This window comes from Staurois parvus, unplaced genomic scaffold (genome assembly GCF_062004578.1).
Source record: "Staurois parvus isolate SC_StPar_1 unplaced genomic scaffold, SC_StPar_1.0 ptg000415l, whole genome shotgun sequence".
Classification (NCBI taxonomy): Eukaryota; Metazoa; Chordata; class Amphibia; order Anura; family Ranidae; genus Staurois; species Staurois parvus.
The window spans coordinates 857383-979278 of NW_028318211.1; the positions used below are offsets into that span (position 1 = coordinate 857383).

General features: G+C 42.3%; 1 protein-coding gene across 2 annotated transcripts; it reads left to right on the forward strand.

Moving 5' to 3' along the window:
• The first annotated feature begins 22251 nt into the window (after positions 1–22251).
• Positions 22252–120636, forward strand: TEP1 (telomerase associated protein 1). 2 transcript variants are annotated; one of them, XM_089687019.1, is made up of 54 exons: positions 22252–22364; positions 30160–31105; positions 31225–31341; positions 40379–40513; positions 40659–40820; positions 42154–42318; positions 50042–50113; positions 50200–50330; positions 50414–50571; positions 52294–52403; positions 53681–53771; positions 54941–55115; positions 55198–55405; positions 58355–58507; positions 58597–58683; positions 60677–60804; positions 63018–63080; positions 63153–63296; positions 65793–65969; positions 66091–66211; positions 66650–66777; positions 67186–67299; positions 67380–67497; positions 71668–71865; positions 74372–74535; positions 74734–74887; positions 75924–76103; positions 77194–77286; positions 77737–77869; positions 77971–78124; positions 78250–78386; positions 78478–78566; positions 78649–78763; positions 82618–82903; positions 85015–85132; positions 88925–89049; positions 91183–91282; positions 91375–91530; positions 93056–93265; positions 93349–93505; positions 95678–95890; positions 96056–96210; positions 98685–98795; positions 99013–99120; positions 99211–99349; positions 101466–101533; positions 101668–101800; positions 102712–102848; positions 103739–103857; positions 108895–109027; positions 109110–109212; positions 111383–111468; positions 113605–113709; positions 120317–120636. In XM_089687019.1, the coding sequence occupies exons 2-54, from the start codon at positions 30176–30178 to the stop codon at positions 120458–120460; spliced, it is 8010 nt and encodes a 2669-aa protein (XP_089543145.1). In that variant the 5' UTR covers positions 22252–22364; positions 30160–30175; the 3' UTR covers positions 120461–120636. The 2 variants fall into 2 exon arrangements, with proteins under 2 accessions (XP_089543145.1, XP_089543146.1); XM_089687020.1 differs by lacking the exons at positions 22252–22364; positions 30160–31105; positions 31225–31341 and adding an exon at positions 32496–32580.
• The last annotated feature ends 1260 nt before the right edge of the window (positions 120637–121896 follow it).

The window sequence follows — 121896 nt, forward strand, 5'->3', positions numbered from 1 at the left end:
ATTGCTGTGTGGTCAAGTGAAGGTGGAAGCTCGACTATGAAGTCCATAGAGATCTTCTGCCAAGGCCGTTCAGGGATGGCTAATGGACGTAGCAGACCCCACGCCTTATTCCTTGAAGGCTTGTTCCGCTGGCAGATGACACAGGAGCCCACGTAGCTCTTACAATCCTTGGCCATGTCTGGCCACCAGAAGGAACGTCGGAGAAGTTCCAGGGTCTTGACCGGGCCAAAATGTCCTGCCATCGGGTGGTCGTAGTAATGTCCCAAGACTAGGGTTCGGGCTTCCTCCGGCACCACAATCCGGTCCTCCCTCCATAGGAGTCCCCCCTTGTTCTGGAGGGGCGCCCCATCCGGGGTAGACATGGCTGTGGATGCTCTCATTATCTCGGAGCGAAGGTTCGTCTGGAGGGCCAAGAAGTTTCCTGCAGGCAGAATAGTGTCCGGTACTGGGATCTCCTTGGCGTCCTCGTACATGCGCAACAATGCGTCTGGCTTCGTGTTTTTTGATCCCTGCCTGTATGTGATATGGAAATGGAACCTCGAAAAAAACAATGCCCATCTCGCTTGTCGTGGGCGCAAACGTTTGGTGGTCCTCAGATATTCCAGGTTCTTGTGGTCTGTGAATATCAGGATGGGGTGTGAGGCACCTTCCAGCAGGTACCTCCATTCCTCTAATGCGGTCTTGATAGCCAGTAATTCTCGATCGCCGATGTCATAATTCTTCTCCGCAGGGGTAAGTTTCCGTGAGAAGAATGCTACTGGGTGAAGTAATTCCTTGGCGCCCTTTCGCTGGGAAAGAATGGAGCCAACCGCGTTCTCTGACGCATCAACTTCTAAGATGTAGGGTAGGGAGGTGTCAGGGTGACCCAGAATGGGTGCCGAGGTGAATAACTTCTTTAATGCGTCAAAAGCTTCCTGTGCCTCTGGTGTCCATCTGAATCGTGTCCCAAGCTTGGTTAACTGAGTGATGGGGGAGACCAGGCCTGGGAAGTTCTTGATGAACTTCCGGTAGAAGTTTGCGAACCCAATGAATCGTTGGACACTTTTCCTGTCCGTGGGTTCAGGCCAATCTAGGATCGCAAAGACTTTCTGAGGGTCCATTGCGACCCCCGCGGTGGAGATAATCAGGCCCAGAAATGTAATGCTAGCCTGTTCAAAGCAACATTTCTCTGCTTTAGCGTACAACCCATGCTGCCGCAACCGCCCCAACACCTTTGCTACATGTACCCTGTGCTCCCCCAGGGAGGATGAGAAAATCAAAATGTCGTCTAAGTAAACGATGACAAAGATATCCAGGAAGTCCCTAAAGATGTCGTTTACAAAGTGCTGGAAGGTGGCCGGTGCATTGCACAACCCAAAAGGCATGACCAGGTATTCGAAATGGCCAGAACGGGTGCGGAAGGCCGTTTTCCACTCATCCCCCTCCCTTATGCGAACCAAGTTGTAGGCTCCCCTTAAGTCCAGCTTGGTAAATACTACTGCAGCCTTTAAGCTCTGGAATAATTCCAGTACCAGTGGTAATGGGTAACGATTCTTGATTGTGACCCTATTCAGTTCCCGATAGTCAATACATGGCCTTAAAGTCTTATCCTTTTTTTCTACAAAAAAGATCCCTGCACCTGCTGGGGAAGTGGAGGGACGGATGAATCCCTTCCGGAGGCTGTCCTCAATATAGTCCTTCAGGGCCCCTAATTCCAGCTCAGAAAGGGGAAAAATTCGCCCAAAGGGAATTTCTAAACCAGGTAACAGGTCAATAGGACAGTCATACGGGCGGTGGGGGGGGTAGAGTATCTGCTCCCCGTTCACTGAACACATCGAGAAACTCATGATAGGCTGCAGGAATCACTTGTTTTAGGCTGGCATCCCCTTCAGAGCACAGGAGGACCTGGGGGACCTCTGGGCCCGAAGTTCGGCACAGTTCCCGACAGTATGGGGAAGGGAACGAGACAACCCCAGTCTCCCAGTCAATTTGGGGGTTATGGGCCCGCAACCATGGGAGCCCCAGAATGACTGGGAAAAGGGGTGATGCAATAGCATCCAGGCGGAGGAGCTCCCGATGTTGGCCGGTAATGGAAGTAACAATGGAAGGGGTCTCCTGGTTAACCACCCCTGACTTTATCCGGGAGCCATCAGCCAAAAAGATGTGAAACCCTTTCTCCTTTGGATGGAGAGGGATACCCTGCCGGTGAGCAAAATTGATATCCACAAAACAGCTGCATGCCCCCGAATCAACTATGGCCGTCACCTCCACGGTCCTTTCTGAAAGCTGAAAGGAGAGGGGCACAACTAAGTATTGGGACGGATTCATATTGCCAATAGATAAAGAAGATGAGGTGAACTTACTCAGTTTCTGTGGGCAGGAACGTACCATGTGACCAGCTTCACCGCAGTAGAGACACAGGTTCTGGGAGCGTCTGCGCTGGCGTTCCTCTGGCGGTAGCTTAGGCCGTGCTAGGCCTAGCTGCATGGGTTCGGGAGCATCCTCAGACGGCAGGTTCTAGATGTTTGGCCTAGTAGTTTGACTGGATCCTTGGAATGACCCCCAGGTATTTCCGCGACCCTGACCAGACCTCTCCAATCTGCGCTCCCGTAGTCTACGGTCAATTTAAATGGTTAGTGCAATCAAGTCCTCTAATGTCTCGGGCACCTCCACCCGGGCGAGCTCATCTTTCAGAGCCTCTGAGAGGCCCATACGGAACTGGTGCAAAAGCGCAAACTCGTTCCAACGAGTGTCCCCCATCCAACGCCTAAAGTCAGAGGCGTATTCCTCAGGCGCTCGCCGACCTTGTCGGAGTGCATATAATGTGGCCTCGGCTGAGGCTGCCCGTTGTGGATCATCGTATAAGATGGCCATAGCATTAAAAAAGTTGTCAACTGAAACCAGATGGGAATCATTATTTCCCCTTAGTCGGTGGGCCCAGTCTTGGGGTTCACCCTGCAACAGGGAGATAACAAACCCCACTTTCACCGATTCCGTCAGAAAAGTCCGTGGTTGCAGTTCGAAATAGAGCAGGCAGGAGTCACGGAATGACCAGAAGCGTGTGCGATCCCCGTGGAAGCGCTCGGGTAATGGTACTCGGAGTTCCGCCATAGGGAGTTTTGCGGAAGGTCCGGGAGCCGGCTCATGGGCTGCTGCGACCGGGGGTGCAGGAGCCGGGGCCTGTGAAACAGGAGCAGATATGGTGCAGGCCTGGAACCGATTCTCAATCTGCAAACATCTGTCCTGTAACACGTTTACTGCTTGCGTCAGGGTAGCCAGGTGCCTGCAAACCTCCTCCATCGGGGAGGGTCCTCCTCGAGGATCAGTCATGGCCTTCTGGTACTGTGAGGGACCGCCGAGCGGCACCACTAGCACTCCACCGGTCAGGCGTGCCCAGAGCGCGGAGTCTAAGCCCCAGGGTACTTGTTCACCAGAGCCCCTGATGGAGGGGATGGACTTGGAGTACCCCGGGACCAGGTCGCCACTACTGAGCACACCTGTCAGTGGTAGGGGTGTTCGCCAGGGGCTCCAACCAGGGAGAGCCAGATGTGAGGAGGTCGGGTAACCCCGATGGGATGGATGGATGGCTGAGCAAGTGCGAAGTCAGACGGGCCAAGTTGGTAACAGAGAGGACGGTAAGGTACAAGGGAGCGGGCAGAGAATCGTCGGGTCACACGCCAGGTCAGCAACAGTAGGTCAGAACTAATGAGGGGCATTCAGAAAGAGAGGTCAGGCAAAGCAAGGGTCTGGGCAGGAGAAATCAGCAGGTCAAAAGCAATCCGGGTCAATAACTTACTTAGGCACAGGTTCAGAATCACAGGATACAGGTAAGACCAGAAGGCACTGGAATGACAGCTCAGGGACATTTAAATATCCCGCCCTGCGCTGCCATTGGTGCCCAGCGGGCGGCCGCGGCTTGTACTGCGCCGCGGCCGGCCCGGACCTAGTGCCCGTGTCCCTGCACAGGACGGTGCACTGCGCCTGTGCCGGGACCATCGCGGCGGGGATCGAGGGGATCCCTGACACATAGGATCCATCTCCATGAGGCGTTTCACGGCTTCCTGCATCTGAGGAGTATCTCTGCTGGTTACAGGCACTCTGGTGCTGGCCCGCTCCAGCGGTGGTGTGACGGTACCATTTGGTGATCTTCCAGTGTCAGTCTCTGTATGCCCATCCTGCAAGGCCGTCTCTGAGCCACTGGGAATGTGGGTAATGGGAACCCCTTCATGTTCAGGTTCCCCTGAGTTCTGATCTGCTCGGATATCATACTCCACTACACTAATCAAACCTTCATGAATTTTGCGACCGATGTCCAATCCTCGTGAGGCACATTCAGCCTTCAAATCCCCTTTGCTCATTTTCTCGTATTCTGCTACACCAGGCATAATTGCGAGCAAAGATAGAATAGATAGTAGGGAAAGGAAGGAGCTGCTGCTATATGTCTCATATATATAATTTATTATGCACCGCTTGTTTCTAAGGACTGTTTCCACAAAGGTTACAATCCTTCAGTGCAGAGCCAATTTTTAACACTGCACTGAAGCTCTTAATGCAATTATCCCACATACGCTGCCAACAATATGTCACGATCACAAGATCGCCACCACCAACATGCAACGACCGTGACCACCAATACGTCACGATCGCGGCATCGGACCCCAGACTTTCTCACCAAACTCGTGACCGAAGGACTGGCCGATCCAGACCGAGATGTGATATGCGTAACAATGCCACACTCAGCTGCACCCTGCACAACGATTGTCCAGCTAATGGAACGCAATCGATGCACCGGCAGCCTGAATGCGCTTGTTACTGGGTCAGGTTAATTACGCAACTAACCCTTCACTGCCACCACCCCTTTTTGTACAGAGAAAGGGGAAACTCTCTTTATCCAATATACACTGTAATGGTTGAAAAGTCGCCTGTCCAATCCGGTCACCGCAGGCCGATTGGGCAGAGGATTAAACAAACACAGTAGCGTCTCTTCAAAAGGCAGGAATTCGTAAATTGCAATTAAGCGCTTTAGAAACAGTTTAACACTTTCAGAAAGAAAGATTTATTACTAAAAGAGTCAAACAGGTGCAATAAAATATTTACAGAAAAGGATGTAACGAAGATATATATATATATATATATGCATAGAAAACAGCACAGCACAGCAAAGAGATAACAGGGAGAAGTTAAAGGGTTAAGTTACTTGCCATTTAAGCCTTTGATGTAAGCAGATCCAAGTTGCAGAGCGAAAGGGTCATTGATCTCCCTATGTTACAATGGAAAGATAGGAGATGTCTTCAACTTACTTTGTAGGCTTGCTAGCCTGTGTTTTAAAGTCCCCCAGCAGGGGGGGTGGCTCTGAGTAACTGGCCAATACCCTGTTGAGGGAGGGATCGTCGGGTGGACTCTGCATTAGAACCAACAGCTTCATAATCCATGATATGAAACATAGGGGACAACTGACTTGAGTAATGTTCAGTTAATTCTGTCACCTAGCCGCTAGGTTTTATGAGGTTACAAAATCTCTTCCCCTCTTTTGCAGGGGACAGTGGTAAAAACCTCATAGTACCTATGCTTGGCACTTTAGGGAGAGCCTTCATCCACCACTAGCGTCATAGAGGATCTACTGTTCGTTTTGACAAGTTACACAGGGGTCAGGGTGGCTGTACATGGGCATTTATTGGATTTTTTGAAAAAACAAATCATGTATACATATGCATATACTCTAGAAGAAGAAGGGAAGGGAACCAAGATGAAGATTGTGTATATTTTATTATAGTTTTTGTAGTATTAGACTTTGTGTCAAAGACACAGCAGGAAGTAATAGGAAATCTATATAAAGTAAAGGGAAATGGAAATGCCCTCTAAGAAAGCTGTCACTTGAAGAGCTGTCATCATTGGAAGTCTCCACATCCCCACTTCAGACAAACAAAAACTGCTGTATATGTTAGTGACAGATGATATTTTATGTGTCATTTTTTACTTTACTCACTTTAGCCACTTTACACTTTAAGGCAGCTATAGCAACACTGGCGACAGAAAGGTTAGCCTTGATTACTCTTAGATTGTAAGCTCCAAGGAGCAGGGCCCTCCTAACCCTCTTGTATTGAACTGTATTGTCTTCCGTTATATTGTAAAGCGCTGAGCAAACTGTTGGCGCTAAATAAATCCTGTATAATAATAATAACAACTCATGCATCTACATCTTCATAATACGTAATTTACAGTAACAGGTCAAAATATATGTAGAAATCATGCAATAATGAACAGTGGGCATGCGTAGAGCACATGCATTAGTAACAAAGCTTTTATTGTTCAGATCATGCTTTTGAGTTGATTTCTGTGTGCTGATCTCCTGGTGTTAAAAAGGACCTTTCACCTATCTGCTAAAATAATTTTTAAGGCACTACAATAAAATATTATGACATCAAATTAAAAAAAGACTTACCAGTCCATGTTATGCTCACAGCTGAAGTCACCCCCCCTCACCCCGTCTCACTACTCCTGTGCTGCCAATTTGGCAAATCAGGAGCCAGCTGTTACTTTCTGATATCCCTCCTGGTCAGCAATGTCAGCGCATGGTCGCATTATATTTTCATGATGCCTTGCACTTACATGCCTTCAGCCCTTGAGGATGCTTGATGTGGATCTCCCATGAGACTGTGGGTGGCTGAGGATGTGTCACTCTCACCTAGGCAAGAAAGGGAAAAATGTAAGGGGGAAATGAAAGTATAAGATATTTAGAAAACAAAAACTGTTTGCTTTTCTTTAAAATTAAAGTGTTACTAAACCCAGGACCATGTATTCACTATATCCGGTCTTCCACAGTACACAGAACATGGAAATGCAATTATTTTAGTAAATATAAACTGCCAAATACCTTTTCTCATCAGCAATATATAGCAGTCTTGTGACTTCTATCATTGTCCAGCCGAGCAGTGGGTAATCTTGTAGTAGGAGTTTTCATTCTCCTCTGATTGTCCTATGAGGCTGCATGGACCCTGACCCTCTGTCGGGACAGCAATGATTGGCCCTGTGCTGATCACACTCTCCAGCCAAAAAAACCTCGCTAGCAATACACAGCAAACAGAGTATATGCAGACTTGCCACTGATTCTCTGTACTATGGCAGATGGATTGGGGACAGTAAAAGAAGGAGAGGATCAGAGAAGACAGGATCAAGCAGCCTTTTTACACAATGCCAAGGATTAACCACTTAGGTTCTACAGTGATTATAACAAGCAAGCTTTACTGCATATACAGACTGATTTTGCTGTTGTGGGTTTAGTTACATTTTAAAGGCAGGAAAAAGGTAATGCTATGAAGTTGAAAATAGATTAACCCCTGGTTCACATATCCGCGTTCCTGCGGTCCGTATTTTGCGTGGGCACAAGAGCCCATTCATTTGAATGGACCCCCGTGCCCCGGGACACGCAGGGAAGAAGTCCCTGCACTTCTTCTGAAAACGCAGCCCGCATGGGAACCTCTGTTCCCAGTACGGTTGCAATTTCCATCACAGGAGGCATGCCATTAGAACCAATGGCACCCACCCACGGGTCTGCATTCCTCTGTGCGGGTGGTGTGGCTGCACGGATTTTTGGATCCGCAGCGGCACCACCCGCACATATGTGAACCTAGCCTAAAGGTCTGCTTTAAGCAACTAAACAGACCAATTTTCCTAGAAAATGATTACACAGCTGTTGGAAATTCCTAACGATCATTAAATCTTTTGATATGAGATAACAGATTCAGAATAGAATACCTGCCTTTAGACTGGTAAGTGACTATGATGATTTTATCAAACTACAGTCCATAATTTAAAGTGCAATTGGCTGTACCCTGGTCAATGGTGTTATATGAAAGCTCACCCAGAAAAATGTACTAGTTGTCAAAGTTAATTAATCTTTAAGTCACATATTTTTCAAACACCGTGAACCTTTATGAACTAAAATGTATACAAACTGGATTCTAAATATGGGCTAGCAACATTCACATACCTTACAGAATTAGATCGTTCTCTACCAATATATGCTTGTTGTAGACTTAAATCCTTTTTTTAGGTGTCTCGGGGGCCATTTGTTGCTGATTGCCTTTTACCCAGGGGCAAATGACAGAACAAAAACAATATCTCATAGTACAAATAGATTATTTACTCAAAAAATACTGGGCCCATGTTTAGTTTTATTGGCCCTTAGCACTGAGGTAAATCAACATTTTTTTTGCCAATTAACTGCAAGGGGCTATTCATATAGTAAAAATGTGATTATTTATTCATTACAATTTCAATTCCACTGACTATTTGCAATTTTTTAAAAATACATTATGGGTTATGACTAAGGCTTTTTTCAACCTATTGTATTTTTAATGTACTTTTTTGTGGTCGTTTCAAAAAGGGGGAAGATTTTAGTGCAGTGGCGGTCATGCGGATCTTTTTTCCTATTCGTGTCTCACAGTATGGCAGCTGTGGATCGTGCGCCTGCCTAGTCGCTGAGATGGAGCACCTTTTTGTTTTTTTCTAATTTTTAAAAAGTGCCTAAAGCTGATCTCCAGGTTTTCTGTGACTTTAAATAGTTTGTTTGGACCAAGCTGGTCCAAACAAATTATTTCCTTCATTAAATACTGCCTTCATTAAGTAAGCACTGTATGTACACCAAGTAGCTTCAGCTATATACAGTACACAGTGCTGGAATCCGGCTGTGAGACAAAGACTCCCGTCTCACACCCGGAACAATACAGAGTCGGTCTGAGCAGTGCTTAGCCATTCATAGTCATTTTTGTATCCTGTGAATGAATACAAAGCTTCCTCTGATTGGCTGAGTTGAGAGCATTACATCATCAACCAGCCTCTCTGCCTCAGCCAATCAGAGGAAGCTTTTTATTCATTCACAGAATATTTAATGCAGATGTATAGACAGTAACAGCACAGCAAAGCAAACATGTTTTTTATATATATATATATATATATATATTTATTTATAGTAATAAATGAACAGTAGAAATAAATATATTTAAGGAAACACTCAACTGGTGTAGAGAGCAAATACTATTAAATCCTATAATACTCCACCATGACAGTCCCACAGTCTGTCCCCTCTCTTTTGCTGGCAAGCTCGTTGGGGCCCAATGCTTATGTTTAAGCGCACACGGTAATATCCCTTTAAGGATTGATACAGGCATTGACTCTGTTACTTGTAGATAACACTGTCCCTTTTTGGTGAAACTATAGTGTGGTTTTGGACAGCAACCCTTCACCAATTCCTGTGTCAGTAGGTGATCTGTGTTCGATGTGTGAAGCACAGACGGTCATTATCCACAGCCTCCTTCCCCTTGATCAGGCAACTGGCTCCACCAATATCCATGGCTCTTTCCAATGTCCCAGAATGTCTCCCACAATCCTAGCAGTCCACATCCTGTGCGCCTTCCTATTGGGTAGATAGTGTGCTCAACACTGGGGGGTTGCCTGTAGTCCACAGGGGGGTTGCCGATCTGGTCCACAGGGGGGTTGCCTGTAGTTCTCCCTAGCCTCTAATTAGGTTAGAATGGCCCTTAGGCTGGCCATACACTATACAATTTTCTGTCCAATTTCCTTTAGATTTACCTTCAGCTATGTAGTGCAAGAGCCTGCCTAATTGGATACCATTGAAAGTGTTGTTAGTTTTGACCTCCTATTATATGGTTTTTGGTAAATCTAAACCAAAAATCTCAAGAAAATTGTATAATGTATGGCCAGCCTTAGGGCTTGTGAATATCTACTCAGGCAGCTGGGGTTTGTGGGTGGGGAAAGGGGTGTGGCTGCCTCCTCCACTCCTCCTACAGGTGGCTGCTTCACTCTTGCTGATACTGCAGCTAAGGATGGAGAAGTCAAGATAGCAGTCAGGGGAACCTTCGATCTGCAGCCATGCTGTAGGTAACTGAGCACCCTGGTACTACATGCTACCCTAGCCTGACACTACATACTGCTCACTGACTGCCCTGACAGTATATAGTGCTTTAAATAAACAATAGAACACACCAGGATTCCCAAAGCTCAGGGTCAGAAATTACCAAATAAAGATAGTGACCAGTTATAAATAATGCTGACTCACATAGATATATGTATGTGGTGTCCTCGGGACCCTAATCATAAATGGGAAAATAAAGAAAAAAGACCAGGGGGTAAAGGACTCAGAAGCCAAAAGGGGGTCCAAATGGAGACAAACTGCAGCCTTGAAAATGATAGACAGAAATAATTTAATTTGCAGTTAAAAAAGTACAAATATCACAAAGACATGTATGGCATGGTAAGCCAAAATATACAAAAATTACACAATAAATTACCTCACCACCACCCAGGGGGAAAGAGAGTCAAGAGCAGAATGGCAAGATCAACCTGGACAGCACTAGGCATGCAAAAAGTCCCATAAGGATGTAATGAATAGTAGACCTGTGATAAATAGAATAGTCTCAAAATTTGAACAAGACAATGAAAATGACAAGCAGATGGTGATATAGATAGCTCAAGAAGGTATGGTGAGTACCAAGGACAGGATTCATGTATAAATCACATAACCATGTAAACATACATGAAAAGTGCATAATAATAGATCTAGATAAACATGATCCTTGATGCAACCATCAAAAATAAATTGGTATAATCCCTAGTATCAGGGTAAAAAGCTGAAAGTCATTCCTCAGATATCAAGTGATGTATGAAAGTATTACAGGTCTCTCATCAAGAATATGGGGTTAGGCTTATAATGCAAAATTATGTAGAATACATCTCCTCAATATTGGAAGAGTGGTTTATTGATGGAAGGAAAATGGCAATATATGACATAATATGCCCAATATCCCAAAGGTCATTTTATTCAGTCAATGATTGTCATGTAGACATGTCTCATACAGATGGCATAATAGCTTGGTAGAGCCCATAATATGCATAATATATAGATGCCTTGAATACTTGAAGCACACAGGGTTGTCAGGTGAAGACCCAGTTCAGTAAAAGTCCACAAAAAAATGCAGATATGGTAGAGTGGAAAACTTGTGTTAAACCTGTAACAGCTAATAGTCATCAACCGACCTGTAGCCCATGCAGGGATAGGTGCTGAGGTCAGTGGAGTTAAATCCTGTATGTTAACAGGTGGAGATCCTCCCAATATAAGGAAAGCTATCAGCCACTGCTGGGTTAGATACCTGTTACCAGCCCCAAACGTGCCGTGATGATAGGCTTGTAATGCAAAATTATGTAGAATATATCTCTAAAATATATCAAGAGTGGTTAGATAATGGCAGGAAAGATGGCAATATATGACATGATATGCCCAATATCCCAAAGATCTTTTGGCCAGTTAATGATTGTCATGTAAACATGTATCATGCAGATGGCATAATTGTTTGGTGGAGCCGGTGATATGCATAATATATAAATGCCTTAAATAATGAAGCAAAGGGGATTGTCAGGTAGAGACCCAGTTCAGTAAAGGTCCACAGAAGATACAGGTATAATAAAGTGGAAAGTTTGTGTCAAACCTGTAGCAGCTGATAGTCATCCACAGACCTATAGTCCATGCAGGGATACTTGAATCCTGTGTGTTAGCAAGTGAGGATCCTCCCAATGTAGGGAAAGCTTATCAGCCACTGCTGGGTCAGACTCCTTTTGGTTTTGTGTGCCAAGGTCATTTCTGTGCTTAAATTATCCTCAAGACGAGGAGACTTTGACATTGTTCTCCTTCAAAAAGAAAAGGAATGGATCTTTAAATTAGGATCCATGGTACCTTTTGGCCTCAACAATGAATTTAGCCTTCAGGCATTTTTGAAGCCTTAGCTTTGCTGTCTTCAGTTATTAAAGCGTGTCAAAGCATTACCAACCAATAAATGGGTCCCCCCTTTTTTTTTTTTTTTTTAATTTCACTGACTGCTCTGCCACTACATACTGCTCACTGACTGCTCTGCCACTACATACTGCTCACTGACTGCTCTGCCACTGCATACTGCTCACTGGCTTCCCTGCCACTGCATACTGCTCACTGCTTTGCCACTACATACTGCTCACTGACTGCCCTGCCACTACATACTGATCACTGACTGCCCTTCCACTATATACTGCCCCAGCCTGACACTACATACTGCTCACTGACTGGCCTGCCACTGCATAGTGCCCTAGCCTGACACTACATACTGCTGACTAACCACCCTCCCACTACAACTGCTCAATGACTGCTCTGCCACTACATACTGCTCAGTGACTGCCCTTCCACTACATACTGCCCCAGCCTGACTCTACATACTGCTTACTGACTAGCCTGCCACTGCATAGAGCCCCAGCCTGACACTACACTCCTGCACACAGCTTTGTATGGCTCTGCATAGCACAGCTATACAAAGCAGTCTGCTTACAGTGAAACACACACACAGCATATTGTGAAACAGCACACAGTTTACCCTTTGATCTCCCTGTATGTTAACCCCTTTCTGCCCAGTGCCATTAGTACAGTGTCAGTGCTTTTTATTAGCACTGTTCACTGTATTGGTGTCAGTGACACCAAGTCAGTTCCCCCCAGTGTCAGAATGCCCGCCGCAGTCCCTCTAAAAATCACTGATCGCCGCCATTACTACTAAAAAAATAAATAAAAAATTCCAGTATATATATACCGCCATTTGTAAACGCTATAATTTTACATAAACTAATTAATTTACACTTATTGGCATTTTGTTTAGCAAAGACATTTCGCAGAATACATTATGGCTTAAATTTATGACAAAATTTGATTTTTTAAATTTTTTTACTGGAAATGTTTAATAGCAAAAAGTAAAAAATATTTTTTTTTAATTTAAAATTGTCTTTTTTTGTTTATAGCGCAAAAAATAAAAACTGCACAAGCGATCAAATACCACTGAAATAAAGCTCTATTTGTGGGGAAAAAAGGACGTAATTTCATTTGAGTGCAGAGTTGCATGAGCGAGCAATTGTCAGTTACAGTAATGCAGCGCCGTAACGCAAAAAATGGCCTTGTCAGGAAGGGGGCAAATCCTCTGGAGGGCAAGTGGTGAAAGTAATGATATGTCGCTTGTAAAGCTACACCCATTTTAAATGAATTCCCTGCCCCTGAATTAAAGTACATTCTCTGCCTACGTAAACTTTCTGGGCACACAGCAAAAAAAAAAACGCATCCCTGGAATTTTTTTTTAAATGTTGGCCACTATGCCATAGCTGTGCCTTTGTGAACGTCTCCTTTGCTGCCAAACACAGAATCCTTTTTCTGCCAGTACTGCAGACTGGGCTACAACAGTATTTATAAATAACTGGAGAGTAGTTACAACAGGGAATAAATGAAAGTTTTTCCAGAAACAAAATTGCTCTTTTATGGTCAAAAGGAAATACATTTCCAAGCAACAAGTCTTCAGGATTTTTTTTACTTTTTTTATTAGATTTTTTTTTTTAATTTCTTTTTAAAAATAGCCTTTTAGCCTAAAAAACATGAACTTTACCAGTTCATGTTATTAGGCTAAAAATCTATTTTTAAAAAGAGATTTAAAAAAAAAAAATCTCCTTTGGCAAGTTATCATAAAAATGTTTGGAATTCTGTTTTCTTTTCAATCTTCACTATTCCTAAGTAACACCAATGTGTTACTTGTGTTTTTACTTTACTTTGGCTCACTTAGCTGAAAATCCACTGAAAAAGGCTATCATGTAGGAAGGTATAGTCTTTGCGGGAGATTTGCTAAAGCTGGTTCACTCAGAATCTTGTGTACCTGTGTATGGTAGCCAATCAGCTTCTAACCTCAGCTTGTTCAATTAAGCTTTAGCAATAAAACCTGGAAGCTAATTGGTTTCTATGCAGAAGTGCACGAGATTCTGAGTGAACCAGCTTTAGTAAAAAAAAAACCTTTTTTTCTTCACATCAGGTGGTGTTCAACAGCTGTGGCATTGCAGAGGGAGAGGAAGTCAGTAATAACATATTTCTTTTTGGTTTCCTGGGTCACTGAGAGAGCGATAGAGAAAAAAAATGTACAGTTGTTAGGAGGAAACAGGATAGGCCTCTCTGAAAAGAAGGGTTTCCAGGGATCGTCTAAAAGTGGACAGAGTAAAAGATAGTTGAACAGATTGGGGTAGGGAGTTTCATTGGAGGGAGAGGCTCATGAGAAGTCCTGGAGGGGAGCATGGGAGGAGGTGACAAGGGAGCTAGAAAGCGGGAGGTTTTGACAGGCACGAAGAGAACGATTAGATTGATATTTTGAGACTAGTTTAGTGATGTAGCTGGGGACCGAGTTGTGAATGGCTTTGAAAGTTATTGTTAGTATTCTTATTTTAATTTGTTGGGTGAGCAGAACCCAGTAGAGAGCAGAGAGGTGTAACAGACACTGCACGATTGGTAAGGTGGATGGGTCTGGCAGCAGGGTTCATGATGGATTGAAAAGGGGATAGTCAATGTAGAGCTATCTTTGTGAGTGTCGCTTGTATGATGGCCCAGTTTCCCCTTACTTTGCCAGGCACAATGTATTCCTTCAACTTAATGTACACACACACTTCCGCTCATTGTCTCCAATGACTAGTCTAGGGGATGTTTTTTTTTTTGGAGTTTTATTGTAGAACTGGGGATAGGGATGGGGAATTGTAGTAGGATACTCCAAAATTAGAGCTATTCACACTGAGGACATATAGCTGATCTCTTAATTGAGCACTTTTGAAGTATTATTAAAAAGATTATTATGGCGCCTAGTGAATCTATCTAATATTAAAGATATAAAAACTTGCAGCTGTCTCTAAAAAAATGGATACCCACTTGGGGAAACAGTGATTTTTAAACAGACAGGCACTATGCAAATACAATAAAGTGTATATATATATATATATATATACCAAGATGTTGCACATTTACTGGTGTGTTTGGGGTTGTTGTCTTGTTGGAACACCAATTTCAAGGGCATTTCCTCTTCAGTATAAGGCAGCATGACCTCTTCAAGTATTCTGATGTATTCAAACTGATCCATGGTCCCTGGTATGCGATAAATAGGCCAAACACCATAGTATGAGAAACATCCCCATGCGCAACCATGCTTCACTGTCTTCACAGGGTACTGTGGCTTGAAATCAGTGTTTGGGGGTCATCTGACAAACTGTCTCCGGCCACTAGACCCAAAAAGAACAATCTTACTTTCATCAGTCCACAAAATGTTGCGCCATTTCTCTTTAGGCCAGTCAATGTGCTCTTTGGCAAATTGTAACCTCTTCAGCACGTCTTTTTTTTAACAGTGGGACTTTGCGGGGGCTTCTTGCAGATAGCTTGGCTTCACATAGGCGTCTTCTAATTGTAACAGTACTCACAGGTAACTTTAGACCTTCTTTGATCTTCCTGGAGCTGATTGTTGGCTGAGTCCTTGCCATTTTGGCTATTCTTCTATCCATTCGAATGGTAGTTTTTCGCTTTCTTCCACGTCTTTCTGGTTTTGGTTGCCATTTTAAAGCATTTGCGATCATTTTGGCTGAGCAGCCTATCATTTTCTGCACTTCTTTATATGTTTTCCCCTCTCCATTCAACTTTTTAATCAAGGTACGCTGCTCTTCTGAACAATGTCTGGAACGACCCATTTTCCTCAGAATTTCAGAGAGAAATGCACTGTAACCAGCATGTACAACATTTGCTGCCTTCCTTCCTTAAATAAGGGCAATAATTGCCACCTGTTTTTCAAAGAATGAATGACCTCACTAATAGAACTCCACACTGCTATTATTTTGAACATGCCCCTTTCAATTAGTGATTCAATTACACAGAATCAGCAGCATGGATGTCATGACTGTTGGGTCTGTTGGATTTCTATTACTCTGCTACACCTTCTAGTAAATTATTTGCCATGTAGAAATATAATTTCTACCAAAAACAGTGATTGATCAGGTTAGTGTTGTCTGACTGCTATTATTTTGAACACAACTGTATATATATACAGAAAACTGAAATCACACAATGCCCCAAATTCAAAACATCTGTTGTAAATTGCACCTATTTAGGTGCTAGGGGCATCTTATTATATATTGACCAGTCCATATGTAGCCATATTGATATTAGAATAGGATGCCCCTAGCTCCTAAATAAGTGCATTTTACAACAGATGTTTTGAATTTGGGGCAGTGTGTGTGTGTGTGTGTGTGTGTGTGTGTGTGTGTGTTGTATTTTCACAGCTCCTGTCTATTTAAAAATGACTTTTGAAGTATTAGCTGACAGTAGACAGCAGACTTCCCTTTAGCTTATAGCAACAAGTTGTTTAGAAGTGAGCAAAGTCCCTTTTTGCAGTAGTAGTATTTATAGGGTTGAGCTCCTCAGGAATAAGCCAGTTATGACAGACTGTGACAGCCCAAAGGTAACGTAGCTGAGCAAAGTCCTTTGCAGTAGCAACACCTGGATAAGCTCTTCAGAACACTAGCCAGTATTCCTTTTTTCCAGACCTACGTTGACTATTAAACACCAGGGGAGGTAGCAAGCACACAGAGTCATCAAAAATTCCTCAATGTCAGTACTCACAAGGCTCAAGGACAGAATGGTTGCCTCCTTCCAATCTTCCAAGTGAAACCCTTCAGCGATACCATACAAAGCTTTGGTGGACAGCTCCCCTCAGTCCAGTGGTTTTGTGCTGCCCTAGGCAACACAAAAATCAGATGCCTCCCCGGCAGAGGGAGAGCCTGACACCAACACCACACTGCCTCCCCCCACCACGGAGAGAGCTTGACAGTGATCAACAGCACCCTTGCCCCATCCCCCCACCACCCAAGAGAGCTTTCAACTAATACCCACCGCCCATCCTCGGCGACAGAGAAAGACACTCACCTTCACAGCTCTGTACATCCCTGGGAATGACAGACGGGCTCTGCATACACCATCAAGCATCCCACAGCCTCTCTTTCAGATCCCACCTAGTCTCCATGCCGCATATGTCCCTTCTTCCAGGGGGCTGCCACCCTAGGCAAATGCCTTTTTTGCCTTGTGGTAAATACACCCCTGCCTCAGTTAGTTTACTGAAGAACCAGAGTCACTCTCTCTAACTTCAGGCCCTCAGGTCTCCCACCTGAGGCCACATGGCAGCAAGTAACAGGCGAGGCAGCCTGCCTCCAGCCTGGCTGGTGCAATCCACTCCCAGGAAAGACACTGAACCCATGTGCTCTCTGAATATAAATACCACTCCCAGAATTCAGTGGTGTAGCCCTCCCTGCAATTGGCCAGGACTGTATCCATATTCATGCTGTGCTTTTGCCTAGCTCCTACCCATGTTCTGGAAGGCTCTCATAGCTTCCTGAAGGCGGGCAGAACTCAGAAAAACTCCAACAGCATCAGAGCAGCATGAGCAGACCTAACTCATCAATCACAGCACTCTGTTAAGCAGAATACCACACTGAATTTACCTGACAGCCTCTCTAGTAAGCAGAGAAGCACAGCTATGCCTAACCTAACTATACATATCCTAGGACCTTACTAGGAAGGTGCTACACTCACCACCCGCCAAAATAGGCCATGTCTTCACTGGCCTGGGCAGCCGCCCCTACAAAAACTTTGTACAAAAATCTAACTAGGAGGGTAGCACACCTATGTAAAGGTAATCCAATGAGGAGGGAGATGCAGTAGTCAAGACGAGAGATGACCAGGGAGTGAATTAGAAGCTTTGTGGTGTCGTTTGTTAGGAAGGGAAACATTTTGGAGATGTTGTGTAGGTTGAGGTTGCAAGCTTTGGACAGTGATTGGATGTGGTGCTGAAAGGATAGTTCAGAATCCAGGATAACACCTAGTACCTTGCCATGTGGGGCAGGTTGATAGTTGTGCCATTGATCATGACAGAGAAGTCAGGGAAAGGGGCATGTGGGGGAGGAAAAAATATGAGCTTGGTTTTAGATGGATTGAGCTTGTAGACGTGGTGTGACACCCAGATTAGTATGTCTGTCAGTAAATTAGTGATGTTTGTGGAGACTGATGTTGTGAGCTGAGGGGTAGAGTGAAAGATTTGGGTGTCATCATTGTAGAAATGGTATTGGAAGCCATGGGAGGCTATCAACTGACCCAGGAAGGAGGAGTAGATCAAGAATAGGAGAGGTCCAAAAACAGAACAGATGACCCTGACAAAATAAGGAAGAGGAGAGGAGGTAGAATTGTAAGTGATGCTGAAGGTGTGGTGGGATAGGTGGGATGAGAACCAATGAAGAGTACAGTCACAGAGACCAAATAAGTACAGTTTATTGAGTAGTAGGGGGTGGTCCAGGAGTAGGAGTACAAAATAGTGTCCACTGGTTTTAGCTGTAAGTAGATCCTGACTTTTTGGAGGGCAGTTTCTGTGGGGTGTTGAGGGCGAAACCCAGACTGAAGGGGATCAAGAAGGTTATTCTCAGTGAGATGGTCGCTCAGTTGCTTGTAGGCCAGATGTTCAAGGAGTTTGGAGAAAAACAACACAGGTCTTTCAACCTGTCAGCATGGACATGCTGTTTTGTATCTCTCTGCACAGCAGAGAAATACAAAGCAGCATGCCTCTCTAGTAAACAAATCACAAAGTGAAACATATACAGCACACAGTTAACCCTTTGATTGCCGTGGATGTTAACCCCTTCCTGTCCAGTGTCATTAATACAGTGTCAGTGCTTTTCATTAGCACTGATCACTGTATTAGTGTCATTGGGATGTCTGTGGCAGTGTCAGAATGCCTGCTGCAGTCCCGCTATATGTCGCTGATTCCAGTATATACACCACCACTTGCAGATGCTATAACTTTCATGTAAACCAATTAACCACTTGCCCTCCTTAGGATTTACCCCCCCATCCTGACCAGACCATTTTTTGCGTTACGACGCTGCGTTTTTTAAACTGACAATTGCGGTCATGCAATACTGCACCCAAATTAAATTTATGTCCCTTTTTCCTACAAATTGAGCTTTCTTTCGGTGGTATTTGATCACCTGTGAGGTTTTTATTTTTTGCGCTATAAAAAAAACCCCGACAATTTTGAGAAAAAAAAACAATATTTTTGACTTTTTGCTATTAACCACTTGCCCTCCTGAGGATTTACCCCCCTTAATGACCAGGCCTCTTTTTGCTACTCGGCGCTGCACTAATTCAACTGATAATTGCGCGGTCATGCAATGCTGCACCCAAACGAAATTTACGTCCTTTTTTTCACACAAATAGAGCTTTCTTTCGGTGGTATTTGATCACCTGTGCGCTTTTTATTTTTCATGCTATAAACTAAAAAAGGACAAAAATTTTGAAGAAAAACAATATTTTTTACTTTCAGCTATAAAAAATATATAGTAAACTCAAAGTTGGTTATAAATTTAGGCCAAAATGTATTCTGCTACATGTTTTTGGTAAAAAAAATCCCAATGAGTGTATATTGATTGCTTTGTGTGAAAGTTATAGCGTCTACATACTATGGTATAAATACTGCAATTTACGCCATTTTTCTGCTATACAGCGCTGCGCTAGTCTAACGGACAACTGCGCGGTCATGCAATACGGTACATAAATGAAATTTACATCCTTTTTTTCCCCACAAATTGAGCTTTCTTTCGGTGGTATTTGATCGCCTGTGCGGTTTTTATTTTTTGCGCTATAAAAAAAAAGGCTGACAATTTTGAGGAAAAAAAACAATATTTTGGACTTTTTGCTATAAAACATGTCCAGTAAAAAAAAATGCAAAAATCAAATTTAGTCATAAATTTCTGCTAAAATGCATTCTGCGACATGTCAAAAAAAAACCCAATACGTGTAAATTAATTAGTTTACGTGAAAGTTATAGCGTTTACAAATGGCGGGAAAGATACTGGGATTTTAAATTTTTATTTATACTAATAATGGCGCTGATCAGCGACATATGGCGGCAATCAGCGACATATGACGGCGACCAGCGACTTATGGCGGGACTGCGGCGGACATTTTGACACTGGGGGGGGAGCTGACTTGGGGTCACTGACATCCCCAGTGACACCAATACAGTGATCAGTGAAAAAAAACCACTGAAACTGTACTAATGTCACTGGGGAGGAAGGGGTTAACATTTTTAGAATTTTCTGTGTAAGGGGAGTGTTTTACTAGGGGGCGGGGGTGTGTACTGGACGGGGGGGAGGGAGGGGGGAGCTGATCGAGGGAGAGAAACTGTTCTCTCCCTCTGCAGCTTGGCGGCGAACTGTCACAGAGCAGGGCTGTGTGTAAACAATGCAGCCCTGCTCTGTGTCAGTGTTCACCGCTCATCGCGGGAAAACGGCCGGTAAAAACCGGCCATGACCCGGAGGCGGAGACCCGCAGCTGACACCCGTGGGACAGGTAGGGCGGGCGTGCGCCTCGCATGCGACCCCTACCTGTTTTGTAGGCACACGTTTTAAAACGTGCTTTTGCCTACGAGCGCCGCCCTGCCACCGTTTATATGCCTATGGCTGGGCGGCATGTGGTTAAACATGTCCAGTAAAAAAAATTTTAAAAATCAAATTTCATCATAGATTGCCAAAGGCCAAAATATATTCTGCGACATGTATTTGCCGGCGTTTACAAATGGCAGTATATATACTGGAATTAATTTATTTTTTATTTTTACTAGTAATGGCGGCGATCAGCGACTTGTAGCGGGACTGCGGCAGGTATTCTGACACTGGGGGGAACAGACTTGGTGTCACTGACATCCCCAGTGACACCAATACAGTGATCAGTGCTAAAAAAAAAAGCACTGACATTGTACTAATGGCACTGGGCAGGAATGGGTTAACATGAGGGGCGATCAAAGGGTTAACTGTGTGCTGTGTGCTTCACTGTAATCACACTGCTTTGCATGGCTGTGCTGTGCATGAGCTGACAGGAAGAAGAACTGTATTATTTACATACAGTTCTCCTCCCCGTTGGAGATGCTCGGCAATCACCGTGCGCCGCTGAGTAATCGCTGGCCGGGACACAGTGATTGACAGCCGCGGCTGCGAATGGCCCTGCCCGGAAATGCAAAATCATGTATATATACAGTATGTGATTTTGCGCACGCGTGCCCCCTTGTAGTAGTGTATCTGCTATAGGGCGGTTGGGAAGCGGTTAATTTACACTTTAACCACTTGCCTACTGGGCACTTTCACCCCCTTCCTGCCCAGGCAAATTTTCAGCTTTCGGCGCTGTCACACTTTGAATGACAATTGCACGGTCATGCAGTATGTACTCATATAAAATTTTTATAATTTTTTGAGACAGATAGAGCTTTCTTATGGTGGTATTTAATCACCTCTGTTTTTTGATAGGTAGCACTGACTGGCACTGATAGGCTGCATTGAAGGGTACTGATATGCGGCACTGACAGGCACTGATAGGAGGCAATGATTGGCAGCACTGATAGGCGGCACTGAAAGGCAGCTCAGATGGGCACTGATATGTGGCATTGATGTGCACTGGTAGGAACTGATATGTGGCATTGATGTGGCACTGACAGGTGGCCCTGATGATCAGTGTAGATGTCCCCTCTGAGGAATGCCAATTACCAGCTCTCCTCTCCTCACGAGCTGTCAGAGTGATAGCTCGTGAGAAGGGGAATGCTGATAACCGGCATTTCCTTATTTACATGTGATCAGCTGTGATTGGACACAACTGATCACATGACAGAGCCAACTTCATCAGCTCTTTCTGCTGATCGGTGATCCGCTTTGCCCCAGGAACACAGCGCACCAGCGATCGCCCCCCAGGGCGCGCACGGGCGGTTAGAGTGGGAGGACATCATATGACGTACTCCCAGAACAAGAGAACCACCGCCCTCCCATCATTTCCTTATATGGTGGGTGGGAGGTGGTTAAAACAAAGGACATAAATTTATGTACAGCGTTGCATGACCGTGCAATTGTTAAAGTAACACAGCACCGTATTGCAAAAAATGGCCTGGTCAGGAAGGGGGGTAAATCCTCTGGAGGGTAAGTGGTTAAAAACACCACAAAAATGCATATGAGTTTCTGCCATGGATCAGTGTGAAAACATCCTGATAATGAATTCCCTGTGGTTGAAATAGTGTCTGCAGAGGAAGGTATGTGGACAGGCAGGATCACCAGGGATTTGATTTCTTTCGGGTACTTACAAAGCACCATCAATTTACTCAGCGCTGTACATATATATCAATGAATACTGTGTTACAATTCCATACAAACATTGTACAACTCTGATTTTTACTGTTAGCCTGTAGTTTTAGATATCTTAGTACAAAGTGAATGGAAGAATGAACACATCCTGATAGAGTTCATCATAGTGACTATGATGAGTAATAACTGGTGTGAGGTATCAGGCACAGGATTGGTGGGTAGGAAAGCAGGAAGTAGGAAGTGTACAGCCTCATAGTGATCCGATCAGCTGCCTGAGAAAGTACAAGCTGACTTGTCGGCGTTCATTGCGGAGCAAGCCTCTTATAAGGGAAGCTCGTATATACGAGGTAATGTCCTTTAGCAGCTGAAGTCAGGTGACACGGCATGCTCCGTGCAGTCCGTAGAGGCAGAGGGCCAGTCCAGCCTAATGCGGGCAGGAAGTGAGCGGCCAAGTCCGGCATTTTATCCCATACTAAGTGCTCTGATTGCTGGGAGTGACTGTGTCCGCTACCGCCATCTACTGACAGAATTGTGCAGTTGTGGCGCCCCTTGTTCTGCGCTTGTCACTGGGCTCTTGAAGTGTCACCATTAGTGTCCTCTTTACAATTTCCATATCTAGAAACCTTCATGTGTTGAAAACTGATATTGTCGGCTATATTTAGTCAGCTTAGATGTGCAATTATTAAAGCTGAGCTTAAAGTGGTTGTAAAGGCAAACAATTTTTTTTAAATACGTTATTGCATTCTCTGCATTAAAGGGTATCTCCACTTTAGTGGGAAAAAAATGGTAAAAGTAAATAATATAACGAAATTAAACTAAATAAATCTAACAATTGTGACACAAGTCATATTGTAATTGAATGTTATTAAAAATGGCCTTTTTTTTCCAATAGGGTTGCACCGATACCCTTTTTTGATCGGCGTGTATGAGTGCCGATACTTTGCTGTGTGATATGCATTAAGACAGAATGTATGGATGCAAATTGCACCGCAAAGAATTGCAAGCGATTTGAACAGGAATGCGATTCCTGTCCAAATGGCATGCCGTTTCCCAACCGGCCAGCCTGTAATGTCATCCTTGCAAGGAGACGAGAGAAAGACGCGGGGATTTTAAATCCCTGCGGCTTTCTCTGCTCTCCTTGCAACCAAGTGGGAAGGAGGAAAAACGGCACAAAATTGTTGACCGAGTTCTACAGCCGAGAATCTGGAGCATTGTTGCTTAACCTGTCTCCCTCCTCTGCCTGATGGCTGACACCAAGGTATACATCCACTTCTCTCTGCTTAGCATGGGATCGGTGCAGGGAGGGTTCCCGCACTGCTCCTGTGTGACCACAGGCTATGATAAGCCTGGGTTCACACAGGAGCAGTGGGGACGCTGCATGCGATTTGGATAGGAATTGCATTCCTGTTCTTATGCTCTTCTTTGCGGTGCAATTTGCGTCCATACATTTTGTAATGACGTAAAATCGCACCGCAAGGTATTGGTTTCTGGTATCAGGATCATTTTTACAAGTACTCATAAATATACTCAGTATCGGTATTGCTGCATCCTACTTTTCAATCTGCATTGCTGTAATTTTCTGTAAAATGCAATACAATATGGCTACCTGGAGGTGCTCTGTGCACAGAATGTGTACAGAAAGCCCCCCAGAAACATAGATTTCTGCTTGTGTGATTGGCTTACTGATTTTCCCGGAAGTGTGCACTAAGATACAAGTCAGATTTCAGGCATCCCCTTCAATAAACATGTCATTTTTGGGGAGATACTCCCAATAGGAAGTCACGTCTAAGGCCCCTATCACATGGGGTGGACTGTGGATGCGATCCACTTGCGAAGCAGGGGATCGGATGGGTGATCCCCACTTAGCAGGCGCACGACAAGTCCGTGTCCAATTGGCTTATGCAAGGCTCACACAGACTGCTTTCCTCTATGGGTGATCAGATGTAAATAGACCTCCTGTCCATTTACACCCGACTGCTATCCGATCCAATCCACTGGACAAAAGTGGAATGGACCCCTATCGGTCACATTCTGGCAGATTGGATGTAGGAGGGTGTAAGTGGACACATGCGTTTACACCCGCTGCTCTATAGAGGAGAATAGAGGTTCTGATTGGGTCCGCCTGAAAAAAGGACATACAGACCTGGTTGGAACGTCCGTGTGAAAGAGGCCTAAGGGGATATAGACCCTGCAATTTTTCTCATTAGAGCCCTGCAAGTGCAGCAGCTGATTGATATTTATGAATCCACTCCCATTATTTTCACTTTCCTTATGAATACAAACAGACAACTCTTTCTTCAGAATAACAAAAAGTAGGAGTCTGCAACCAAGTTTGTTAAAATGCTTGCAATGTACATACATGACCCAGAAGGGAAGGATTTTTCCCAACAAAAATACTACTCGCTGATATCCATGCCACTACACACTGCTCATTGCCATACCACTACATACTGCTCACTGACTTGGGTGTGGAAATTTATCAGCATCTTCTGAGTGAGTAAATGAGGCACCGGCCCAAATGATAAAAAAAAACTTTATTCCTTCAAGTTACCCTCACACACTCAAGCACTTAGGTGCTCAGTACAAGCGCATGCTGAGCAATCAAATCAAGCTCCGGTGTCTGCTCCATTAAAGGATAAGTTCACCTTTTAAAAAATAACTAAATGCCCTTTTTTGTAGGCACCTCTAAAGCATTGCACCAGCAATCAGCAGATCGCTGGTGCCATGCAGGACTCCTGCAGACTGTCAGTGTAATCTTGTATATTGTACTGGCAGGCAGTTTCACGACAGGAAGATTCATTGAACTACCAAAGCGCTCAACAGTGCCGAGGTAGTTCATTGAGAACTACAAACTGACATCTGCAAAGGATGTCAGTACTCATAGTTGATTCATTCACAGTACTCTGTGAATGGAGCACACGGCTGTATGGGTGGAGCCCAACACAGCTGTGCTCTTTTCAAAAAGTTAGCTGGGGTACTTCTCCCCATACTGCTGTCACACAGAGGGCTCAGAACTCTGAGCCCCTGCAGGAGCAGGAATATGTTATATGTGGATGGAACTTGTAACATGTTTCCGACTTATCCTTTATCCCTTTCGCTGCCAGAGCCCTTTTTGCATTTTTTGCACACATGTAAAAAATAATTTTAGGCCTGAAGATTACATAAAACCCCTCAAACATTATATATTTTCTGAAAGCAGAGACCCTAGAAAATAAAGTAGGGATAGTACCAATTTTTATGTCACATGATATTACCACAAAGGTCTAGGAAACACATTTCAGTAAAAAATACACTTAAGTTAACTTTAGGGCACAAAAAGGCATTAAATTACCCATTTTTTTTTGGTAAAATATAAAAGATGAGTTTGCATTAAGTAAATAGATATTCATGTGAAATTTTTTTATTTTTTAAAGCCCCTCATTAGTTTAGTGTTACGGAGGAGGTCTGGTGCTAGAATTATTGATCTCATTTTGGCATGCGTGATATGTAACGTGTATCACAGTCAACGTTTTCATGTGTAGGCATCCTGGCATGTGTGTTTGTACGTGCATATATCTGGAGGGGGTAAAAATTTGGGTAGGGAATTATGTGATTGGATAGGGAATTATGTGATTGGAGTTTTTTTTTAACTTAACTTTTTTTTTTCATCACACAGGGGACAAAAAGTCCCCTTTGTGAATATTTTTGGTTACCGGTTCTCTTAAATGAGACATTCAGGTTCTGCCCTACCACTACACACTGCTTACTGACTGCCCTGCCACTACATACTGCCCTAACCTTCCACTGTATATTGCTCACTGACTACATACTGCCTTAGCCTGCCTCTACATACTGCTCGTTGACTGCCCTGCTGTGACATACCATACACATGCTCTGTACTGGCATTTCTTACTTCCCTGCACTGCAGTTTTTTTGTTTACTTTTGTATTTCTTTAGCCCCACAACTACAGCTCTATACATTATATACTTAATTTAAAGTATGGCATTAGGTTAACAATACGCCTATTGTAAAACCTTGCCATTTTAAATGAGTTACCCACCCTTAATTGAAGTACATTCTCCACCTACAATGGCTTGATGGACACATAATGAAAAAAGGTGTCTGTAATTTTTTTTTTTAAGATTGTCAACTACTAATGATTTTATTTTTATACTAGTAATGGCGGCGATCAGCGACTTATAGCGGGACTGCGGCGGGCAATCTGAGGGCTAACTGACTGTCACTGACATCCCCAGTGACACCAATACAGTGATCAGTGCTAATAAAAAGCACTGACACTGTACTAATGACACTGGGCAGAAAGGGGTTAACATCTGGGGTGCTCAAAGGGTTAACTGTGTGCTGTTATACAGTGTGCTATGCGGACCCATACAAAGCAGTGTGCAGCAGCTGACAGGAAAGATCTGTATTGTTTACATACCGTTCTCTCCCCCGTCTGTGATACACAGTGATCGCTGGGTGCCGGCAGGGAATCACCGGCCAGGGACCCAATGATCAACATGTGTGTTTGCGTTTAGAAGCGTTTTTTAAAGATAAGCACAGGAGAACCTTCCAGATGCCCAGAATGGTCTGAAAAGTGGTAAATTATTAACTATTTCAGAGAAATACAGAGAGTAGAAGCAGAGACAGCAGTATGTGTTGAAATTAGCTTAGGTGAGAGTTGCTCGTTAACATTTCTTTTGTTTCCAAGGGTGGGATAGGTGTCTGGTGGAGTTAGTCATTAAGGTCAACTGGCAGGAGGTCTTCATGAGGAATTTGAGGTGTGAATGGTCATTAACATATCTTTTGTTTCCAAGGGTGGGAGAGGTCTGAGGTGTGAATTGGTTCTTACAATGTGTGAAAAGCTTGGTAGGAACATCCTGTGTTCAGTGTTTTGTCCATCTGAGTACCTTGAAAACACTTTGCATGCTATTTTCATGATGGAGAAAGGCTCTGGACAGCATTGGGAACTGGAAGAGTTAAAAAAAAAATTTCAGACGCAAACGCTTATAAACGCAGTTTGCCGCGTTTACAAGCGTTTTGCGTTTGAAACGCTGATAAAATCGACTGCTGAACGCAAGTTTGGTGCTTTCAAGAAATTGACTGTAAACTCAAATGCCTGTAAGCGACTGTAAACGAAGATGTGTACATGGACACATAGGAAAACATTGGGGTGAGTTCAAGGGCTGCTGAAAAAAAATGCTAAACAGCTCCTAAACGTGAGTTTATCAGTTGCAGTGTACATGAGCCCTTAAAGCGATTATAAACCTTCCCTTTTTTTTTCATTAAAATAACAAACGTTTTATACTTTGTTACTTGTTATACAATGGTTTTCCACAGAGCAGTCCAGATCCCCCTCTTCTTGGGTCCCCTTCCGGTTCCTATCCCCACCGAATGCCCACCATAGGAGGACAGTCATGCAGAGGTATCCCTAGGGTTGGTGTCACCCGGGGCGGTAACACGTGGTGTCACCCCTCCAGAGAGGAAGGAGCGGTGCCAGTGTAGCGGTAAAATGAGTATCCCAACCCGTGAAGATATGTATCCCTTGAAGCAACTGTGCTTGTGCCGGTTTCAGGCCGAAGAAGCCGATCTTCGACTTTAGCACAGAGCTGCCACAGTTATCCCCTTAGGGAAGTAAAAAAAAATGTTTTCTTTTTTTTTTAAAAATGTAAGTTACACCGAAGCATATAACTCCCCTCCAGATTCAAGCCCCTCCCACCACATATGTATGCACGCACGCACAAACAAAAAAGCACGTGCTGGGATGCCGACACATGAAAACGACGATTGCGATACACATGTTACATATCGCCGCGCACGCTAGAATGAGAGTAATAATTCTAGCACCTGACCCCCTCCGTAACGCTAAATTGATGACCTATAATGGCTTTAAAAGCATCACCTAGTCCTTTAGAAAATATAGGGTACTAAAATTTGTTGCCATTTCACGAGCACGCACAAATTTAAGGTTTGACATGTTGGATATATATTTACTCGATGCAACCTCATCTTTTATATTTTACAAAAAAATTGGATAATGTATTTCTTTTTGTGCCCTAAAATGAACTGTTACTGTTAAGTGTATTTTTTACTAAAACCTTTGTGATAATATCGTGTGACATAAAAAATTGGAACTACCGCTATTTTATTCTCTAGGGTCTCTGATTTCAGAAAATATATCATGTTTTGGAGTTTTGTGCAATCTTCAGGCCTTAAATGAATTTTTTAAATGCTTGCAAAAAACGGCTCTGGCAGCGAAAGGGATAAAGGATAAGCCTGACGCTCCCCTTTCCTGACGAGCAGCTAATCGGTGCTCATTACACTGCAAGGTCTCTCTCCTCCCTGCTAGTCCCCGGGTGCGGTGCTGGAGACAGGCAGGGAGGGGAGGTGGAGATAAGCAGCGCAAAGTTAAAAACATTAAACGTTTAAGTCGCCATAAAGTCCCTTGCGTTTTTAAAATCCCCAGACATTCCATAAAGCACCTCTGATTTAAATACGGTTTTGGTTAAAATATATATATTTTTTTATCAGGACAAGTAGATTGTCATGAGGGACAAGTAGATTGGGACACCAGTTTAGTTCCCTGACAAGTACCGTATTTTTCGCTCCATAAGACGCACTTTTTTCCCCCCAAAAAAGGGGGGAAAATGTCAGTGCGTCTTATGGAGCGAATATGGAGCGGCCGGTCCGGTATTTCTGCCGCCACCATGTCAGAATACCGGGCCGGCCACTCAGCTCTTCTCTCCTGCAGGACCTTACCTTTTCCTCTGTCCAGCGCTGTACAGTCTTCCCACGCCGGCTTCTGTGACAGCTGTGTGCCCACTGCGCATGCACGAGAAGCGCTGGGCTTTGTGAATGGTCCAGCGACTTCTTGGACACATGACAGGTCCCAGAAGGCGCCGGGCCATTCACAAAGCGCAGCGCTTCTCGCGCATGTGCAGTGGGCACCCGGCTGTCACAGAAGCCGGCGCGGGAAGAAGCCAGCGTGCCCACACTAAAGAGAGGACAACTTCAGGTACCCGCTGCCCCTCCCTCCCCAAAGGTCCGCAGTCTCTTGGTCATCCCCTGTACTGTCTGCAGTCTCTGGTCATCCCCTGTACTGTCTGCAGTCTCTGGTCATCCCCTGTACTGTCTGCAGTCTCTGGTCATCTCCTGTACTATGTCTGCAGTCTCTGGTCATCTCCTGTACTATGTCCGCAGTCTCTGGTCATCTCCTGTACTATGTCCGCAGTCTCTGGTCATCTCCTGTACTATGTCCGCAGTCTCTGGTCATCTCCTGTACTATGTCCGCAGTCTCTGGTCATCTCCTGTACTATGTCCGCAGTCTCTGGTCATCTCCTGTACTATGTCCGCAGTCTCTGGTCATCTCCTGTACTATGTCCGCAGTCTCTGGTCATCTCCTGTACTGTGTCCGCAGTCTCTGGCCATCTCCTGTACTGTGTCTGCAGTCTCTGGCCATCCCCTGTACTGTGTCCGCAGTCTCTGGCCATCCCCTGTACTGTGTCCGCAGTCTCTGGCCATCCCCTGTACTGTGTCCGCAGTCTCTGGCCATCCCCTGTACTGTGTCCGCAGTCTCTGGCCATCCCCTGTACTGTGTCCGCAGTCTCTGGCCATCCCCTGTACTGTGTCCGTAGTCTCTGGCCATCCCCTGTACTGTGTCCGCAGTCTCTGGTCATCTCCTGTACTGTGTCCGTAGTCTCTGGTCATCTCCTGTACTATGTCCGCAGTCCATTGGTTCAGAATATTTTTTTTCTTGTTTTTCACCTCTAAAACCTAGGTGCGTCTTATGGTCAGGTGCGTCTTATGGAGCAAAAAATACGGTAGTTTTTTAAAAATTTTCACACCCCTGCACTCTATTTTTAAACATGTAGGTAATATGAGACATCTCCGTATCATCCTTGCTTCTACTATAGGTGACAATGTTGAATTAATTTGCCAACCAAAGTGGTCCAACATAAATTCAGGGTTGCAGCAACATACTGCCATGTGCTGAAATCTGGCTTCCCCTGGGATGGTTAAACTTTTTTTTTTTTTATCATTGAAAGATGCTGAGGCCAGTGTGAAACAGTTGAAAAATAAACAGAAGGGTAGGTGATCTCTGTATTGCTGTAAATATGCTATATGAGACTTTTACTTTAATAAGTACTTATTTTTTGTTGTAGGTGCAGGACTGCCATCATGCCTTCTCCTGGCCCTGACCTTCAATTGGACAACACTGGGTTACGTGGAGCAAAGCAACCTCGGTGCAGACTGGCCTTGACTTTGCCTGGGGTTGATCGCTTAGGCACTGCTAGTCAGCCTTGCACAAATATTTGTGGCCCTGAAAATAAGTTGCTAAAGCTTTCCATGGAAAACAAATCCACTATGACTACTAACTCAATTTTTTCCACTGATTCAAATCTGTCCTCTCAGTCCATGTTGTCCTCCAAACTCTTATCAACCAGCAGCCCACTTCTTTCCCCGACTTCTGAATCCCATTTAACTAATAAATGGTCAACATCCATTTCACCTTCAGGCTTATCAAACTCATCTCTGATGTCTACAAATTTGCTGACATCCAACAAACCATCTGATTTAGATACAGCCTTTTCGGCACTTACCTCTAATGTTTCATTTTCTCCTAAATGTGCAATAACGTCTTCCTCTTTTCTGTCTTCTGGTGGAACTGTGAACTTTACATCTTTGTCTACTGAAAATCAAAACTTGAATTGTTTATTGTCCCAAAAAACTACAACGTCTCGATCATCTGTGCTTGATAATGCAGCAGGAGATCATAGCTTGTGTGTTAATCACCAGCTTGATATTTCTAATCTTTCAAATTCAGCTAAACACACAGTGACTTCAGTAACTTCTGTTTCCTCTGGTGTAGCCCTTAGCCTTAAACCTTCTTTTACTCCTAAGACTGAAACCCTCAGCCTTTCTCCAGAATCACTTCTTTTACCCTCCATCAATCTCCAGTGTGATAAACAAAACATCGAGAATACTCTAGCCCACTCAGCTCTTCCTCCAAGCTCATCTTCAAACTTACAGTCTACTCAAGGGCTTAGACAAGAAATATCTGAAGATTTTGAGTCACAGGAAGATGAATTGCCAGAAGATGATATATCGGTAAATTCTTCTGAGGGAAAGTCTCTGTCTTCATATACAGAGTTGCAGGCAAAGTGTACATGATTTATTCCTCTTTTATTGCATACCGTGTCTATAGGTTATTTGCTTTTATCCAACAGTTTGCCACGGAAAACTGTTTATCACAACCATCCGTACAGGAAAAACCACAAACCGTGGAGGAGGTGTCTGAAGCTCTCAAGAGCCAAAAATCAGAGACTCTTCTCAAACAGAAGAAGGTCAGTGGTCAATTAAACATATTTATGATGTCTTCCATCTAAATGTATTAGTATAGTTGAGATAACATTTGTTAATGAGGAAACTTCTCTTGAATAGTTATACAACATAAATTAGCTTACACTGTTTTGGGTTTATTGTACTTAGAGGGGCTCTAGTTGCACCCCAAAAAAATTAAAAGTTAGCAGCTACAAATACTGTAGTTGCTGACTTTTAATATAAGGTCATTTACCTGTCCAGGGATACAGCGATGTCCTCACCTGAGCCGATTCTTCAATTGGCTTCGGATGCAGGTGCTGGAATCTTAGGTAAGAGAAACTGGCTTCACAGTTGGTTTCCTACTGCGCATACTAAGCCGCACTGAGCTTTATGAATGGTCCGGCAGTCTTCTGGGACCTGTGATGTGTCTCAGAAGGCTGGGGGGGAGAGGGGGCTGAACTTCCACACAGATCTCCGTGGCGATCTGACTGGAAGTGGGAGCGGGTACCTGTCAAGACCAGGTACCCGCTTCCCCTGAAAAAATGCCAAATGTGGCAGTGGAGGGGGCGGGGATGCAAACAAGCAGAAACTCCCCGTCTGGGGGAAGTTCCACTTTAATCCACATAAACTAGGAACTGCATCCTGGGGCTTGCCTTTGTTTGTCCCTGGGGGAACTTTTGGATAAGAAATTCAAAGGTCAGCAGATGTTTTGACTTTGAAGTTTCAAATTCAGTCTCTCATTTCCTATGTATAGTTATACAGTTGTGTAGACATTCATAACATTTTACTGTACAAGAATGGAAGTATGGTAATTTTACCTTTCTTTCTTTGTATTGACCTGAACTCCAAAAGTGAAGATTTGCTCTATTGTAGGTAATATCTAGAAATGTTAATTGTGTCTAAACAGTACCCTGAAAAATTTACCTTTTTGTTATAAATTCCTTCTGCAAAATAACATTTCCCTTTCTGTGCCTAAGCACACCTGTGCCTATAGCCTCATGGTTCTACATTTTCAGTGTGAAATTCTAAGGCATTGCTGGCTCTGACTTGCAGTGAGATTTAGTAACTGGACTTTCTTTTCTTCTTGCTGGAGACAAGGCTGCAGTACAAGGATCTATTTGCTTCTGCATCATTCATTCTGGATCTTGAATATTTTACTACAGTAATCAGACCAGTAGTTCAAGGTGGGGGGGGGGGGGGCATCTCCTGATCCTCTACCACGATTTCCACCTCTACATAGAGACACTGCAAAACAAGGCATGGTGAGTCAGCAATAGCAAAAAGATCATCTCTGGTGATCATCCCTTTGCCCCCTTTTAAAGCAACTGCCAGAGGTTAAAAAAATTCCAATTGCGTTACCCTGTGAAGAAAGCAACTTTATGCTTGCATGTTCATCAGCCTGTTTGCTGCAACTGCACTCTGTAGCAGTGCTCCTGGCGCAGAGTCCCACACGTCCAGATGTGTATATGGTCATGTCCCCAACTGGCCTCTGTGGTTCTTCTCAGTAGCCCCTACATTTAGTAATGAGCCCTGCAGTGACTGAGGATCAGGTAAAGGAACCATACGCTCAAATAGGGTCAGCACTGAGACAAATGCTACACACTGAAGTGACAATAGACAGGTTATTATAGAACTGTTTTCTTTAAAAGTTGGTGCAATTGTAATTATTTTAACATGGTGACGGTTGCTTTGAGAGATCTGGCAAAAAGTTTTCTAATAATGCTCACTGAGGAATGGAGATGCAAAAGGTTTACTAGAGTACAAACCACTGGTACCTCAGGGGGTACCTGTGACAAGCTTAGGTACTTCTTAAAGTGAATATATTCTTTCAAAATAGTGATTTCCATAAGTATGTAAATTTTTTGTACTTTGTAAAAAAAATTTATACATCACTTGAGGATGTAGGTATAAAACGTTTTCCAAACCGTAAACCATGGGGCTCGCGATAATCACTGACCTTTTATAAAGGAGTACATACAGTGCCTTGAAAAATTATTCATACCCCTTAAAATTTTACACATTTTTTCATGTTACAACTAAAAACGTAACTGTATTTTATTGGGATTGTATGTGATAGATCAACCCTAAGTGGCACATAATTGTGAAGTGGAAGGAAAATTATTTAAAAAATTTTTTACAAATAAATATCTGAAAAGATTGGCATGCATTTGTATTCAGCCCCCTTTACTCTGACACCCCTAACTAAAATCTAGTGGAACCAATTGCCTTCAGAAGTCGCTTAACCCCTAGACACCGATCACACACAAATATGCAGCCTCTCGGTGTCTGGGTCTTGGCGCCGAGCGGCCACATATTTGCGTACCATTTGAAAATACATATGTGCCGAGAGCGCACGCCCTGCGCGCTCCCAGCACATATGTCCGTGCCTCGTTGAAAGGTCCCGATCTCCCCTTGCGATCGGGACCTTTTCCGATCATGTGACCACCGTGACAGCAAATCACGGTGCTCACATGACCCTAAAACCCCGCCTCCCGTCTTCTGAAACCTCCTAAAGGGCTGGGAGGCGGCGGCAGAAAGTGGTTAATTAGTAAATAGAGTCCACCTGTGTGTAATTTAATCTCAGTATAAATACAGCTGTTCTGTGAATCCCTCAGAGGTTTGTTAGAGAACATTAGTGAACAAACAGCATCATGAAGACCAAGGAACACACCAGACAGGTCAGGGATAAAGTTTTGGAGAAGTTTAAAGCAGGGTTAGGTTATAAAAAAAAAAAAAAAAAAAAATATATATATATATATATATATATATATATATATATATATATATATCCCCAGCTTTGAACATCTCATGGAGCACTGTTCAATCCATCATCTGAAAATGTACAGAGTACAGCTCAACTGCAGATCTACCAAGACATGGCCATCCACCTAAACTGACAGGCCGAGCAAGGAGAGCATTATTCAGAGAAGCAGCCAAGAGGCCCATGGTAACTCTGGAGAAGCTGCAGAGATCCGCAGCTCAGGTGAGAGAATCTGTCCACAGGACAATTAGTCATGCAGTCCACAAATCTGGCCTTTATGGAACAGTGACAAGAAAGACATTGTTGAAAGAAAGCCATAAGAAGTCCTGTTTGTAGTTTGCGCGAAGCCATGTGGGGGACACAGCAAACATGGAAGAAGGTGCTCTAGTCAGATGAGACTGAAATCGAACTTCTTGGCCTAAAAGCAAAACGCTATGTGTGGCGGAAAACTAACACTGCACATCACCCTGAACACACCATCCCCACCATGAAACCTGGTGGCAGCATCATGTTGTGGGGATGCTTTTCTTCAACAGGGAAAGGGAAGCTGGTCAGAGTTGATGGGAAGATGGATGGAGCCAAATACAGGGCAATCTTAGACGAAAACCTGTTAGAGTCTGCAAAAGACTTAAGACTTGGCTGGAGGTTCACCTTCCAGCAGGACAATGACCCTAAACATACAGTCAGAGCTACAATGGAATGGTTTAGATGAAAGCATATTCACGTGTTAGAATGGCCCAGTCAAAGTCCAAACCTAAATCCAATTTAGAATCTGCGGCAAGACTTGAAAATTGCTGTTCACAGATGCTCTCCATCCAATCTGACAGAGCTTGAGCTATTCTGCAAAGAAGAATGGGGAACAATCTCCAGATGTGCAAAGCTAGTAGATACATCCCCAAAAAGACTTGCAGCTGTATTTGTAAGTGGTCCTACAAAGTATTGACTCGGGGGGGCTGAATACAAATGCACGCCACACCTTTTCAAATATTTATTTGTAAAAAAAATGTTGAAAACCATTTATCATTTTCCTTCCACTTCACAATTATGTGCCACTTTGTGTTGGTCTATTACATAAAATCCCAATAAAATACATTTGTTTTTGGTTGTAACATAACAAAATGTGGAACATTTCAAGGGGTAGGAATGCTTTTTCAAGGCACTGTACTAGAGATGAGCGAATTATTCAAAAATTCGATTCGGCCGATTCGCCGAATTTGCGGGAGAAATTCGATTCGATGCGAATTTATTCGCTGCGAATTTAACTTATAAAAAGGGTTTCTAGGCTTCAGAGAGCCTTTATATTAGTGCAGAACACTGTACCTTTTAATTTAAATGCCCTTGGAGATGAGGAAGGAGAAGGAGAAGGAGAAGAAGGATGAGAAGAAGGAGAAGGATGAGAAGAAGGAGAAGGATGAGAAGAAGGAGAAGGATGAGAAGAAGGATGAGAAGAAGAAGGATGAGAAGAAGGAGGAGGAGAAGGATGAGAAGAAGAAGGAGAAGGATGAGAAGAAGAAGGAGAAGGATGAGAAGAAGGAGAAGGATGAGAAGAAGGAGAAGGATGAGAAGAAGGAGAAGGATGAGAAGAAGAAGAAGGATGAGAAGAAGAAGGATGAGAAGAAGGAGAATTCCAAGCCGGCAAAAAGTGTATCTGCAGAGCTCCGCTATTTCTTAGCGGAGCTCTGCAGATACACTTAGCGGAGCTCTGCAGATACACTTTTTGCCGGCTTGGAATTCTTCTTATTTTCATCCTACTTCTTCTTCATCCTCATCCTCAGAAGAAGAGGATGAGGATGAAGAAGAAGAAGAAGTAGGATGAAAATAAGAAGAATTCCAAACCGGCAAAAAGTGTATCTGCAGAGCTCCTCTATTTCTGACAGATAAACTTTTTGCCGGCTTGGAATTCTTCTTATTTTCATCCTACTTCTTCTTCTTCTTCATCCTCATCCTCTTCTTCTTCTTCTGAGGATGAGGATGAAGAAGAAGAAGTAGGATGAAAATAAGAAGAATTCCAAGCCGGCAAAAAGTGTATCTGTCAGAAATAGAGGAGCTCTGCAGATACACTTTTTGCCGGCTTGGAATTCTTCTTATTTTCATCCTACTTCTTCTTCTTCTTCATCCTCATCCTCTTCTTCTTCTTCTGAGGATGAGGATGAAGAAGAAGAAGTAGGATGAAAATAAGAAGAATTCCAAGCCGGCAAAAAGTGTATCTGCAGAGCTCCGCTATTTCTGACAGTTCTCTGACATTCACTCCATACAGCGGTTGAAACATTGTATCTATTTGTTTCCATAAATGGAAACAAATAGATACAATGTTTCAACCGCTGTATGGAGTGAATGTCAGAGAACTGTCAGAAATAGCGGAGCTCTGCAGATACACTTAGCGGAGCACTGCAGATACACTTTTTGCCGGCTTGGAATTCTTATTTTCATCCTACTTCTTCTTCTTCTTCATCCTCATCCTCAGAAGAAGAAGAGGATGAGGATGAAGAAGAAGAAGTAGGATGAAAATAAGAAGAATTCCAAGCCGGCAAAAAGTGTATCTGCAGAGCTCCTCTATTTCTGACAGATACACTTTTTGCCGGCTTGGAATTCTTCTTATTTTCATCCTACTTCTTCTTCTTCTTCTTCTTCTTCATCCTCATCCTCTTCTTCTTCTTCTGAGGATGAAGAAGAAGAAGAAGTAGGATGAAAATAAGAAGAATTCCAAGCCGGCAAAAAGTGTATCTGCAGAGCTCCTCTATTTCTGACAGATACACTTTTTGCCGGCTTGGAATTCTTCTTATTTTCATCCTACTTCTTCTTCTTCTTCTTCTTCTTCATCCTCATCCTCATCCTCTTCTTCTTCTTCTGAGGATGAGGATGAAGAAGAAGAAGAAGAAGTAGGATGAAAATAAGAAGAATTCCAAGCCGGCAAAAAGTGTATCTGCAGAGCTCCGCTATTTCTGACAGTTCTCTGACATTCACTCCATACAGCGGTTGAAAGATTGTATCTATTTGTTTCCATTTATGGAAACAAATAGATAAGTGAATGTCAGAGAACTGTCAGAAATAGCGGAGCTCTGCAGATACACTTAGCGGAGCTCTGCAGATACACTTTTTGCCGGCTTGGAATTCTTCTTATTTTCATCCTACTTCTTCTTCTTCTTCTTCATCCTCATCCTTAGAAGAAGAAGAGGATGAGGATGAAGAAGAAGAAGAAGTAGGATGAAAATAAGAAGAATTCCAAACCGGCAAAAAGTGTATCTGCAGAGCTCCTCTATTTCTGACAGATACACTTTTTGCCGGCTTGGAATTCTTCTTATTTTCATCCTACTTCTTCTTCTTCATCCTCATCCTCAGAAGAAGAAGAAGAATGAAAAGAAGAAGAAGAAGAATGAAAAGAAGAATGAAAAGAAGAATGAGAAGAATGAAAAGATTCTTCTTCTTTTCATTCTTCTTTTCATTCTTCTTCTTCTTTTCATTCTTCTTCTTCTTCTTTTCATTCTTCTCATTCTTCTTTTCATTCTTCTCATTCTTCTTCTCATTCTTCTTTTCATTCTTCTTTTCATTCTTCTTCTCATTCTTCTTTTCATTCTTCTTCTTTTCATTCTTTTCATTCTTCTCATTCTTCTTTTCATTCTTCTTTTCATTCTTCTTCTCATTCTTCTTTTCATTCTTCTTCTTCTTCTTTTCATTCTTCTTCTTTTCATTCTTCTTTTCATTCTTCTCATTCTTCTTTTCATTCTTCTCATTCTTCTTTTCATTCTTCTCATTCTTCTTCTCATTCTTCTTTTCATTCTTCTTCTCATTCTTCTTTTCATTCTTCTTCTTCTTTTCATTCTTCTCATTCTTCTTTTCATTCTTCTTTTCATTCTTCTTCTTCTTTTCATTCTTCTTCTCATTCTTCTTTTCATGAAGAAGAAAAGAAGAATGAGAAGAATGAAAAGAAGAATGAAAAGAAGAAGAATGAAAAGAAGAATGAGAAGAATGAGAAGAATGAAAAGAAGAATGAGAAGAAGAAGAATGAAAAGAAGAATGAAAAGAAGAATGAAAAGAAGAAGAAGAATGAAAAGAAGAAGAAGAAGAATGAAAAGAAGAATGAGAAGAATGAAAAGAAGAATGAGAAGAATGAAAAGAAGAATGAGAAGAATGAAAAGAAGAAGAAGAAGAATGAAAAGAAGAATGAAAAGAAGAAGAAGAAGAATGAAAAGAAGAAGAATGAAAAGAAGAAGAATGAAAAGAAGAAGAAGAATGAAAAGAAGAATGAGAAGAATGAAAAGATTCTTCTTCTTCTTCTTTTCATTCTTCTTCTTCTTTTCATTCTTCTTCTTTTCATTCTTCTCATTCTTCTTTTCATTCTTCTCATTCTTCTTCTCATTCTTCTTTTCATTCCTCTTCTTCTTTTCATTCCTCTTCTTCTTTTCATTCTTCTCCTTCTTCTTCTCATTCTTCTTTTCATTCTTCTTTTCATTCTTCTTTTCATTATTCTTTTCATTCTTCTTCTCATTCTTCTTTTCATTCTTCTTTTCATTCTTCTCATTCTTCTTTTCATGAAGAAGAAAAGAATGAGAAGAATGAAAAGAAGAATGAGAAGAAGAATGAAAAGAAGAATGAAAAGAAGAAGAATGAAAAGAAGAAGAAGAAGAATGAAAAGAAGAAGAATGAAAAGAAGAATGAGAAGAATGAAAAGAAGAAGAAGAATGAAAAGAAGAAGAATGAAAAGAAGAAGAATGAAAAGAAGAATGAAAAGAAGAAGAAGAAGAATGAAAAGAAGAAGAATGAAAAGAAGAATGAGAAGAATGAAAAGATTCTTCTTCTTTTCATTCTTCTTTTCATTCTTCTTCTTCTTTTCATTCTTCTTCTTCTTCTTTTCATTCTTCTTTTCATTCTTCTCATTCTTCTTTTCATTCTTCTCATTCTTCTTTTCATTCTTCTTCTTCTTTTCATTCTTCTTTTCATTCTTCTCATTCTTCTTTTCATTCTTCTTCTCATTCTTCTTTTCATTCTTCTTCTTCTTTTCTTTCTTCTTTTCATTCTTCTTCTTTTCATTCTTCTTCTTCTTTTCATTCTTCTTTTCATTCTTCTCATTCTTCTTTTCATTCTTCTCATTCTTTTTCTCATTCTTCTTTTCATTCTTCTTCTCATTCTTCTTTTCATTTTTCTTCTTCTTTTCATTCTTCTTTTCATTCTTCTCATTCTTCTTTTCATTCTTTTCATTCTTCTTCTCATTCTTCTTTTCATGAAGAAGAAAAGAAGAATGAGAAGAATGAAAAGAAGAAGAAGAATGAGAAGAAGAATGAAAAGAAGAATGAAAAGAAGAATGAGAAGAATGAAAAGAAGAAGTATTCCAGTACAGCAAAAAGTGTATCTGCAGAGAGCTCCGCTATTTCTGACAGTTCTCTGACAGTTCCTTCACATTTACAGCGGTTGAAACATTGTAACCTAAATGGAAACAAATAGATACAATGTTTCAACCGCTGTACATGTGAAGGAACTGTCAGAAATAGCGGAGCTCTCTGCAGGGACACTTTTGCCGGCTGATCGGGAAAAATCCGATTCGCGCACCCGAAGTATGCTAATATTCGGATTCGCCGCGAATCGAATTTTTCCTGAAATTCGAAACGAATTCCACTTCGCCTGGTTTGATTCGCTCATCTCTACACTGTACTATTGTACAGTTGAGAAAAATAGACTATCATAAAGTACATATAGTTGCACACATTCATATCATGGCATACAACGTATGTCTGCATACTATAGATTACTACTAGAAGGCTCTTTACAGAAAATGTTTAATGGTTTTGCAAATGTCTTATTGGTTATTTCTTTATTGTAAATGTTATTGATTGTTGCCAGCAGTTGGTACTCTTGCCCATTTTTTAGATACAGTATTTTCCACAGTAATCTCACTTCTTTTGAGAAGAAAGCCTGTAGTTTTCAGAGTTTAATAACTTAAGTTGAATTTTATAAACCAAAATTAATGAAGGCAAGGCATGACTTATCCTTTTTCTTTTGCTGTGTACAGGTGGTTCTCCTCAGTAGATCAGGAGCCTTGAACATAAATAGCTTCTGCTGCTGCACAACATAATCTGTGAATCCTGTGTCATAGGTGTACCCTGCGTTAAATGTTTTTTTTTTTTAAACAATTATCCCTAAAATTGTGCAAAAGAGTAATAAAACATCATCAATTTAAAAACTGTTATATTAGAAATTGCAAAATAAAATTAACTATATTTAAAAATAATGTTGTACTGATCATTCAGGGTATATTTTATATTTTGCAGCAAAATGTTTTTGGTTTTTTTTGTCTTTTCTTCTAGATGGCTTTAATATCTGCAGTCTGCTGTTCATTGGTCAATTCACCAGCCTTCTCAGACCCTTCAGATCTCACCAGAACTGAAATTCAGACCTTGTGTGAAGATGTAGCAAGACTGGACCCAGAGTTTGTTCTGAAGGTAAGAGGATCAGCAGAAAGTATAAATACTGTACATATGTATTTACTGATTTTATTGCTAAATTAGACCAAATATTTGTGGTAAAAAGCGTGGCGCATAAGGTATTTTTAATTCCTTTCACACTGGACCTTTTTTTCCACTGTAGGTTGCTTTGTACACTCGCCAGGAACTCAATATACGTAGTACTGCAAATTTCTTGCTTGCTGTGTCTGCATTCCTGCCAGCCTGTCGTCCACACCTGCGCAGGTATTTTTGCCCTTCTGTCCAGCTTCCCAGCGATTGGATGGAGGTACCACGCTTGTATCAGGTATGTCTTTGACATCGTAATGCAGTTCTTGATACTTTTTTTAGTTAAGCCTATATTGTCCTTTTATAATACCAATGCAATAACTACTCGGAAAGACCGTACACCTTTAAATAATATAATAGTGTCTGCTGAACCAATGGCTGATTAGTTAACCACTTGCTCTCCAGAGGATTTACCCCCAACCCCCCCCCCCCCTTCCTGACCAGGCCATTTTTTGTGATACTGTGCTGCGTTAGTATAACTGACAATTGTGTGGTCATGCAATGCTGTACATAAATGAAATTTATGTCATTGTTTTCCATTTTTTTTCGGTGATATTTGATCACCTTTTAGCGGTTTTATTTTTTGTGCTATAAACAAAAAGAGACCATCCAATTTAAAAACAAAAAAACAATATTTTTTACTTTTTGCTATAAAACCTATCCAATAAAAAAAATAAAATTTCTTTATAACTTTAGGCCAAAATGTATTCTGCTACATATCTTTGCTAAAAAAATCCCAATAATTATATAATAATTGGTTTACAAGCGTATATATACTGGAATTTTTATTTTTTTTATACTAGTAATGGCGGCGATCAGTGACTTATAGCGGGACTGCGGCGGGCATTCTGACACTGGGTGGGAACTGACTAACTGCCACTGACATCCGAAGTGACATGAATACAGTGATCAGTGCTAATAAAAAGCACTGACACTGTACTAATGACACTGGACAGGAAAGGATTAACATCTGGGGTGATCAAAGGGTTACCTGTGTGCTGTGTGTGTGTTTACATTGTGTGCTGTGTGCAGTTTTACTTGGGAGACATGCTGCTTTGTATCTCTCTGCTGTGTAGAGAGATAACGGGCCAGGGATCCTCTCCCCACACCCACTGTCACAATTTAAAAACAAATTTTTATATAATTCAGAGACCTGTGAATGGGAGAACAACAAGTTCTCACAGCCTTTGCAGCTGACAACTTGCAGTTCTCAATGAACTACCAGAGCACTGTTGAGCACACTAAGTAGTTCATTGATGCTTCCTGTCATTCAGTCACTGCCTGCCCATACAAGGTACAAGCAGACAGATACACTGACAAACTTCAGTAGCCTAAGATTGCACCCGTGATGCTTTGCAGGCTCCAAGAAAAAAAATGCAGATTTTTTTTTTTTTTACCTGCAAAAGATGTGCATTTAATTTTTTTTAACAAAGGTGAACTTATCCCTTTTAAGATTTTTTTTTTTCTTTTTGTTAGTTGCTACTAACTGTCCTACTACATAGTTGTCTGAAATTGAAGTTTTGGTTAAGGTGGGTTTAACATTTTTTTTTTCTGTGTGATTTTTTACTTAGAGTCTGGCGGGGAAGGGAGATAACCTGGCTGCTCTGCCACATTGCCTACGCCGAGCTCTTACACTCAAGTTCAAAGAATTCAGTGAATATCAGCTGGCAAAATACAATACACGTGTGCAAAGAGGGAAGCATGGTACCAAGAAAAAGAGAGAGAGAGAATCTAAAGTAAGAATGGTTCTGTCCAACATTTTTACTGCTTTTTAGCATGAGAATGTATTTACTGGATGTTTCAGGTTGCATGTACACTTACCGTGGGGGTGAACTTGAAATTTTGTTATTTAGTACACCGTCAATGGGCTGAAACTCTGTGGCCTCTAGACGGTTCTCAGGCACATACTTATTATGTGAGAATGCAACATGCCCTAAAATGTTTTATACTGTCCTGTCCACCTGCCATTGAGGTACGGGGGCATTAAAAATGTGGCTATAACGTTTGTGTTTGCCGCATCTCTAAGTCAATGTGAAAGAAGCCTTACACACATGGAAAGTACTTTGCAAATGACCTTGAAGCAAACACTGCATTGACACCTGAAACAATGTGCTTTCTAAAAGTAGGCTATACTTTACTCTTTAGACTAGGTTCACATAGATGTGGTGCAATTTTTCTGCAAGTTTCAGTGTGATTTCAAGGGGCGATTTCTCTGTTTTTGCTCTCTCTGTTTTGCTCTCTCTGTTTTGCTCTCTCTGTTTTGCTCTCTCTGTTTTGCTCTCTCTGTTTTGCTCTCTCTCTCTGTTTCGCTCGCTCTCTCTGTTTTGCCCGCTCTCTCTGTTTTGCCCGCTCTCTCTGTTTTGCCCGCTCTCTCTGTTTCGCCCGCTCTCTCTTTCGCTCGCTCGCAAGCTCTCTTTTGCTCGCTCGCAAGCTCTCTTTCGCTCTCGCTCTCTTTCGCTCTCGCTCTCTTTCGCTCTCGCTCTCTTTCGCTCTCGCTCTCTCTTTTACTCGCTCTCTCTTTTACTCGCTCTCTCTTTTACTCGCTCTCTCTTTTGCTCGCTCTCTCTTTTGCTCGCTCTCTCTTTCGCACTTTCTCTCTCTTTTGCTCTTTCTTTCTCTCTCTCTCTCTTTCACTCTCGCTCTTTCACTCTCCCTCTCTTTCTCACTCTTTCTCTCTCTCTCGCTCTTTCTTTTGCTCTTGCTCTCTTTTGCTCTCGCTCTTTCTCTCTCTTTCTCTCTCTTTTTCGGCCTCTCTCTCTCTCTTTCTCTCTCTCTCTTTCACACTCTCTTTCTCACTCTCTTTCTCTCTCTCTCTTTCACACTCTCTTTCTCTCCCCCTCTTTCTCTCTTTTGCTCTTGCTCTCTTTCGCTCTCTCTCGCGCTCTCTTTTCCTCTCGCTCGTTTGCTCTCGCTCTCTCTCTTTCGCTCTCTCTCTTTCGCTTTCGCTCTCTCTTTCGCTCTTGCTTTCGCTCTCTCTTTCGCTCACGCTCTCTCTTTCGCTCACGCTCTCTCTTTCGCTCACGCTCTCTCTTTCGCTCACGCTCTCTCTTTCGCTCACGCTCTCTCTTTCGCTCTCTCTTTCGCTTTCTCTTTCGCTTTCGCTCTCTTTCGCTTTCGCTCTCTCTTTCGCTTTTGCTCTCTCTTTCGCTTTCGCTCTCTCGCGCTTTCACTCTCTCTTTCGCTCTCGCTCTCTTTCGCCCTCGCTCTCTCTCTCTTTCGCTCTCTCTCTTTTGCTCTCGCTCTCTTTCACTCTTTCGCACTCGCTCTCTCTTTCGCCCTCGCTCTCTCTTTCGCCCTCGCTCTTTTGCGCTCTCTCTCTTTCGCTCTCGCTCTCTCTCTCGCTCTCTCTCTTTTGATCTTGCCCTCTCTCTCGTTTGATCTTGCCCTCTCTCTCTTTTCATCTTGCCCTCTCTCTCTTTTCATCTTGCCCTCTCTCTCTTTTCATCTTGCCCTCTCTCTCTTTTCATCTTGCCCTCTCTTTCTTTTCATCTTGCCCTCTCTCTCTTTTCATCTTGCCCTCTCTTTCTTTTCATCTTGCCCTCTCTCTCTCTCTCTCTCTCTCTCTTGCTCTCTCTCTTTCGCTCTCTCTTTCACGCTATCTCTCTCTTGCGCTCTCTCTTTCACTCTATCTCTCTCTTGCGCTCTCTCTTTCACTCTATCTCTCTCTTGCGCTCTCTCTTTCACTCTATCTCTCTCTTTCGCTCTCTCTTTCGCTCTCACTCTCTCTTTCGCTCTCGTTCTCTCTTTTGCCATCGCTCTTTCGCTCTCGCTTGCTCTCGCTCGCTCTTTCGCCATCGCTCTTTCGCTCTCGCTCGCTCTTTCACTCTCGCTCTCTCCATCGCTCTCGCTCTCTCCATCGCTCTCTTTCGCTCTCTCTCGCTCTTTCGCTGTCTCTCGCTCTTTTGCCCTCGCTCTCTTTCGCTCTCGTCCTCTCTCTCTCTTTCGCTCTCGCCCTCTCTCTCTCCCGCTCTCGCCCTCTCTCTTTCTTGCTCTCGCCCTCTCTCTCTCTCTCGCCCTCTCTCTCTTTCGCTCTCGCCCTCTCTCTCTTTCGCTCTCGCCCTCTCTCTCTTTTGCTCTCGCCCTCTCTCTCTTTCGCTCTCGCCCTCTCTCTCTTTCGCTCTCGCCCTCTCTCTCTTTCGCTCTCGCCCTCTCTCTCTTTCGCTCTCGCCCTCTCTCCCTCCCGCTCTCGCCCTCTCTCTTTCTTGCTCTCGCCCTCTCTCTCTCTCTCGCCCTCTCTCTTTTTCGCTCTCGCCCTCTCTCTTTTTCGCTCTCGCCCTCTCTCTCTTTCGCTCTCGCCCTCTCTCTCTTTTGCTCTCGCCCTCTCTTTTGCTCTCGCCCTCTCTTTCGCTCTCGCCCTCTCTTTCGCTCTCGCCCTCTCTTTCGCTCTCGCCCTCTCTTTCGCTCTCGCCCTCTCTTTCGCTCTCGCCCTCTCTTTCGCTCTCGCCCTCTCTTTCGCTCTCGCCCTCTCTCTCTTTCGCTCTCGCCCTCTCTCTCTTTCGCTCTCGCTCTCTTTTGCTCTCGCTCTCTTTCGCTCTCGCTCTCTTTCGCTCGCGCTCTCTTTCGCTCTCGTTCTCTTTCGCTCTCGTTCTCTTTCGCTCTCGTTCTCTTTCGCTCTCGTTCTCTTTCGCTCTCGTTCTCTTTCGCTCTCGTTCTCTTTCGCTCTCGTTCTCTTTCGCTCTCTCTCTCTTTCGCTCTCTCTCTCTTTCGCTCTCTCTCTTTCGCTTTTGGCCTCTCTCTCTTTCGCTCTTGGCCTCTCTCTCTTTCGCTCTTGCCCTCTCTCTCTTGCCCTCTCTCTTGCATTCTCTCCCTCTCGCTCTCTCTCGCGCGCTCTCTCTTTCGCTCTCGCTCATTCGCTCTCGCTCATTCGCTCTCTCTCTCTCGCTCTCTTTCGCTCTCGCTCTCTTTCGCTCTCGCTCTCTTTCGCTCTCGCTCTCTTTTGCTCTCGCTCTCTTTCGCTCTCTCGCTCGCTCTTTCACTCTCTCTCTTTTGCTCTCTCTCTCTTTCGCTCTCGCTCGCTCTCTCTTTCGCTCTCTCTCTTTCGCTCTCTCGCTCGCTCTCGCTCTTTTGCTCTCTCTCTCTTTCGCTCTCTCTCTCTTTCGCTCTCTCTCTCTTTCGCTCTCTCTCTCTTTCGCTCTCTCTCTCTTTCGCTCTCTCTCTCTCGCTCTCTCTCTCTTTCACTCTCTCTCTCTCTTTCGCTCTCGCTCTCTCTTTCGCTCTCGCTCTCTCTTTCGCTCTCGTTCTCTTTCACTCTCGCTATTGCTCTCTTTCGCTCTCGCTATCTCTCTCTTTCGCTATCTCTCTCTTTCGCTCTCGCTCTCTTTCGCTCTCGCTCTCTTTCGCTCTCGTTCTCTTTCACTTTTGGCCTCTCTCTCTTTCGCTCTTGGCCTCTCTCTCTTTCGCTCTTGCCCTCTCTCTCTTGCCCTCTCTCTTGCATTCTCTCCCTCTCGATCTCTCTCGCGCTCTCTTGCGCTCTCTCTCTTGCGCTCTCTTGCACTCTCTCTCTTTCTCTTTCGCTCTCTCTCTTTCGCTCGCTCTCTTTCGCTCTCGCTCTCTTTCGCTCTCGCTCTCTTTCGCTCTCACTCGCTCTCTCTTTCGCTCTCTCTCTCTTTCGCTCGCTCTCTCTTTCGCTCTCGCTCTCACTCTCTTTCGCTCTTGCCCTCTCTCTCTTGCTCTCTCTCTCTTACCCTCTCTCTCTTGCCCCCCTCTCGCGCTCTCTCTCGCGCTCTTTCTTGCGCTCTCTCTCGCGCTCTCTCTCTCTTGCGTGCTCTCGCTCTTTCGCTCTCGCTCTCTTTCGCTCTCTCTCTCTTTCGCTCTCTCGCTCGCTCTCTCGCTCGCTCTTTCGCTCTTTCTCTCTCTTTCGCTCCCGCTCGCTCTCCCTTTCGCTCTCTCTTTCGCTCTCGCTCTCTCTCTCTCGCTCTCTTTCGCTCTCGCTCTCTTTCGCTCTCGCTCTCTCTTTCACTCTCTCTCTCGCTATCTCTTTCGCTCTCGCTTTCTTTCGCTCTCGCTATCTCTTTCGCTCTCGCTATCTCTTTCGCTCTCGCTATCTCTTTCGCTCTCGCTATCTCTTTCGCTCTCGCTATCTCTTTCGCTCTCGCTATCTCTTTCGCTCTCGCTCTCTTTCGCTCTCGCTCTCTTTCGCTCTCGCTCTCTTTCGCTCTCGCTCTCTTTCGCTCTCGCTCTCTTTCGCTCTCGCTCTCTTTCGCTCTCTCTCTCTCTCTCTCTCTCTCCCGCTCTCTCTCTTTCGCTCTTGGCCTCTCTCTCTTTCGCTCTTGGCCTCTCTCTCTTTCGCTCTTGCCCCCCCCCTCTTTCGCTCTTGCCCCCTCTCTCTTTCGCTCTCTCTCTCTTTCGCTCTCACTCTCTTTCGATTTGTCTTTCGCTCTCGCTCTCTCTTTCGCTCGCTCTCTCTTTCGATCGCGTGCGCTCTCTCTTTCGATCGCGTGCTCTCTCTCTTTCTATCGCGCTCTCTCTCTCTTTCGCTCAAGTGCTCTCTCTCTTTCACTCTCGCTCGCTCTCTTTCGCTCTCGCTCTCTTTCGCTCTCGCTCTCTTTCGCTCTCGCTCTCTTTCGCTCTCGCTCTCTTTCGCTCTCACTCGCTCTCTCTTTCGCTCTCTCTCTCTTTCGCTCGCTCTCTCTTTCGCTCTCTTGCTCTCGCTCTTTCTCTTTCGCTCTCTCTTTCGTTCTCGCTCTTTTGCGCTCTCTCTCTCTTTCACTCTCTCTCTTTCGCTCTCGCTCTTTTTCGCTCTCGCTCTTTTGCGCTCTCTCTCTCTTTCACTCTCTCTCTCTTTCGCTATTGCTCTCTTTCGCTCTCGCTATCTCTCTCGCTCTCTTTCGCTCTCGCTCTCGTTCTCTTTCACTTTTGGCCTCTCTCTCTTTCGCTCTTGCCCTCTCTCTCTTTCGCTCTTGCCCCCTCTCTCTTTCGCTCTCTCTTTCACTCTTGCTCTCTCTTTCGCCATCGCGCTTTCGCTCGCTCTTTCACTCTCGCTCTCTCTCTATCGCTCTCTCTCTCTCGCTCGCTCTTTTGCTCTCTCGCGCTCTTTCGCTCTGTCTCGCTCTTTTGCGCTCGCTCTCTTTCGCTCTCGCCCTCTCTCTCTTTTTCGCTCTCGCCCTCTCTCTCTCTTTCGCTCTCGCCCTCTCTCTCTCTTTCGCTCTCGCCCTCCCTCTCTCTTTCGCTCTCGCCCTCCCTTTCTCTTTCGCTCTCGCCCTCTCTCTCTCTTTCGCTCTCGCCCTCTCTCTTTCGCTCTCGCCCTCTCTCTCTCTTTCGCTCTCGCCCTCTCTCTCTCTTTCGCTCTCGCCCTCCCTCTCTCTTTCGCTCTCGCCCTCTCTCTCTTTCGCTCTCGCCCTCTCTCTCTTTCGCTCTCGCCCTCTCTCTCTTTCGCTCGCCCTCTCTCTCTTTCGCTCTCGCCCTCTCTCTCTTTCGCTCTCGCCCGCTCTCTCTTTCGCTCTCGCCCGCTCTCTCTTTCGCTCTCGCCCGCTCTCTCTTTCGCTCTCGCCCGCTCTCTCTTTCGCTCTCGCCCGCTCTCTCTTTCGCTCTCGCCCGCTCTCTCTTTCGCTCTCGCCCTCTCTCTCTTTCGCTCTCGCCCTCTCTCTCTTTCGCTCTTGCCCTCTCTCTCTTTCGCTCTCGCCCGCTCTCTCTTTCGCTCTCGCCCTCTCTCTCTTTCGCTCTTGCCCTCTCTCTCTTGCTCTCTCTCTCTTACCCTCTCTCTCTTGCCCCCCTCTCGCGCTCTCTCTCGCGCTCTTTCTTGCGCTCTCTCTCGCGCTCTCTCTCTCTTGCGTGCTCTCGCTCTTTCGCTCTCGCTCTCTTTCGCTCTCTCTCTCTTTCGCTCTCTCGCTCGCTCTCTCGCTCGCTCTTTCGCTCTTTCTCTCTCTTTCGCTCCCGCTCGCTCTCCCTTTCGCTCTCTCTTTCGCTCTCGCTCTCTCTCTCTCGCTCTCTTTCGCTCTCGCTCTCTCTTTCACTCTCTCTCTCGCTATCTCTTTCGCTCTCGCTTTCTTTCGCTCTCGCTATCTTTCGCTCTCGCTATCTCTTTCGCTCTCGCTATCTCTTTCGCTCTCGCTATCTCTTTCGCTCTCGCTATCTCTTTCGCTCTCGCTATCTCTTTCGCTCTCGCTATCTCTTTCGCTCTCGCTATCTCTTTCGCTCTCGCTATCTCTTTCGCTCTCGCTATCTCTTTCGCTCTCGCTCTCTTTCGCTCTCGCTCTCTTTCGCTCTCGCTCTCTCTCTCTCTCTCTCTTCCGCTCTCTCTCTTTCGCTCTTGGCCTCTCTCTCTTTCGCTCTTGGCCTCTCTCTCTTTCGCTCTTGCCCCCCCCCTCTTTCGCTCTTGCCCCCTCTCTCTTTCGCTCTCTCTCTCTTTCGCTCTCACTCTCTTTCGATTTGTCTTTCGCTCTCGCTCTCTCTTTCGCTCGCTCTCTCTTTCGATCGCGTGCGCTCTCTCTTTCGATCGCGTGCTCTCTCTCTTTCTATCGCGCTCTCTCTCTCTTTCGCTCAAGTGCTCTCTCTCTTTCACTCTCGCTCTCTCTCTTTCGCTCACATTCTCTCTTTCGCGCTCTCTATTTCGCTCTCGCTCTCTCTTTCACTCTCTCTCGTTCGCTCTCTCTTTCGGTCTTGCTCTCTCTCTTTCGCTCTCGTTCTCTCTCTTTCGCTCTCGCTCTCTATTTCGCTCTCGCTCTTTCGCTCTCTCTCTCTTTCCCCTCTATCTCTTTCCCCCCTATCTCTTTCCCCCTCTCTCTCGCGTGCTCTCTCTCTTTCATGCTCTCTCTCTGTCTTTCGCGCTCTCTCTCTTTTGCTCTATTTTCCTCAATCACTCCATCTCTCTCTTTCATGCTCTCTCTCTCTCTTTCGCTCTCTCTCTTTCGCTCTCTCTTCCTCTCTCTTTCGCTCTCGCACTCTCTCTCTCTCGCACGCTCTCGCGGTCTCTCTTTCACTTGCTCTCTTTCGCTCTCGCTCGCTCTCTTTCGCTCTCGCTCGCTCTCTCTTTCACTCTCGCTCGCTCTCTCTTTCACTCTTGCTCGCTCTCTCTTTCGCTCTCTCTTTCTCTCTCTCTTTTTTTTCTCTCGCGCTCTCTCTTTTGCTCTCACGCTCTCTCTCTTTCGCTCTCTCTCGCTCTCTGTTCCTCTCTCTCTCGCTCTCTCTTTCCCTCTCTCTCTCTCTTCTTAGGGAAGATAAGCAATTTCCTTTCACGTCTGTGAAGCTACAAATTGCACCGCACTGCAATAATCTTGCACAGGACCCTTTTTAAAATCACATTGTAATTACACTGCATATATGTGAATGGCTTCCAGAACGTCATGTTATTTCACTCGTCATCTGATTCCATGCGTTCTGGAACGCGTCAGTGTGAACCAGGGCTTAATTGGGGAGATGTTTATATTTCCAAGAAATGGCACATATTGGTCATTGTATGTGTATCTAGCTTTCTCGTAATTTTGCTTACTTTAAGAGATGAAAATTTTTTTTTTATATTAGGTTTCTAAACCCTTGAGATTTGGTAGAAAATTAAGGGCGATTGAGTCTTCCTTAAAGCTTCTCCAGGAACAGGTGGGTTCTTCCGCAGCACATTACCAAGTGTTAACATGTTATATTTCTAAAGATGTATGCTGAAAATAAGTTCTATCTCTTTTTAGCGTGATCAGGCTAATTCTGCTTCCAATGAGAAGAAAAAGAAGAAGAAAGATAAATTCTCTTTGAAGAGTTTGATTCAGAGATTACATATCTCTCAACCAGCTTATCATGTTATGAGCCTGCTTGGTTGCAGGTTAGCAGTTTTTAAAAATTACTTTGTATCTCATTGGTATCACTGATTTAATTCATCATAGCACTTCTTTATTATATGGACAGGTATCCTAAAGACTTGACAGCCTTCTCACGTAGTGGTCTTGAGGGTCCCTGGCAGTCACATTTGTCGGAGCAGAGAATGAAGCTGAAACAGCCGGAGACCTGGGAAAGAGAACTGAGCAAGAAAGGCAACACTGGCCCTGTGTGGGAGAGTCTGCTAGGTAAGTAACACACAAAGGTACTGCAGGTAGGAGCAGAGGCAGATTAAGGCCATACACTAGCAGATTTATGAAGGAACGTTTGTATAAATATTCATGTAGACATTTCTTTGAAAATTCTTAACAGTACATTCAATGACTTGATGTATGTCCTTTGAAAGTACTTCAAAAACTTTGCTTTTAATGTTTGAATTTGGAGTAATTGAACTTTCTCAAATCAAAACCACATTCACTGTTAGATATTCATTTGTTTAAAGAACAAAATTCCATCCTGCCCCTTCGAATTTTATCATAACTACACTTGAAAACAATGATTGATTTGACCTTATTAACCATTCAAAAATTGAACAAACTTTTTTAAATTAAAAATGTTCAAATTAAATTATATTAGTGTATGTTCAGCTTGAAGAAGACTGAAATTAGCAGTTTTGCCCCTCTCCCTCCCCTTTTTTTTTCTGTGCCTATTTCAGTCCTTATTAATGTCAGTTTTTTTTCATTGTTTATAATAGTCTGACCCACCCCATCAGATAGCAACTGCCTGAAAGTGCATCGACCCTTAGAAAATGAGAGGCAGGTGCACGGTGACCAGTTGTGCTATCCCCCTGATTTACTGCAAGAGTATAAATGCATGAAGGTTGTAGCTGGGCCCCCCGGACATCCACCAAGCCAAAAGATCCTGCCTAGTTTCCTTGTGGATAATCGGGCTCTGGTAAATAGTGCCTTCCTCATTCAGGATATGAAGTTTTAAAAGATCAAAGAAGATTCCACCTGTATTTGAGTCTAGAAGTTACAGACTAGAAGTATCTTGGCCACCATCCTTAGGAGAAAAAGTTTGCAGTTTTTCCAAGTTTTGGAAACTTTCATCCAACTTTTATCCATTGCTCTTTGTTTTGTGCTGGGATCATGGAATCTCAGTAAATGCATATAGTACAATTACAGCAAATCCACTGAGTAGGAACCGCTTCAAACAGTAGATGAAGAAAAAAAGCGGATTTCCTGCATGGATGCAGTAAGTCTAAACCATTTTCACCTAATACATTCTCTGCATGAAAAAAAATTAATGTAAAAAAGAGTCCCGCTTGTGTACTTGTTTACACCACACCCCCCTTACCCAAATACTTACCTGAGCCCTCTGATGATCCAGCGCTGTGCCCGTCTGCAGCAGCGCTGGTCTCTGTGCCTTTTCTCACAGAACAGTTTTAGAGTGGCGGGGGCCATTGGCTGCTGCTACTGTCATTCAAACCCTATAAGGAGTGAGCGGGGGATGGGGCCAAGCTGCGCTGTGTGTCTATGGACACATACAGCCCAGCTTTGGAGCAAGCCCGCATGTGTGCCCCCATAGCAAGCGGCTTGTACACGCAGAAGAGGAGTGGCTGAAAGCATTGGCGGGGGACCCCAGAAGAAGAGGTAAGGCGCTACTTTATGCAATACCATTGCATAGAGCAGGTAAGTATGTGTTTTTTTTATTTTAGAAAAAAAATATAGCCTTTACAATCACTTTAGGAAATATATGTCAGTTTGTACCATGTGGAAATCCTAGCTGATTTCATACCCACATGACACTTTATGATTGACACCAGTACTTTAATAGGATACAATTTTGAAACTGGGATCATGTTTAGTGTTTTTTTTGTTTATTATGATCAAGAAAAATTAAAAAAAAATAGAGGTTGAGTTATAGCTAGCCATTGTTTAATTAATAATGTTCTTTATTTTATCACACAGACAACCATAAAGTTCCATTCATGGCTTTATTGAGGAATCTAAGAAATATGATAAGAGCAGGCATTAGTAAGAAGCATCACAGAGCAGTGAATGCACGACTAACCAATCAGGTATTATTCTACCTCAGTCTTTTTTCATTTTGCTGTGCTTATTTGTAAGTGTATATGCTGGGCAGTCTTAGCCTTGGTTCACACCGGTGCGACTTCAGGTGCGACATGCGATTTATAAATTGCATCTGAAGTCGCATCTAATGTATTTCTATGCCACTGTCTTAATCAGTGCGATCAGATGTAGCACTATTTCAAAATTAGTTCCTGCACTACTTTCTTCCTATTTCATTGCAACTTGCATTGACTTCTGATAAATGAATTTGCAAACCAAAGTGAAATCGGAGTTACAAATTGCACTGATCTTTTAGCAGTGCTTCACTTGAAGTAGCGCAATTTTAAAGTTGCATTTAGTGTGAACTAGGACTCATTTTAAAGAGCAAAAATGTACAAAGCTATGAAACATGACATCTCTGAATAGCTACCAAAAAAATACTAAGTAGCAAGTGTAATCAGGATGTAACAAGACAGAACATTACAGCATATACAGTATACATAAATTTCAAGTGAAAACAACCATTTTTTTTTCCTTTTAGTATTATTATGTTAGCACCAACATTGTGCACTACACCTTACAATATGAACAGAGACAGTACAGTTACAATACAAATCACGATAAGAGGGTTAGAAGTGCTCTGCTGATGAGAGCGTACCATCTAAAAGGGAAGGGCAAGTGATATTATAGGTAATAACTGTGTGGAGATGAGTTGATGGAGAAAGTAAAATTTCAATTGTTAGACAGAGTAGGGATAAGCTTCTTTAAAGAGATGAGTTTTCAGAGTTTGCCTAAAGTAGACAGAGTAGTGTTATAGTTTAAAAGTACCGACTGGAGTAGAGAGTCCCAGAGGATAGAAGAGGCTCTGAAGAAGTCCTGGAAGTGAGCATAGCTGGAGGTCACGAGAGAGCTAGAGAGCAGGAGGGTCTTAGAGGATGAAAAGAGGACGGTTCAGTTGTCATTTTGAGACAAGACTGATGATGTTGCTCGGGGAGTTGTGGATGGCTTTGTGTGTTATTTGAGTATCTTGAATTTGGGAGGGTGAAAGGTAGTGGAAGGATTGCCAGAGAGATTTATTTCTAACAAACCAGACCATTTGTGGTAACTATATAGTCTGAATTTCAAAGATCTAGGCCTGAATCCGTTATTAGAAACACAAGAAAGGGAGAAAGCTATATTTAATTTGCTTAACCCCTTATTGTATTGTTGGTGATGTACGACTCCCTGCAACCATCTTATCAACATGCGTTTACGTTTGTTTTTTTTCTGTATGTATTTTATTTAGCATGCTGTGATCCAAAGCCGCCTTTTTCCATTCCGTTTCCTTTCTGCATACAAAGTCATCCAAGACCTGGAGTGTCAAGTTCAAAAAGCAGGTGGGATTTTTATATCTACTTGATATATAACTGCAAGGAATGAGATTTACTAAATAGTCTTGTAATTTTATTATCTTCATTTACATTTATATTGCTAGCATTACTAGAACCTTGCCCATTGGATTTCCAGCTGTGGATCAAAACACAAAATGAGAGACAGTACACACACATAATGGCGGGAGAGCTGTTCTGAGGATAAAAATGGATAAAAAAATTGCTATTATGAGCAGTGATAGTTATTTTTAATGTGATGTATTGGAAATATATGTAACTTTCATATAGATGTCCATACACTAGAAAAAAAAATCGTTTGAAAATCCATCATTTTGACAGTTTGTTAATGGGCACAAACAGAAAATAATTTTTTACTTTTTTTTGAGCCAAAAAATTTAAGGAAATGATTGGGAAACTTCTGCTAGACTATAAATTGAAAGGTTAATGTGTTTCTTGCCCATTAAAAATCAAAGTGTTCGTACTGCGCATATGTGACAAATTAAACAAAAAACTGATTTATGTCCATTGAGCGATTTATCATTCAAAATTCAATCATTACGTGATGGCAATATTGCTTGCTCTTACAACCGAATGTTTTGGTTGGAGGAGTTTGAGCGATCTTCCAGCTAGTGTATGGCCAAAATAAGGCACAGTTCTTATTCTTGGATGAAATGGCCTTGTGAATGGATTGTCCTCTAAGCTCCAGTGTAGTTGGTTATGCAAAGCTAATACTGTCAGGGGTTTTACTTATTTTTGCCTACGAATGTGTTGTGTTATATACGTTTCAATTTGTGGTGTTGCTAATGCTTGGGAGAATTTTTTAAGACCTGACTCAATCTTTTTTTTTTTTTTTTAGCTTTGTATATAGTAGAGAAGAGTTGATGTTTGTCAGCTTTTTCCTGTTTGTTACCTATTGTCTGCTATTTTCCAAGTCTTTCTGTCCCATTGACAATAGGGCAAAAAAAATATGTATTTTGTCTGCATCCTTGTTGAAGAAGTAGGACATCCTTGGCTTTCCTGATAAGAAGTGAGGAAGGATCTTACCAACAAGACAGCAATTAAAACCAGAGGATTCTAATCTTTACCTGACCTGCCCAAAGCTAAATAAAATATTTTGGTTGAAGTTAGGATTTAATAGAGCTTAATAAACATCATCTTTCAACAATCCCTCACAGGAGACCCATTGCCCTCCAATGCTGTCCTCCTCCAGCGTATATTTCGCCGGGAAGGGAAGAATATTCCAATGTTGGCACGCAACCGTTTTGGACGACGTGAGCTCAGAGCAAGTTTGGCTGTTCCTGTTGTTCATCAACTGCTTAAAAGACAGAGAGAGGCAATTAGGAAAGCCAGGTGAGGAAAATAAAGCAATTACCAGAGAAAGTGAATTCAGTTCATGATATTTACTATGTTTCTTTGCTGATTTGTGATGCAGAATGATAATGTTTGATGAGGATGTCCTTCAGAGCTATAAGAAATCCCTGGAGGAAGCTGTTCGGTTATCAGCCCATTACAACATCCCTCCCGTTCCTGGGCGTACAGTTATCCTGATGCATGTGGGCAATGGCATGTATGTACCGTGCCATGGAGCAAAAGAACTAGCTGTTTCAACAACTGCAGATTCTGGGAGCTGTTCACCAACAGTAAGTTGTACCACATATTAAAATGACCTCAGTAAATGCGCATGTTAAAATAATACTTGTGCAAATACAATGCTTGGCCAACATACTAGGACATCTGATTGTTTTTCCATATGATGAAGCCCTTGATATATCAATTTGTCACCTGACATGCATATCCGCTGTTTGGGGTATGTCCAGCAAACTCCTTAATAAGTACATATAACAACACAATCCTATGTATGTTTGATAAGCATTGAGCAATGCAGACTTGCCCAGACTCTTTCAAGCTTGACCTCTGTTGCAATTGTAAAAGCAGTTATGTATATTTCACACAACTCCCCCACCCCCACCCCCCCACCCCCAAAAACAAAAACCGTTGCCTGCTTATTTGATACAGTTTCCAGCAAAACATACCTTCCATAGGGATAAATGCTAATGCATGTAAAATGTTTTTTATATGGTATACTCCTTTTAAGATGATACACATACTGTATAAACCAACAATAAACATGTGATCTACAATAAATAATTTTATATAGGCTACAAAACACAATCAAGTATCTTATTGAGTGAATGAATACAGTTAAAAGTGCCACAAACAAAAGTGCGCAGTCCAAATGTATCCAATAAAATTCGGTGAAAAAGCTACTAAGCACACAGGTATTTCACAATGATTCCTCCACCACAGATTTTCAACTTCTTACCAGATCAATTGATCTCAACACAGAAGAGATCAATATACGCTTGTGTGTATGCTTTCAAATAGCACTGGCCTAGCTGTCATCAGCCCTTCGACCCTTCACAGCCACAATACCACAGGATACAGCAGGTAAGTGGAGAAATCTTTTACAGCTACAACTTTGCAGTGTTCCTCAAAAAAGAAGCCAGGGGAGCCACAATAGTGTTAAACCATAAAAACTTGCTTTTATGAAAATAGACAGATACAAAATCAGAGGAAACGAGCCCATATTGAGACAGACGCCAAGACACGAATCTTCGGAATACATGTGATGTCAGCGGCTAGGCTCTACACAACATGTTTTACCCCCACCCCTGACAACGCTGATTGGTGGTGAAACATGTTGAGCCCCCTGGCTTCTTTTTGAGGAATACTGAAAATTTGTAGCTGTGGCTCCCCTGGCTTCTTTTTATGGAATACTGCAAAGTTTTAACTGTATTTATTCACTCAATAAGGCACTTGATTGTGTTTTGTAGCCTATACTAAATTATTTATTGCAGATCACATGTCTATTGTTGGTTTATATGTGTATCATCTTGAAGGAGCGTGCCATATATAACACCTTTTGTATAAGGTTTAGCATTCAAACCCTTTTGGTTGCTGCACGCTAATTTTCCCACTAAGTGCAAAATACACTGTTTTACAATAAATGCATGTAAAACATCTACAACTCCATGTACCTAAAATGTGGAGGTGTGAAATGGCTCTCATCACTGTGGTAGCTATTCTGCCGAGTCTCAAGTGCCTAGCCCAGCAATGGGCAAACTACGGCCCGCGGGCCATATACGGCCCGGCGGACCTTTTAATACGGCCCGCAGCCAGGGCAGGCAAACATTGGCTGTCAGGATGTGTGTAGGCGGGGCAGCGTGACGAACGTGAGGGGAGCTAGGCTCCTCTCACAGTCCGCCCTGAAGACCGGAACGGCGCGGGAACACGGCGCGAGGAACGCGCGGAGCAAAGGTAAGTGAATTGACACGGGGGACTTGGCTTACTACTTGGGGGGGAATAGTACTGTGGGGGATGAAATACTATATGAGGGATGAATTACTATGGGGAATGAATTACTATAGGGGGGATGAATTATTATAGGGGGGATGAATTACTATATGGGGGATGAATTACTATGGGGGATGAATTACTATAGGGGGGATGAATTACTATAGGGGGGATGAATTACTATATGGGGGATGAATTACTATATGGGGGATGAATTACTATAGGGGGGATGAATTACTATATGGGGGATGAATTACTATATGGGGGATGAATTACTATATGGGGGATGAATTACTATATGGGGGATGAATTACTATGGGGGATGAATTATTATAGGGGGGATGAATTACTATATGGGGGATGAATTACTATATGGGGGATGAATTACTATGGGGGATGAATTACTATATGGGGGATGAATTACTATGGGGGATGAATTACTATATGGGGGATTAATTACTATGCTTACTATGGGGGAATATTACTATACTTACTATGGATGACACATACACATCATTCATCTACTCTTGGTCCGGCCCCCGGGTCCAATATATGAACCCATTGCGGCCCTCAAGTCAAAAAGTTTGCCCACCCCTGGCCTAGCCTATGAGTCTCTACATGTAATACAATTGCAAATATATAGAAGAGCAGACATTTAAAATGTGAAATTTACATCACGTTTACTTTAAGTAGATTTAAAAGCAAAAACAGAAATGTATTACATTGCAGCTTACCAGTCCTTAGATATGGTGGCTTTAGTTGTTTATTTCAGGCTACAAACATTTAGCAATACAGAAAATACCTATAGATCTGGCCAGAAATTCAGTGCCCTTATAACCTCCTATGAATTGAATGGAAATCACAAAGGCTGCTATCTTCCTTTCAAACATTCTTCTGTAAATTAAAAATCCCCCCATCCCCCATTATCATTCCCAGTTCAGGGGACACTACTTATAGTCTTTCACAAAGGCCCACTGCTATCAGACAACGCCCCTGGATCCAGTGAATGTATTTGCAGTGGTGTCAAGGCTTCTTTGCAAAAACATATTAAATGCACATTTTTGTATTAATCAATATGAGTTCATTTATTAATTTTTTGCAAATGGTGGACTTAGGCTTTAAGGTTTACTACACCTCGCATTGCTCTTATAAAATAAGTATACACATTTGAACTTTGATTTGATCTTCTGTTTTTTCATATGCTTTGCTTTGATCGCATTCTTTTTCCTCTGCAGCTCATGGATGTGGGTTTGCTGTTGAGTCTTATGTTGAAAGAAACAGCAGAATGTGCTGAACTTGTCTTATACAGCGATTGTGAATATGCCTTGGTGGAACAGTCCACTAGTCCTCTTCTTCAGCGTTTGGAAGAGATCAAAGAACAAACAACAGTGAGGAAGAGAAACATTATCATATTTCTTTCAGTACAGGTTTCATTTAGGCTGTCAGAGTTTTTACAGAGTTCTTTCATTTTCCTCAGAAAATGTCAGGGTGGTCGCCCCTACCCTTTGAGGAGAGATGTCCTGAAGCAGAGTACCTGTTGGAGCTTCTTAAAAAACGAACAAAGGTAAGCAGATGTAAGTCAAGTGATGGCTGCACTTGTGACTGATCATGCAAGTTTCTGTAAGTAAATCCTAGAAAATTAAAAAAAAACACCGTTGTGGTATTTTAACTAATTTTATTCACCTATTTTTAATTTGTGACTTGTTGATTACATATAATGAGCACTTACTTTATTGATCTCAGCAGGCCAGTGTTGCCCAAGTTTGGGTTCTCCTGTACCCGAGAAACATCATTTGGAGTATTCTGCTTTTAAATTTGTTGCTGTGTCAAATATCTGCACTATAGCTATATCTTTTCATCTATAATCTTTAGGTCTGAGTTCCAGGATTCGGTAAAAAGCACAGCTTAAAAGCATTAGGCAGCAATCTAAATCTGTAAAATTAAATGTTTTAAAGGGTCGATCAGTGATGTAATTTCTTTCTTAAAATTTGGGTCACATGATGCAGTGTAGTATCTCATGAATTCAAATCCAGATCCCAATGAGCTGTGGAAGTGTATTCAAATCAAAAATACCACTTCAAGAACCACTTCTGCTTCTTGTGTCACTACAGTTTTTGGACTTCTTGTCTCTGCAGCCATTGCAGCATATGATCAGAGTTTTGGCAGGACCAGGAAGAACAACTGTCCACGTAAGGCTACATTAACACGGACGTCTAAATTTCAGCGTTTAGCTGCATTTAGAAGACTTTTCTAAAAACAGCTGGACTCACACAAAGCAAAGTAATCATGTTATTCAGACAATAGAATTAGCAATGTTTAGATGCAGACAGTTTAGCTGCGTTTAGGAAAAGAAGGAAAGTGCTGCATCCAGGGTCGACTATATACAGCTATTGCGTTTAGCTGCAGATAGCTGCAGTATGTTTATCAGCAGAAAATTACACAATTCCCCTATTCTTCGTGAAATGTTGGTATTCCTTCTCATGTTGATTCTTATACAGCTTCATTTTGATATTCATTCTTTGCAGATATGGTTTAACAACAGTTAGTAAGCTGTCAAAGGTGGACACTGACCTTCTGGTAAGGTTGTAAAATTTATCAGGATAGATTCTGATTTCCTCATACATCAGGACAAAATATCCCTAGTTAGCTGCTGGGATGGTAGGGGATGTACGCATCTTTGCTTTATTTGCCTCTCTGTGCCTGTTCACACAGAAGATAACTTGTAAAAGCGGACACAGGAGGGCGCACATGCCAAGTTAACACCAGAATGTGGTGAAGGCGCATTCTGTGCACATTTCCCACACTGCAGGTGACCGCACCTGCATGCAGGTGTCAATTAATTGTTAATGGCACCCCAAATGCATATTTGTGGGCACCAAATCGCATGGTACCGCACTACCATGCAGTTTGGTGTGGTGTGTTTTTAAAAGTAGTGCCTGCTTGTCAGCCAGCTCTCAATCATCTTCTCTCCATCAAGCACACAGTGCTAAGCACCAGCTTTGCTCTGCACTCCATTTCAACTACACAGCCCTATCTCCTTGCTCAGAAAACTACCAACAAAGTGGAATAGGAGGTACCTGGGGTAAACCTTCCCCCCCAAGAACTGTGTATTAAGAAAAAAAAAACAGCAGCTATCTGCAGGAATTATTTCAACTTTATCCAGTTCAGATTACTAGTGTTGAGCTGTTGTCAGATACAAACGTCCATGTGAATGTAGAATGTAAACAGGTAACTGCTGTTCAGACCACTTGCATCCACAAGTGGAAATCTGTTTCAATGGATGAGTTTGGTTTTTAAATGTAAACATTGCCCTGTAAAAATTGATAGTTGGGAAAGTAGTTATTTCCAGTTACGGTAATCCGGTTGTATGCGTCTTCCCTGTAAGGTTTGTCAGTTATTGCTTAAGTATAATCTTTATAGAAGCACACTTGATGTATGTCAAACGTTAATGTAAACATTTAAAAGCATTTAAAACCATGACCTAGTTGTATCAGTGTCTATGGTATGCAGTACATACTTTGGGAGACACTTCTCTGGAGTGTTGTTTCAATACACAGGTGGACACTATCCTGGTTTTCAGAAACTGTTTACGTAATGAAGAGTTCCAATCCGTGCTGAAGCAGTACCGGCGGGCTGTGAATATGGAATGCCTCTGTGTGACAGTACTGCCCCATGGTTTCAAAAGGTACCTAAATAAACAAGTATATAAATGCTTTTTGATCAGTTTTCTATTCTATTTGTTCTATTCAGCTGAGTTATATAAATTGCAAGGATTTTTAGCAAACCTCATTAGAGATTCTTCCCTACTTCTTGTTTGTAGTTACTAAGACAGGCCATTGCAGAAACTCCAGCCATTGTATTTTTTGTTGTGGATAGACTGGGGAACTGTTAGAAAACGGTCAGATTTTTTTTTTTTTATTGCCCTGTGCCGCTCTTTGGTAGATTTCCCTTTACTTCAGGAATAGTTCCACCTTTGAAAGTTTTCATTGATAACAAATGTCTCTACAAGTGTCTCCCTCTACTCATGTGCTAGGGACAACCATAACATTTTATATTTTCCCTCACCGATGTCTGCACCTGTGATTGTGGTCACCAGGACAGAGATTGAGGTTGGAGCACACCAGAAGGGACAAAGACAGCAATAAAACCATGATAGAGGTTTTAACTCCTCACCACCAAATCTAGAATAAAAGCAACATGACTAGAGTTCTTCTTTAACCACTTAAGCTCCGGAAAATGTTACCTCCTTCATGACCAGGTTATTTTTTGCTATTTAGCACTCTGCTAAGTTAACCAGCAATTGCTTGGTCATGCAACGCTGTACCCAAACAAAATTTATAGAATTTTTTTTCTAACAAATAGAGCTTTCTTTTGGTGGTTTTTACTTTCTGCTTTAAAACATTCTATAAAAAATAAAATCTAATTTCATAAATTTAGGCCAAAATGTATTCTGCTACATGCCTTTGGTAAAAAAAAATCCCAGTAAGTGTATATTAATTGGTTTGCGGGAAAGTTATAGTGCCTACAAACTATGGGATGTGCACTGGAACTTTTATTTATTTATTTTTTTATACTAGTTATGCCAATGATCTGTAACTTTTAGCGGGGCTGTGATAGCGTGGCGGCAATCTGACATGCACTGACTAACAATGTCAATGTAATTATGACACTAGCTGGGAAGGGGTTAACATCTAGGGGCAATTAAGGGGTTGTGTGCCTTGCAAGTGTTAATGTGTTTACTGTGTGCTGCTTTGAACTACAAATCGATTTATTTATTTTCCCTACTTAGCAGGGAAAAGGAACAAAGCAATCACTCCTTCTGTATAGAGCTCTGTGTATTTTAACCACCCCCAGAACAGGCAGTAATGTAGAGATATGTCACGGTGCCTGTAGCTGCCCCCCCGCTGCAGTAAAACTACTGTGGTGGGTCAGCAAGTAGTTAAACTAACTGGGAGAGTTATAATATAAAAAATACACTGAGGTCTTGTAAACCCCCTGTATTGGCAGAATATCGCCAGTGAAAGGATCACTGGCATAAACCTCAATGCAATTTTGGGGATGCTGGAAATGGTTTCCCAAACTCTGTGTAGATAATAGTGAAGAGAGTATCTTTGCTTACAATGCTAAGTTGTGTGTCTTTTAATTGTTAATTCCTCACACTCTGTACAATTATTATGTAGGTTGTACGTTTTTAGACAATTTGAGCGTTTTGCCCACTGTAAAGCTGGCAATACTTGGATCAAAATTTAGTTGCTTCCCGTTGAACTGGATTAATTTTGATGCATCTATGGCCATTCCCGTTCTTGAGAAGTCAATCTACCAATCAGCATCTCTTCAATGGTCCTGCTGGAATATTTCCTTTTGATCAGCACTTGAAGCCAAGTGTGGAACAGTGTATTGTGATGGTGAGGGAGTTCAGCTGTCAGAATGCAACGACACAGCAGGAAGATTCCCGTATCCGCATCAAAATGTGTGAATGGGGAAGTTGGGTGAATTTTTTTTTTGTGTTCAACTTTCTGGCTGAACGAGAAAAGACTGACCCATGTATGGCCTGCTTTAGCGTAGACCCCTTTAATGTCTTTCTCCAAGGAAGATGATCTGGTATTTTGGAAGAAGAGCTAAGTAGATTACGTAAACATATTTAAATAAGTTGAATGTTTGTGTTCCTTATACCTGTAAATGGAAAAATTGGAGAAAGGAGGAAGATTTGTGTTTCTGGCTACAAAGAAACAGAGATAAAATTTTTGTAACACAAATTCGCTAACAACTTTTACACTTTTCTGCATGTATTTTCAGACACGTACTCCTCACTAAAGGCTCATTTGGTGTGTGCATGTTTTTATGCATCCTGATCACATTATTCTAATCAGCAAAACATTCTCATTTGTTTGCCAACAGCGAGGACTCCATTGAGCAATGCAAAGATGTGACACTGTGTGGCTTCACTGAACAGGTGTTGAAGTAAGTTACATAGTCTTTGAGTTATTTCATAAACTCTAATGACGCCATGATTGATAAGTTTTATTCTTGTAGGTATGTGTCAGAGAGGGGTACTGACCGACTGCTGGACCATGTTGAGAAGGTAAATGAAAGGTTCAAGGTACCAGAAGACCCAGACAAAGTCATGAGTAGCCAAGCATTATCTCAGGGTTTGCTCACAACATTTCCAAAACAAAGGTAAGCTTTATGCAGTCACTGCTGGCCAAATTAGATGAGTATAAGTACATATGTGTATGTGTGTATATATACTATATTACAGGACACCTGCCTTTACACGCACATGAACTTTAATGGCATCCCAGTCTCAGTGTGTAGGGTTCAATATTGAGTTGGCCCACCCTTTGCACCTATAATAGCTTCAACTCTTCTGGGAAGGCTGTCCACAAGTTTTAGGAGTGTGTTTATGGGAATGTTTGACCATTCTTCTAAAAGTGCATTTGTGAGGTCAGACAAGAAGGCCTGGCTTGCAGTCTCTGCTCTAATTCATCCCAAAGGTGTTTTATCAAGTTGAGGTCAGGACTCTGCAGGCCAGTCAAGTTCCTCCACCCCAAACTCGCTCTTCCATGTCTTTATGGACCTTGCTTTGTGCATTGGTGTGCAGTCATGTTGGAACAAGAAGGGGCCATCCCCAAACTGTTCCCACAAAGTTGGGAGCATGAAATTGTCCACAATGTCTTGGTATGCTGACGCCTTAAGAGTTCCCTTCACTGGAACGAAGGGGCCGAGCCCAACCCCTGAAAAACAACCCCACACCATAATCCTCTTCCACCAAACTTTACACTTGGCACAATGCAGTCAGGCAAGTATCGTTCTCCTGGCAACCACCAAACCCAGACAAGTCCATCGGATTGCCAGACGGAGAAGTGTGATTGGTCACTCCAGAGCACGCGTCTCCATTGCTCTAGAGTACAGTGGCGACATGCTTTACACCACTGCATCTGATGCTTTGCACTGCACTTGGTGATGTAAGGCTTGGATGCAGCTGCTCGACCATGGAAATCCATTTCATGAAGCTCTCTACGCACTCTTGTTTGCTAATCTGAAGGCCACACGAATTTTGGAGGTCTTTAGCTATTGACTCTGCAGATAGTTGGCAACTCTGCTGTACACAAGCTGACAAATAGGAAGTGTGTGTGTGATATGAAGGGGACACAGGAGAGACTGGGAAGGGGGGCTTAGGAGACACTGTGGGATGGGGGACACAGGAGATTCTGTGGGAGGGGGGACACAGGAGATTCTGTGGGAGGGGCGACACAGGAGAGTCTGTGGGGGAGGGGTGGGTGGCTTAGGAGACATCGTGGGTGGGGGGTCACAGGAGACTCTGTGGCAGAGGAGACACAGGAGACTGTGGGAGGGGGAGCTTTTGGAGACTCTGTGAGAGGGGGGACACAGGAGACTCTGTGGGAGGGGGGACACAGGAGACTCTGTGGGAGGGGGGACACAGGAGACTCTGTGGGAGGGGGGACACAGGGGACTCTGTGAGAGGGGGGACACAGGACTCTCTGTGAGAGGGGAGACACAGGAGTCTCTGTGAGATGGGGGACACAGGAGACTCCGTGAGAGGGGGGACACAGGAGATTCTGTGGGAGAGGCGACGCAGGAAACTCTGTGGGGGAGGGGTGGGTGGCTTAGGAGACGTCGTGGGTGGGGGGTCACAGGAGACTCTGTGGCAGAGGGGACACAGGGGACTCTGTGAGAGGGGGGACAGAGGACACTGCATTGGGGGGTGCAGGACACTACAGTGGGGGTGATGTAAAGGTTGACAGGAAACTACTGTGGGGGGTGATTTTTTATTTTTTTATTTTTTTTACGGGCGCCGCCTAGTAACACCCCCCCCCCCCATTCCCAGGGGATCTTCGCTTTACTCCATGTTGTCCAGGTAGACCTCAACCTCTGAAAGGGTTGCCTACCCCTCATGTAAAACCTTTGTCCCATAAGGAAGAAAACTGTTTGCTGTAATTGCTTATAAAGTGTGAGCTGGAGTTTGGCTTCAATTTGTTTAGTGTATCTAAATCTGCTACTGCATCTAAAACCCCTCCCCCCAGACTGAAAATGCTGCAGTTCGAAGGTGTCTCTGTTGCTCTTTCATCCAGAGTGGAGGTATGCTAATATAGGAGATATGTTACTAGCTGAATTACCAGGTAAAAACAGAGGGAAAAAAGCCTTAAAAAAAAAAAGAGAGAACGAATGCAGCCACTACATCCAATGATTGATGATGAAGCTGCGATATATATTACATCTTTGGTTTTCGTTTTAAACCATTATATGTGCAGATATAAGACAGATCGCCCATGGAATGGTAACAGATGATTCAGGTACCCATTGGGGGAGTTACAGAGATGGCTATGTGTAGTTGGATGGATTTAACGACGGTCTCCAAAAAAGAGCAGGACATATAGCGTAGGAGTTGGTTTAATTTGATAAAGACTGGGTATGCAAAACCTGCACAGTGTGTCCCCAGGGATAAGGGTAGGGGGAGTACAGATGGTAAGGAAGGAAAAGGAGAAGTAGATGAAGGTTAATTAGCTGGGAGGAAGAGGGGACTAGACCCCCTTATCAGGATTTAATATATAATCTAAAGTATTTTTTTACAAAGTCAGTGCAAGCAGCGCATGCTTATACTGTTGTAAAACTGTTAAATGACCTGAGTGGCCTTCTTTCTGTTCATTTCAGGTGGCGCAGTGTCCGTGTATTCATTTCCTCCACGTTTCGCGACATGCACTCAGAAAGAGACCTCTTGATTGGGCAGGTGATGCCACAGCTTCGTCTCCGGGCTGCTTCTCACTTCCTGTCCTTGGAGGAAGTTGATTTGCGCTGGGGAATTACAGAAGAGGAGACTAGGAAAGACAGGTTAGATCACTACAAAATAAAGGCAAAGACAGTATATAATATAGCAGCTTTTTAGAAAATGTTAACCCTAATAAAATGAACATCAAGTTCTCTGATTTAATCTTTTTATGTATGGATATAGGCAGTTGTCCCTGTGCCTTTCTGAAGTTGTTCGGAGTCAAATCTTTATTGGCATCCTAGGAGAGAGATATGGACATACTCCAAAAACGTATTCAGTGCCTCACCTTCCTGAGTTTGAATGGGTAAGTACAAATACTGTATCTATGAAAACACATTTTTTTCTGTATTGCAAAAATTATATGGTATATGAAAAAATAGGTGTTCCACCCATGTTACAGTTTCAGATTAAGGAGTGTTGGTGAAAATGAAAATGCTATTGTATGAATCCCAAAATACAGTCTCTGTTGCCACTCCAGGTCGTGATGGCTATGATGTCTCTGGCAGTTTTTTTTCTGTAGCAGCAAGTGGCGTCTGCATTGGAATTTTAGTGTACTTTTAAAGCCATAAAGGAAGCATGTATAATAAAATGCTTCAGGACAAAAGGGTGATATGATGTAATGTGGGTAACGCCACTTGTATTAGTGTTTCAAAAAGGTTTCAGTATTCCCCAGAAATAATTATCACTCTGCCTACTGTTCTGTTTCTATAAAAATCTTGACATATAGTATTTATCTTCTCAGGTCCATACATATCCAGCTGGACGATCCATAACCGAGTTGGAGGCCATTCAGTTTTTGCAGGGTTGTAGCACCAAGAAACATGGACACCCAAAGGCCTTCTTCTACTTCAGGAATCCAGATGTTGTTGGGTAAAAGAAATCACACTGAAGGAGTTGCTGAGGGGATTTACATTAGTGTTTTAGTAAGCTGTAGTGTGTGTTGTCTTGAAAATTAATGGAGGACACAAAAACTGGTATAATCTTGCCATTCATTAAAATCTAGTCTCCACTGTACATTAACATGAAGCAAGAGGCCACACAGAATACTACTATGAATAATCTTCAAATCCAGAATTTCATATAGGCCATAGCAAAACAGATTGGGCTACAAGACTTGCAGAGAATATATAGCCATTGAAGTTGCTGTACAGTAGGGTGGCATACCTTCTTAGCCAACTTTCCTTTATATAACCTTTATCATTTCTAATTGCCCATTCTTTTCGTTATTTTGTTTATTGTTAATTCCAGCATACACTGTACTCTGTTCTTGTCATTTAGCTCTATTCCTAGTCATTGGCTCCCAGACTTTGCCGCAGAGTCTCAAGAAGCTGCCAAACATGTGAAGGACTTGAAGAACAGAGTAACCAAACACCCAGCTGTCAGGAGCTACTTGTAAGTTTTAATGTTAGGCAAGGAATGCAGATTATAATTTGTAGGCTTCACTTACTTATTGTTTTCTTGGTATTTATCAGATACTCTTGCCAGTGGGGAGGTGAACATAATGGGAAACCACACATAACTGCGTTAGATGATTTTGCATCTAGAGTATTAGAAGATATCTGGCAAGTAATTGAGAGAGACTTTATTAAGGTACGTATTCAACTGTAATAAAGGGAATTCTCAAAATAAAGCTATCCATAGATGGGTAGGATTTTGAGCAAAAATTCCTAGGAAAAGAAGGTTCTAAAAAGAGTGTGTTTTTGACTTTCTAATCATTAAGGGGCCAAATTGACGTTTGCAAAATGACATTTGAATGTTTTTTGGGCAGCTTAAAGTGATACTAAAGGTTTAGCTTTAAAACAAAAACCCAAACATGTCATATTTACCGGCTCTATGCAATAGTTTTGCACAGAGCAGCCCCGACCATCCTTTTCTGCCCCCCCGATGGCACGCCTGGCCACTTGCTATGGGAACACACGTGTGCTCCCTCTTGAGCCCTGCTTTGTGTGTCTAGAAGCACATAGATCGCGGCTCAGCATTAGCCCCCCCCACTCCCTCCTCATTGGCTGTGCGGGAGCCAGTGTGCTGTGTCTCAACCAATGAGGAGGAAGAGACACAGGAGGGCTGCTGCTCTTGTGCTCATCGCTGTATCGAGCTCTGGTAAGTATTAGGGGGGCTGAGGGGAGAGCTGCCACTTGAAGGTTTTTGACTTTCATGCATAGAATATATAAAGGTTGAAACCTTCAGCCTTTAGAACCACTTTAAGCCAGACACTGCTGTGTGACTTGTGTAGACCCTCTGTTAAATCTTTTGACATTCTTCTTGCAAGCAATGATATATATACAGTATCTCACAGAAGTGAGTACACCCCTCACATTTTTGTAAATATTTTATTCTATCTTTTCATGTGACAACACTGAAGAAATGACACTTTGCTACAATGTAAAGTAGTGAGTGTACAGCTTGTATAACAGTGTAAATTTGCTGTCCCCTCAAAATAACTAACACACAGCCATTAATGTCTAAACCGTTGGCAGCAAAAGTGAGTACACCCCTAAGTGAAAATGTCCAAATTGGGCCCAAAGTGTCAATATTTTGTGTGGTCACCATTATTTTCCAGCACTGCCTTAACCCTCTTGGGCATGGAGTTCACCAGAGCTTCACAGGTTGCCATTGGAGTCCTCTTCCATGATGACATCATGGAGCTAGTGGATGTTAGAGACCTTGCGCTCCTCCACCTTCCATATAAGGATGCCCCACAGATGCTCAATAGGGTTTAGGTCTGGAGACATGCTTCGCCAGTCCATCACCTTTACCCTCAGCTTCTTTAGCAAGGCAGTGGTCATCTTGGAGATGTGTAGGGTCGTTATCATGTTGGAATACTGCCCTGCAGCCCAGTCTCTGAAGGGAGGGGCTCATGTGCTGCTTCACTATATCACAGTACATGTTGGCATTCATGGTTCCCTCAATGAACTGTAGCTGCCCAGTGCCAGCAGCACTCATGCAGCCCCAGACCATGACACTCCCACCACCATGCTTGACTGTAGGCAAGACACACTTGTCTTTGTACTCCTCACCTGGTTGCCGCCACACACGCTTGACACCATCTGAACCAGATAAGTTTATCTTGGTCTCATCAGACCACAGGACATGGTTCCAGTAATCCATATCCTTAGTCTGCTTGTCTTCAGCAAACTGTTTGTGGGCTTTCTTGTGCATCATCTTTAGAAGAGGTTTCACTTAGGGGTGTACTCACTTTTGTTGCCAGCGGTTTAGACATTAATGGCTGTGTGTTGAGTTATTTTGAGGGGACAGCAAATTTACACTGTTATACAAGCTGTACGCTCACTACTTTACATTGTAGCAAAATGTCATTTCTTCAGTATTGTCACATGAAAAGATAGAATAAAATATTTACAAAAATGTGAGGGGTATGCACACTTCTGTGAGATACTGTATATACATACATGAAAGAAGCATATATTCTACACTGCTCAAAAAATTAAAGGAACACTTTTTAATCAGAGTATAGCATCAAGTCAATTAAACTCCTGGGATATTGATCTGGCCAGTTAAGTAGCAGAGGTGGTTGTTAATCAGTTTCAGCTGCTTTGCAACAGCTGCACTAGTTGGGCAACAATAAGACGACCCCAAAACAGGAATGGTTTTACAGGTGGAGGCCACAGGCATTTTTTTATCTACTCATCTTTTCTGACTGTTTTTCACTAGTTTTGCATTTGGCTAGGGTCAGTGCCACTACTGGTAGCATGAGGTGATACCTGGACCCTACAGAGATTGCACAGGCAGTCCAACTCCTCCAGGATGGCACATCAATACATGCCATTGCCAGAAGGTTTGCTGTGTCTCCCAGCACAGTTTCAAGAGCATGGAAGAGATTCCAGGAGACAGGCAGTTACTCTAGGAGAGCTGGACAGGACCGTAGAAGGTCCTTTAACCCATCAGCAGGACTGGTATCTGCTCCTTTGTGCAAGGAGGAACAGGATGAGCACTGCCAGAGCCCTACAAAATGACCTCCAGCAGGCCACTGGTGTTAATGTCTCTGACCATACATCCAGAAACCGACTTCATGAGGATGACCTGAGGGCCAACGCTCTCAAGTGGGGCCCACTTGAGAGCGTCAGCCCTCAGGTCATCCTCATGAAGTCGGCCTGTGCTCACTGCCTGGCACCATAAAGCTCGATTGGCATTTGCCATTGAACACCAGAACTGGCAGGTCCGCCACTGGTGCCCTGTGTTTTCTCACAGATGAGAGCAGGTTCACCCTAAGCACATGTGACAAACGTGAAAGGGTCTGGAGAAGCCATGCAGAACGTTATACTGCCTATAACATCATTCAGCATCACTGTTTTGGATCGTGGGTCAGTGATGGTCTTGGGAGGCATATCTATGGAGGGACGCACAGACCTCTACAGACTAGACAATGGCACCCTGACTGCCATTAGGTATTGGGTATCAGTGTTATTAGGTATCAGTATGAAATCCTTGGACCCATTGTCAGACCCTACGCTGGTGCAGAGGGTCCAGGGTTCCTCCTGGTGCACGACAATGCCCGGCCTCATGTGGCGAGAGTATGCAGGCAGTTCCTGGAGGATGAAGGAATTGTTACCCTTGAATGGCCCCCATAGTCACCTGACCTAAATCCAATGGAACACCTCTGGGATATCATGTACCAGTCCATCCGACGCCACCAGGTTGCACCTCAGACTGTCCAGGAGCTCATTGATGCCCTGGTCCAGATCTGTGAGGAAATACCTCAGGACACCATCTGTCTTCTCAATAGGAGCATGCCTCGATGTTGTCAGGCATGCATACAGGCACGTGGTGGCCATACAAACTACTGGGTACCATTTTGAGTTGCTGCAATGAAATTTCAGCAAAATGGACTAGCCTGCTGCATCATTTTTTCACTTTGATTTTTGGATGTCTTTGAATTCAGTCCTCTGTAGGTTGATAGTTTTAATTTTTATCAAACGATGGGGCATCCTTATGTTCCTAACACCATTACCCAGTCCATATCAGTATGGAGATTTTTTTCTCCATTGAGATCTGATGTGTTTTCAAAGCGTTCATTTAATTTTTTTTTTAACAGTGTATTTATGTAGCTTAGTATTATAACAGATTGCAGATAGCTAGCAGTTTGCATATCTTTCTAGTCCAGTTGGGGGAGGGGCCTATTACATTGCGTATGTTATGCATATTGTCAAAGGGCACCCTTATTGAGTCCTTTAGCAAGGCTACAACTGAAAAGTACTGAGTTTTCTTTGCTACTTCAGCGTAAATTCGAAAACATTGTCCTAATATGATTATCCATACTTTCCCAATTCTAATGACCTAATTTTTTTTAAATGGTAATGTGTAGCAGCATTTTTAAAGAACATACCAAACTTGGACACAATCCAGAAACTGGACATCACACTTTTGATGAATGAATGTGTGTCTGATGCAGATCAGTGCAAAGTACTGGCATGGTTTTAAAATGTGAGCAATTATTTTAATGCCATGTCAACATGTCTAAATCTGAGAAAGATGGATGTTCTGCATCCAGACTAAACAAGCGTATCATATATTTATAGTAATTTAAACCCAGATTTCACATCCTGCGTGCCATTGGGCCACAAGACATGGCGAAATGAACAGCTCATCTACTGAATATAAGACCGTATATGCAACCTTTAGCTCTTCATATAAAGTGTGCTAATATGGCTTATAAATAGTTTTTATATGACAACTTTAATTGTTCTTACCATTTGCCTTGTGAACCATCCATCATTTTATTTTTATTCTTTGTTGTTTTAAAAGGAGTCAGGGGCATCTGAAGATGAAGACCAGCTTGCACAGGAGGGCTTCCAGGAGTGGCATGAGCAGCGTTCCTTTGCTAGAAGCAAATTGGTGACAAATGTGTGTGCACAGATTCTGGAGAAGAAGCGTACTTCCTCAACAAATGGACAGTTGTTCCTGGTGGTTGGGGAGCCCAGCCAAGGGAAGACTGTCTTCATGGTATGGAATTTTTCAGTTATTAAGCGATCTAATCATACACCGTTGTGTATATATTTAGGTTTAGTGAGGTTGTATCACATTCCTATAAATTACTAAGGAACATATCTACTGGGTGGTATTCTTATTTTCTAGTTATAGGCAGCATGCTCTTTTACTTGCCCCAATGCGCATGTTGTAGCAGGACTCACTTATGTAACTAGTGGACAGCAATTACATTAAAGAAAATATTGTTAAAGTGTAGTTCCACTCACCTGTCAAAAAATAAAAGTCAGCAGCTACAAAAACTGTCCCTCGGTCCCGTGGTGTGTCCCCCGCAGCCCGTTTCACTGGCTGTCCTGAATTCCAGGAGGCCGACATCTTCAGTGTGGGCACCCGGCTGTGACAGCTTGTGGCTTCACAGCCGGGTACCCACTGTGCATGCGCAAGTAGCGCTGTGCTTCGTGAATGGTCCTGTAGTCTTCTGGGACCTGTCATGTGTCCCAAAAGACTACAGGAAGGGAGGGAGGGAGGACACCTTCCGCTTCTGATTGCCTAGGCGATCGGACCGGAAATGGGAGCGGATACCTGTCAAATTCGGGTACCCGCTCCCCAAAGGTGCCAATCCTTAATGGGGAGCGGGGGAACACTCCTTAAAGCGGAACTTCCCCTTTTGGGTGGAGCTCCGCTATAAGGCCACTTTTTTTAATAACAGTTGAACTCCACTTGGATCCAGTAATATGTTACATAGTTAGTCTGGATGAAAAAAAGACAAAAGTCCATCCAGTTCAACCATTAAGAAAAAAGTTATAATCCTACACAGTTGATTCAGAGGAAGGCAAGCAACCCAGCAAAGCATGATCCAATTTGCTCCTGCAGGGGAATAAATTCCTTCCTGATCCCCCGAGAGGCAATCGGATATTCCCTGGATCAACTTTACCTCTAAAGAATAACCAGTTATATTCTGTGTATCCAAGAAATAATCCAGGCCTTTTTTAAAGCAATCCACTGAGCTGGCCAGAACCAGCTCTTGAGGGAGTTTTTTCCACATTTTCACAGCTCTTACTGTGAAGAAACCTTTCTGTGTTTGGACATTACATTTCTTTTCCTTCAGATGTAAAGAGTGCCCCCTTGTCCTCTGTGATGACCTCAGGGTGAATAGCTCTACACCGAGTTCACTATATGAACCACTGATGTATTTATACATGTTGATCATATCCCCCCTTAATCTCCTCTTCTCAAGAAAGAATAAATTCAGTTCCTCTAATCTTTCCTCGTAGCTGAGCTCCTCCATGCCTCTTATCAGTTTAGTTGCCCTTCTTTGTACTTTCTCCAGTTCCCCAATGTTCTTTTTGTGAATTGGCCCAAAACTGAACTACATATTCCAGATGAGGTGTTACTAATGATTTGTACCGGGGTAATATGATATCTCTCTCTCTGGAGTCTATACCTCTTTTAATACAAGAGAGGATTTTGCTCACTTTAGAAACTGCATTGCATGCCATTATTAAGCTTATGATCTACCAGAACTCTGAGATCCTTCTCCACCATTGATTTCCCCAGTTGTACCCCCCTAGTATGTATGATACATGCATATTCTTAGCCCCCCAAGTGCATAACCTTACATTTATCAACATTAAACCTCATTTGCCACATAGTTGCCCAATTAAACAGTGCATTGAGGTCAGCTTGTAAATTGGAGACATCCTGTAAGGACGTTATTCCACTGCACAGCTTGGTGTCATCTGCAAAGACTGAAATGGGATTTTTAATCCCAGACCCTATATCGTTTATAAATATATTAAAAAGTAAGGGTCCCAACACTGAACCTTGGGGTACACCACTGACAACCCTAGACCATTCAGCGTATGAATCATTAACCACTACTCTCTGAATACCATCTTTTAGCCAGTGTAACCAGCATCAATTTGTGGCACGCATAGCAGGACATTTTACTCCCAGTTAACATACTAATAATGTAATGATGCATTCGTAGTATGCACCACAGTCATAAATTCCTTAAAGTGGTTGTAAAGGCTCAAGGTTTGTTACCTTCATGCATTCTATGCATGAAAGTAAAAAACCTTCTTTGTGCAGCAGTGCCCCCAGCCCCCCTAATACTTACCTGAGCCCCATCGCTATCCATCAATGTGCACAACAGCCTCAGCTGTCCCGGGTCTCTGCCTCCTCATTGGCTGAGACGCAAGCTGGAGCCATTAGCTCCTGCTGCTGTCAATCACAGCTAGTCAGCCAATGAGGAGAGAGGGGGTGGGGCCAAGCCTCGGCTCCGTGTGTGAATGGACTCACGGAGCAGCAACTTGGGAACACACCTGCTCGGGTGCCCCGATAACAAGCTGCTTGCTGTGGGGGCACCCAACAGAGAGGAGCCTGGAGAGCCTGTGGGGGACCCAAGAAGAGGAGGATCCAGGCTGCTGTGTGCAAAACCACTGCACACAGTACGTAAGTATAACATGTTTGTCATTTAAAAAAAAAAAATGAACCTTTAGAATTGCTTTAATGTCTCTTGCAGGCTGACCTTGTGAAGGAATTGAGACTAGCAGCTTCATCCTCGGTGATCCATTATTTTACGGAGGCAACTACTAGAGCAAAAGAAGCGGAGTCGATGCTAAACTGTGTCTGCAAGCAACTGAACCAGAGACTGCAGAGAAGGAACTGTAACCCTGCATCATACAGGTTGGGGTGTCCTTTTACATTCGATTGTTCCCATTTGAAAACAGCCTTACAAAGTTTTATGTCAGCCTAAATTATGCATAGCTATGATATCTTCCAAAATGTGTTTTCTTTTGCCAGAGCAGTTATAAGCAGTTTTCTTTTAAAACCAGTAAACAAAAGGGTAATAAACAGCTTATGTGGAACAATGTTTTTACACAGGTCCCTTCTTGCTGAGTTCCAAGCTCTCCTACAGTTAACATCTCGCTCACTGAAGCGGAGTGACACATTTACCTTATTAATAGATGGGGCTGATGTGCTGTGTGGACATGCAGGTGAATTTACATCTGATTGGATCCCTGACTTACTTCCTCAGGTATGCAATTCTTCTTACTGCTCCCATTAATTAAACTGTTTATACCAGACTGTGCATATGCATTTCATCCACAGCAATGTTAGTGATTTGGAGCAACATATACTTAATTTGTGGGATTGTCTTTTAAGTTAAGTTAAAGGTTAAGTTCACCTTTGGAACAGGTTGCATGTTACACCCGTATTCCCCACCCACTCCCCCTCACCCCGTGAGCCCTTCTCCCCTGTGACAGCAGGCACATCATTCAGTCATTCAATCATTCATTCACAGTTACCTGTGAATGAATAGACTACCGCTGTGGTAGACAGACTTGTAGTTCTTAATGAACCACAAGGGCGTTGATCACCTTACTTCTAGTCCATTCACAAGTCCTCCAACTTCATACAGAGTTGTGGGCAGAAATCTGGAGAACGTGTCTGCATGAGCCTGACATTACACCTCTGATCCATTGATTGTGGGTGCAATGCTTTGCAGGCTTCTTGCAGGAAGAAAAATAAATAAATGCACATTTTTTTTTCTGCAAAAATATGTGCATTTATTATATTTTCCTTCAAGGTAACCTTATCCTTTAAACATAACAATATTGTAAGTTAATTGTTTCATTTTTCCTTGTAGTAACAGACACAGACCCCTCTGTATGCATGGGCTACATTCATATGCCAGCTAGAAAGGGGATATAAGTTGCAAGTGGTGTCACCAGTGCAGCAGTCCAGATGGGCTCGGGCAGATACAGATCTGTCAGAATCAATTATTCTCAGTGATACATAGGGCAGCCTGTAGATCGTGTAGGTGTAAGCTTGGTAACAATTTTTGATATCTGGTGTTTTTCAAATATTTGTGGCCTGATGTAAGAACTTTTAGTTATAGGACTTTGAATGAAAATTCATTTTACATATATGAAAAATATGCAGCAGATCTAAGAATATCAAAGGAGCATGTTTTTTTGTCGGTTTTATTTGTTTTTTCAGATTAGCTTCTATCAAGTGCATGTAACATACTATTGTTTTAAAGACAAGCTGCTTACCTTTTCTATCTACAGAGAGTTAACTTAGTTCTTAGTGTGACAGAAGGCTCCTCTCTCTGCTCTTCCCTGAGGAAGCGGAAGGACACTGTAACAGTTACTCTAGGGAGGCTGGAACCAAGTGAGCGGGCTGAATTGGTAAGAGGGAAACTAGCTTTGTATGGTAAAAAGCTGGAAGAGTCTGCATTCAATAATCAGGTATGATGACCATATGTGTGTACTGATGAGTACAAATGTGTTTAATGTTTATGTATTGCAACCCCATGCAGATTATATGTACATTTTATGCAAAGAATGCCCCATATATACTGCATGGTTGGAAAATATCTGCTGAGGTCTACTGTGACCAATACATATTACCATCAATGCCTCTGGATTTGCACATATTACTTTGTGTATGTGATATCTATTTCATCTAAAGTATTTGGGGTCATTGAACACAGGTACAGTAAAGAAAATGTTTATTGTGCAAGACTGCTAACTTTATCACTTAGTCAGTGTATTTTGAGTTTGCAGAAACAAATATGCCATTTCAAAGGAAACCTGATGCATGCTCTTCTTTTAAACCTTCGTTCAAAACAAGGACAGGGAGAGAGTGCGGCTTCCAAAGGCAAATAAGCTGTAGACTGGAAGTGCACTGCAAGTGCAGTTGCTCTAGATCTGAGTGGAACACACAAGGAAAATAAAAAACAGCATTTTTGTTTGCACATGATTGGATGAAAGAAATCAGCAGAGCTTCGCTTCCTTTCAGAGCTTTCCCCTCGCATCTAAAGCAGCTGCAGTGCACAGCCTATTTACCTTTAGTAAATCAACCCCAATGGTGGTTGCATTCTCTCTCTTCTTGTCTTGATCATTTCAGTGTTCCTGCCATCTGGTGGATATTTTGGAAAGCTGCAACCACCAGTGTGTTTATGGACACTTGTGTGCATCTGGACATTAACCTGTTGGTTGTCAAGAGAGCTGAATGGAAGATATGGAAACTTGCGCACTTACAAGTGTTTGTTTTAAAAACGTTTGTTACAGTTAATTTTATGCCTGCTCCAGTGCAATGTACAGTAATCCATGGAATGGGTCAGTCAGCTAAGTCTTATTGAAGGAAGTGCAGATATTTAAACATAAGTATTTTAAACTCTTGGGCCCTAAGAAATATTTTCTTGTACTTTCTTGGAGATCTTTTGGATAACAAAATTTGTTCATGCATTGCCAGCATAGACATATTGAACATAAGTATTTAATATTTACTGTATTGCAAAGTAGTCAAACAATTTTTGCACCTCTACTCATCCAGTTGCGCCTCCTGATGATCAAGAAGGGAACACGTGATCCTCTGTATCTAACCATGGCCTGTGAGGAACTACGAACGAGTTCGGTCTTTGAGAAGGTTGGTGAGCTCTGTCTTTTCTTCAAAGGCATTGGTTTTTATTGCTTAGTCATTTCTCGACACTCTTTTCACTTACTTTTATCAATGTACTTTTACCAATATACTTCCATGTTTCACATGCCTCAGTGCTGCATCACAGTCTCCATATTGGTTAGGCTATAGATACATTTGTCATTTGTAATATATGGATGGTAATTTCAGAAGCCAAGACATGATGAATTATGTTTGACTACAATTACCCCAGCAGCATTGTACAAAAATGCCTGACAAGCAGTCTTGTGGGCCCCCCTGCTTTTTCATTCTCTAGCAAACATTTGATTGTTACAGTAGGATGGGTTTTATAAAAACGGAGGACTTTGGTTTAATCTGCTACCCCTTTTTGTTTATATTGTAATCCTGTGCAACAATATTATGTTGGCATTCCTCATATAATTCTATTTCCTTGCATAGCTGTCTGATGACATACAGAAGTTGCCAGCAACCCTTCCAATTCTTATTCAGAAGAGACTTGAAATGTTGGAAGAAGAACATGGCGCTAATAATGTTAGCATTGCTCTGACAGCCATCCTCATCTCCCGAAAAGGTAGTTCTGTTGTTGGTGTACTATTCGCTATCATTTGAACTTTTTTTTTTTTTTGCTTCATTTATTTCCTATTTTTTTGTTTTTCTTGTGGTTTACTTCAGGACTTTGGGAGAGGGATCTGCTAAGGATTCTGAGCTCTATGCAGCAAATAAGTTCTGTGTACACAGCAAGTTGGGATGAAATGCTAAGAGCAGCCGTTAATGCAAACAATCTTCCTATGGCAACATTTGCTCTGCTTCTCACAGGGCTGAAAAGGTGAGGAGACTAGAGTTTAATTTTCTATCCTTGCCCTGTCTTGTTGCTTGGTCTTCTTTTTTCAATACTTGTTTTATAGCCAGATAATGTATCTCTAGCTTATTTTGTTATGTCTACTATTACAGTGTTCTTGGGTTTTGGAGTCGTAACATGACTAATGAGCCAAGGCTGCATATCTCTAGTTGTCTGTTGCGGGAAGCTGTTGAGAAGCGATACTTTGGAAAATCTGATATTGTCCACACTGTACATCTTCTTATAGCTGGTGGGTGATTGTCACCACTCATTAGTACCCTAATGGTGTGCTTTCACAATAAGGTTCTAATATTAAGCACTTAATGTGTTCTTCTTTTCAGCTCACTTCTGGACAGTCGCTTCTCCTGAAGACCCTGAATCTTCCCCTGCACTTCATGCTGAATGTTTGAGTGAGCTGTCCCATCATCTGGTATGCTAAAGTGTGTGCAAAAAAAATGTTACTGTAATCCATGTTAATATTTATGGAAGTAAGCATGCACTTTGTCTTTCAGCTGTGTGGCATGCAGTTCCATACTTTGGGTAAGCTCCTCGTATGTATTCCTTTCCTGAAGGCACATGCCACCTTAGGACTCTTGCCTCACCTGTGCCAAGTATACAGTAGCTATGGTGAGTTCCTTTTATAAATAAGCTTTTATTCACAATCTCAATTTACTTCTTGTTTTTGAAGAACTGGCATTGCAGTGAAACGTTACATGCAAAAATATTTTTCTTATCAAACTCTAGTTGTATTCATGTGTTTCCTAATATTTACCAAACCCCATTAGTGGACCAGTTCATGCGGCCAATTACGCAGAACTACACAAAGCTGGAAAGCAGTACATAACTAGGTTGCTAGTAAGTAGTAAAGCATCTGGCTGGCTGTCCACAGCAATACATGCAGTGAAAGCAGATTAGTCCCTTTGGTGCTGGATACAAGATACTGTAAAAAGGAATACAACACTGACATTTTCTTGAATGCTAGTTGATAATATATTTTAAATGATAATGTTGGTTTTCTGGCTGTTACATTAGTTCAATGTCTTCAGTTTTTTCCCTGTCCCAGGCCTTGGACCTTTTAAATCTAAATTGCATGAGTATTCACTCTATTAATCAGCAAAAGTCTATGCACTTGTAGGTTTGTGGAGCAGAGCAGGGTGTTGTATGCAGATAAAGAGGGTCAGAGGCAGGATAGTGGATATTTGAGGAGCTGTTGCATTGATGAAGCAGGTGGGTATGACAGCAAAGTGAGGACAGTGAGCTGGGAGGGATGCATTGTGTTTGGGAGCAGGCACAGTGAAAGCAAAAGGTGAGATGTGAGGGAAGCACTATAAGGCAGAGGTAAGGTGGGTGGATGTTGGCAGCTAGGGAGCCTGGTGCGGTGGATGATAGGTGCCATGAGCAGGAGGTGACTTGAGTAGGTGAGTTGAGTGGAAGAGTTGAGTAAGTACAGTTACAATTGGGGGAGAAAGGGGGTGTTGTCCAGGGGGTGAGTTGGATTGCAGTGTGGCAGCATAATGTAAAAGCGGAGTGCTGGATACAAAGACGTTGCCAGGGTGAGGGCAAGGGAGGTGCATGGGAAGTGCTTTGAACAGGTGGGTGAAGTGAGTGGGAGCTGCTGGAGCAGAGGTGGGAGTGAGGGGCTTTGACTGGGAAAGTGGGGTTTAGGTGGTTAGGAGAGATGTGGTATGCACTGTGCTGCTTTTGTGGGAGATACGAGTTCTATGTTTTATATTTCTCAATAGCCACAAAAAATATAAATCCACACTTTGTGCACCATATACCAGTTATTAAAAAAAAGTAGCATTGACATCATCATTGTGATCCACCTAGCTTGGGCAAAGAGCAGATCTGTTGGAGGGCCCCAGCAGGTTCATCCACTACAGGCTGCCTGCAGAAAACCACAGGAGGGAGTTGGATACAAGACTAGTCACCTTGCACAAAGAGCAGCTTTCACACTGGATTACTATAGATCTGAATGAAATACACAAAGCACACCAAGATTCAAGTAAGAATACACATGCCTCTTGCATGTGGACTAATGTTGCTCATCATGGAGTTCATCTGAAGCAGTAACACTGTTATTTTCTGCAAGCTACCTGAATAGAGAGGTGCTGACATGGTTGTAGAACTGTCTGCACACCTGGATTAAGGAAACCCACAGAAAGTAGCACATTATTGTGTCCCTAGCAATTAAACAGCATTTGGCAGATAGAGCTCTTATCCTGCACTTAAGTAGCACAGTGCACAAAGGAATACCACAGCCGGTAGCATGCTGTGGGATAAGGACAGACTCGTTTTGGATTAGGAGTGAAAAGCACTGGTCCTAGGATTGCTTCCCACTTCTCAGAGCGTGGGACCTCAGCTGTGGCATATGTGCAGAAGAAAGGGGGATCCACAGAAAGAAGTGGAAAGTGAGCCTGAGAACAGTGCATCCTGCAGTGTTTGAGAAGGAGACAATCCATGCAGAAGCTGCTGCCTGTGTTAATTGGAATGGATACTGCGCTATGTCAACCATTACATTTTATACAACATACATATGCACTATGAAGACCCTCATACCTCTGAAAGGCGATCAAAAATCAATTAAAACTGTGCAAAATACACTAATCACAAGTGTATATAAAGAACTGTGAAATATGGTCAAATCAACCGTTGGATATCATACAACATACATGTGCACTATGAAGACCCTCATACATTTTGAAAGGCGATCAAAAATGAAAAATTAATCAAATAATATTGTGCAAATTATGCTAACCACAAGTATACATGAAGAACAGTGAAATAGGGTCAAAACAATAAAACAATAACTCCTTGTCCATATAGACATATATTAAAGTCCATATAAAGATAAAGACTCCTCAATCAGTGATAATACTGTAAATCGGTGCTGTGGTTGCAATGTGGATAATCTTCCTTCAAATGGTCACCAAAGTGTTTACCACCACCAAATAATTAAATGGAGGCTTGTCAGAAATGGAGACCCCTTAATTATAGGGGGTCCCAACCAGCATTGTGATATAGAGCACTAGCAGGCTCTCTGTGTCATGCCCAGAACAGGGATCTTCCAAACCTCCAACTCAAAATGCAGTGTCAAATGAGATCATGAAAGAAAAAAAATGCCTCTCATAGTGCAATATGTATCAAAAACTTCTTTATTTGCGCAAACGAAATCCTACTTACAAGCTGGGCAGTAGCCCCTAGAGAACGTCTTTTGATGATGAAATGCGTCGAGGTGAGCCTCCCTCTGATGTTATCGCGTTGTCGGCCATCTTGGAAACGGTCTATTTTGAATGCTTTTACCTGTTCTACAGCTTGTAATTAGGATTTCATTTGTGCAAATAAAGAAGTTTTTGATACGTATTGCACTATGAGAGGTATGTTTTTTCTTTCATGTTCTCATTTGACACTGTCTTTTGAGTTGGAGGTTTGGAATATCTCTGTTTCGGGTATGACACGGAGAGCCTGCTAGTGCTCTATATCACAATGCTGGTTGGGACCCCCTATAATTAAGGGGTCTCCATTTCTGGTAAGTCTCCATTTATTTATTTGGTGGTGGTACGCACTCAGCTGACCATTTGAAGGAAGATTATCCACATTGCACCCACAACATCGATTTACAGTATTATCACTGATTGAGGAGTCTTTATCTTTATATGGACTTTAATATATGTCTATATGGACAATATGTTTATTGTTTTGACCCTATTTCACAGTTCTTCATGAATACTTGTGGTTAGCATAAGTTGCGCAATATTATTTAACTCATTTTTCATTTTTGTTCGCCTTTCAGAGGTATGAGGGTCTTCATAGTGCATATGTATGTTGTATGATATCCAAAGGTTGATTTGACCATATTTCACAGTTCTTTATGTACACTTGTGATTAGTGTATTTTGCACAGTTTTAATACATTTTTTTATTTTTGATCACCTTTCAGAGGTATGAGGGTCTTCATAGTGCATATGTATGTTGTATAAAATGTAATGGTTCATATAGCACAGAATCCATTTCAATTAAGTTTTACGAAGAGAAGATATCCTCTTTTATGTTTGTGACACAAGTTGATTAGAGATTTGTGCGGTTTGACCCCATATGCCACCTGTGTTGCCTTTGCTGGTCCACCTTTTAATGTGGCCCAGGATTCAGCAGAGCAGCAGGCGAAAGAAGAGCCAGCACCGTGTTGACCATAGACAGCCCCGGCAGTGACAGGCAGATCTTGGGGCAGATTGTAGAGTGATATGTCTTTCTGTTGCGCTGATTGGGGACCATTTTGCCACCAGATAACTTTTTTTGTATTATATCAGAAACAGAATTAGAGGTGCATTATGTAATTAAGCACAAAATGGGTAGTAAGTAGTGTACCTCTAACAAAAAAAAAAAGAGCTGGATAATGTTGTTAGAAATAATGGTTAAGAAATACTTATTAAAGCACACAGTAGTAACATTTTCCAATAGCTTTGTCTTGTCATTACATTTAAGAAACTGCCATATTAAAGAAGACTTCCTCGCTCTCAGCTGCTCAAGAAGAGATGGAATCTAATGCAATTTCAGAGCCACCTGTGAGGGAATTCAAGACGTTTATTGAGCGATCCTTGCATATTCTTACCCAGAATCCTTCACTGTTTTATCAGTTGGCTTTGAACGAGCCTGATACATCACCAGTGTGCGTTCAGGCCCAAGAGATTTTGGCTGACTTCAAGAGTGCTGAATCTGAACTCATCACAGCATGGATCAATAAACCCAACTCCACCAATGTCTGTTCCAGGTCTGACAAATCAAATAATTACACACACACACTCACTCTATATTGCCAAAAGTATTGGGACATCCCTCCAAATCATTGGATTCAGGTGTTCCAATCACCTCCATGTCCACAGGTGTATAACATCAAGCACCTAGGCATTCACACTGCTTCTACACACATTTGTGAAAGTATGGGTCGCTCACTGAATTCAAGCGTGGTACTGTGAAAGGTTGCTACCTTTGCAATAAATCCGTGGACTTTCCTTGCTAGTAAATATTCCTCGGTCAACTGTTAGTGGGATTATAACAAAGTGGAAGCAACTGGGAACAACAGCAAATCAGCCACAAAGTGGTAGGACACGTAAGATGACAGACCGGGGTCAGCGCATGCTGAAGGGAACAGTGCACAGAAGTCGCCAACTGTCTGCAGAGTCAATAGCTGAAGACCTCCAAACTTTGTGTCCTTCAGGTTAGCACAACAACAGTTCATAGATAGCTTCATGGAATGGGGTTCCATGGCCGAGCAGCTGCATCCAAGCCTTATATCACCAAGTACAATGCAAAGCGTTGGATGTAGTGGTGTAAAGCATGCCGCCACTGGACTCTAGAACAGTGGAGATGTGTTCTCTAGAGCGGTGTTTCTCAACCTTTTTTCTTTCAAGGCACCCTTTAAAATTCTGCACAATCTCAAGGCACCGCAATCTAAAATGTAAAAAACTATTCTACACACATCCAGTACACCCAATGTAAGAGGTGATTTATTCTTCCAAAGCAAATACACCTTTGCACACTGGTACTGACCAGTATTCCAGTGTGTCTCTCATTTTCTCTTCCTCACTCTGCTAATGTAACCCCAGTGCTTACGGAGAGGGGCAGGGGAGGGCCAAACAAGGATGATGTGCGTGCACCCGAAGTCCTCCTTATCAACTGATGATGTTGTTAGGATGCTGGCAGCTAGAAGGTCATAAAAATGTGCAATGAAAACCTGTGGCTTTGTGCACTAAAAGGGAGGATTGATCCACTTGCTGGCTTGTATACAATTTTTGGACATTTTGCCAAGGCACCCCTGAAGAAGCCTGAAAGCACCCCAGGGTGCATGGGCACCCTGGTTGAGAAAGGCTGCTCTAGAATGATGAATCAATCTTCTCTGTCTGGCAATCCGATGAACATGTCTGGGTTTGGCGGTTGCCAGGAGAACGGTACTTTCCTGACTGCATTGTGCCAAGTGTAAAGTTTGGTGGAGGGGGATTATGGTGTGGAGTTGTTTTTCAGGGGTTGGGCTTGGCCCCTTAGTTCCAGTGAAGGGAACTCTTTAGGTGTCAGCATACCAAGACATTTTGGAAAATTTCATGCTCTTGACTTTGTGGGAACAGTTTGGGGATGGCCCCTTCCTGTTCCAACATGACTGCACACAGTGCACAAAGCAAGGTCCATAAAGACATGGATGAGTGAGTTTGGGGTGGAGGAACTTTACTGACCTGCACAGAGTTCTGACCTCAACCCGATGGAACACCTTTGGAATGAATTACAGCAGAGACTGTGAGCCAGGCCTTCTCGTCCGACATCAGTGCCTGACCTCACAAATGTGCTTCTGGAAGAATGGTCAAACATTCCCATAGACACCCTCCTAAACCTTGTGGACAGCCTTCCCAGAAGAGTTGAAGCTGTTATATCTGCAAAGGGTGGGCCAACTCAATATAGAACTCTACACTAAGACTGGGATGCCATTACATTTCCTGTGTGTCTAAAGGCAGGCGTCCCAATACTTTTGGCAATATAGTGTATGTGTATAGAGATTATATTTTTTCATTTTATATTATTTTTATAATCTGATATGTTTGCAAATGTACAAAGTTAAGGCAATTTAGAATGGAGACAAATGAACCTACTTGTATTTGTCTGTGAGAAAACCACTCAAGCGTGATATTGCTGATTTTTTTTTTTTTCGTTACATGTTGCTGGCTCTAAACTGTAGAACCTCCATAACAGTATATGTACACACACCACAACATATGATGTAATACTCACAGGAGCTTATAGCCTAGAGCAGAAGCTGAGGGCAAAATGTAAGGATAGCCTGGTTAGTCTCTGTGCTTTATTCATTTTAAGTCAGAGTTGTCTTCTATCTTTCAGTAAATCGTTGGATGTTCCTTCTACTCCGAGTTGTGTTGGCCTGAGTTCAAAGGGAGACATGGCAGTGCTGGGCACCAGTAATGGTTCACTGCACATTCTATATACAAATAGTGGCGAGGTAATGGACTTATCATTTTCTTTGTCTATATTCTTTATAAGAGAGTAGTCTACCCATATTTAATAATACAAATGAAAGTGTAAGTAAATGCTAACAATGAGCTTAAAACGAGAACCTGAACTGTTATTTTCTACCTTTTTGTTCTGTAAAATATACCATTGAATTACCTGCAGTAGATAGAGTTGCTTTGTAGTTGTAAAACACGCCCTGCTCTATGGTAACATTGCTGCTTCTCCATTGATATTGTATGGTGAGGATTGTATTCCTAGGATAGGAAATGTTGTTGCTGGAAGGATCTGGAAAAAAAGAAAACTAATGCAGCCATCATATCTAATGATTGGGAAGCTGGAATATCTTACATTTATTTTTACAGGTATTCATATAGCACCGCCAATTTATGCAGTGCTTTATATGGTATTGTACATTCACATCAGTCCCTGCCCTCAAGAAGCTTAATATCTAAGGTCCCTAAATTATATTTATACACATAGTATACTAGGGCCAATTTAGACAGGAGACAATTATCCTACCAGCATATCTTTGGAGTGTGGGAAGAAACCCACACAGGCACAGAGAGAACATGCAAACTCCAGCAGGTAGTGCTGTGGTTGGAATTCGAACCAGTGATCGTAGTACTGCACTTAGCCACTGTGCTTACATGTTTGTTCTTGAGTATGGATGCACTTAAATTCCCAACTAACATACTTAATTTTGAAATGAAATGATTTAAATTATTCAAATGCAATACACTTTAATTAACATGCTTGTAAGAAATGATGAATAATACATATAGTCCCTGTATATAAGACTTCTGACCTTGTAAAATATGATTAATAACACATATAGCTCCAATGCAATGCTGCCAATAGTTTAAAGTTGAACTCTAAGTTTATCTCCAGCCGCAACGTCCAAGGGTTAGAGCCCTAATAAGGTTTTGTACTGCTATCTGGGGCTCTGTAAGAAAGGTTAGCCTTATTAGTGGTCTAATGTTTACAATGTTTAACCAGACATTAACCACTTCAAGTCCCCTTCCTGTCCAGGCCAATTTCCAGCTTTCAGCGCGATCACGCTTTGAATGACAATTGCGCGGTCATGCAACACTGTACCCATATGAATCTTTTAGCATTTTGTTTTAGACAGATAAAGCTTTATTTTGTTGGTATTTATTCACCACTGGGATTTTTATTTTTTTTGCTATATAAATGAAAATGTCCAAAAATTTTAAAAAAAAAAGTGTTTTTCTTATACAATTTTGCAAATAAATAATCTTTCTTCATAAATCTTGGCCATTATTTATTCAGTTATATTTTTAGTAAAATAAAAAATAACCCAAATTAGTTTATAACCAAAAATTATAATTTGTACAAAATTTTGTGTTCATTTTTTTCTTTTTTATATTATTTTTTTTGTTCTTTTTTTTTTACATACTGTCACCCTAGCAGTACAGCGTGACCATGGTGACACTGTACTACTTGTGGGGGGGTTATGAAGATTTTTTTTTTTTACACTGATTGCTTTTACACCCATAAAGGCTGTAAAAGCAATCATTTCTCCCTCTCTCTGGCTGCATTCTTGCAGCCATTGAGAAATACTCTGTGAGCTGTGATTGGTCACAGCTTCTCACATGGTACAAGGCTGTTGGGAATAGCCTTGTACCATGTGACCTCTGTGATCATTCACAGATTTCACACGTAGTAGACAATGATGTCAGAAGTGACATGTTGTGTACTACTCTTCAGTTGATCACTGATTGACCAATCAGTGATCACATGATCGGGACCACTCACAGAGGTCCCGTACAACGATCGGTGTTCCACTGTGTCCGGAGGACACAGCGGGCACTGGATCGCGGTGCTGCGCGCTCCCAGTGAGTGTGCACAAGCAGGGGGTAGGGAGGCCGTTTATAAACGACCACCCACCCCTGCACTGCCATCAGCCAGCCGTTTATATACATGGGCTGGACAGGAAGTGGTTAAGTGAGGGTAGCTCCTAACACAGAACAAATTAGAAACAAAAGTTCTTCTGTAGCAGGGTAGGAAAAGGCTAAAGCTGCCATATACAATATCATTACTGTTTAATATGAGGACAAACCTAAAAACTGCATCAATGTGTATTGAACCAGACAGACTTTTGTATTACATGGTTGCTGGCCGATCCAAATGATTGTACAGACTGTATATGGTATGGTCACCTTAAGGCCTCTATCTGATTTTTATTTCTATTGGTATCCTTCTTGTGGATTTTCCCACCCTTGTCTGATGAAGGCAGCAGAACAGGATGTAAAGTTAAATATCTTTAACAAAGCCCTGGATTGCGGTACAAACCCTGAAAATGAACAATTTTTTAAAGTGTTACTAAACCCACAACAGTAAAATCAGTCTGTATATTTCTCACTGTGAAGGGGTTAATCCTCTGCATTGTGTAAAAAGGATGTTTGATCCTATCTTCTCTGATCCTCCCCTTCTTCCAGTGTTTCCTAATGATCTCCTGATTACACCTTGTGATTACAGTAAAGCAAGCTGACACAGTCCCCTAGTAAAACACTCCCTGCACACAGTTAACCCTTTGATCGCCCCCTCATGTTAATCCCATCCTGCCCACTGCCATTAATACAGTGTCAGTGCTTTATTTTTATTTATTATTTTTTTTTTTTAGCACTGATCACTGTTTGGTGTCACTGGGGATGTCAATGACACCAAGTCCGTTCCCCCCAGTGTCAGAATGTCTGCTGCAGTCTCGCTATAAGTCGCTGATCACCTCCATTACTAGTTGAAAAATGTTTTTTTTTTTAATAGCGCAAAAAATAAAAAATGCACAGGCGATCAAATACCACCAAAAGAAAGCTCAATTCTGCACCCAAATTTAATTTGGGTGCAGCATTGCATGACTGCGCAATTGTCAGTTAAAATAATGCAGCACCGTAACGCAAACAATGGCCTGGTCAGGAAGGGGGGTAAATCCTCTAGAAAGAAAGTGGTTAAATAGCACTGCTGACCACCTGCACTGGGGGTTATTATTGCTGCTATTGACATTGCTGGGGCTTATTACTGCAGAAAATGGCACAAATTCTGGGGATTATTGTTGCAGAAACTAGCACCAATGCTGGGGGTTATTGTTGCAGAAATTAGCACCAATGCTGGGGGTTATTGTTGCAGAAAATAACACCAGTACTGGGATTATTGCTGGGGATTAATATTGCAAAAACTGGCACTGATGCTGATGTTTTTTTTTTGGGGGGAAGGTGCAAAATATGTGGTAGGTATGTCACTTATATGGAGTGACCTCTGTAGTAAGAAATGGGGATGGGGGGGAGTTCAAAGGTGAAGGACGTACACTGTACTGTGAGGGAGGAGCCTTGTAGTGATGTTTCTTTCTTACAGTGACACCACCAACACAGGGAGAAGTTTTTCATTTTCCTCATATTTCTACACCTATTTTAAACTTTTCAGTGCTTCTATTTCATTGCCTCAAACATAGCAAACATTTTGGCGCTCGTCATTATTGGCACCATACCCTTCTCCACCCAAGGTGGGGGGTACAATTTACCATCTTCGCCCCTGGGCGCCAGTTGACTTTGTTCTGGTTGCAGAGGCGTGTAAATCACATGACTGGCAATACAGAATTACATATGTTATGGCAGGTAAATAGCTTGCTTAACTCTCATTAGCATTTCCTTCTGATTAGAAGTTTGGTGTGGGCATTTCTGTGTTCTTCTACAGGGTTCTGCAAAATTCTATTTATATAGAGTATTTTGCTTAAATAGACTATCACCCTCTTTATGTTGTGTTGCAGGAAGTCAGAACACTGTACAGTGGTTGTGATGGAGTATCTACTTGTACATTCATTTCTGACACAATACTCTGTGTTGGCTCCTATGATGGAATAATGGAGATCTGGAATATAACAGATGGAAGTCGGTAAGAAACATTTCTAAGATATTTAAGGAAAACCATTAAAAGGCTGGAGGTGATTTTTTTGAATATTTTTTTTTCAAAAGAATGTTTGCTTTAAACTGTTCTTTTTATTATCAATGTATTCTTTGTTTTACATATAAACATTTAAAACATGACAAAGTATTTGTCAAACCTCTATAGTTTAGCTAAGAATGCAGCTCAGCAGATGCTGATTGCTTCACAGCTCCCCTTTTGCTTGATTGATACCTCCTACTAAGCCATCCAATAAGCAACAAGTCACTGCTGTGATGAAAGGTTTCTTTCAAACTGAACTCCCCCCTTAACCTGGCCATAGGTGGATCAAAATTTGGCTGGTTCAACCAGTCCCTTACTCTGATTTCACAGCAGATTGTAAGTTTTTCTCAGTGTTTCTTAGAAGCTGCAGCATGTCAGATATAACTTACTTTATATCTTAGCTGGAGGACATCCAGCATTATCTAGCGCTTTCCTCCGCAGCTTTACTTTCTCTGGTTTTCCCTTTTATTCACTGGATTTCAGTTCAGACTGGCACCTACCCTTCAAACCATTTTGATATTTGCATAACTCCTCCCCACAGCTTACACAAATGTTGAAAATTCTTGAAAGGAGTACTAAAGCAGGCCATAGACCTTCATTGGCCTTTTTTTTTTTTTTTTTTAGTCATAAATCGGTCGTTCAGACGGCCGACGTTGCCACTAATTAACAAAAAAAGTCGGCGGGTTTTAGTCCCGTCTACGGCCGTCAATTAATATAATAGTGGTGTCCCTGCATAGAGACCCGCTATTATATTTGACAGAAGAAATAGATTATGCAGAAGAAGAAGAAGAGAAACAACATTGTATCTATTTGTACTTGAATAGAAACATCTGTATCCAAAATGCATACAAATAGATACAATGTTGGAACTTTTTTTTTCTCCATCTTCTTCTGCAAAATCTATTTCATCTTCACTCTTCTTCTATTCTTCTTCTTGATATTCTATTTCTTCTTCTCCTGCAAAATCTATTTCTTCTATTTCTTCTTTTTCTTCATAGTCAATTTATTGTCAAATCGGCCAGAAGAATGGCCGATTTGACCATAAATTACCATGAAAATCGGCCGATCTAACAAATCGTCCCAGGATTTTCCACCTTGGACGATTTTCAAAATCTCTTAAAATTAAGATAAACGGCCAACATTTTTCCCCACTAACGGTACGAATATCGGCCGTTTTTTTTTTTATCTGATAATTCGGCAAGAAAATCGGAAATCTATGGCCGCCTTAAGCCAGGGTGTTGTGATGTTTTCAGAAAGATACTTACAGCACCCTGCTGTCCTGTTCCAATAGCCATAGGCTGCCTGCATTGCATAGAGAAACCAGACACCATGTGATGACATCACTGGGTCTAAATTGGGTGTGTAGTGAAAACAGGTTTAAGTTAAACCTTTGATTAGCATGTAAATGAGGGGGATGTCATAATTTGGGAAGGCAAATAATAACCACAGAGTCAATAAAATGACTATGCCGTGTTTTATATTAAATGGTCTAATAATAATGTAAATTAGCTTTTACTACTTACCATAGCAAAACTGTAAAACTGAAATGTAATAAACTCAGTCTAAAGCTGGCCATGAACAGTGGTCTAAATTAGATAAATCTAACTGATCTCTCCATCCACACTAATAGAGTGGATGGGGGAATACTCCTGCTATCTATTGTATTCTGACAGCTGTGAACCCAGCTGTCAGCATACCTGAACAGTACTCTGGCTTCGTATATGTCATGGATTCTTACAGTAGCGATAACTCCCCACCATATTATCATAACACTTGTCTGTGGGAGTTTTTGAAATTTCTGTCAACACTCTTTTTCCATAGCTTTATGGTGCATTCTTCATAACATGAAATAAAAAAAAAACAGTAGGGGTTATGGCTATCTGTCATAGTGGCCACAGCAGGGGTACAGATATATCCGTAACAGTGGGCCTGAGAGCTTTGTATGTGAGACTGTCAGGATCATTAACTCTTCAGCAGACATTAAAACATTAAATGCATACCAATGTGTACTGCGAAGTGTGCTGTTCATGATGAGATTTTCATTTTTTTGTTTTTTAAACACATGCATTTTTCTGTTTTCAGTTTACACAGAATTGAAGCACACAGGCGACAGGTCACAGGATGCTGTGTCAGTGCAGATCATAAACAGCTTATCACCTGCTCTCTAGACTGTCAGCTGAAGGTGACTGTGTCTTATTAAATGTACTTTCATGTCTTATGTCATGTGAACAGTACTTTTTCTCACTATTCTCCTTTTTCTTTTTTTTTTTTCAGTCATGGGATATCAGCCGCTGTTCTTTGTTAAGTTCTACCTCATTCTCCAGTCCCCTTAATTGTGTTGCGTTTCACCCCAGAGGTCATGTAGTAGCAGTTGGCTCCTGGGATGGGAAAATATCTGTGGTGCGACTGGAAAACTGGAAAAGAAGTGCAGTAAGTGACAATTAGGGGAATGCAAAACAGCAGTAACAGCACTTTTTTGGTGGTAGTTTATTTAAGGATAGATTCACACCTATGCAGTTCGCGTTTGATCTGTTTCTGCAGTGCGTTTTTGCACATGCGTTTTTGTTGTGTTTTTTGCATTTTTCTTTTGTTGCTAGGCAGATTTAAACCGCAAAACACATGAAAAATGCGGCAAAAAATGCATCAGAAACGCACTACATGCTTTCTGCAGTGTTTCCATTGAAGTCTATAGAACCAAAAACCCAACTTTTTGCGTTTAAAAAAAGACCCTGATCCTTTCCAAAAAATGCACTGGGTGAAAACGCGGACATGTGAACCTGTCCCATAGGAAATCATGTAAAATGGACTGTAGTGCGTTTCTGCAAAACGCATCAGAAAACGCTTAGGTGTAAACCTAGGGTAACAACTGCCTGCAGCAAACTCAAGTCGTTCTCACTACTGCCACTTTAAGAACCTGTTACTATGGCAATGACAGATTCTTAAAGAATTACCACCAGTTCTCAAATTAGGATTCTGGTAGTAATTAAAGTGGAATTTCACTCTCTCAATCAACATGGACTATTTTTAATCCTTATGCTGCTAGCATTAGCAAATGGATAGGAAAGTATATCATATTTACTTGTTTTAAACTTTTTTTTACATTTCTTGCTGGTTTCCAGGCCGAGACAAATGTCATACATCCCAGCAGTCTTTAGGAAGGGAGATAGGGTTCTCAGCTCAGCCAATGCCTGAGCCAGGGGCAGATGGATTCCAGCACATAAATGCTACATGACTTATCTGCCTTTACTCAAGATAGCCACTTCCATAAATGCCAGGAAATGTTTTTTCAAGATGATTTCTCAGTACTCAGAGAGGGCCCAGCATGTGCTGGGAAGCTGTCTTGTATGTGACAGCTTCACGCACCGTGCTATACGTTCAGCCCTATTTAGCTGTCAGCCAGGAGTTTCCTCGGCCAGAAGCTAAAGGTAAACGGGGATACAGGTGATATCATTATGAAATGACTTGCCACTAAGCTGACGGAGCCTGATGATGAACTGAAAGAGTAACTTCTTGTTAGGTCCCTTTTCTTTTGATTGACAGCACATGGCAGTGGGTGAATTCAAAAGCTGCTATTGGAATAAATAACACTATGGATCCACCTACTGCCGTGCACTGTCAATCAAAAAGTATGGGGTCCAGTACAAAACTCCTCGGCCATGTGCCTGTCAATGTGACGGGTGCAGTGGCCAGGGAGGGAACACACTGAGGAAGAAGTATCCAGTGTGGACACTCTTTCCTCAGTGCAGACAACGACAAATTCACTTACCTCTCTGTGAACATGAATTGGTACATGAATAGGCTGCAAGCATCAACACTTTCGGTGTTCTGCTGCAATGGGATTCTAAAGGGGGGTACAACACCGTTTATGGATTCCCCTGAATTAACATATTTATAAACTATTCAGCCTCATTAACTATGTATGAAAGATTGATAACCTGGTCCTAATCTGTTTTAGGTTATGTGCGGTTTCTCTTCAGTAAGAACGGTGTCCTTCTCCATGGAAGGCAGTGTCGTGGTGTCTGGTTGCCTCAATGGTTGGGTGTCACTTTGGTCATGGGAAGCACAAGTTGAATTGTCTAGCTTTAGAGCTCACAGTGGCTCAGCTCTGACTGCTAACTTTTTGCATCATGGGGAATACATTCTAACTGGAGGAGAGGATGGCAAGGTGATGAACCACATTCTGATTCACAAATAATTTAGGAATGGAATTTTAGGGTATATATTAAGCATTTGTATTTTCATATACAGGTACAGGTATCATCTGGAGGTCTTGGAAGATTTCATGGACCTGCCTGTGTAAATAGTGCACAGTCTCCAGTGCTTTCTTTAGCCCTGTCCCCCAACAGAGAGCTGCTGGCTGTTGGATATCATTCTGACTCTGTTGGTATCTGCAGTGTGGCTACTGGTAAGAGAGAAAAAACGTATTTGTATTTTGGCATAAAATCATCTTCCCTGGGTCAATAGTTACATAAATTTAAACATATTCCTTAACTACTTTCCCGCTGCCCTATAACAGATGTACTGCTACAGGGCGGCAGGGGTGCGCAAAATCACGTACATATACGTGATTTTGCATCTCCAGGAAGGGGGCGCGCATGGCCTTCGGCTGTTAATCACTGGGTCCCGGCCGGTGATCAAGGAGCATTACCGACGGAGGGAGAGAACAGTATGTGAACAATACAGTTCTCTCCCATCTGCTCCTGCACACTGCTTTGAGCCGTGCAAAGCAGTGTGTGTACAGTTGAAAGCATTTACACAGCTCACAGTAAAACAGCACACAGTTAACCTTTTGATCGCCCCACATGTTAACCCCTTCATGCCCAGTGCCATTAGTACAGTGTCAGTTCTTTTTGTTAGCACTGATCACTGTATTGGTGTCACTGGGCATGTTAGTGACACCAAGTCAGTTCCCCCCAGTGTCAGAATGCCCGCCACAGTCGCTGATCGCCGCCATTACTAGTAAAAATTAAATAAAAAAATAAAAAATTCCAGTATATATCGCCATTTTGTAAACGCTATAACTTTCAAGTAAACCAATTAATTTACACGTATTGGGATATTATTTTTAGCAAAGACATGTAGCAGGATACATTTTGGCCTAAATTTATGATGAAATTAGATTTTTTTTAAATTTAAAATAGCAAAAAGTAAAAAATATTGTTTTTTTTCCTCAAAATTGACGGGTTTTTTTTTTAAAGGGCAAAGAATTAAAAATGCACAGGTGATCAATACCACTGAAAGAAAGCTCTATTCGTGGGGAAAACAAGGATGTAAATTTCATTTGGGTGCAGCATTGCATGACCGCGCAATTGTCAGTTAAAGTGACGCAGTGATGTACTGCAAAAAAGTAGAATAAAGAAAGTGGTGGAGATTTCAAATCCCTGCTGCTTTCTATCTTACCGCTGAGAATATGGAGCAACTGCCTTCATAGTATACATCCTCACACGCCCACTCTCCACTCAGCATGGGATGGCAGCAGGGAGGTTTCCTGCACTGCTTCTGTGTGAACTCAGGCTATGACAAGCAGTGGGGAAACCACATGGGATTTGGTATTCGTATCGTATTCCTGTTCAAACTGCATGCTTATCTTTGCGGTGCAATTTGTAGTGACGCATATAGTGAAAATACTTGGTATCCACACATACCCTCATTCAGTAGCCACTTCATATTGTATGCCTACCTTGTACTGGGTAGGACCCCCCAATATTGAATGCAGCAAATCATTGTCAGCTTTTATTAGGGATTTTAGTTAATGCTGGCTTGATAGCTTAATAGAGCAGTTTATGCAGACTTCTCAGCGTATGCTCTGATAATTAAACTATCTTACTTTGAACAAGTGAAAAGGAGTGTATTATAATATATATAATTCAATAATATAATACACAGTAACTAAGTAACTGTGTGGTTATATATATATATATATATATATATATATATATATATATATATATATATATATAGGTGTCAGAAAAAGTGTGCCATTTTGCACAGCCAAAAATAACACAATTGTTGATGTATTTGCATATTTAATTAGCAGAACAAGGTGGGCCATGGGCCAAGCCCCTATATGTATCACCCATCAATAAGTGAACATCCCAATAACAGATAATATAGCTGTTATCAATAAAGAAGACATATCAACAAATCAAGAGTACTAAGGCAAGGTTCTGCAATGTTTCCAGGAAGCTATGTACAGGACCCTGCTGGCTGCTCCCACCAGTCATGATTTGCCTGCATTGCATAGAGAAGGATGGGAAATAGCTATCTTCATTAAAGAACACACATCAGTAAAGTTGAATCCTCTGAATTATTGACTCATCGCCACATACAGCAACAGTACCTTTTATCATTAAAAATCAATTCTTGACCTCCTTTCAAGTGACTAGGTCTAGTCTTTCAATGCCTGCCTAAACATAGCACAATGGGAGAGTTATGTAATAAGTCTGCTGCAAACCAGAGAAAGCATTTTCTCAGTCTCTCACAGTAATAACTCAAAGTGAAGGACAGTTAAAACCATAGTGCTTGTCTGCAACAGCTTTAGGTAACTCTTAATGACATATTTTTTCTTGTATTTCAGGAGATCTTTTGACACAGTGTAAGTTTTCAGATGTGGCTGTGAACAGCCTAGTGTGGCTTTCTAACAGCATTTTAGTGAGTGGCAGCTCGGACAGCTTGGTTTGTGTGTGGAATGTCTTCCCAGGGCCGGGTGCCTGTCAGCTCACACTCAGTGGACACCAGCGCTCTGTTTTGGGCCTGGCTCTCTCCTCCAAGCTTCTGGCTTCGGCATCAGGTAAGAAGTGACCTCACACAGTATTTGGCAGTTTCAACTTTGCACAGGTTGTTTTTTTCTACAGACACCCCTTACCTGCATAGGCAGTTTATGGCAAAGGTGAACTACGCCTTTAACATTTCATTGGCCTTATGTTTACTTAAAGTATTTTCTCACACTTTTTAGAGGATGCTTCAGTCTGTCTCTGGTCAGTGGAAAGTCTCTTGGCATCTGATCCCACAGTCTGTCCTGTGTCTGTTCTTCATGGTCACACTGCAGCAGTCACATGCTGTTCTTTCAGCCCAGATGGGAAACTGCTGGCTACTGGGGGGCAAGATCGGGTAAGGAAAGTTAAGAGCACAAATCAGTTCTTTTCATTATCGGCAACTGGGTACAACTGCTTCATAGTGAACTTTAGGTGTTATGTTAAGTGTTAGCGTTAGGTTTAAGGAAATATGTATCTGTGTGTGTTGGAGGACAAGGAGATCAAGAATTATAGGAACATTTTAGGGGATAGCTTAAGCATAACTGAGATCAAACTTTACCATTACATATGTGTTGTAGGCTCCCCATACCAGTACAATTGGGCTCTCTGTTTTTAAGTAAATTTTGGAACATTTTATAAATGTCTTTTGATTCTTACAGTAGAGCCATTGGTTTTGTACTTTCTTTAAAAGGGTAACAACACTCATTCCTCAGCAGTGAAATCAATGATGCATATTCACCCTTGCTGCTGCTATAGCTGCTTAGCCCTTGGTACAGTTGATAGCTCTATAGGTGCATATTCACATTTAACTCCACCAATGGCCTTCTAGATTGCAGCACATTCTGCTATCTGCAGGAGCTAGGAGATGATGAAAAGCCCTGTTCAGCCCCCCTCCCCTTCCAGTACTGTCTAGCACAGTGATGGCGAACCTTTTTGAGCCTGAGTGCCCAAAACTGCAACACAAAACCAACTTTTTTATTTCAAAGTGCCAACACTGCAATTAACCACTTGCCTACCGGCACTTCTACCCCCTTCCTGCCCAGACCAATTTTCAGCTTTCAGTGCTGTTGCACTTGACAATGACAATTGTGCGTTCATGCAACACACATTTTTTCACACAAATAGAGCTTTTTTTGGTGGTATTTAATCACCACTGGGTGTTTTATTTTTTGCACTATAAATGAAAAGAGAGCAAAAAATTAAAAACATAAAAGGTTTTCTTTGCTTCTATTATAAAATTTTACAAACAGGTAATATTTCTTCTTTGATGTGCGTTGGTGAGGCTACACTAATAGGCAGCACTGATGGGCATTGATGAGGCGGCATAGATAGGTAGCACTGATGAGGCGGCACTGGTGGGCATTGATGAGGAGGCACTGATGATGCACTGATATGCAGCAATGATGGGCATTGATAAGTGGCACTGACTGATAGCACCAACTGGAGGCACTGACAGACGGCACTGATCGGCGGCACTGCTGGGCATCATTGATGGGTGGCACTGCTGGGCATCATTGATGGGTGGCACTGCTGGGCATCATTGATGGGTGGCACTGCTGGGCAGCATTGACGGGCGACACTGCTGGGCAGCACTGACAGGTGGTACTGCTGGGCAGCACTGACAGGTGGTACTGCTGGGCAGCACTGACAGGTGGTACTGCTGGGCAGCACTGACAGGTGGTACTGCTGGGCAGCACTGACAGGTGGCACTGCTGGGCAGCACTGACAGGCGACACTGCTGGGCACTGATGGATGACACTGCAAGCAGTTAATCTCACCTCTGGCAGTGTCGGTGTGGCTTCCAACCCAGCAGCTCATTCCCATACACACTGAACACATCGCCCCTGGCCCCGGAGCAGTGTGGGAGCCTCTTCCTCTCTTCCACGCCCATCCCCGGCTACATCACCCCTGGTGCCAGATCCGCATAGGAGCCGTTTCCTCTCGTCCATGCCCACCCTGGCCCCAGAGACATGTGGGAGATGTAGTTTGATGGGGGTCCAGTGTGGACGAGATCTGGATGGCCGGTCAGTGTGCACTCATCTTCCTCTTCTTCCTGGCGTGCCCACTGAGATGGCCATAGGTTCGCCATCACTGGTCTAGCAGAATGCATGAGAGATCCAGATTTCCAGCTGCATTTAGCATTTGAAAAAATTGGATATTAAACATGTCAACTTGCCTTGGCAATGCCTTTAAAATGTTTGTCACTCTGATTGGCAAATACCTAGGAATTAGCTATTCAACTTGAAGACATGTAAGGGAGCTGTATGACTTGCACCTTTTTTGTTGCTAAGAACCCGAAACTGAGAAGCAACAGTCCTGCTTTTTTGTGCACAGAAAACCTGTAAAAAAAGATCAGTACATCCCATGGCTGTCATTGGTTATATAGAAAGCAGAGAGAATGGAAGTCATACAGTTCAGGATTCAGGAACAACACTCTTGCTGGCCTCATCTGGTGTAGAGATGTGTGTGCTTATTCTGCAGTTTATGGAAATTTGAGTGAACTTTTAGACTTTAGCACAGTTGTTGTGTTTGCTGTAGACTTTTTTTGAATATTAGTAGTCCATTAAATGCTTTCTGTTTAAATACACTTTTATTGAAGATTTACAAAATCAAAAATAATACAGAAACATACAACTGTGAGAACACATGAATCAATTTTATCATCAGTGGAACAAAATATCAGCCATGTCATTCAGCTTATTAAAGTATTTCACTTGTTGCTTGGATGTTCTCTTTAAACTTCTGGTCTCTCTGGACTGCTGCACATGTGTTATTATACAAGGAAAATGGTATTTGTGAAAAATGGCTTGCATTTTTGCTTTCTTGTAGTCTGTGCTTTGTTGGGATGTGTCCGTGAACCCACCTATCCTTTCATGCTCACTTCTATCATGTCACAAGGACTGGGTGACTGGCTGTTCCTGGACAGACAGTGGTATGCTGGTAAGGCTCAGAAACCTTTTTTTTTACTTGAGTTGACATGAAAAGAACAGATGATTCTTCAGCTTTTACAATGTGTTTAGTTCTGCTGGTACTATTGCTTATCATTATTTGTGTAATTTGGCATAATTAGTGTAGATGGGTATATTGAATGTGTATTCGTGTGAGTGTATTGGGAGTTATTCAAAATGAATAACGTAAAGCATCTTTTGTGGGGCAGATCTCTGGTTCTGGAGATGGATCTTTGTGTCTGTGGGACATTCAGCAGGAAAAGCAGCTCCTAACCTTTGCTGGACACCAGAGTGCAGTCAGTAGTGTTTCTTGCATGGTATGTAGTCCTCCTGCATCTTTGGGTCACTTTTTCTTTTCAGTGATGCTCTGTTTTGTTAGATCTGAGTCTGTTCTGTCTTCTTACAAGGGGGAACGTGTTATCTCCACCGGTAGAGATGGCTACTTAAAAGTATGGAGTCTTACTGGCCTTGAGATTGCAAATATTCGTACTGACCATAACCAGATAACTCAGAGTGCAGCCTACTGGGAGCCAGAAGATAGTCGTGGTAAGACACCATTTTTAATATCAGAACTGATTTCTGTTTTTGCAGATGGGGGTTTGGCCATCACCAGAGGACACAACTTAGGCATGCTGTTAGTTTAAGTTGCACCTAGTGCTTTGCTCCTGAAAGTGGCAGCAGCAAACCCATCTGTGAAGAAGTAAAGCTGTGCCCTTCAATGAACTCAGAGAAAGGAATTTTACTGCAAGTGCAAAAATCTATTTTTTTGTGTGTTGGCAGGAGCATGTCTTCTCATTAGGCTGAATTTACTCAGATATAATGATAGTTATTTGTCACAATTTTTATTTGCATCAGCTGAAAATAACAGTAACATAGCTTAATATAAGGAGCAGTAGTGCAAATAACCATTGTGATTAGTGGTAAAGCTCGGTTAAATAAAAATACTGTTTTGTAATTTTTTTAGAAGCTTTGTTCAAATAAAAAAAAAAAAAAAAAAAAAAAATATATATATATATATATATATATATATATATATATATATATATATATATAAAAATAGTAGTAGTATTATTATTATTAATAATAATAAAGAGGATTTATATAGCGTCAACAGTTTGCATAGCGCTTTCCAAAATATATGTATTATAGAGTTTCTTATTATATATGTACATAGGGGCAGTTTTTCTTGCTCATTATATCTCCTGGCTCTGCTTCCTACTTTGTAGTGCTACCCAATGCTTGTGCCTTACTGCTTCTTCTCGCAATGGAGTCCTATGAGTCTGTCTACTAACGAACAATCCTGAGAATGTCTATTTATTACAGTATTTATTTACCGTATTTTTCGCTCCATAAGACGCACCTGACCATAAGACGCACCTAGGTTTTAGAGGGGAAAAACAAGAAAAAAAAATATTCTGAACCAATGGACTGCAGACACAGTACAGGGGATGACCAGAGACTGCGGACACAGTACAGGAGATGACCAGAGACTGCAGACACAGTACAGGAGATGACCAGAGACTGCGGACACAGTACAGGAGATGACCAGAGACTGCGGACACAGTACAGGAGATGACCAGAGACTGCGCACACAGTACAGGAGATGACCAGAGACTGCGGACACAGTGCAGGGGATGACCAGAGACTGCGGACACAGTGCAGGGGATGACCAGAGACTGCGGACACAGTGCAGGGGATGACCAGAGACTGCGGACACAGTGCAGGGGATGACCAGAGACTGCGGACACAGTGCAGGGGATGACCAGAGACTGCGGACACAGTGCAGGGAATGACCAGAGACTGCAGACAGTGCAGGGAATGACCAGAGACTGCAGACAGTGCAGGGAATGACCAGAGACTGCTGACAGTGCAGGGAATGACCAGAGACTGCAGACAGTACAGGGGATGACCAGAGACTGCAGACAGTGCAGGGAATGACCAGAGACTGCAGACAGTGCAGGGAATGACCAGAGACTGCAGACAGTGCAGGGAATGACCAGAGACTGCAGACAGTGCAGGGAATGACCAGAGACTGCTGACCTTTGGAGAGGGAGGGGGAGCGGGTACCTGAATTTGTCAGGTACCCGCTCCCACTTCCACGGAGTTGTCCTTCCTTTCTTCTTCCCGGGCCGGCTTCTGTGACAGCCGGGTGCCCACTGCGCATGCGCGAGAAGCGCTGCGCTTTGTGAATGGCCCGGCGCATTTTGGGACCTGTTATGTGTCCCAGAAGACACCGGATCATTCACAAAGCGCAGCACATGCGCAGTGGGCACCCGGCTGTCACAGAAGCCAGCGCGGGAAGACTGTGCAGCGCTGGAGCGAGGAACAGGTAAGGCCCTGCAGGCGAGAACAGCTGAGCGGCCGGCCCGGTATTCTGACATGGTGGTGGCAGAAATACCGGACCGGCCGCTTTATATTCGCTCCATAAGACGCACTGACATTTTCCCCCCTTTTTTGGGGGGAAAAAAGTGCGTCTTATGGAGCGAAAAATACGGTAAACACTAAATTACGTAAACACTGCAATACTAATTTAAGATGTGTGTTAATTGAGAATGCACTACACTCTCAGGCTTTTAGGACAGCTACTTTATCAGCCTCTCCACAGTCAATTACTTGAAATGGGAATGTGCTTTTAACATGTTTTTATGATTTCACATTTTAGCTGATGCTGATATCGTGGTTTATACAGCGGGGTCTGATGGCACAGTTTTAAAATGGAGTCCTCTACAGGTAAGATAATTCAGTACAGCACATCATAAATACATACAACCTGCTTAAGAGTCCCGTCATTAGTGTATAGCGAGCATTGTTATAGATCAATGGTGAGGAATAAAGGACTCACTCATACCAGATTTGTTTTACAGATGGAGCAAATACAGACATTGTATGGTCATGGAGGTGCTGTGATGACATCTGCAACAAATCCCAGACACGAGGTTTCAGTTACCGCTGCCCATGATGGCTCAGTTCGGCTTTGGGGAGTTCCATGCAGAGATGGTATGAAATTTAAAGCAAACATGCCATATTTACCTGCTCTGTGCAATGGTTTTACACAGAGCAGCCACGATCATCCTCTTCTCATGTCCACGCCGATGCCCCTGACTACTCCCCCCACCGAATGCCCCATAGAAAGCCATTTTCTATGAGAGTATATGTGCGGACTTGCTCCAGATCCTCACTGTCTGTGTCTTCCATGCCCTTTCTCCTCATCATAGGATTTGATATGGGGAACCAATGGCTCTCTCTGCTATCAGTTTGCCCAGTGAGGAGTGCAGGGCACTGGATTGAGATCGAGCTTAGGTAAGTATAGGGGTGGACTAGGGGGGATCATCTGCAATAGAAGTTTTTTTTTCTTTTTTACCATAGAATGCATTCAGGTAAAAAAACTTTATAGCTTTGGAGCCACTTTAATTGTTCTGGGTTCTGTTCTGTTATCTGAATAACCTGTATGTATCTGTGCATTTTATAACTTGTATAGCATATATTATTAAAATAGAACTAAACTCTCACAATCAACATAACTAGGTTTAATCCTTATGTTGCTAGCATTAACAAATAGATATGAAGGTATTTTATTTTTAAACATTTTTTTTTTTTTTAATTTCTTCAGTTTCTTCCTGGTTTGGCCTAGGCCAAAATGATGTCTTACATCACAGGAATCTCATGGGCATTCTTTTTCTTTCATCTGGAGGAGGAAAGGATGGGGCTTTCTCAGTTAAGCACCCTCCCTTTTCTGCATGCCTAAGCTAAGGGAATTAGCTGACAGAAAGTAAAAGTTCAGTTTTTAAAGTATGTTTGTATAATTTCATTATACAGCTTTTCAGAAGTCCAGACTGTAAATGAGAGTTAATAAATAATCTATACAGTGGGTCTACACAGGCTTTATTCAGTTGTTTGTTTCTCCATAGAGGGTCTTAAAGGAATCCGCCACAAGGGTGCAGTGTCTGCCATTGCATGGTCTCCAGATGGGGAGCTGGTGGTATCTGGTGGAGAGTTTGGAGATCTGATAGTATGGAAACAACAGAAAGCTGTTCTCAAGCTGCAGGTAAACCATCTCTATAAGTAATATATAGTGTTTATATATGAATTCTTTATTGTGCTTAGGATTAATAGGTACAAATTTTTTTTAAAAAGTGGATATATTACTATCAGCTTGTGCAGCTCTATACCTTATTAACAGACTCTCCTTAATTGCTGTACCAGGAAAATATTTTGCTTATAGAGTTCTATAGCTGGAACTGAGGTTTGCACACACAACACAATGAAAAGGAGGAGTAAAACTGGCCATAGATGATTGATCTAATGATTGACTCCTCTAGAAGAGGACTATTGGGATATTTTTGTGCAATCAGTGCACAAAGGCAGCTGGCTGCAATGATGATCAGTGTATTCTGACAGCGGACGTGTCCTGCTGTCAGAATACAGTAGTGCAGTGGGGAGGATTCCTTCATCAACCTCAAATCCATCTATGGCCAGCTTTACTCATGTTCCTCCCTACCATCCCTTCCTGATTAGTTCAGATCAGTCCTACAGAGCTGATATTCCTTATGTTAGACGTTTATTTTTAAACTAAAACTGTTATATGGTAAAAATAAATAAATATATAAAAAGCAAAGTATAAAGCACTGACTAAAAAACGTAGAAAAAAAAATGACCCAGAACCATTAGAGCGCCTCTTTATATACATAAATGTCTTTAGATAAATGTCAGTTTTACAAAGTGATCTTGTAAGTAGATGCCCACTCACTGGGTAAATATTCTACAAGGTAGTAAATCAGCAAAGTATGTGTAACTATTAAAAAAAAATAGATTTTTAAAAAAAGTTTTACTTAAAAATCCTCCATATTTGCATACATTTCATAATGAGCACTGACTGACTACCTGTACTAAGTTCAAGTCTAACTAACAAAATTGATGCCTATGCTTGTATTGCAGAGTGGAGAGCTTTGTATTTCCTCAGTTGTATTTACTACACAACGTTCATTCTGCATTGTCTCCAATGATCTGACCATTTCCCGTTGGCTCCTGTTTCCTTGTAAGGGAGGTGGCTTAAGGTCAGTAATAATTACTAAAGGTATAACCTAAGTATGAGACTTTAAGTGGGTTGAGGACAGTTTATCATATCCTCAACACTATACTGACTTTTATTTTAGTCTCTTAACCATTTGTCAACTGCCAGCAGTACATTTACTGCTGGTGGGCGACATCCCCAGAACCTGTGATGTACCCATATGTTGCGGTGCTTATGCGCATTGGCCCTTGGGGCGCGCAGTGGTTTGATCATGGGTCTGGTGTGAGCGGTGGGGTATCATGTGTTCGCTATGACCAGTCACAGCGATCACATGATAACATGTAAGCAAAACATTATGGTTTTTCTTCATGACAATTTGCTTACTATTGTGATGATGTGATTGGCCCACAGCTATCACATTGTACCTGGGCCAATCACAGCACCAGTGCCATTAATTTTTTTTTACATACTGTCACTAGTTAGTATCCCTGATCACTGCCTCACCAGTCATATGATGATGCTGTACTGCACTGGTAAACAAAAAAGGTGGGGAAAAAATGATTTTATTTCATTTCTTTGTTTTCCAAAAAATGTGACAAAAAAAATTACAACTTCAGAAAACTTGCCATGCCTCTTAGTAAACACCTTTGACTGTCTACTTTCCGAAAAGGGGTCATTTGGGAGATATTTGTACTGTCCTGGCATTTTAGTGTCTCAATAAATTAGATGGGCCATCAGTACATCGGATTGATCAATTTTCAAATATATATACCATAGTTTGTAGACTCTATAACTTTCACACAGGCTAAATAATATAATAATATACACTGATTTGGATTATTTTTACCAAAGAAATGTAGCAGACTACATTTTGGCCTACCTGAAGAAAGATGAAAAAAGATGCACTGAATCACGCACCATACTGCTCTCTACCACAGCTGTCCGCTATAGTGTGAACCCGGCCTTAGGGACAGGAAGTGAGGAAAATCTCTCTAGTAAAGTTACGACAATATGAACACCTGACAGCAATTCTAACCGTTCCATACTCGATCCAAAACTAAGATAAAAACGTTAGTTTAAGATACACTTATTAGTACTCATTGTACTTGTTAGGGTGTTGTTACGGCATTGCCACAAATATTAATCCCAAAAGTATCTGTGAATGGGCTTCCTTTAAATAAAAACATCACTTTCCAAAAATAAAGACTATTTTTTAACAAAGAAAGTCAAACAGCATTTAACCTCGTCCCGTCTGGCCCATGTCGATAAACGGCCGGATGAGAGCGCTGCCGATGCAGGTGGACGTTTCTAAATGTTTCTATTTCCTGTGCACACTCCCCAGGAGCGAGCGGCACCATGATCAGTGCTGCTGTGTCCGGAGATCGCTGTACGGGACCTCTGTGTGCGGTCCCGATTCATGTGATCACTGATTGGCCAATAAGTGATCACATGAACAGTAGTAAACAAGTTGTCACTTCCTGACATCATTGCTTACTACTTGGGAAATCTGCGAATGATCACAGAGGTCAAATGGTACAAGGCTATTCACAACAGCCTTATACCATGTGACAAGTTGTGACCAATCACAGCGCACACAGTATTTCTCAATGGCTGCAGGATTTATTGCTTTTACAGCCTTTATCGGTGTAAAAGCAATCAGTGTAAAAATAAAAAAAACTCAAATAAATAAGAGAGTGTCTCCCGCGCCACTAAATATACTGATGGTACTCAGCAGCCAGCACTAAAGGTGCCACAATCTCAACACCAACGGTATTCAGAAGACTTAATTAGAGTATAAAGCAGTGCGGCGCTCAAACAGAAAATAAAAATGTTGCATCAAATTACATACTCTTGTATTTTTCCTTTCACCACCATATATTATGTAGCCCAGACAGCCATAACACATGTAAGGAAAATAAATTATAGGCTGGTGGTGTTACACACTCAAAAAACTTCTCATGCACTATAGTGACTTAACACAAAGTGAATAGTGTCCATGTGCATAAAGTATCATGCGGGTGTGAACTGAAAGTGCCAATCCTCAGATAGGTGGAGTGCCCCCTCACCTTCCTGCCCAGGCCCCTAAGGACCAATGAGCCTGTTGATATATAATGGATCTTTCCCCTGGAGTTGGATGGGTCCTTCAGATAGTGGGTCCTTCAGGTAATAATGGTGGGACTCCCCTCCTCTTGTCTCTATCTCGGATCGTTGGTGGTATCGATAAATACCCCTCCCAAGTAGTCACCTGTCTGCCCGTATCCGCCTCCTCCAAGGTATTTATCGATACCACCAACGATCCGAGATAGAGACAAGAGGAGGGGAGTCCCACCATTATTACCTGAAGGACCCATCCAACTCCAGGGGAAAGATCCATTATATATCAAAAGGCTCATTGGTCCTTAGGGGCCTGGGCAGGAAGGTGAGGGGGCACTCCACCTATCTGAGGATTGGCACTTTCAGTTCACACCCGCATGATATTTTATGCACATGGACACTATTCACTTTATTGTGTTTTAAGTCACTATAGTGCATGAGAAGTTTTTTGAGTGTGTAACACCACCAGCCTATAATTTTATTTTCCTTACATGTGTTATGGCTGTCTGGGCTACATAATATATGGTGGTGAAAGGAAAAATACAAGAGTATATAATTTGATGCAACATTTTTATTTTCTGTTTGAGCGCCGCACTGCTTTATACTCTAATTAAGTCTTCAAAATAAAAAAAAATCATCACCCCCCACAAGTAGTACAGTGTCACTATGGTGACACTGTACTGCTAGGGTGACAGTATGTTAAAAAACCCTATAAATAATATTAAAAAATTAAATAAAAATGTTTTTAAAAATTATAATTTTTGATTTTTTTTTTTTTTACTAAAAAGATAGATGAATACATTCTGGCCAAGATTTATGAAGAAAGATAATTTGCAAACTTTTATAAGAAAAACACTTTTTTCTTCAACTTTTTTGGCCTTTTTCATTAATATAGCAAGAACATTAAAATCCCAGTGATGAATAAATACCACCAAAAGAAAGCTCTATATGTCTCAAACAAATGCTAAAAATTTCATATGGGTACAGTGTTGCATGACCGTGCAATTGTTATTCAAAATGTGATAGCACTGAAAGCTGAAATTTGGCCTGGACTGGAAGGGGTGAAAGTGTCTGGACTTGAAGTGGTTAAAACACTGTTTGACGTTTATGAGCACAGTTGTGCTCTAAATATTACACCATGTGATTACAAGAGCCTTCTCTTCTGGCTGACCATTTTTGTTTTGTAAATACCTGTCCATTTTTGTACTTACTAGTGCTAGATAGTGGGTAGAACTAATAGGACTTGATATTTTTGTCCCCATAGTAAGTAGGCTATTTTGGTGCTGGGATTGGTGTGGTGAAAAGGGGAAGCTTGGTTGTTGTGGACCAAAGAACCATGGTGTCCTTTTATGAACCAGCGGTAATAGATCGCTGCTCAGTTCTCCGGCATTCTCGGAGAACACAGTTCTCCTGTGAATGCCGTTTATGAAGCGGTGTAGATCAGTTCTCCGAACGAAGGGAGAACGTTCTTCAAATGCTGGAAAACGGCTCATTTTACTATAATCTCGTGAGATTACAGTAAAAGATCAGTTTACTAAGCAGAGGTAAATTATCTCTGCTTAGTTTTCGGTTCCTCCGATTCTCCAGCTCTGGGCTGGAGAATCTGGAGGGAGAACACAGATCTCCAGTGAAGGGCTGAACATGTTCTCCGCTGATCTCCTGAGTGTCATAAACTGTGAATGATCCTCTGAATCGCAGCTATTCTCTGTGTCATAAACGGTCACCCATGTCTGGTTGGAGTATTGTAACCACAATGTCTGGGGAGCTTGCAAGCTTTTTAACAAGTCCACACCCATTTTCTAGTCCCAAGCTATCTGCAGGATACTTTTATCCTTTGATTAACACAGAGATCTGTTGTATAATTTAGAAGTGATGTGAACCACTTAACAGATGCAATAATCTGAAAATGACAGTTTAAACTGTTTTTCAAGAGCATATTTTGTTGCAAATTGCAGTTGTCAAATTTGTTACAAATCTGTCACAGTTTAACATAATGCAACAGAATTGGCAAGTGATACAACACATTTGTTACATTATAATAAATCTGTCACGAAATATTACCAAACTGCGGCACATTAATGGAACCAAAAGCTGCAACTTTATTGATGAATGTTTCCCATGTCTTGTGCAATAATTCACCCAAAGGAATGGTGTCATTCAATCGAACAGAGTGAAAGATCTATTACGAGATAGTCAGAGTAGATTTTGTAAAAAAATGTTTCCTAACTCCTGGGATCTTCTGTAACATTTACTTCTAACAAGTGAGGTGTAGATTCTGGCCAAAAGTCTGACTTAAAATGACCTAAAAGTGGCAATTATAATAAAAATAGACCAGCACCAACACGTCTAGCCACATTGGTTCTATAATGTTACAGCAAAGAAATTCTCCCTTACATGATTTTTCCAATTTGGCTCAACATAGGCAAATCTGTGAGTCCCAATGCTGTAACACTCACTCTAGCAGCAGCATGGCTTGATGCCTTGGTGTTTGTTTTTGCGTAATTTTTTATTTCAGCCATTTTTATGTGGTTTTAAATAGACAACTAGATCTGAGGTGTACTCTACTACTTGGAGCGTCTTCTCATCTTCCCAGACTCTTGTTCTCACCTGTTAGAAAAGGATGTGATGGAACACCCAGGAGTGAACCGTTGCATTTATTATAAAAGTGCACTGTGACAGCTTATAATTTCAGACCCTCAAGACCTTTTGTAGGTGATTTTTCTATCATGTACTGACTTTCTGGTCTGAGGATAGTTTTCTGGGAATGTGTTTGCTGAACAATACTTCTTTACACCTTGTGTCAGCAGTTGGTGCTTTATTCATGCCAGTGTCATTAGGATTTTTTGAAGCAAACAAATATAGAGTGCAGCCATTTACTGGTGTAATTTAACATATATAAAAAAATCAGCTGAGGCTGGCCTGCTCATAGTTTGCTTGCCCCCGTGTTACTGCAAATGCACTTGGAAATCTGCTTTTTCTCCTACAGAGCAAAGAAGGCTTACAGTGTGGAGATTGAGTCCCTGGTACTGTCTGCAATCCCTACTGCATCACAAAAGTTGCAGCTCCACACATTGTCAGGGAAAGTGTTCCTCATGGAACCCAAAACTGGAGCAATGCAGGTAAGTTGAATGAGCTTATTATAAAAGTGAAGACACACTATTATCTGCTTTTAACTCACTAAAGTTTGTATATTCATTTTAGGATATCAATGTTGTTCATGCCTTATTGCCAGATCCCAATTTTAAGCCTCCAAATGAAGAGCTAAATCCTGGTTGTATTATTACCGCATCCCAGAGAGATTTTGGTAAGATAAGACCTTTCAAATAGCCAGATTTAAATTGTACAGTTTAGAGAACCATATACAGTTGGTACCAGGTTTGCTTTGAAAGATAAGTTAGCCTTTTGTAACGTGTTACAAATATTCAAAGTGCAATGTGTAGCATGTTACTGTACGACCAGCCCTCGCATACCCCGATCCCCTGTTGTGATAGCTAGTGGGGAATCTGCTCCGTCCGCCCGGGAATGTGAAACCACAAGTCCTGATAGCCTTTGTGGCTATTGGCTTGTAGTTCTCAATGAACTACCACAGCTCTGTTAGGTGCAGTGGTAGTTCGTTGATTCTTCCTGTCAGTATAAAACTGCCTGGCCATGTGATGTACAGGCAGATAGATTACACTGACAGTTTGCAGGAGACCTGCATGGCATCAGCGATCTATTGATTGCTTGTGCAATGCTTTTCAGGCTCCTAAAACAAAAAATAGTAAATATACATTTTTTATTTACCTGCAAAAAAATGTGCATTTATTATTTTTTGTTAAAGGGTGAACTTATCCTTTAAGGCATGTTCCCCTCTGAGTGTAGCCTTATTGGTCTGATACTTGCTTCCGTCCCCATTTCTGTCACCTTCATTAAATGGATCTGCCCAGATCCACACAGCCTTTCTTCTTGAAGTGTTACTAAGCCCAGGACTCTGCGTTCACTATATCTGGTCTCCCACAGTACACACAACATGGAAATGCAATTATTTTAGTAAATATAAACTGCTAAATACCTTTTCTCATCAGCAGTTAGAGCAGTCTTGTGACTTCTATTAGTGTTCGGCCAAGCACTGGTTAAGGTTTGTAGTAGGAGTTTTCATTCTCCCCTATGAGGCGGAATAACCACTGACCCTCTGTCTGGACAGTGCTGATTGGCCCTATGCTAATCACATGCACCCTCCTAGTAAAAAGAAAAAAACTCTCTAGCAGTACACCCCAAACTGACCATGTGCAGAGTGTCCCCCTGTTCTATCAGGAGATGAAATGGGGAATGTGGAAGAAGGCAGGATCAGAGAAGACAGGATCAAACATCCTTTTTACACAATGCGGGGATTAACCCCTTAAGTTCCACAGTGAGTATTCAAGCATGCTTTACTGCATATACAGACTGATTTTACTGTTGTGGGTTTAGTAACACTTTAAATGTCCCACGTGGGTCCTCTTTATTCTGTATCTGAAAGTCGTGACCCTATTCATTTCTAAGAAGAGCCATACTCCTACTGAGCTTTAGCAATCATAGGGAATTTCTAATAGGAATGAATGGGGCCAAGGCAAACATACGCAGGATAAAGAGGACCCAGCGAGGGGCTCTTACAGAAGGAAAACCTGTATAGCTTCAGGCAGGACCACACAGTCAAGACCATTGGAACAGCGACAGAGCTGTGCCTTTGGACCAGAATGGATACATTTAGGGGGTGAGGGCATGCCTGGAAGGTACTGTTGTCCTTTAAAGAGACTTTGTCATGTTACTTTATTCAGAGCTTAAATAGGTGGGGATGCTGCAGTGGATAGGCAGTGAATGGACATGGCTGTGTAAGTGTACATGCCTCGGAGATGCTGTTCGCCGACACTGTCAATTTGAATTGAATAGGCAGTGTCTCTTTAAAAGAAAGTGTATTATGCTCAAGAGCATGAATTTGTGCTATACTGTGTTCAAATGTAAAACTGTTTGACAGTAAAGTTCATGTACAAGTCCTTGAAAGTTACAGTAGGTGTTAGGGTTAGGTTGTGTTGATGTTCAGTGTCAGGAAGGATGCCGCTCTCTCTGTAGTCCATACCTCTTTTAATACTAGAATGGATTTTGCTCGCTTTTGAAACTGCAGCTTGACATTGCATGCCAAGCCTATGATCCACAAGAACAGAATCCTCTCAACCATTGACACCCCAGCTATGCTTCTCCTAGAATGTATGATGCATTCATGTTTTTAGCCCCCAAGTGTATAACTTCACATTTGTCAACATTAAACCTCATTTGCCACAAAGTTGCACAATTAAACAGTGCACTGAGGTCGGCTTGTAAGTTGGAGACATCCTGTTAAGGATGTTATGCCTCTACATAGCTTGGTGTCATCTGCAAATACAATGCAATGAATTATACACAGCATTGATTTTTTTTACAATAGTTTCCAGCTGTGAACATATTTGTATTTTATGAAGGTGTGTCTGACTCTACTGGAACCTTGTGGCTTCAATTACGACAAAAGTCAGGTCAAAGATCTTCTGTAAAATGGGAGCAAAAAAAGGTGAGCATAACCTGTCCTATACATTATAACAGGCACATTCAGCACTATCAATAATGGAGGGGAGGTGGAATACTCAAATTCAGCTGGTCTGCAACAGAGACGGAGGAGGTCGCTCAACACTGAGCAATTTAGGAAGTGCAGTAAGGGCATTGACAGTCATTAACAGGCACTGACAAACCATAAACATGTCTAATAGCAATACATTGATCTCAATGTTGACATTCTTATGAAAATGGTAGATACTTAAGGTGTCTATAGATGGATAGACGTTTGGCTGGTCCAACAGACATTAGATGAGTTTCGATCCATCTATGGTTGTTCCCACTTGACAAGTCGATCTAACAGTTGACTTCTGTCAAACAGGAATGTTAGAAAATGTACATTTCATCATCAGAGTCCCCGCTTTCAGAATTCAATTGCACAGCAGTGAAGATTCCTCTATCCACCTCATTTGCATGGGGGAAACCATTCATTTTTTTCAATTAGTCATCTGGCTGATCAAAAAAAAAACAAAAAACAACTCATCAATTTATGGCCAGCCTTAGCTGTTGTACTGATCCAGATCGAGTATGAAGATCAGGAAGGTCAGAAGTCTATATCTACATAATTGTACTCAAAAGTACTCAAGCAAGAATGTCAGCATGACAGCCAGGCCTTCATGATAGAAACATTGTGGTTGCCACAAAACCTCTACTTCTGAAAATGCTGAAGTTCCCTTTGGCAGCCATGGGCAGCAGGAGGAAAAGTGAAATTATTGTTGATGGGTTGGGCTCAGGGTGAGCGAAAAGATGGCTGAGCTGATGCTTTTAAAATACACAAGACTCCAATCATACTAAGGAACACCCAAGTCGAAACTCCTTACTTTGGAGTCCCGAATCCCTCTGTATAGTAAATTACTTCCAGACACTAGAGGTCAAACAGTTCTGTGCTCTGATTCTGGTTGCTGTCTTGGCAAGTATAAAGAGCATGCATGAAGTCCCACCCTCATCTCTCGCTGTGTTGATTGTCTTCCTGTGTGTGGTCTGTCACTTTCTTCTCTGTTTCGATATCTTGTTTCCATGTTTTAGTACTCCACAGTAGCTCTTTAAATCGTAATTTTACAAAATGAAAGTGCATACATGTGATTTCCAGAAACATACCATTGTTTTGAAGTAATGAAACCACATTTGCTGTTATATATTTTTAAAGTAAAATGCCAGATTATAATAAATTTAGGGCTATTTTAAAGGGTATAAGGCACAGCTACCCATTGTAATGAATTAGAAGATGCAACTGTTTGTGGCTATGTGCTGGTGTACTGCTGTATGTTCAACAGAAGCCCATGTAACAAACATCCCCCCTAGCAGAATACAGTAGCGTGGTGGGGGAGATCCCTGCATCACACATCATCCGTGTTGATGCGGGGATCTGTCAGGTTTTTCTTTTTTTTGCTCTAAAGTGGCCATAGATGTTTTTTGTGGACTGAATGAAAAAAATTAACAGATTCCTCCATCAACACATGTGAGGTGGATGGAGGAGTCCCCCTCCCCCAACCACTGAGACATTGTATTCTAAGAGCGGGGCTGTTCACTGTCAGAATACACTAATCAGTGGTGCAGTCGCTGATAGACAAACGTTTTCCAATATTCCCATTTGTCATAAATTGATCAATGATCGGCTTCTGTCAAACAGGGACAGCCACACATGGAGCAAAATTTAGCTGGCCCCTGCTGAACCAGACGAACTTTGATCCATCTATGGCCAACTTATGGCTTCAAAACCAGCAAAGCATTCCTTGTTGTGCCTTTTTCCATTATACACTGTTGCTTGCTGCTGGTGTTGTGCATTTACTAACTCTAAAGGCTTCAATGTCAGCACTAGCTAGCAGTGCTCTGCATTATATTATATCATGTATTCACCTCAGATCCCATAGTTCATTGAGTCAGCCCTATACTTCTAAGGAATTCTCTTTTGATTATATTCACTGCACTGCTTAGAATTATGTTTTTTTTTTTCCATGGCCGTGTAGATACATTATAAACGCAAACTATTTTGTATTCTCCTTGCACAGAAGTGATTTTCATTAATACTCTCATCCTTGCCCAGTCTGTTGACATTCAGTCTTTTACCTGTATTTTGTATGATTACTGTTTACAGATCCATTCAGCTTCTATTTCCTGTTTGAACGTTATGAATGATTTGGTGATGACAGCATCCACCGATCGCAGTGTCAAGATCTGGAGATGTAATCCCTTCAGACAAGTATGCATTTTTTTTTTTCGAGCCACCAGTGTGGTGCACAAAAACAAAACACTAACATGAACCAAAAAAAGCTTGTGAGCGAACACACAAAGTGCACTAGGGTGTAGGATCCCTCCCTAACTCCTTGGGGTGCAAAACTTCTGACAGGGGCAAGGCACACTCAGGTCCACCTAGCCAAAAGGCCTGGTGGACACTGCTCCCCATGATCACCCAAAGGCAACCAACAAGTACTGGGTGGGGGGCTCTCCCAAAGTGAGATATCCTCCCAAGGCCGCGAAGAAAGGAACATGATGGCCATGCATCCTTCACCCTAGACTTCAGTGCAGGCCAAAAGACCCGCACCCACAGTCCTTGAGTGAAAAGTGACACACAAAAAACTGAGAGCGACCGTGAGAAAAATAAAGTGAGAAAAATAAATGTGCAAGCCAGTGGCTAGACCTTGCAGCCTGTTAACAAAAAATGTCTTAGTCTGGACCAAATAACCCAGCTTATGAGGCGTAGTGCAGAACAAAGAGCTTGGGTGTCATGGCTTCATGCTGTTTTACACAGCAGGGCCCCAAACCCATAGGGCTTTATTTACCAAAGCTGGAGAGTGCAAAATTAGGCTCACTTCTGCATAGAAGTCAGTCAGCTTTCAGGTTTTATTGCCAAAGCTTAACTGAACAAGCTGAGGTTAGCAGCTGATTGGTTTCTATGCAGAAGTGAGCCTGATTTTGCACTCTCCATCTTTTAGTATTTAAACCTCACAGTGTTACTCAAGCACCTCCAAGAGGACGCTTGGCACAGTGGGCTCTCTGCCTTCCCACGCCCTCAGCCAGACAAGGTAGCACCTTGTCTAAAGTTTAAATCATGAGGCACTGGGTACTTCAGAACCCTGTACACTCTGGAAATACTCCCAGCTACACCTTACCCACTGGACACTTCATTTGGTTTCTATCCCACAACAAACATCTGTCAGGACCCCCCATCATATCAGCAGGAATACTATACAGCCAGCTATCCCAGCTGGAAGGCCAGAATGATGGTGGAGCAACCCAACATTTCATATTCCTGATATTTCCCTGCTGAACCATGTACTTGTATGAAAAAGTCTCCTGTTCTCTTTGTGTTGCTTCCTTTGTGCGAAATCCCTGGTGTTCCTGCCTGACCCTCATGAGAGCACACTGGGGTCAGTTCTCTAGCTATGGCTATGCTAGGAAATCAGTCATTCAGTGGGAAGCTTAGTGTACTATTGTTTTTCCTCCCCCAGCTCTTATGCATCTGAAAACCAAAGAGGAAACAAAATTGTATGTTTTTGTTTTTGTATCTATACAGAGATGTTTGTTTTTTCATTTCTATTTTAAACTGAGTTGTTTTACAAGGTGAGGATTCACAATCATTTTAATCTTAGCCAAAAGGGTGAGTAAAAGTAAGTATACCCTTGATCACAGAAGCTCTTTAGCAGAAATTACTTTTTGTAGGAGTTTTGTATAATTATCAACTCACATTTTTGACCACTGTCTAGGCAAAATGTCTTCAGGTGCAAGATGTTTGTGGGTTCCTTTCATCTTGCATGAACTGCCAATTTCAAATCTCACCACAGCCCTAAAATGTGTTTAAAATCAAGACTTTGTATAGCCCAGTGTGTAATTCTCTTTCTTCTTTTGAGCCTTTACTTGGTGGATTTGCTAGTGTGCTTTGGATCTACAGTAAGTCATCTTGAAAGATCCATGTCTGGATCAACTTCAACTTTAGGACAGATGGCCTTTCATCGAGCACACTTTGATATGATGCAGAATGCATAGCTGAATTGATAACTGCAAGCTGCCCAGGCCCTAAAGCACCCCTGAACAAAAACATTTACAGAACCATGTTCACAGTTGGTATAATGTTATTCTGAAATGCTATCTTCAGTTTTCGACCAAACAACTCTATTTTTGATTCATAGATTCACAGCACATTGTTCCAGAAGTTCTGATCTATACCTATTTGTTTATTGCAAAAAAATTGTAGAATTGCTCTAGTGTTCTTTTTGTATAGCAAAGGCTTCTTTGTGACACACCTCTCATACAGGAAAATATATGTGATGCTTCACCTTGTAAAACAGCACATTCAGTTTAAAATAGAAATGAAAGGCAAAGTGTGTGTGTGTACTGCTCAAACACTTTCTAATCAGAGTATAGCATCAAGTCAATTAAACTCCTGGGATATGATCTGGTCAGTTAAGTAGTAGAGGGGGTTGTTAATCAGTTTCAGCTGCTTTGGTGTTAATGAAATTAACAACAGGTGCACTAGATGGGCAACAATGAGATGACCCCCAAAATAGGAATGGTTTTACAGGTGGAGGCCACTGACATTTTTCCCTACTCATCTTTTCTGACTGTTTTTCACTAGTTTTGCATTTGGCTAGGGTCAGTGTCACTACTGGTAGCATGGGGCAATACCTGGACCCTACAGAGGTTGCAGAGGCAGTCCAACTCCTCCAGGATGGCACATCAATACGTGCCATTGCCAGAAGGTTTGCTGTGTCTCCCAGTACAGTTTCAACAGCATGAAGAAGATTCCAGTAGACAGGCAGTTTCTCTAGGAGAGCTGGACAGGGCCGTAGAAGGTCCTTAACCCATCAACAGGACTGGTATCTGCTCCTTTGTGCAACGATGAGCACTGCCAAAGCCCTAAAAAATGACCTGTAGCAGGCCACTGGTGTGAATGTCTCTGACCAAACCATCAAAAACGGACTTCATGAGGGTGGCTTGAGGGCCCGACGTCCTCTAGTGGGCTCTGTACTCACTGCCCGGCACCATAGAGCTCGATTGGCATTTGCCATTAAACACAGAATTGGCAGGTCTGTCACTGGCGCCCTGTGCTTTTCACAGATGACAGCAGGTTCACTCTGAGCACATGTAACAAACATGAAAGGGTCTGGAGAAGCCGTGGAGAACGTTATGATGCCTGTAACATCGTTCAGCATGACCGTTTTGATGGTGGGTCAGTGATGGTCTGGGCAGGCATATCCATGGAGGGACGCACAGACCTCTGCAGGCTAGACAATGGCACCCTGACTGTTATTAGGTATCAGTATGAAATCCTTGGACCCATTGTCAGACCCTACGCTGGTGCAGTGGGTACTGGGTTCCTCCTGGTGCATGACAATGCCTGGCCTCATGTGCTGAGAGTATGCAGTTCCTGGAGGATGAAGGAATTGATACCATTGAATGGCCCCACACTCGCACCTGACCTAAACCCAATAGAACACCTCTGGGATGTCATGTTCCGGTGCATCTGACGCCGCCAGGTTGCACCTCAGACTGTCCAGTAGCTCAGTGATGCCCGGGTCCAGATTTGGGAGGAAATACCCCAGGACACCATCCATCGTCTCATTAGGAGAATGCCCCGACATTGTCAGGCATGCATAAAAGCATGTGGGGGCCATACAGATTACTGAGTACAATTTTGAGTTGCTGCAATGAAATTTCAGCAAAATGGACTAGCCTGCTGCATCATTTTTTTTCACTTTGATTTTCGGGGTGTCTTTGAATTCAGTCCTCTGTAGGTTGATAATTTAATTTCCATCAAACGATGGGGCATCCTTATATTCCTAACACATTACTTAGTCCATATCAGTATAGATATCCAGCATGAGATTTTTCACCATTGAGATCTGATGTGTTTTTAAAGTGTTCCTTATATAATTATAATTTTATATACAGTCAGGTCCATAAATATTGGGACATCAACACAATTCTAACATTTTTGGCTCTATACACCACCACAATGGATTTGAAATTAAACAAACAAGATGTGCTTCAACTGCAGACTGTCAGCTTTAATTTGAGAGTATTTACATCCAAATCAGGTGAACGGTGTAGGAATTACAACAGTGGCATGTTCTTTCAATCGCTTGCCAGACTTATAGGTATCCACATCCTCTTTTGTGAAGATCTTAGAAAGCTCCTTTGCTACTGAAGTCTGTAGCATCATCATTACAAAATCAAAGAGAATACCAAACCCTAGATACAGTATGTTAGGTTTACCTGCGTACTTCCTAAGGAAGTTCTAATCATTGGCACCTAATCTGAAACACCTGGTTTTAATTTCATGAAAGTGGTGGTAAATGGTAAGGGTGTACTTACTTTTCCACATGACAAATCTGTGTTTTACTTATTTAGATTACAAAAATAAATGTGTTATTTTTTATTTGTTCAAATATATCACCTTTATTTTTAGGCACTATTTGAATAAAAATCAAATGTTTGCCTGTACACTTATGTTGAAAAAGTCAACAATTTCTATGGGATATCCTCACTTTTACTGAATCCTGCTAGCAGCTTGCTTGAAGTGACAATCATCACTCTCATTAAGATTTATGTTCATTTACAAACTGGAGCTGAATGGTACTTTAAAGGGTATCTTTCTATCCATTATGATAGGATAATGTTGACACCTTCTGGTGACTGGACACTGGCAAACAAAAACATAATCTCTACCAGCTAGGCATAGCTATAGTTTTGTAGCAAGCCATGAAACAATGGAAGAGGGATGGGATCCCTGCGTCCAGTGATATACTCCAAGAAAAGGATTTTAAAAGATATACCAAAATCCCAGTCAAGGACACAGGGGGGTGATTTACTAAAACTGGAGCACACAGAATCTAGTGCAGCTGTGCATAGTAACCAACTTCACCTTGTTCAATTGCGCTTTGACAATAAAACCTAGAAGGTGATTGGTTACTATGCAAAGGTGCACTATTCTGTGCTCCAGTTTTAGTAAGCCTCCGACAGGGTATCTTCATATCCATTACAATGGGCATGTCCTAAAGCATTAAATATAACAGGAAGGCAACATGGCAGAACAGGTTAGAATTTTGCACAGCTTGCATTACCCGCTGACCAACGGTTGTGTCTGCAGAGGCTCAAATGTCCACCTGGTAAAACCTTGTAAAAGCATGAATCAAAGACCGGTCTTGTAAACTTGAACTGCTAAAACTTGATGCTGAATAGCCCAGGAAGCACCAATACTCCCGGTAGAATGACCCAACACCAAGAATGATAGAACTTTGCCTTTCCGACTGTAAGCTTGAAAAATAGGCTGACAGATTGAATGTGAAATGGTAGATTTGAAACTCCTGCAGTGACCCTTCTGTGCCCCTTTAACCACATGCCGCCCAGCCACTGTAGTAACACGTTGGCAGGGCGGCACGGCTGGGCAAAACGTTTTAAAATGTGTGTTTGCAAAACAGGTAGGGGGCGTGCGCAAGGCGCGCCACCACCCTACCTGTCCCGCCGATCACGCCCGCGGATGTCAGTCGCCGGGTCACAGCCGGTCGTTACCAGCAGTGTCCCGCCGATTAGCGCCAATCACTGACAGAGAGCAGGGCTGCAGTAGCTCTGCTCTCTGTCAGTTCCCTGTCAGCTCCTGACATGCTGAGCAGGAGAGAAGAGTTTATCTCTCCCGATCAGCTGTCCCCACACACCCCTGCCCCCTAGTAAAACACTCTTCCTCACACAGTTAACCCTTTCAGTAAATAAAAAAGTTAACCCCTTCCTCCCCAGTGCCATTAGTACAGTGTCAGTGGTTTTTTTTTTTCCCTGATCACTGTATTGGTGTCACTGGGGATGTCAGTGACCCCAAGTCAGTTCCTCCCCAGTGTCAGAATGTCCGCCGCAGTCCCGCCATAAGTTGCTGATCGCCGCCATATGTCACTGATCGCCGCCATTATTAGTATAAAAAAAAATTAAAAATCCCAGTATCTTTACCGCCATTTGTAAACACTATAACTTTCACGTAAACCAATTAATTTACACATATTGGGTTTTTTTTTTTAGCAAAGACATGTCGCAGAATGCATTTTGGCCAAAATTTATGACGAAATTTGATTTTTAAATTTTTTTTACTGTACATGTTTTATAGCAAAAAGCCCAAAATATTTTTTTTTTTTCTCAAAATTGTGAGCCTTTTTTTTTTTTTATAGCGCAAAAAATAAAAACGCACAGGCGATCAAATATTTGTGTGAAAAAAAGGACATAAATTTAATTTATGTACCGTATTGCATGACCGCACAATTGTCCGTTAAACTAGCACAGCGCTGTATAGCAAAAAAATGGCGTAAATTGCAGTATCTATACCATAGTTTGTAGATGCTATAACTTTCACACAAATCTCGATACGGTAATCTCCATTTCCCAGATGAAAATCTTGAGAAAACTAGCTATAAAGAGCAATTTGTACAGATTGCACAGACAGGGCCAACACCTATGACGCTGGCAAAAAACTGAAACTATGCCTAGCTTGGAGGGATTATGCCTGGGCGGTGATATTTTGTCTTTTTTTTTTATAGTGTCCAGTCACTGAAAGTGGCAGCATAACCCTATCGTAGTAGATATGAATATTAAGGATTGTTCATGCAAACCTCACATACCTGTGAGAATTATCAGATTATATTGAATTTCCAAGCCAGTTACAATTTGTTGGTTGTTAGAAACATTTATGTGCTGCTGATAATGTATAAAGGTTTTATCAAGGTACATTGAGTACACTGCTGTCACTTTGGATGAAACACCATCTTATCTATAGCTAACATCACTTACAAACTGCTTCCATAAATTCAGTGCTTCTTTTATCTTTGCAGGTGGGAATATTCAATTGTGAAGGATCGGTCACCTGTCTATCCCCTTGTCCTCTGGCTCAACATGATACTCCATCAGTGGCATGTCGCATTGCCTGTGGGGATCAGTATGGAAATGTGTACATACTGACTTCTCTGCAAATTTAGAAACTTAGAACACCTAGATAATGGTTTTTCACATGTATGATTGAAAAATGTTTAGAATATTAAAAGTCTTCAAGGACTGTTAGTTATGTTTAAATATCGCAAATACTGACCAGCCACACTATGCTGAACTTTTGGCCAGTAGCAAAAATGTTAATAAAGACTTATCTGCCAAAGAATTTGTATTTCTATTTATCAAGTCCTGTGATCCAGGCACCACTTCTGGACAACAAAGCTAGTTCCTGTGCCCCCAGTACTGCCTTGTCTGAAGCTGGTTCTAGCATGCAACTGTAGAATGAAATAACAGCAGCACACTGATTAGGGAATCCCTCTGCTCTATCCTCGGCAAGAAGCTTCAATGGTTAGATAGATAACATTGTGCAATGCTTAAAAGCTTGCTTGGTCTATGGTGCTGCCCTTATCACCCCTAGTCTGAATGCTGCTGCTCATGATATCAAGGGAGTATGGAATGTTTACCTGCCATTTAGTGATATTTAATGAATCCATTATTAAATGTTGTTTGCTTGGAGTTCAACTTTAGATTAATGAAATAGAGTGGGTGTAGATGGTGAGCAGGGGCGGACTGACCATTTGGAAACTCGGGGACTGCCCGAGGGCCCGTGGTCAGTAGGGGGCCCCATGAGATGCCCCTGGTACCTTTTTCATAGGCTTTTTTGAGTTTGTGCAAGGACACAGGGGCCCCATGATCCCCTATTGCCTGGGCGCCCAATGAGTTGTCAGTCCACCCCTGATGGTGAGTACCTGCTGTGATCCAATAGCACTGAAGAAATGTGGTAGAAATGGAAAATATATGCCCTTCTTTCTTTCCATTATGGGACACAGGAATTCACCTTTGGGTTGTCTTGCCCCCCTACAGAAGGATTGAACACTGGCAAACAAAGAAAGTTGGCCAGCCCAGGATTACCCCTCATACTATCAGCATGCCTCAGTTTTAGGCTAGTGTCCTAGGAGCATAAACGTTCATGTCATAGAAGAACTAGGAAAAGTCTCCTTGCTGCTGCTCCTGGTTGCAAAGAGCCATGTGGAACTTTGATCTTCAACTCTTTCCTGCTGACTTCCAACAGTGACTCTGGTCACCTCCAGCCATCTGGCACTCACCTGCTACCAGCTTTCTGGATTTATCGAGTACCTGAAATTTTTCCTCTTACCCTGACCTTATATGATCACATGTCTAGTTGTTGTCTGTCTGGTCACTGCAAAATTTGTTTGCACTATTGGGCATTGTTGCTTCCTCTGCCCTTTTGGCTCAGTTTTTTTTTTTATTTTTTACCACAGTTATGCAAGACTTTACAGGTCAAATCACCTGGTTATTTGTTGACTCTGAATTCAGAGGCCACAAATGCACTCCTGCACCCTCAGCTGCAGATTCTTTATCTTGGTTGCCCACAGCTTTAGAGGCTACTGATCCCTCAGCTTCA

Coding starts and splice junctions, on each gene's coding strand:
- TEP1 (XM_089687019.1), top strand. CDS start 30,176: ATGCCTTCTCCTGGCCCTGACCTTCAATTGGACAACACTGGGTTACGT. Junction 50,572..52,293: donor TGTGTGGGAGAGTCTGCTAG/GTAAGTAACACA, acceptor TTTATCACACAG/ACAACCATAAAGTTCCATTC. Junction 66,778..67,185: donor AGGAATCCAGATGTTGTTGG/GTAAAAGAAATC, acceptor CTTGTCATTTAG/CTCTATTCCTAGTCATTGGC.